Source organism: Trachurus trachurus (assembly GCF_905171665.1).
Source record: "Trachurus trachurus genome assembly, chromosome: 13".
Taxonomy (NCBI): domain Eukaryota; kingdom Metazoa; phylum Chordata; class Actinopteri; order Carangiformes; family Carangidae; genus Trachurus; species Trachurus trachurus.
Genome location: NC_139892.1, coordinates 13,732,707 through 13,866,959, shown reverse-complemented (window position 1 = coordinate 13,866,959; position 134,253 = coordinate 13,732,707). Strand labels below are relative to the sequence as shown.

Below are 134,253 nucleotides of genomic sequence, written 5' to 3'. Positions count from 1 at the left end.
CACAACGTCTCCTCTGCCTCCTTTGTGCCTACACACACACACACACACACACACACACCAACACACACACACTGTACGTCTGCAGACAACACTGCTGTTGCCCGTTACGGCGCCTCAGCAGCGTCTCAATGGGCCTTTGTGTCGGTTCCTGCTCACTGAGGGATCAGAGGATCGAACCTCCACTCCTTCATTCCTTCACTCCTCCTCCTCGTCCTCCTCCTTCTCTTCCTCCTCTCCTTCTTCTTCTGCTTCTGCTTTTTCTTCCCCCTCTTTCTCATCTCATTTATCATCTAATTAGATCTTATTACGTAAATATTTTGTGCAGATTCGACTCAGTTGAACCACTGGGGTTGATCAATTAGTCTGTAGACTCTGAAATCTAAGAAAGTAGTTTGACCAAAAAATATCTATAACTAAAAATATAACTAAAAGAAATATAACTAAACTAAAACAAACTTAAAGCCAGGAAACTAAACTAAAACTAAACTAAACTAAACTAAACTAAACTAAAAGCCCATTCAGTCTTTTCCTCATTATATCGACCACAGCTCACTGTCGTCTTCTCTGTTGCCATGGAGACAGCTCTGTTGTCCCCACACACCAGTGTAATACATGTACATGAATTTCAATGTATGACATATGCCTATATCTACATATGAAATAAAAACATGTGCATTAGAAATGGAAACATAACACATATTTCATATGTTGACATTTTTGTCTACTAGTCAGTTTAAAGCAGAAGTAAGTGATCCGGCTTTTGAAACCGTAAATTACAGCTTCACGTCACGACTTACGACTTTGTAGCGTTCCAGGCAACCCACTCGTGTTTTTCCGACCTGTTTTACCTGTGAAAGTCACTATAACGGCCACTCGTAACTTCCGACCCGTGAACTCGTACCAGATCGAACTGGTACCACTTCACAGGTCGGAAAAACACGAGTTACGAGTTGCCTTGAATGCACCATAACGTCTTGTCAGCCGATGGAGTTAGCAGCCCCCGCCCTCGTCATGGCTCTATTGGTCCTCGTTCCTGCACACACAGCCCTTCATGCTGTTCTCTCTCCTCATTGGATAAAAATTGTAGGATACAAGAAAAGTTTTCTCCTCGGCTCAGAGCAGAGCAGAGTGACTGACAGACCCGTGTTTCTGTCCAAACACTCTATGTAAGTGATTGCTGTCGGAAGATATAACTATTTAAGACTTATATTAACACAAAAATATCGCTTACTTCTGCTTTAATAGGCTACTGTAAAGTAAAAGACAGTGATGCGTTGCATTATGGGAAATGTAGGATCCAGAAAACCTCAGCTTCTAATGATTTTAACCATGAAATCAACAGACAACAACAACTGTATTATTGATCAGTTTTAAACTAATGACTAAAACCGCATCAATCAAACATTGCTGGAAGTTTTCTGATCAATAGATAATTGATAGGTATATTATGGTATGTGAGGTAAGTCTTGTTCTTTTAGTCTGTGTGTAATATAAATGAACCAGAAATCAATGGTTATGTAACATGTGATGCAAGTGCAGCACTGGGCCATAAATCAAACGCACCGTCAGTCTCAGTCTGAGCGTTGATGGAGAACAGTAGACGACCATCTGACCTCTCTGTGACAGTCTGATCTGCTAGGAACACACACACACACACACAGCAGGAACGTCCTGTGGCTGAGTATAGGTGTGGTTATCTGTGAGTACGAAGGAAAATGAAAGTGAAGCTTTTATGAGAAAGTAAAACAAATATATTCCTATTCCTATTATCAAAACAGAAACTTTTTTTTTTTTTCAATAATATAAACACTGTTTGGTCAGAATATATATAAACTAAAATATTTTTTGAGTATTTTATATTTGATATGCAATTTTACAATGATATATGTTAATGATATTTGCTTTATTTATTCAATAGATTTATGGACATTCTACTTTGTCATATATATATTTCTTATTTATTTTAAACGTTTTGGGAAAATGGAAACATGTCTACAATATTAGCATACAGACTTAGAAATTCACTGTACACATATCGACTTATTTACACTTGTTTTGAAGGCCTGTCGCAGCTATTAGATTCTATTGATCCATCTATTGATATAATAGATCAGTGATAGATGGAGTCTGACAGTTGTCGTGTCCCACACTGAGCCACAGGAAACGCCAAAATAAAAGCCTGTGTGAACACTAATAAGAGAGCAACACAATAGTTACTTTCCGCAGTAACTAATTACATTTATGACCACTAGCCTAATTTGTAAAGTAATTCAATTACTTATTAGTGGAAATAACCAGTAATTGTAACTAATAACTAATGTATAGGAGCTTGTGCCCTGTGGTTGTGGAGAGTAGAAGACAAAATCAACAGATTTTATTAGAAATGTGTTTTTAATCTGGAGGAACATCTGCTCCATCATCATCATCATCATCACTCCTGTCTTAATTACACCTCCGGACTGTTAAAGCTCGTCAGACAGTGATAATAAAACATGTCCGTTAATGAGCAGAGTCACGTTCACACTGGAGCTTTGTGTCGGTGCGTGAACTCCTCCACACACACTCTCTCCTCCGTCCCTCCCTGTGCGCCCACCGGCTCCATCTCCCCCGAACTAATGTTACACAACTCAGCCTTGATGCTATCTATCTGTTTCTTATCTACACACACAGACACAGAGACACACACACACACACACGGGAGCAGCCAGACCAGTGCAGCCTCCAGCCTGCAGTGTTTTAGGTTAGTCACAGTCTGAGAGCAGCTGATGGATAGATTGTCCATTCAGAGCACTTAGATGTACTGATCCCAGTCCAAACGTGAATTACTCTGTGATTACTGGTGCACGGCGGCCACATGCACCAGGTCGGCGTGCTGCACGACGCTATGGAAAACACTGATACGTGTGTGTGTTCAATGACATCCTCCACACTCTATATGTGTTTGGTTAAGTTCATATTTCTGCTTCGTTTAATGTTATTTTTACTAGAATATAACATGATGTCACTCTGTGTGTGTGTGTGTGTGTGTGTGTGTGTGTGTGTGTGTGTGTGTGTGTGTGTGTGTGTGTGTGTGTGTGTGTGTGTGTGTGTGTGTGTGTGTGTGTGTGTGTGTGCCGTGCTGCAGTGTGAACTCATTGTTGCACTAATTACATCTAAATTACATCAGTGTGATCTGCTCAGGCTCACGGTGGGAACTCTGTGATACAGATGGTGAACAGGAGTCAGGAGTCCAGACTGTCCTTGAACACATCACAACGTCACACACACTGATACTGATACAGCAGCTTCACTGATCTTTGTCTTATTTATTTTTTTTAGAGAGATTCAGATCATAAGATTTGAATATTGTTGGAAAAGTTTAATTTAATTTTGTAATTTGATTAAAAACTGAGCAACACTTTCCACCTCTTAAAGGGATAGTTCAACATTTTGGCAAATTGGCCCATTGCCATAATCCCTATAGTTTTAGGAGTAGGTTCGTTACCTTTAATTGTCGGTGCAAGCTATTTTTAGAATGGCGGAGCAGAGCCGCGAGCTGCTCAGAGCTACGCTACGGAGGCTAATGGGATTTCTTGGTTTCCCTTCAGTTGTTGTGACCTGCACATTCACCACGCTATGAGATAATAACAGAACGTTACCAGACAGAGTTGTTTTAGAGGTAAATTCATGCAAAACTGCTGATGCGCGTTGCCTTCAGGGACAGTTTTTCATCAAGCAGTCTCTGCATTTGCCTCTAAAACAACTCTGTCTCGTAACGTTCTGTTATTATCTCATAGCGTGGTGAATGTGCAGGTCACAACTTGTCCACCAGAGCGTTTTGGAGTTGTTGGATTGTGTATTTTGATGAGTTTGATGAGGGAAATCAAGAAATCCCATTAGCCTCCGTAGCGTAGCTCTGAGCAGCTCGCGGCTCTGCTCTGCTCTGCCATTCGAAAAATAGCTTGCACCGACAATTAAAGGTAACGGACCTACTGCTATGACTATAGGGATTATGGCAATGGGCCAATTTGCCAAAATGTTGAACTATCCCTTTAACAAACATTTCATCCACGACTCGGCCTCTGATGATCTGAACCGTCAACTCTGTGACCGTCCTCATGGACTTGAACAGAAATTTAACCAAACTCTCAATTAAATGTTCTAATATTTTAGAATAAAGGATTTTCATGAGCTGTAATCATTCATATTAAAACTAGGGCTGTCAGAGTTAACGCGTTAATCGCGATGAGATTAATTAAAAAAATTAACTCGATTAAATTTTTTAATCGCGGTTAATCGCGGCCCATTTTGTCCTCTGTCTGCTGGACTCAAGTTGGTTGCTACACAGATATACACAGTCTAACATATATCCACAGCTCCATCCATTGATTTTTTTGACGGCTTTGTTGTAAACAAATGCACATGGCCATGTATTGATTTTTTGACGGCTTCTGTTGTCAACAAACGCACATGGCCAGGCAGAGGCGTAGCAAAGTAAAGGGCAATTTCCACTGGATGCAATTCGTTTCAATTCTGTGTGAGTTTCATGCATCATGTGTTATGATTAGGTAGGCCTGCTAGGTCTGGTCTAAAAGTTGTTTGTCTAGAGATTATAACACTTTGGAGTGTTGAAAGTCCAAAGCGCCATATATAATATTTTTAATAGAGATTAATCGCGAGTTAACTATGGAAAAAATGCGATTAATCGCGATTAGAAAAATTAATCGTTTGACAGCCCTAATTAAAACACAAAAAAGGATGAAATATTTCACTCGCTCATCTGTCTAATGAGTCTAGAATAAGTTTGAGTTTAACTACCAATGAATAACAGAACAAAACAAACTTTCCCATCATATTCTGATTTTATGAGCTGCACCTGTGAATGTGAGTCACTGAAAAAGAAAAGAAAACTTTGCAAATAGTTTTTGCAGAAGTGCATGTAACCGACTATGGCTTTAAATCCAAATTTATGACACAAATTGAAGCAACGATATGTGAAGTTAATGATTTTCAGCAGCAGACTTGAGGCTGTACTTTCTCACAAGCTGAATAAAGTAAAAAAAAAAAAAGAAAAGAAAAGAAAAGAAAAAGAAAACATAGACGCAGCTTTCAGACATGTTTGAGTTTCTTGGATATCTCAGCGAGAACAGAAAAGGTAGGCACAAACACACACGGAGCTGAAGCTGAGCCTGTAATTTCATGCACTGAGTCAGAAAGAGCAAAGTTTTTATTTGATTGTACGGCTTTGATTTGGTTTCACGGTTCAGATTCAGGAGGCTCAAAGAAACCAGAGCTAATTATGAAGATTAAATTCAAGTTAAATCAACAGAATCAAAAATATAACGAATAAAGAAGAGGAGGAGGAGGAGGAGGAAGGGGAGCAGCTGCAGACAGACAGTGTTGGCCTGAACTCTTTGTGTCAGGTTTTTAAAGGCAGAGTTGCTCAACATGTTTCAGATGGAAAATATTCAAACTATTATTTTATGTAGAAATTATTGTGTCACATCTTGTTGTCGAGGACGAGAAAAACGTTTTTATTAGGACGAGCTGGTTCGACCGTTTTTAACTCTTCAGTCTGAGAAGAAACAAAAGACTGGATTCATTTATACAGATACGATACACTGCACTGTGTAATGTTGTGTAGTTGTGTTGTGTTGTTGTTTATCTCCATGACAAACACATTTGACATTTACTCGCTCTGTGGAGACTCCCTGAGCCGAGCCAACTCTGATAACTGAGACTCTGTGTCCGTCCGTCCATCCGTCCATCCGTCCATCCATGCACACCTCTCTGTGACCCCCTCCCCTCCCCCTCGGAGCTCTGCTTCATTTTAAAGCTGGATTCCTGGCACCGACCCACCTCCACCCTCTGTGACTATTAATACATGAGTGAGACACAAAACAGAGTTTCAGGTCAAGTGTGTTTTCATGATGAATCACATAAACACACATGATATTATATTATATAAACAATATATAGAGAAAACAGTCAAATAAATCTGGTGGAAATTAAGTTTTTAACCTCGTCAACATCTTTATAGTGCAGGGGTGTCGAACATGCAGCCAAAACTGGGCTGGCAGAGGGTCCAGTCCAAAGTAGTCGTCCGTTAAAGCCGTTAGCTTTTTACCTCTGGCCATCGCATTAAACTTCAGATACGATAGAAAAGGAGTTCATATGTGAAGATTATCTCACTGAACTAGACTTGTAAGTATCATAAACTTGTGTTTTAGTCACAGAGCTCATCATCCAAAATGCAATGCAAAAATCCCATTCAGCGCCATGCTAAACCAGCGCCATGATAAACTTCTAGGTTTTGGCGTCAACCCTGTTGTGGCCCCTGAACTAAAATGAGTTTGACACCCCTGTTATAGTGTCATTTTATATATTACATGGCAAATATATATGAAGTTAATAATCATCAACACTACGAATGAGAGCGTTTCCACCTTTAACTTCACCTGAGGAACCAATCACATCAAACTGTGGGTACAGGGGGGCAGGGCACTGAATCAACCACTGGGTTTATAGCTAATACACAACATAAACATATAAGAGATGCTAACTGTGCTAACACATCTGCTGCAAGTGGCTGAACACAGGTGTCAGTGGTGGGCGGAGCCTCAAGGCCTGAACCTGGCTTCTCAGTGAGGACGTAACGGCAGATGAGCTTCAGGTGAATCAGGAAAATCATGTGAAACAAACTCACATCATAGTTTTTAAATTGTTACCATGTTCCATTTGTCTCACTGTAAATTAATTTACATAATTAATTAGTGATGTAAACGACTTATCGCGGCTGTTTGAACTCACTCTGATGAAGACGTGTTGTCAGTGAGAGGCTGAACCGCTCCGGACTGAAATAGAAGAGAAGAAGTGAAAAGCGAGCACAGCTGAAGAGAAAGAGAGAGAGAGTGTGCGTGTGTGTGTGTGTGTGTGTGTGTGTGTGTGTGTGTGTGTGTGTGTGTGTGTGTGTGTGTGTGTGTGTGTGTGCACATGCGGGGGGTTTAACAGAGGTATGCGGCCACTCCCTGGCTGCCCCTGGTGCTCTTAATGACTTCCAGACAATAGACCGTGTTCCCGTCATCATCTCTGTGGAAACAGGTTAATAACTGACTGGCTGGTGGCGCAGCTCCTCACCCCTTCCTCACCCCCTCCTCACCCTTCTCCTTCCACTCTGAAACCAGTAAGCCGTACTGGAAGTTCACTTTTAGCTACGTCAGCTGAGCTCGATCCCCCCCTGGGAAATACCTCCTCCCAAAAAAAAAAAAAAAAGAGAAGAAAGAAATTAATTTAGCTGCGTTTAGTTCCAGTCCAGTGTTTTTCTGGACCGGAGCCCAGAGTGCACTTTGAGGAAACCGGGGCTGCAGAGGTTTGGTGACACTGGGCCGGGGTCACGGCTCAGAGAGCAGGGGCTCCGGGCTTCTCTCAGACAGCGAGTCTCCCACCGTGACCCAGATATAACTGCTACCTTGGGCAATTTTTGTGTGTGTGCTTGTGGTTAGGAGGTGGGGGGGGGGGGACTCAGGAGAAGCAGGAGCTGGAGTTAATTTATCTGCCTGTCAATCACCGAGAGGATGAAATTTTAAAACGTAAACGCTGCAGAGGATTGTGACGGGGGGTCAGAGGTGAGCAGGAGGGCAGAGGAGTATTCCCACAGAGCATGTTTCCACTACAAGAAAGGGACAATATCAGACCCCACAGTGTGTGTGTGACGCTGTCAGGGAGTGAATTGCGTGTAAATAAAATCTTCACAACAGATGCTTTAGATTCTGTAAAGACAAGAAGCTTAGGTGTTTTTATTCTCCTGCTCTTCCAGAAAATCTAACATCTCTGGGTGATGAGATCTGCCGGCTGTGTGTGTGTGTGTGTGTGTGTGTGTGTGTGTGTGTGTGTGTGTGTGTGTGTGTGTGTGTGTGTGTGTGTGTGTTTTTTTCTGGTTCATGTGGGTGTTTCTGTGGCGTGCTGCAGTCAGACCGGCCCCGCGGCCAAGGATAAACGCGATACAGGCCCTGACGTGGGCAGTCGAGGGTTCGTCAGAGTGATGGAGATGGTGATAATAGTGATGTTTTGTCCAGCTGACGTCTGATCAGGACTCAGATTCTGCAGGATTTCAAGTCCAGCCAAACAAAACAAGAGCTCAGAGAGAGAGACATGGATGGAGTGTGAAATGTTTGTGTTAAAGCTCCTTCAAAATAAAGGTATGTTTGTGTTAAAGCTCCATACAGTATAAAGGTAGATGTGTAGTGTGATTATAAAGCAGCTCTAGGTTCTATATTAATACTGTGAAAGTATCAAAGCCTCAGTCCACAGAGAAATGCACACCTTAAAAGAGCCCTAATGAGCCTTATAACCAGCCGCCAGGACTTCCTGTCACTTTGTGATGTCACAACTAAGCAGTCACTAAGCCCTGCCCACCTGGACCCATCATCCATCCAACAACTTGCAGGATTTAATTTATCTGAGTGTTTTTATTGTGAAAGATAGTGATGATAGAGAAGATCTTTTTTACCTGACCTATTTCCTGTTGGAGGATCAACATGTCGAACCCCCCCATGTCGTCTCACTGCCAGAAGTGAAGGTATAGGAGAGGAGGATGGAGGGAGGACGAGGGGGGAGAGTCGCTCTCTATTGTTCCCATATGTTAGAGCTGGATGTTGAAGTGAAAAATGATCTTTTCCCCCTACTCGACAGCGAACGGGACCAATTCCTCATCAAAAACTGAGACTGTTCTGTTCTTCTTAAACATCTATAACCAACAACAGACGAGTTAGAAATGAGAAAACTCCCTGGATAATGAAATATTTCAAATTGCATATGATATACGTGCTGAGCATGAACACAAACAGAATATATATAAGTTTTTGTTTGCCAAAAATTCACTCACTGACAAAGACTTAGCAGCTTATTATCCTGCATGGTGACATTAGTTATGGTTGTTTATGGATATTTTTGGGTGGTGTCACCATTTAGATGAATGAAATCCTTTAAATATTTAACCAGCTGTGGCACAAAAACCCATTTTTGAAACATGCTCAAACCATAGATCGTGAATAAAAAACGACAGCATCATGGGACGTTGCAATGAATCGCAATACAAGGTGGAGCGAGTGTGAGACTTTGAGGCGGCTGCACTGTGTCAGTGGCCACGCGCTTAAAATGATACGTAACTTATTATAAGACTTAATAAAAAATAAAAAAACAATAGCTGCATAAAAATTCACGTACCGTGCAATCGTCATTAAGTAGGAAATTAGCTGCAGAGACTGAGGCCCCGTCCAGACGAACCCGTTTTTTTCGAATCCGGATAAATACTTTATCGGATTGGCCTCGCGTCCACACGGATCCGGCGTTTTCAGGGGGTGAAAACGGTATTTTTTGAAAACGGGTCCCAGAGTGGGAAAATTTGAAAACGCCGCCCCAGCGTATCCGTCTGGACGGCCAATACGGACTTTTTCAGAAACGATGATGTCATACCCCCCGCCGCTCTACCTGTAACCTGAGACACACACACACACACAGACACACACACACCGCTGCAGCAGCTGCTGCACACTGACAGTCTATGCACGTAACGTAACAACAACAACGGCCGACTAACGTCGCGTCGCTCAGACGCTGCAGCTGAATCACGTCTGTTTAATCATCACTGATCGTAATATTAACTCTGACACGACGCCCTGTCAACATTTAATCCCATGTCTGAGTGTTTGAATACAGCGGGGGACTTCTTCTTCTATTGAATTACAGCGGGGACTTCCCGTCTTCTTCAGCTGTCTTAAGTGTTTATGTGTGGCAGGCAGCGCTGCAGCGACACACACACTCCACACACACGCCTGCAGTATGTAGGTACTACAGCGTTTTGGGTCGTTTTCACTGGATCAGTGTGGACGCAGATATTTTTGAAAACGATGCCGTGTTTACGGAGATTTTTTTCAAAACGATTAAAAAAAAGATCGGATTCAGTGAAGCCGCGTTTTCGTGTGGATGGGGCCTGAATGTAAACAGAGACATTTTAACATAGAAGTCTATGGGAGCTGACTCGCTGCCTCTAGGGGTCAGGAGAGGAACTGCGGCTTTTTGGTTTCATGTTTTCAGGCCTGGATGTTGCTGCTAGGTCTGAAGTCATTTATAAAAAGCACTTCTCATCTAATGTAAAAAAAAAAAGAAAAGAAAGATAAAATGACGTTAAGTATATTTTAGTGTGTTTCCTGGATCCTGAACACAACATTAGGTTTTTGACTATTTCTGGACATGAGGAGAGTTTGTTTGGACGAGAGTGGAGGAGGAGAACCTGCTCTGTGTCTGTCACCACCAACCAGGGCGGATAATGCTTTTTAAAAATCATAACAGCAGGTTGTTACAGACCTCAAAAGCATGAATTAACCCCTTTTATTGTGAGCGTTGCAGTCAGCCACAGCAGGTGAAATCATAGCTTGTCACCGGCCCTGATGTTCACACATGCTGTGTTTAAGGGGAAAACGTTTCCCTCCTCTGAGCCGCTCTCACCTGCAATTATGTTTTTTTTTTATATCTTCTCAGTTCAAAGGCGTGGAGCATATTTTCCAGTTCTTTTTCCTTGAGATTTCTCCAGCGTTGAAATTGCAGCGTTTACAGTGTGTTTGAAGAACAGGTGGTTTAGAGAGCGTCGTTCTTCTTCTTTTTCTCCTCTAAAGACTCGGCAGGAAATTACAGAGCCGAGTCACCTGTCACATGTGCACAGGAACACGCTTCATGTTTCATTATGTTACATTTGCACACACAACACAGGCTCTGTGAATGATCTGTGTCTCTTTAGAGAACATCGGACACTCTGTAAATATTGATAAGAGTTTTATTGGCTGATCAGCACAAAGGCTCCACTGTTCAACTGGTGGACGACTCGGTGTTGGTGAGTTTGTTTATGCAAATTACAATGAGCAATAAAGTTTTAGGTGTCTGTAATGGCGTGACACACCAACACGCACACACACACGCCTACACTGGTAATTACTGGACGGCTGCCAGCCTCCATCTGTTGTTCCTGTGAGGTGTAAACAGAGCTGGAGTTTAATGAGATGAAGGTCACACAAGTTGAACCTTCTTTTAAAAAATGAATAAATAAACAGGTACACTTTACTTTTTTATATTCTTTTTAATCGAGACTGTGTCTGATTTCACTCATTATACTCCTTCAATAGTTCACTATGGTAATAAAGTGAGGATTAATGTACCCAATAGTGTTTTAACCAACAAGCCTGGTGTTTGTATTTTCATAATATTGGCATCAGTGTACAATACATTTCTTTTGTTAGATTTAGGATTTTGTATTTGTATTTTACATCCTGTAGAAATAGTTTTAATTATGTTATTTGTGCACATTCAGGTCTCTTCTATATTCAATCTGTTATAGGTCTACATGCAGACTCATTTTTCATTCTGATTTAAATCGGTCCGAATGAAGATTTCATGTCAGCTGTTTACATGTGAGGTGATCTGTTCCAGTCTGGCGTTTACCTGAGCCACTGCATTCATTCAGAACGGAGGTTTTACAGCCATGTGACACAGGCTGAGTGTTGTTAACGGGTGTGTCCGACCCGAACGACCCGGCGGGCAGAAATTATACAAATCACTTGGGTCATTTTTCTTGGGTTGAGAATTAATGCTAGTGAGCTGCGTTAAGTCGAGGCTTCAACACCCACGAGTCCGGTCAGATTTTTAATTTTCAGGCTCGTTGAGAACTCTAGAAAATCAAAACTTGGTGCATTGTGTTCAGGCTGAAAGACAAAAACAGTCTCTACAATGTTGTTGTCGTCTGCACGGTCAGAAACTGAGACGTTTTTGATTGATGACAGACTCTCGCAGTCGCTCTCTGATTGGCTGCATCATAGCCTACAGGTTACAGTTGTGTCACTGACCTCGTTGTCTTGCATGATGCAAGATGAAGCTACAACTTCTGCTCCTCGTTCATAGTGTTTTGTGCAACTAATCTGTTGAGAATAGTGTCACTTTTCTTCACTGGTGTAGCAGAATGTCACATATTTTTCATTGATCATTATAATAGTTGACAACATGATGAACACCAGTGCATGCACAATATGCAATAGTCTGCATCATCCAAGACTGATTGTTTTCCAGCTCTGTCTTTGAGTTGCAGCTGCAAAATGAGTGAAAAAGGATGAAGTTATCAGATGCAAAATCATACGTGAGTGATAATGTGTCAGTATGGACGGAGATCAGTTTCAGTTTAAAATACAGCCTTAAATTTAAAAGTATATATATCGGTGTGGATGAAGCCTCAGAGAAGAAGCGCTGGCTCTGTGTGTTTTCCCAGCAGCTCTCATCAAACACTCTTCCCCTCCTCATCCTCACCCCTGCAAAGTCTTTATTAAAGTGTCAGTGATGAAGACGCCTCTGACAGTTCAACAAAACCTCCACCGACCAAACAGACGACCCGCTGCTACGCTGTTACCACACGATGATCCGGTCGGTGGCATCTGCAAATATTCTGACAAACTCCCACTGAGGAAACCGTGTCAGGACAGAAACGTCTCATAAGGTCATTAAATATAAAAATTTCATTGTTTCGCTGACTCATCTCTGAGCACTAAAGCTAAAAGACATCTTCTTCTACCGTTTCGTCTAAATCCAGATGTGAAGCTACCCCAGCAGCTGTTTAGTTGATTTCGGTTGGTGACGAGTGTTTTCTCGTGTTGCCAGATTTGTATTCAAGCTGGAATCTGCAGGGACGAGACATTTGTCCGATGTCATAGGACATGTTGTACTGTAAAGCTTCTTCTTCATCATCTTTTATCCTCTTCTTCCTCTCTGACCCACATTTTCTGCTCAGTTTCATTCGTTTCCTCTGAATTTCTTTTTACAGTTTCCCAATCGTGGTGCAACAGCTTGAGGGGAAGAAAAGGAAGCTGATTACACTTTTGTCGCTCCATAATGAGGCTGTTATGGGAGACAGACTTTGTATATGAGTGTGTGTGACAGCTGCTAATAGGGAAAAAAAAACAGACCATGCAACTGATCTGATTGACTCAGTGGAAGTCAGGGACGATAAATGTAAACTGTGTCTCAGCTCGGTTTATTTTAGCTTCATCTGGACGTGATGGTTCCTACATTTAGACACTTATCACTGACACGTGTCTGCCTATGAAGACAAACGTGACTCGTATCGTGGAGCTGAGTCTGAGACTGGGTTTGTGGAGGTGCCACCAGCTGATAACGCTGAGGCGATGAACTCTTTAAAATCTGATCCCTAATTTACAAGGATACAGGGTTTCATCCGGACCAGGACTCGTGGCGCTGGTTCTTTCCTTTGGGAATGATGTCATGTGGTTTCAGATGGACTATCCGGGATTTATCCAGTATCAATCTGAGGCTGGATAAGATGAAAGGCTGTTGCACCAAAGTAGTTTATTATTAAGAAAGATTCAATTCAAACCTCTTTGAATCAGTTTTGTTTTGTTGTTGTTGTTTTACTACAAACTATAAGATTAAATTAAATTCTATTGCACCTAAATTTTAAACTGTGATCAAGGGTTAACTTTATAGAGAACTGCCAGTTGAGGAGGGTTAGCATTTACAACACATGTGTTTTTAAGATGGATTTGACCAAAATCGACTCAATTTACTTGCATTTTATGATGAAGATGAATTTATGTATCGCTATTTTGGAGCTGTTAAACTGAAGCAGTAGAAATCATGCACATCCATAAACCAAATTGTGCAGGTGCTGAGCTAAAATGAATGAGAACTTTTTCAAACTGTTAAACATGGCCACCAATAAGTTTCTCTCACCAGACGAAAAAATTTGAACTCCTGCTGAGTCATCACAAGTAGGCTACTTGTTTGCTTGTTAAGATAGCAATTTTTTTAGGCTATCTACATTACTCTTGCAACAATGTGACATTTAGTTTCGGAAAAGCACCTGCAAACAGTCGCTCTTTACTTAGCCACACTGCAGATTATTTACATATTTGTTTTGTTTGTTCATTCATTTTGATTTGCACCAGGCTACAGATTAAAATTCAAAGTTTAGTTAAATGAACTTTGTCTTTACTAAACTGAGATGAAATTGAAAGGATGCAACAGTGCTCATCTTAATTTTAAACCTGAATTAACTGGGTTGGTTTTACTAAACTCTGATTATATTAGAGCTAATCTGAGATTAAATTAAACCTTAATCTTTAGGATTTGTTGGTGCAATCCAGCCCACTTAGCCTTAGCGTTAGCATGCTAGCATGACTGTGAGGAAACTTAACATGTTTTCTCAATATCAAAGCAATGCTAGTGATGCTACTGAGGATAATTATTCTTTTTTGGGATAGTAAAGATAGTTAATAGAAGTCACTATTAACACTGATTCACTGTAGAGCAGCTTTATATCTACACAGGTTTGTAAAGCAGCTTCAGGCTCACAGCTTCTCAGTGTATAAATATTTACTCGCAGCTCCATCGACCTGTGGGAGAACAGTTCTCAGTAGCTTCTTGGTTACGATACGGTGCCGATCAATGCAGCTCTGGTCTTTATCAGTGGCTCCTGTGCACATGAGGAAACAATGTTTTCTTTCCCCACTCGGCGTCAATGAAGAAATGACCTTAAATTCACATATTTGACACATAAACAAACAGGAAGGGAGTGGGTGAAGTGATAAAGCACGACTGGAGGAATATAACATCTGAACTTTGGTCAAAGTGAGGAAGCAGCTCGAGGTTCAATATCAGCCACTCAACTCAACAGTATATCAGCTCATCGGCTGCGGAGTAAACCCAGCAGGCCTCGCTTTAAGTTTACGTGCGATGCTCGTGTGCTTCTTCTTGAGCCAAAGTGTGTGTTGGAGCGATATCGTGTTCTCTGTCAGGTCCCTGGTCGGTGCTGTGCCACGCTGAGAGCGAGTGAGCCGGTTTGTTCTGCCAGAAAATGAGACCTCGAGATAGCAGAGAGTTTACGGGAGCCTCGGCAGCTCGGCAGCGATCATGTTTCCACCCTCTGACCCACAGTGGACGTCTGATGATCTCCCCCTCCCCTCCCATCCCCTCCTCACCCGTCTCAGCCAGGCCTTCTGCAATTTGTCTCCCTCCTCCTGCAGGATAACCAGCTGTTTCCACCTCGCCGCTGCGTTCCCTCCGCTCATCATACGATACGCAAAACTGCTCCCCCTCGGCCCAACGCACCTTTTCATGCATAATGATATTTTCTCCAGAAGTCCGAGCCTCTTCCCTCCAGGTGCCTGAGCCGCTTTATGAATTGACAACCCCTCAAACCCCCGACACGCATGAACACACACACACACACACACACATGCACTCCAGCAGCATTCCTATATGGTGACCTCAGCCGAACGCACACACATTTACACACTGCCAGTTATTTTCTCAGCATGCTATCTCACTGCAAAGACCAGCATATTGTTCCTCGACTGCGTGTGTGTGGATACAGCCCTAGTTTTAGTTTCTGCATTGCCACAGATTGTATCTCTGTGCAGGAGGAAACCTGAGGTCTCAACCACACTTCGTTTTAATTTTATTTGTCCATCTCTGAAATTTTAGTGCCTCTGACCCGGAACAATGAAGGTCAAACGCAAAAGGTATTTTCCGCTCTCAGCGATGAAATATTAGATCCAATACTTAACGACAATATCTCTTTTCCATCTCTTCGCTGCCAGCAGATTTCTTCCTGGACTCTCGCTGCAGCAGAAAGTCGATCTGCTGTGGATTATCAAAGGAAATCAGGACTTTTGTTTCGTTTGTGGAATGTGATGTTGTTTTTTTTGTCATTGTTGCCGGATTTAAAATGAAAAGAATTCATGCAGCTCCTTTGTTGTGGGGCAGATGTCTTAAATAAAAACCAAAAGCATCTGCATGACTGCAAGTACTACTAAAAGGAAGTGATGGAAAGTTTTTGTTTTTAAATTGGGTGAATCGAACACATTCATGATGTCACTGTAAAACACAGCGATCGATGCCAAATCACCTCATCGTAGGTTCGTGTCGCCAAGCAAATAGTTTCGAGTCATAGTTCAAGTTATGAGACGTGGGGTCGTGTGAGGTTCATATCTATCGTCAGTGTGTTAAGGAGTGATGTGCTGCTGTGTAAATCTTCAAAACTGTTTTTAGTTAATAATGTCATTATAAGTGTGTGCATTATTTTGGAAATCCAGACCACTTTATCACATTTGCTTTGGATGTGTAGCCAAGTGTAGGTGCACGTCTGCGTAGGAATAAGGAGGTTTCAATGGTCGAAAAAAAATAGTTCCAAGTTGTAATTTAACCATTGTTACAATATCAATAGGTGTGGCTCGTTTAGTTTTAGGTTTCACAAAAACGACTTGTCTGTTTTGGGACAAGTTTATGAATGTGAAGTGTATCCTCAACATTGAACGATCTTCGTTATCATGGTTACAACATAGACTTCAACTCACACGGGAATCGAACATTGCTCTCTCTTGTGTCATAGTCCTGTGTTTCGTTGACCCATCCATCCACCAATCCAACAACTCCAAAACGCTCTGGTGGACAAGTTGTGACCTGCACATTCACCACGCTATGATGAGATAATGACAGAACGTTACGAGACAGAGTTGTTTTAGAGGGAAATGCAGAGACTGCTTGATGAAAAACTGTCCCTGAAGGCAACGCGCATCAGCGGTTTTGCATGAATTTACCTCTAAAACAACTCTGTCTGGTAATGTTCTGTTATTATCTCATAGCGTGGTGAATGTGCAGGTCACAACTTGTCCACCAGAGCGTTTTGGAGTTGTTGGATTGTGTATTTGATGAGTTTGATTAGGGAAACCAAGAAATCCCATTAGCCTCCGTAGCATAGCTCTGAGCAGCTTGCGACTCTGCTCCGCCGTTCTAAAAATAGCTTGCACCGACAATTAGAGGTAACAAACTTACTACTATGACTATAGGGATTATGGCACTGGGCCAATTTGCCAAAATGTTGAACTATCCCTTTAAAGACAGGATCGTTTCTTTTAGGGCCCAAAGGTTAGGATTAGCTGGATGCTGTTATCCCAGCAGCTATGCGTCTTTAATTTATATAATATCTTATTTTCCTGGTTGCTGTTGTTGAAAAACTCTTGTAATCATCTGTTTTGATTTGCAGTTCCTGATGAATAAACTTAGGGTGTTTTAATAATGACTCCATCGGGACTTATAATGAGACTTTATGGAGCATTTTAGTGTCTCTAAGCTCATTGTTTTGGTTTCAATTCGTTTTGCCTGTCGAGCATCAAACATGGGACTGAGGAACCGACCAGTTTGTGAGTAATGGAGCATTTAGCAGCTTCAGGATTTTCTGTGTAATCACCTCCACATTTGTTTGGAGGCCTTTCGACCAGATGCTGCAGCCCTGCTTCCAAACACGTTGAATTTATCTAAACACAGAGCCTGTGCATCAGATGCATCAGTGGTGAAATAATGTGCTCAGTCAAACACGGCACAGGAATCGGTCCTGTCTGTTTAGTTCCACTGTAACAGCCAAGTCTCAAACACAACCAGCTGTTCGCTCGGTGATTTGTGGAGGATCTCCTGCGTTACGGCTCCTGGAGGCTCGGTCAGACACAAAACGCGACATGTGACCTGGTAAAAAAAAAAAAACGTGCACAGCTATCAGCGCTGCACTGTTGACCCGAGTAGTGTTGTTCTGCGACAATCAACACACACACCAAAGCTCCATCTATCAGTGTGTCAGCGCCACATGGAAAGTGACAGCTTGACCCACAACCTATGTGGGTCAGCAGCACCACACGGTCAAGAGTTTGAGATAGAAGTGCGTATCTGCTGCTGCTGCTGCTGCTGCTGCTGCTGCGGGACGGTGATTAGCTGTGTTTCCATGTGGCTGATTGTGTTTGGAGAGATGACGGAGGAGACGTACGTAAGGAAACAGGCGAGGTCACACAGACACTGAACTTCAGATGCTGATGATGTTTGACATTATACCCGATCTCCGTTTTTCCAACCGCCCGATCGCTGGACAGATTTTGGCAGCTGTCCCATCACACCGAGCTTGTCAGTGGCAGCAGTGACTGATTTAAAACAAAGACGTCCCAGGTCTTATCACACGGAGATAGGCTCTCAGAACAGGACGCCCTGGTTCATCTCACACCTACAACACGTCTCTGAAGTTGCTACCGGCGTCAAACGTCCGACTTTGAAGCGCGTCGAGTCGTGCTGCTGAGGCCGAGTTGTTTGTTTTGTTTTGTTTCGTCTGAAGCTGTGTCATAAAAGCCCAGATGTTGGAGAAAACGTCCAAAACCTGAAAAGAGTGACGTGGTCCAACAATGACTCAATGAGCAGTGAACATCTGGATTTCTTTTTTTTTGTTTTTTTTTGTTTCTACTCAAACCCACAGAACATGATTGTCTGACTCTCTGTCTTTGATCCAAACACAATATTTTAGTGCTTCATCATCTGAGCACAAAATTACAGAGGCAACAAACAGGCTTTTTATTCCCCTAATCAATACAACAGTTTAAGGCCACTGTGATTAATGGACCAGGTAAGTCTCTGGCTCTCGGAGCTTCTTTTCCAGCTCGTTCCTGCTCCTCCCAGCCTCCTGCCGCTCTCCACTGAAGGTCAAATATGACTTCATGCTCCTTTAAAAGCAGTGAAGGCTGTTGTTGAAGTGTGTGTCGTTAACCATGACTGTGTGTGTGTGTGTTGCAGAGCATTGAGCGAGAGGAGCCAATAGAGGTGGACCCCGCCCCGACACATGCTGGGCAGGAGAACGGGCATGCTGCTGCAACAGGTAACCACATTATAACTGTGTCCTGGGTTGTTTGCAGCCTCACAGGGTTTTTTTTCTTCCTTGAGGGGAAGTCCACCGATTTCACACTTGAAGATCAGTTCTCTCACTGTGAGAACAGTGGTATATTGTCTTCTGTGGCTCTGGAAGAGATTTGTCAGGTCTGACAAAACAACCCTGTTGATGTCATCAGGGATTATGGGCTGGTTTGGTTAGTCTGGGCTCAGAGACTGTAAATCTTTAACGGGAAGCCTGTGTTACAATCTTAAAGTCTGGATTTTGAAAGACTTATATGTTAAACTCTCAGACAGGGAGGGTCTAATAAAAACAGGCCCTTTGGTTGCAGTATGGGAAATGTAGGATCCATTGTTCTTAACTGAGCTTGACCCACATTAGGAGCTAAGGTCAGGTCCCATACAGTATCAAGATTGATGTTTCTATTAAAGCTCCATACAGTATAAAGGTAGATGTTTGTGTTAAAGCTCCATACAGTATAAAGGTAGATGTTTGTGTTAAAGCTCCATACAGTATAAAGGTAGATGTCCATGTGTAGTGTGATTATAAAGCAGCTCTAGGTTCTATATTAATACTGTGAAAGTATCAAAGCCTCAGTCCACAGAGAAATGCACACAGCCTGTATTCAGAAACTGAGCCTTAAAACCAACCGTCAGGACTTCCTGTCACTTTGTGATGTCACAACAAAGCAGTCACCCAAAGCCCCGCCCCCTCCCCACCTGGACCCACCATCCATGCAACACTTCAGGATTTGGTTTTTGTTTTATTCTGAAATCTGCTCTATTTTGTATTGCATCACTCAGTCAGCCAATCAGAAGAGGGGCTCAGAGCCTCCTCTCTTCTCATTGGCTGACATCGACCTGTTGTTACTAGAGCTCCAGAGAGAAGCTGAGAAAGAAGATGGAAAACTACACTGAGATGGTTCTTGAAACCAAAAGTAGACCTCCATATTAGTTGACACTTCAAAATGAAGCACAGAAAAAGAAGAAATGGGGTTTTAAGTACCTTTAAAACCCATTAAAACCACCAAGAATCCACCAAGTACAGAGAGTCCCGAGAGACTCAAATAAGAGTAATTTGAGAGTAGGACGACAAACCAAAGCACTGACCTTAAAGGCCTCGTAAAAAGGAAAACCAAGCATCTCAATTAATGTGATTGTAAATCTTTGTTTCCAACCAGAGCACTCAGTGTTGGTCCACGGTAAAATCTCTCCACCCAACGACTTCCCACATGAGCACATCGCCCCTGTTGCCATGCGGATGCCCCACCTCCCCATCACAGCCACAACCAAGACGGCCGAGATGAAGAGCTCTCCGGACTCCCCGAGCAGTCCCAATGGTTCTCGGACCTCTATCATTGCAGAGACTTCTCCTCCCTCAAACATCAACCAACCAACAGAGGAGTCTCCGATTCAGTCAGGTAGCTAACTAACGAGTTTCTCTAGTAAACATATATTTGAATTGTTTTGGAAACTCTCTTAACCTAAAGCCTTCTTTGTCTTTGTTGCCAGTATCTTCTGTGAAGACATGGACCCCTACACCTATCAGAGCCCTGGGATCCCCCCGCCTTCAGGGTGAGCAACACTTTAAGTCACAATTTGTCATGATCCTGCTTGAAGCTACAACATTATGGTTTACTTTGAATGTTAATCTCTTGCAGAAAAGGCCAATTCAGCCCCTGGGAAGTCCGTGACCTACTCAGGGCTGCAGCACCAAGACAGGTGAGTGTAGACTGACAGAGGGAAGACGTCTTTTAGGACAGGCCGAGTGTGTTTTGTAAGTCTTACCTCTGTGTCTTCTGGTCCTACAGAGATGCTGATACAAACGGTGGCAGGTCCTTCGGGCCAGTAGGAGAGAGGAGGCGGGAGCTGGTGAGGTCCCAGACTCTGCCTCGCAACATTGGCGCTCAGGCTCGTCGGTCCATCTTTGAAAGACTCGACAGTGAAGCAACCAACAGGTAAATGCAATTTAATGCTGCATTTGGGTAACAATTGAAAAACCAGTGGATATAGCTGTTTTTATACATCTGTCCTCCCTTCTCCTGTGCAGTTGTCCCAAACCAGTGGACTCCAAACCCAAACTGAAGCGCTCTCAGAGTTTCGGTGTGTCCAGCGCCAGCAGCATCAAACAGATCCTTCTTGAATGGTGCCGCTCCAAGACCATAGGCTACCAGGTACGTTTTCTTGGCCATTTTATTACAAATATTTCAAGACAATACAATATAAAATGGCATAGATCCATATTTTCTAACATATGGTCTTAATGTAAGATCCAAATATGTTCAAAGTTTTTCCCACAAACTCCATAAACATTACGCCACTGCAGTGCTTTCCATAACAGATCATAGTTTATCACCTTTGTGCCAGTTCATCCAAGTGTTTTCATTCCACAATAGTATGAAAATCAACTGGCACAGACTTGCTTCAGGAAGGTAACCCAGCGTGTCTGCTTCTATTGTAGTCACCGTCAAAGTGTTATTGTCAGGTGGTAATGTAGCGGAAAAACTGACGGTGTGTTCGTGTCCTGCCCGGAAGTTTGAAACCCAGTGATACAACAGCAGCATCCATGTTAATGCAAGAAGACAATAAATCCATGTTATGCTCCTCCAGATGTCTTCCAGCTGTTAGTCCTGTGTGGGTTTCCAACCACAGTGTTGTGGCTTAACTGTGCCGCCCCGACAAGAATGGATAAGTCAGAGGGTTGAAGGTTAAAAGTTTAGCGATCGATGTTGACCAAGTCTTTGATTCTTGAGTCTCTGATTGATCTTAAGAAATATTTTGAAAACTTATTTGCTTTTTGCTTCTTCTTTTTTAGATTTCACATGCAATAAGGAATTTATAGCCTAGACCATTGGACTAAAAGCAGAGGAAACTAGCTAGCCTGACTCGACGTTGGAAAAATAAATCCAATCATCATCCTGAAAACTCAATTATATCTCATTAATTATAATCATATAGGCCTATGAATGAAAACAGTGAAAGTACAGTAATGCATGCTTAGTTGTTGCTCACCAGTAACTGACTATCCTTCTAAAATCACAAACTTTAGCCTTTCTAACTTTCTTCAGCAAAAAGGTTAAATCCTACAATGATGAATGTAATTTATGGAGCTCTCATAGTGCAAATCAAGCTGTTTCCCCTTAATTCTCCCTGTTATGCTAAGATCTGAAAAAAAATCTGCATAACATTTGCATAAATGTGTTGCAGTTGGAAAACATTTTAAACAAACAAGCTTTTAGAAGTGGTTAGCAGTGATTAAATGTTTGTAGTTGGGCTAATGATGCTACTGTAAATATCCTATATGCAACCAGTTTGTGTCTGTCATGTTTGATGAAGAGGTCAAGACGTTTGGAAGTGATCTCCACTTATTCAAAAAGAGGTCAACTGCAAAATCATGAACTCTGCACTAAGCCAGCAGCATGTTAGCCTGCAGAAAGGCTAACGCGTGAACATATTTCAGACCACAGTGTCATTGCTCACACATGGGGTGAGGTCAGGGCAGGAGACAGTGCACGCAGGGACACAGAAATATTGACTCAAGCTAACATGTCAGGTTATAACTATATACATAGATTTTGTGTAATTATAACACAATATAAACAATATATTCCTGCTACATTAGGACACTGCTCCATGTGTTTAGATGAGAGATAACAAGGAATCTGTTATAAATTAGCGTAGCTGCTGTCCTTCTCAGCTTTAACCTGTCAGCACACAGCTCAGTGCTAATGTGTTAATTATCTACCTCTCAGAGCTATATGGAAGTGTGTATATAAGTGTGTATATGTGAAGGTGTGTGTGTGTGTGTGTGTGTGTGTCGGGGGGGGTTGGCTCAGGTCATGGGTGAGTACCCCCCGACACATCGCTGCTCTCTGGGACTGTTTTCTCCGCGGCCTCTGGTGCCAGCTGCTCCATGTGGCTCTGATTACACTCAGAGCCGACAGTCTCTTATTAACTGGGAGCAAACGCGCTCTCACACACTCGTCCGCTGGCTTCACATGTTGCGTTTCATTCAAGGGCGAACTCCAATCTAATAAAGGGCAACCTCGAAATGACATGATTTCAAAAGCATGTATGAGAGAGACCAAAGAGCAGGAGAGCGGAGGGGAAAGTCTGTTTTGTGCATCATAATTATGGGCTAGACAGTAAATTGTGGAGATGACTTTATGAAGCTGCCGGTCAGTTTTTTACAAGTCGTGTTCGTCTACCTAACCTAACCTTCGCCTGTCTGACAACGACTCGCTCAAACACACGTCTTTTTCTTTTTGTTTCCTTGCAGAACATCGACATCCAGAACTTCTCGTCCAGCTGGAGTGATGGGATGGCGTTCTGCGCTCTCGTCCACTCCTTCTTCCCCACCGAGTTCGACTACACCACCCTGTCGCCCGCCAACCGCAAACACAACTTCGAGCTCGCCTTTGGGACGGCAGAGTGAGTGGTGGTGATGTCACAATTTTAAAAGCAGCGCTTGTTTTTCATACATCATTTGGATTGCTAAGACGTTTTGAACAGACAGTCAGGGCCCACGATAATGTCCACCACTTCATTGACATTTTTGTTTTCTTGCGTAATACATAGAGTTTTTATTTGTCCAGTTCTTGTGTTTCCTAATGTTTTCTTATCAAACATCTGCGTTTACTGTTGATTTTTGTGCAATTCACACCAGGGAGTTTCCCATATTTCCAGATGATCACATGACATCTTGTTGTCTTTACTGGAAAGCTCTTTGTATGGCCCTCAACATTAATCATAATTAAACTTTATTTGTATAGCACCTTTCAAACCAGAAGTGTAGCATTAAGTGCTTTACAACAAAGAATGACATGCACCAAGTGCTTTACACAAAAAGATCTATAAAAAGAAATTGCTGTGAAATGAAAAATATTAAAATCAATTGTAATAACACATAAAATAAGTGATAACAAATCAGTAGGAGCAATAGCCTACAAGGCATTTAAAAGAAGTGTTAAGTGGAGCTTAAATCGCCTACACAGTTTCAGAGCTACAGTAGTTAAAAGTGAAAATGAAAAGATCATTAAATAATCAGCATAAACATCCACATCCATATATTTTGTATCTTTACCTGATGTTTTCCAAGTTACCAGGTTATGCAACACGAAATAAACACACAGTCCACACATGTACCAACAACTGCAACCAATCTGTCACCACAGTTTGGAAACCCAGAAACAAATTGAAGTGGTGTGGTGCCACAGCAGCTCTTTAATTAATCATCATCGTTAAATCAACAAGTTTAACAGACAAGTTTAAGTTTAAGTCACATCTAATGAGACGTTAGAAAAACACCACAAAGACCTCCCGTATTTTCCGCCGTAAATGTTAGCTGGTAGCCTATGCTAATTAGCGGACGGTAGCGGACGGTAGCATGCAAATAGGATGATTTAACATGATTATTTTTCTATAAATTTAGGAAATTCACATATTTTTTGTGATTGAGGTGTGAAGAGATCTGTGTTTGTGTGTTTTAAAATGACTGATGAGCATAGTTTTTGAGCTAAAAAAGAGTTAGCCTCCAGTTTCCTGTTGTTATGCTAATGTAATGTTTTGTGCACATTTAACAAATTAGACAGTTTGTTAAATTTGTGGATAGCTGCTAAGATAGCTGTTTCCTGTCTTTGAGCAGGCTAAGCTATGCTAATTGCCCGCTACTGTGCGTCGTTTTGTGGTTAACAAACACAGAAAAAGAGTTGTATCAATCTTGAAGTGAATAATGCTTTCCATAATTCAAAAATGTCAAACTAGTCCTTTCACCTCTCCTTGTTCAGTCTCATTATGCAACAACACAAACAGACGTTAATCAACAGGGAGTTAGTTGTGGTTTCTGAAAATCTGCTGAATCGGCCTCGGAAGATTTATGAGCCTCGACAGCATTAACAATGAAAAGTCTTTACTTTGTTGTGGCTCAGTGTTTCTTAATTTGTTTTCTTTTATGCTTTGATTTTTATTGTCGTCTTGTGAAGTTGTTATTTTACACAAGACACCATACACATTTTATAGGCCTTGTCTGTCTTCTTATGCTTCTTCTTGTTTCCTCAGACACATGCTGCACCTACAGCTATAGGCTACATCAGACATTATAGCGGCGCGCAGAGGGCTTAAAGTCACCACTTGATTTATGACCGTGTTATTCTTCACAACACTGCTGCAGAATTAAGCTGATTTGAGTGAAAAACAATATTCACTTGGTCACAGAATCAATCCTTTCTATAGCTTCAGTGGCAGCTTTAGATGTGACCTCTTAAGGAGATCACAGAGCCGAGACTTATAGGACAATAAATATATGATATTTATTACATATAGAAACCTCCCTGAACTCCTCAAAACATGTTTGTTTGAATGTAAAGGAAATATAGAAGCTATGTTTTCATCAGAGCTCTCCAAGGTGCAATGAATCAATGAATCAATCAATCAGCAGCCTTTGTGACTAATTACGTAATACAATGTATTTTCTGGTTCCAGTTTCTCACCTATACTTTACTGGGTTTTCTGTGTTTATATATGATGATAAAATGAATATTTTTGCATTTTTAAAGGAGAAAAAAACAGCATTCCTCATGTTTTATAGATTGATAAATAGTACACACATTCTTCAGATCCATTACAGACAAGTATGCATGAGTATTTGCTCTTTCATTGTCCATAACGTCTTTATTTCAGCCCTCACATCAATGGATTTAGTAGCTGTGGGTCTGTAGGTCTTCTCTCCTGATCAGTGTTTCTCTGTCTGTGTCTCCAGGGTGAAGGCCGGCTGTGATCGGCTGATCGAGGTGGACGACATGATGATCATGGGCCGTAAACCAGACCCCATGTGTGTTTTCACCTACGTCCAGTCCCTCTACAACCACCTGCGCAAGTTCGAGTGAAGCTCAAACATCTGGGATCGATGAGTTTCTGCTTTCAGACTCAGAAGATTTTTATTTTTGCTGTGTCCAGGTGTTCGGCAGGTTCTTCACTGTTTGTGTGCACAGCCGACCCGACTGACCTGGTGGCACATTGAAAAAGACTTTGCTGCCCCCTGGTGGTGGATTACTGCTCGAACGCTGCAGGAGAAGTGCTCACAGCTCAGACATTGTTGTGCTATTGACACACATTCATCAGGGCTGGTCTGTCAGCAATTGTTTTTTCTTTTGTTTTTTTGTCAGTGTGTGTTTGTAGTTGAGATATATTGGACATGTTGCCGTCGTGTTGTGTTAAATCTTCATTATCACCATGAATTTATTGCACCAGAATGTCACTGAGGAACTATTTGTGTGATTGATGCTCACCTTCATAAACCAGAACACACAATGAGGCCGTGGGCCTGAATATGTGATAACTTTACAGCCACAAATACAGGATGATGAGCTGATGAGTGATATTTACACCCACAAATGCTGTAATATTGTGTTTCTGAGAGTGAGAAATTGAAAATAAACTCAATAAATGTTGCTGTTTGACACCTAAACATAGAGACTGAGTTTATTACAGAGGATAAAACAAAAAAAAGAGAAATAAATTAAACTCTAACATAAAAAAAACACAATAAACAAGAAGAAGAAAATGAAAAAGAACGATGTAAACATCAACGTGTGCAGCTTCAGGACTGTTTATCTCATGCATGTGAAGCCTAATTGAAGCTTAAATCCATTTAGTGACTAATGTTAAAAACAAAACACTGATACTGCACTGCTGAGGCCACGCCCCCTGGCTCTGACGTCCCGCAGGTATTTTTGTAACAGTCACTGTAGCGATGCAGTTTCTCTGCACCAAGGAACAGAGTGTGATAATCTCTCTCTCTCTCTCTCTCTGTATGAACTGTGCTGTATGAGATTAAATAGCTCTATGACCTACTTGTAAGTTTATTGCAGGAACATTAACTGCGTGGTGCGTTCAAGAACAGTTACACATGTTCAGAGAGGCAGGCTGAGTTATGAATAAAGGGATAATTGTTCTGTGTCATCAGGGCATTTGGCTTAAACAGACACGGAAACTACGACTTCCATAAGAGATGTTATTATTGCTGTTTTATTCACTGCAGCATCTGGTCCTTTTTATGCCTCAAGTACATACAATTTAATATAGGCTAGCTATACAGTATATTGTAGGTTATTAGTAATACCAGTAGCCTACTGCATGTGTTAGCCTATACTATACTGAGCTATTCAGCTAGTGATACGTATAGTAATAAAATCTATTTATTGTTTCTATTATCTATTTATTATATTAAAATTAGACTAAATTATTTAATATATATAATAAATGAATGAATTAATGAATAAAATCATATCAATTAATTATATTTATACAGATTTTTATATTATTATTATATTTTTGTTATTTTATTTTATCTTTATTCTGTTATAAAAAATACATAAAACATTAAGTTATTTCCTTAAAGGATCACGTCGTCATATATTTCACAGCATGAAAACATCTCTGCTCTTACTGAACTGTAGGATTAGATCCAATCCAGAGGTGAACAAACACCTGGATTTGCCGGGGTGGGGGGCGGCGGGTGTGGGAGGGGGTGTCCCGTCTCATCTGGAGTATAAGAGGTGGAAACTCCTCCTCAGCATCAGTGAAGGCCGATCAGCGCATCTCTGTGTGTGTGTACGTGTGTGTGTGTTATAAACATATATGAGTGTGTATCAGTGTGTGTTGGGGTTATGGCTCTGTTCATGGACTCGGATTTCACTTTACTGAAGCAGAACCAGCACAAAGACCTGATGGACTTCAGAGCGTTGTTTGGAGAACAGGATCACTGTAAAGGTGAGTTCGATATTTATTTAATATTTATGTCATTATTAAATTATATTATTTGTTTTATTTTGTTCATTCAAATAAATAATGACAATGGAATTATTTTTGGGGGGAAATAACTTCGATCAGTTTGAAATTAAAGTCAAAATGATTTCAAAATCAAAAAAGTAAATGCTAATATTATTCTACTGTAAGTAAAAAATAGTATTTGAAAAGATAAATTAATACGAATTGTGTCTTTGTGTGTTTATAAAATAAAATATAGCCTAAATGATTAAATGAAAAAACAACAACAACATTTTTATACAGTGACCTGTGTGGTTTTATTCCAACGACCAAGAAAGAACACGTTGATAAAATAAGATAAAATAAAAAGATAAATAACCAAAACAGACACACGTGGTGCTTTTTCGACTAGTTTTCTAAATAAATGTTTGTGTTTTACATCTTTCCTCGCCTTCTTCTCCTCCTTCTCATTCATTTCATTTTATGGTTTTATGATTTTTATTTTGAAAGTTTCTCCCCCTCCCCCGGTTGTGTGTTGTGCTCAGACCCCCGCGGTGAGAGCTTGGTGTCCTCCCCGGAGCCGGAGCCGGAGCGGGCCGGGCCGGGGCTGATGGAGGGGCAGATGGAGGGGCAGAGGAAGAGGAAGAGGACGATCTTCAGCCGCGCGCAGCTGTCGGAGCTGGAGCAGGCCTTCGCCGTCACTCCCTACCCCGACATCACGCTGCGCGAGCGGCTGGCTGCACACACACACCTGCCCGAGAGCAAGATCCAGGTGAGTCCAGGAGAACAAGCGGACTCAATAATCAATAGATTAGATTGACTTATAGATTATTGTTTATTTATTATCCCCATTAGCCAATCCTTCATTATAGCAGCAGTGGCTATTCTTCCTCCTGGGTCCCCACTACAATTAGCCTATAAAACAACATGAAAAAACAAACCGCACTACAACATTGATCATATCATAGTATTGAAAAAAAAAAGTTTAAAGAATCTGCAGATACATAACAAAATCACTCACAAGTTTTGTCAAATTTTATGTTTAAACATGTAAATGAGGCAATGTCTAATTAAATATGCTCTAATTTGCATATATTTCCAGAACAGAAATCTGATAAAGCCCCTTTTAAAATCCATATTTTATTTTGTTGACATGTTAGAGTCAGAAGTTTTGACAGAGTGGACTTTGGATATCTCTTTTTATCACTCTGTAAATGAGAAAATACTGTCACCAGCCCTAAAAAAAAATCAAGTTTTGCCATGTTTTTTGGAATAAAACGTTGTATAAATCAGGCTGTGATATATCAACAAACCCCTCTGTAAAAACCTTGAGAATATAGACAGGGATCAAATTGGAAGGTTTGGTGTCTGTAAGTGCTGCTGAAGTGGAGATTTCTAGCTCAGAGTCTGAGGAAAAACTCATTCCATAGATTGTTAATCTACCGATTGTACTTTTAGGATTTGTCGCTGATACAAAGGAAATGGACATTTGTGGAGCCCAGAAAATTGTTCAGGAGAGAGGGAGTTTTATAATGATACCAGACATGACATTTAATTCATTTAAACTCAGAGATATATTGAGGAGTAACCTCATTTACATGGGTTAGGATGGATGGTAGGTTTAAGTGAATTTGGGAGGAATCTACAGACGAAAGAGGCAAAATGAAGTAAAAGAAAAACCTTAGTGTGGATTTTCTACTATTTCTTTCCACTAGACTGAAAGAAGACATGTTAATGAACCAAAATAGCCCAAAATCTCAAAATCAGTGCAAAAAACACATTGTTTTCTCGCCTTGAAAACTATTTGATCTCCACAGGTTTGGTTCCAGAACAGAAGAGCCAGGAGCATCAAGACCGGCCGACTCCCCACCAAGTCCCCCAAGTCGGTCCTGGGGGTCCGGGGCTCGGTGGTGGTGGAGTCCTGTCCTGGACCCATCACCTCCTCCTCCTCCTCCTCCTCCTCCTTCCCCACCCCCGCCGCCCTGCAGGAGCTGTTCAGGCCGGAGCAGAGCCACCACCACCACCACCACCATCGCCATGACGACGCTCCGCAGCTTTACTCCGACTGGATCCAGATCTACAGTAACCACCCGGTGTCATCACCTCCTCCTCCTCCCTCCTCCTCCTCCTCCTCCTCTTTGCTCCACCAGCCTCCTCCACTGGGCTCCATCTCTAAAGCCTCAGAGACTCGTCCCTGGGAGGAGGAGCAGCAGCAGCACCTCCATCCTCACCACCACCACCGCCACCGCCACCGGCAGCAGCAGCAGCAGCACCTCGGTCCGCCGCGGCCGCCCGGTTTCCTCCCCGGCTCCTTCTCCCAGCCCCACCACCCCCACCCAGCCTCCTCCCGCTCCTACCAGGCCTTCAGGAACTTCAAGCCCCAGAGTTTGGCCCATCAGGTCGGCTCCGGAGGTGGAGGCGTGGACCAGGTGGTTCCCTCACACCCTCAGCCGGTTTACTGGGAGGTAACACAGGGGCAAGGACACCCCCACCACCACCACACCCACCACCACCCCCAGATGGGCCCTCAGACGTCCATGGGCTACATCTCAGACCTGATCTACAACGCTGCCATCGTCACCAACTTCCTCGAGTTCTGACGAAACTGGACTTCAAAGGATAGTTCAACATTTTGGCAAATTGGCCCATTGCCATAATCCCTATAGTTTTGTGAGTAGGTTTGTTACCTTTAATTGTCAGTGCAAGCCATTTTTTCTGCTCAGAGCTACGCTACGGAGGCTAATGGGATTTCTTGGTTTCTCTCATCAAACTCATCAAATACACAATCCAACAACTCCAAAACGCTCTGGTGGACAAGTTGTGACCTGCACATTCACCACGCTATGAGATAATAACAGAACGTCACGAGACTGAGTTGTTTTTGAGGCAAATGCCAGACGGGAATGCGCATCAGCGGTTTTGCACGAATTTACCTCTAAAACAACTCTGTCTGGTAATATTCTGTTATTATTTCATAGCGTGGTGAATGTGCAGGTCACAACTTGTTCACCAGAGCGTTGTGGAGTTGTTGGATTGTGTATTTGATGAGCTTGATGAGGGAAACCAAGAAATCCCATTAGCCTCCGTAGCGTAGCTCTGAACAGCTCACGGCTCTGCTCCGCCGTTCTAAAAATAGCTTGCACCAACAATTAAAGGTAACAAACCTACTGCTATGATTATAGGGATTATGGCAGTGGGCCAGTTTGCCAAAATGTTGAACTATCCCTTTAAATCTCTGTCTCATCATGTGTGTGTGTGTGTTTCCCTTTTTACACTTTATACCGGGGGTCTTCAACGTTTTTTAGGCACAAAGGACCCCCAAACTGACGGTGAGATGGAACAGGGACCCCCGACTAGATTGTATGAAATTGAGTTTTAAATTAAACTGTACACGGGTTTGTGCATTGGATACTAAGCTGTTCACATAATACACAGGTTCATACATTCATGTTTTTTATTTTAAACATGGAGGCTACAGCAAGTAGATCGGCCATCCCTCTGCTAAACAGACCTGGTTCACTGATACCAATGCTAATATCGCCAGTGGCATTCAAACGGACGTTATAAGATAAATGTGGAAATGAAATAATTTAAATAATCGTCTTATCGTCTTATCAACCAAATATTTTGGTCATGGACCCCCTGTGTGTGTCAAAAAACCCTGTAAAATACAAATGTTGTCACAATGTTGTTGATGTCGGCGGCTCGTCTTTGTCTTAGTGTTGCGCATTTTTGTGAATAAAATTATTTATTTCATCGCAGCTCTGAGTATCTGATCATTTTCAATGGATTGTTTTATTAGACTCATATATTTTTTAATTAATCATGGTTTGAGGAGCAATTTGCAAAGTGAAATGTGCAGAGTAAAATGCTAAACTTTTAACATCAGAGACAAGGGTTAAATACGTTTGTTAATTGATCCACAACTTTCTCTGCTCTCAACACTGGACGTTTCATCCATTCATTCATTACTTTGAGCTGAATTAACCTTTATAACCATTTATTCATCAGTCGTTTTCAAATTCAGTCTTCTCTTTGTGATTCTTTGCCATGTTTCCGCTAAATGTTTAGCCTTTTTATATCGTTAGCTAACATTAGTTTCAGTTACAGTCCATTTGGGCACATGGTGCATGGTGGGAAATCACCAGAGTAGAAGCGGATATACACTACTCACAAAAAGTTAGGGATATGAAATTTATGTAAAATGTAAAAAGTTGATATTATGTCATGAAAGTAGAACATTTTAAAGTAGAAATATGGAAAAGTCCTTTCTTCATCTCCAACAATGTATTGAAACCAAAGCTAACAACAGTGGTGGGTTTACCAACAACAAAAACATGTCCATGTGTCAATAAGTTGTCATGTGACCAGAGGACGTCCACTTCTCAGTTTCTCTGTGTCTCTGCCCAACCTGCTGATGACGCCCTGAGCTCAGTGGATATTTCCCTCTGGCGACATCCCATCGTCTGAAGCCCACAGGTCCTGTTGTTGATGGGTTGTTATACAGCTGTGGTCTTGGTCTCATGATGTCAGAATGTCAACAGCAGGATGAAGACCACTGTTAGACTTTAAATTAACTTAAAGACTATTAAAATTGTCCTACAAAAGTTTATGTTGGTGTGTAACCATCTGAAAAACTTGGTTGCACCAGTTGTCAACAGTGGGAGCAGACTTTAGCTGATTTTTCTGTTCAATCAAAACTTTGTTTCAATAGTTTTTATGGTATTTTATATAAAATTATCTTTTCTTTTTAGCTGAGGAGGAATAATGTAAATATCAAGCATGGTTATTGTGAGTACTGGTACCGAATACAGTAATGGTCTTGAAAAATGGTCTCACATTGGTCCTGGACTTGGTCTACTCTAGACAAGTTTCAATAGGTACAAACTGTCATTGAAGCAGAATATTTAGTGGTGGATGCATGGATCAGACACTTTCTAAGTACTGACACACTGAACAGTTGGACATGTGCACTCAAAAGTTTAGAGAAGGTCAAATTACGTTCACCTGCAAAGGTTTTAGTGCATTTCTCGGCCCAATATCCCGCAGTAGTGTGGTGCATAATGTAAAAAAAAAGAAAGAACATGAACAGGACTAATGCGCCTTAAATAGTTTGTATTGGTGGTTATTTCTGTAGGTGAAGACTGGGTCTGTGCGCATGGTGACATGTTTAAGTCTCATGATGATGATTAGTCAGTTAAATAAGTGACTAATATTGCGTCTTTCCTCCTCCTCTGTGGAAACTCTCTGCTCCATGTTCCTGGTTTCTTGTTTTTGCAGCTCTGAGCTGAACGGCTGCATGTTTAATGCTGCGACCCCGCAAGTATTATCCTTCAAAACATCCTGATTAAAATGATTCCTTGTGGGATAAGATACCATGACAGGAATAATTATTTTCTAAGTCAAAATATATATATATATTTTCATATCTCCCTTCATGTAAGTATCAGCCGGGTTAGCTGGACAGAGGGGAAGGGGGAAAAAATAAATAAAATTGAAAAATAAGAAGTAAATTAAAACCAGAGCTCAGGGTCTATCAGCTTACAGGCTCTGTAATTCTGCCTGGATTTAAGTTTTTTGAAATATTACATGAGAGGTATAATACACAGGCAGCGCCCACTGTTCGTCCAGCGCTGGACAGAGATCTCTGCATATCATAATCATCTTTAATACCAAATAATCTTTCAATAAACCTTTAATCCGGGTGTCAAATCTCAGATCTTAGGACGATACTTTTTTATTGTGTATTCCAGATGTAGTTACATCTTTTAATCCTTCCACTGATATGACGGGAGCTGACAAGAGGAGGATGAGGATGGTTTACATAAAATATGAATTCATAGATGATGGAGGAGGAAGAGGAGGAGGGATCAGACCAGCGAGCGTCTGTGTCCTGTAGTTATTTATAAATAAGAAATACGGTCTTATTGGTCTGCAGATATAATAACTGTTTATTAGTTTTTATGTGCTGGTTAACTGGATAATTAACCTCCAAATCAGTGGGTCATTAAAGCCACGTCTGTCAGGAGGAGCTGGAGAATGAAATAATTCAGGAACAGTCAGTAAACACCTCAAAACAAGCAACATGAAAGAAAAATATGATCATACTTATTACTTCTGGAAGTTTAAAAAAAATGATCCAAATGAATCCAAATATGGGAAAAAGTTCAATTAAACATTGTTCCTGTGGCCGATTGGATTTTATTCTAACAGCCTAGGAAACCTTGACAAAAACCAAACACATAATCATGCGTTTCTACCAGTTCACTTGAATGTTTTCTCATTGGCTCCTTTTCCTTCTTAAATAGCAATATAAAAGAAAAATACAATAATACATACTGACTAATTTTCTCTAACTCTTCATTCTCAGATTAGTTACATTTTAAAACCAAAGTGATCTGACTGATGTGTAAACAAGTCAAGCTCCTCCTCATCGATCACCACAGGATCGTGGATCTAAACTCAATGGCGGTTCGTCCCAGAGCTGTCAGGACATTTTCAGTCTCAACCAGTGGGACGTGTATTTAATACAATATATACATTAATTAATGTACATTTTGACATGTACAGCTTCAGTAGGAATCAGTGGGTTTGGCTGTTTTTATGCAGTTAAAAATCAGTAAAACAAGAGATTATAGATTTGAAGTCCTCGTTTACAATGATGTTGAGTAGATTGTTAAAAGCAGGGCATGAAATAAAGAAAAAGAAGAAAAAAAATCAATTAAAATGTGTAAACAGAAGTTAGAAGATCAGAGATTAGGGAACTAAAATGACCCCAATTTTTTTTTTTTTAAAGTTTTGTAGTGAACTCCAGGATGCAAAAAAAAAAAACTAACATGGAGGTGAGATATAATGACCTCTGTATCTCCTGCAGAGTGAAGAGAAATGTTACTAACTAAAGTTTATAACCTCACGGATCATCTCGAGTCAGCACAGACAATTTTATTGAACACAAAAATATAATTACACCTGAGAACAGTTGTAGGAAATCATAAGAAAATTACCAACATCATGTATTAATAGTGCAGTGATGGAGACAAAGAGGAAGAGGAGGGAAACACTGGAGGCTGAAGAGTCTGGTGAAATACAAAATAACTGTCAATAAATAATCAAAAAGAAACTGAACTGGTGGAACGTCAGACATACAGTCATTTTACACTTTTTTGTTTAAAGATCCAGCTTCCATTTAATTCATCGTTCATTTGTAAATTCAGTCATTTTAAATATGTTCCACTTGTTTTTCTGAAAAATTAAAGGCAAAAAGTGTTTGTTTGTTTGTTTGTTTCATTGCAAAGTGAGATCTTTGCCTTGGATCAGTAGTGACGATGGAAGTTCTGCTTCTGTTTAGTTCCCTCATTGTTGTTGTTGTTGTTGTTGTTGTTGTGTGTGTACGGTTGCTACGGTTCCCCTAGTTCCCCCTCCATGGTCCGAACCAGCACGTAGAGCTCAGCGAGGCCGACCACAGAGGCAGCGATCACGGCCGAGATCACACGCTGCATCAGAAACACACACACACACAAAACAAAGTTAAAGGTCAATTCTGGGCAAATTCAACTCAGGGCTGTATTTTCCTAACATTTTAGGTCTAAAAGAAGGAATCTGAAGATTTTCAGTTTAGTTGCTCCTGTTTTACGGTAGTTGTGTCTGTCCCCGTGTCGCCACGGCAGCGATGAATGGGAGCGGATGGAAGTTCCGCTGCTTAGGCTGTTTACATCCCTCAAAACCGTGGTTTCTTTCCACAGACAGCGTCTACTCAAAGATGCACCGAGAAGTTTGTTTACTTCAAGCAAGTCAAGAGTTGATATTCCTGTGTTTATGACACAAACAGGAGCTTCCGACTGCACGTGAACACACCGCGCACGTCAACTTGGGTCTCGCACGAGACTCCGGGAGACTTTGAATTAGATCTAGTTTTACAAACATGTTGACTTGCTTGAAGTAAATAAACTTCTCGGTGCATGTTTGAGTAGCCAACTAACGCTGTCTGTGGAAAAAAAATTGCGGCTTTGAGGGCTGTAAACAGCCTAAACAGCGAAACTTGCATCCGCTCCCATTCATCGCTGCCGTGGCGATGCAGGGACAGACACAACTACCGCAAAACAGGAGCGATTAAACGATCCTTTAAAGGTAACGAACCTACTGCTAAGACTATAGGGATTATGGCAATGGGCCACTTTGCCAAAATGTTGAACTATCCCTTTAATAATGATAGAGACCACAGATTTAACCACCACATACAGTTGATTACATGGTGGCTGTTGTTCCTAATAAAGTGGCACAGAGTTAAAAACTCTCTCTTACCGCTGTGACCTCTGTGAACAGATACTGGCTGCCCATGTAGGAGCAGGCGAACGCAGCCACCACCGTCACCAGGAAGTTGAATATGGTCACTACGACGGCTTTGACCGATCGAACTGCAGCAAGAGCAGGAGGAGGAGGAGGAGGAGGAGGAGGAGAGAAGCTGAGATCAATAATATGACATCTGATCAATATGAACTCTGATTAGATATATAAACACAAAACGTTCTCAGGTGTTTGTTGTGAATCTGGACATGTGACGAACCTTCTCGTCCAAAATCTGCTAATGTTCCACTTCTGTTTATTTCCTGGAGACAAAGAAAAAACACACTTTGTTATTATTATTTTTTATTATCACTTTGTTATTATATGAGCAGATCTTTTTTGTGTCTGACGGAAAAATTAGTCACAAAGATCTGAGCTTATACAACGATCTGAACTTATACACATGAAACATACAAAAAACACACACAAAATACATTTCTGAGTTTAGAATAAAGAAATTATGAAGTTTAAAGTGACAAATTTATGAGAAAAAAAGCATGAAAATTATTCTATTTGTGTTTTGGTTTAAGCAGGATTGTCCTTCATTTAAAAAAAGATATGAAGAAAAAGAAGAAGCTTTATTGTCATTGCACATGATACTACAAAACTTTGTTTAGCAGCAATGTCTTGCTACCGTATCAAGTGTATTAAATATAAAATAAATAAATATGGATATAAATATCAGAAATATGCAAAAAGAGCAGTTATTATAATAGTAAATAAATATAATCAATAAAATAAATGAGTGTGTTTACCTGAGTGTTGACGTTGCGTGTGATCCTGTTGTATTCCTCATTGGCCAGTTTGGCTTTGATCTTCTCCAGACGTGCGACCAGCTGCGGGTTCTGAGGTGAGACAGAAAACATCTGGATCTACTGTTACCTGCTTCCAGCTGTGCTCCTGATGTTCCCTCTCCCTGAGTTTATCAGGATTAAACAGCGCTAGTATCAGACCTGGACTGGACAGTAAAAACCTTCACATGTGGCCTCAGGCTGATTAGATTTGGGCCGTAAGACTCCACAGTAAAATCATCAACCTATTATGTAGGTGAATTATTAGCTATTTAAAGGGCAGAGCAGCTGATGGCCAATACATAAATAATGCTGATTATCTAACACTCACTCACTGTCTGCAGTTTGTCAACTTAAATATATCCAATGGTACACATGAATGAAAAATAAATACTTTTAAACTTCCCTTTTAAAAAAACAACCAGCTTTTGTGCAGAGTAGCAGCATCTCTGTGTTTTTAGTTACAGTTACAATTTATAAGCTGCAGGTTGTAAAGCAGGAAAGACAATTTCTCAGCACTTTACACACTGAGTCAGTTTCTTCTCAAACGTGTTCCAAATTTCACTGAACATAAAGTCTAAGCAACAAAAATCACCGCCACAGAATCAGAATCACATTTATTGACCAAGTGCAGACACACTAGGAATTTGACTCTGGTTTATCGTCACTTGCTTGTACACACTGATAAAGACACATAGAAGTGCAAATAGGGTAGGGTAGGCAGGGTTGTATTGCTGTATGTAAGCAGGAGTGTGTGTCGATGATTACACAAAAATAAAATCACAGTAAAGCCACCATAATAAATTGTAATATGACAAACATGAGGGTGGGTGACGGTGTGTTCACTTACCCTGGGAGGTTTCACAACCTCAGGCAGGTGCAGTGAACTGTCCTCCAGCAGCTCATGCAGGTAGAAGGGATGTCCTAAAAAAAAACATTTTAACACAATAATAATAATAATAATAAGTCTCTATGTCAGACACATAATCCATATGACAATTAAGAAAATTAAAAGACTGACAAAGAATGGGAGGAAGTACATTGTGCAGTAGCCTACCATTATATAGCCTAACCAAGTTACCATTGCCATTAAAAATTGTATTTTATATAAACCATAATAAATGACGAGCATATGAGACAGAATTTACTTAAAAGACAACAAGTCAACTTTAAAAAATTACATAAATGAATGTAAATATTTCAATACAGCTCAAGTGATCAAAACAAGGTCTATAAGCCTTACAGTAGCTTACGACACTTGAATAACACAATTGTCCCTGAATGCACCACAGCACCTGTGGTTTGCACAGTGTTTTAATCAGATTAATATCAATAAAGCCGATGCAGACAGAGTCACAGCATCTTTACAGTCTGTTTCTCTTTCTCAGTGGGCTATTTAATATTTACCTTCATCCTGCAGGTATTTCTTGAGCTTTCTCGCTGTACTGAACGACAGAGTTGCTGGTTCCTGTTTTTCCAGAACCTGCTCCAGTTCTTCTCTCAGACTCTGAGGCAGAGACGAGTTTTTATTTTCCAGTAACTGTGTCGCTTTATTTCTGAACCGATCACCGACGACAAATGACGAGGCCATGGTTTTAACAGGAGACGTGACTCTGATTTTTACGCGATGCAGCTTTTGAAACACGTTTATCTCCAGACTCACATAATAAACAGACAATTAGAGAAAAAGGGGTGAAACGGTCTGCGCCTGTTTTAAGTCAGTAAACATTGAAACTGAGCGTTTAACAGCTCACAACAGCTACGAGTGAAAATATAAAGCGAAGGAAGCGGCCATGATGTTTTACCTTGTGACACGATGACGTAAAGCTCACGTGACCAACTGTGTAAAACGTTATTTTAAATTTAAAAAAAAATGTGTTCAATATTTTTTATTTTATTTTATTTTATGGTATGATGTTTGTTTAGATTTCCTACGTTGAAAAAAATTACGTGAAAATAAAAATAGTTTGATGACGGTAAGTGAGCCCTGTTGGTGCCTTCACTGCCCCCTCGCAAGCTCGGAAAACCAAGTGCTGAGGATTTTTAACTGAATGCCATAAGGTGTTTTAATTAAAAAACAAAACACAAACTAAAATCAAAAACACTTCCAAAACATCAGTTGTTAATGTTGGATTGCTACTAATAGAATAAATAACTACCATTATTATTATTACAATACAATACATTATCCACCTGCCTTTGGCTCACCGTATAAAAAGTATAATGTGTATAATGTGTATAAAAGAAAATTTCATCAGGTATAAGAACACAATTAAAAACGCAATTAAACTAATAAAATAAATGAATATAGAGTAAACAAACAAACAAATAGAAAAACCACAGTTGAGAGCAGTTCGGTGTTAGTGTGGGTTACTTCGTTCTGTTGCCGAGGGGGGTAGCATTAGGGATGAAGACTTTTTAAAAGCTCCCTTAGCAAATGGGATATTATTATTCCTATCTGACCTCGCCATACCAGTGGAATGTATGCAAGATAACAATGATAATGAAAGCCAGATAAAATCTTCATAGTACCTTTAATTTCCAGTTGATATAACATGTTCAATATCAAGTGTTTCTATCTGACGTTGTTATTAGAGAAAAGGGGGGGGGGGGGGGGTTAAGTTGTGTTAAAAAAGGGATAGTTCAGTTTTTATGAAGTGTGGTGTATGAGGTACAAATGGCCACTAAGTATAATATCTGCAGTAGAAAGTTCTCTGCTCCCCAACCCCACTTTAAAAAAAAAAAACCTGGACTATCCCTTTAAGTGTTTGAGCGATCGTCGTAATTCCGACTCTCCAGCCATTCCAGTGAAGGCAGCATCACTCAGTGTCATGCGCGTGTGAGCGAGCGTGAAGGAAGGAAAGAAAGATGGCGGCCTCTGCGCTCCGCCGAGGTTTGCTGAGCTCCGTCAGTAAATACAACAAGAAGCACACACACAGGATACTGTGCGTGGCGGCGGACAGCGGCGGCGGCTTCGAGGCGTTCAGACCGCGGGTCCCGTGTCGAGCCTGCGGCCTGGGCGGCGGTGTGCAGCCGCGGAGGTTCATGACGTCACGGTGAGAGACGCAGCCGGTGTCGTGATGCTAACGTGATGCTAACATGCTAACAGTAAAGACAAGCTGTTTGTTCAAGGTGGCGCCGCGATGACAGGACACACACTGGCCGCGTTGGTGTTGTTGAAGGGTTGACAGGTGGATTTCCCGATGTTGGAGGCTGGTTGTGTAAAAACACGAGCTGATATTGAATTAAACAGGGGAGAGACGGAGCGTGAAAAGGACACTCGTCCTCTGCTAGTTAGCTGGCGGCTACGTTAGCCTGTTAGCTCGTTAGCAGGCAGCGTGGATTGAGCAACAACACCTGAGCTGAGAGCTGCCAACCTGCCGACAGGTTACATCCCAGTCAGGACAAGTCTGCTCTCTCTCTCTCTCTGTGTGTGGAAGATTAAAACTTTAACAAAGAGTTGAATTAGCAGCATGATTTGAATCATCCAGTTTAGTGAACGTAGCAGTGCACATGTGCAACAGAACATGTGGACAAACGAGCGTAGTTTAACCAGAGGGACCTTTACTCCAGTTTACCCGATCAGGGCTCCTAGACTTTCTTTGTTTTCTTTACTAGGCGAACAGTGGCCTCTAACTTAAAGTTTTAGGAGCACAAGCAGAAAATTTAGTTAGTGCAAACTAAACCGACTTTCTAAGCAAATATTAATAATAAGTCACATTTTCCTATTCATATCTATAATCCTCACACACATTGACTTGCTGACACCTGTAATGACAGCTTCCAGGTTCTGTGAGTGGTTCCTTCCACATTTGATCAGTGAAATAACACATGAAATGAAAAATGTACTTGCACCGTCTAAAATTTTAGGGCCAAAATGCGTAATTTAGGGGCAGTCTGGAGCCCTGACATGTTAACAACGTGGACATAACATGTGTAGTTAACCAGAGTCAGGACCTTTACTTCTGTTTACTCAACGTTTTGGGAGGATTTAAGGATTTAGTGTTGGAGCACTGATTGTTTGCACAGCTCTTCTACTGTTCAACAACACCACCCTGCTGTTGTTAGTCCACATGTGTGATTGCGTTGCTTTGCGCAGTTATAAAATCAAAAACACCTATTTTTTACTTAGTCAAAGTGAATTTAGGGTGCTGTTGTTGGAGTGGCATTGTAATCAAGGCATTCCCTCCTCTGCACACTTGAATATTTGAACTTAATTGATCTTCAGTTTAGTCCCAGCCTCTGGAAAACAAGTTCAGTTATAAAATAATGAATATTTCTAACAATTATTGTCATACGCAGGACCTGCATATTAGAATTAATTACAGATGTGCGTTTTTTGCATTTCTGGCCATAATCATTGACTTAATCAGTCTATTGTAAACTTTATAAAACAAGCCTCAGATTTACAGAATGAAGCCTCAACATGGAACAACAGATTTCTGTGTTTGTTTGAGTGAATTCAGTAGTGACTCATTAAATGTCTCCGTCCTCTGTCTCTGTCCTCTGTCCCCAGACGACACTAAGTAGATGAAGTGGCTTAAAGCTTTTCAGCATCAACTTGGATCATTTAAAACACACCTGCTGGTTTGCACTGTTGTTACAAACAGTGTTTTAACGCACAATGTCAGTGGTCTACGTCTAGTTTCAGACTCATTTGTTTTAGGTTTTTTTACTTGGATTAATCATATGTTATTTATTATACTAGTTTAATGAAACATCAAAACTCCATGAGACATTTTTCATTGTAAAAATAATCACTCACTTTCATATTATCTTTTATCTTATTTAACTCATTCAAAAGGTTTTGTCAAATAGAAGAAGCACTGTTAACAATAAAACTAAAGACAATGAACCACTTTAGTGTCCTATTGGGAGCTTTTCTGTAAAGTTGATGGAGAAACCAACTGGAAAGTCTGTTTTTTTGGGGCAATTAAGTGAATTAAATACCCAAGAAATACCTAACTTTAACTTTCTATCTGTGGTGCCAATATATATTTATAATTAAACTTCATTAAAATTAAAAGTAACAAGTATAAAAGTGTGTTGATTGTGATATAACGTCCCAGATGCCAGGCAGGTTTCAGCTGTTGCTAACAAATTTCATCATGATCACACATCCGGTGTTGTGTTTATGTAATTCTGACTAAAAGTGCTGAGTAACTGAAACCACCATCACTCACACTCACACATACCATGACCAAGCAGTTTTTTCCCCTCATGTTGGAGGCGGCCTGGACATGTGGTCAGGGCTTTACAGACTTAGTGCTATGATTAGCAACACGCCGGCCACAGTCATGAAGACGATGCACCCGGGATATTTTAGGAATTCAGCTCCGACACTTGATCTTTATAAATAGTTTTTCCTTTTTTGCAGTTTATTTCCTCCTCCTCCTCGTGCAGGTGCAAGCCGTTTGAGTCGGTTACAAACTCAACGGCGTTCGCATTTTGGCTTTGGGCCAGTGTAAAGAAAAAAAAAAAAAACAAGTGAAGTGGCTCTTCTTGTTATTTTCACAGCTGCTTCATCTGATAAAAACCAGGACGAGGCGCCGAGAGAAAAGAGCTCAGGGGTGAAACAGAGAGAGAGATAGAGAGAGAGAGCACCGACCTCGTATCTCTGACTTCTGATTATATAACTGTCTGTAAACTGAGAGTTTGTGTGTGTGTGTGTGTGTTGGCAGAGTCGGCGGCCAAGTCCTCGTCCAGGTTTTTGCAACAAACGGCTAAATTTAGCAGCGTCTCTCTCTTTCTGTGTGTCCACGGTGTGTTGACATGTGTCAGAACAGTAAAGTCCAGGTGTTAAAGGGTGTAATGGAAAAATTTGGTGTAACCCATTGTATGCTGTACAAGGGCTGTATAACTATGTTAATTAAGTGAACTTCCTTTCACCTTGTGGAAAGTGGCACTCAGCTAATCCTTTTCTGATACCTGTATGAGACAAATCACTGAATCCGCACAGAGCAGGTTAAAGGTCAGACCAGTGCTCCATTCATGAATGCCTTTTATTAAAACTCAAGAAAGACAGCTGACGTGTTCAGTCATCCTTTTTATACTTTATAGAAGGAACAACATTTTTTGCCACCACAAGGTGTGTGTGTGTGTGTGTGTGTGTGTGTGTGTGTGTGTGTGTGTGTGTGTGTGTGTGTGTGTGTGTGTGTGTGTGTGTGTGTGTGTGTGTGTGTGTGTGTGTGTGTGTGTGTGTGTGTGTGTGTGTGTGTGTGTGTGTGTGTGTGTGTGTGTGTGTGTGTGTGTGTGTGTGTGTGTTGTTTTGCTAAATATTTAGAGTTTGATTCGTTTTAGATAAAATGTAATAAACAGAAAATCCACAAAACAAGAGAATAAAGAGGAATTGTTCTCTGGACATTCGTTCCTCTGCGCTGACGTCGGCCCTCAACGTAGACGAGACACCACGAACCGGTTGTAAACAAGGGTATTATTTATTCATTTATTATAAGGAGGAGGGAGATGATACTGATAGAAACAATAAGTAAAGTTACAGAAACTAGATTAAATGATATAGGCTAAACAGGACTGTGGATGAACAGGAGTTTAAACCGGTCCATCAGTGCTAAGTTTGACACAATGTTGGCCACAAGTTCAGTGTGTTGGCAAATGGTGTGTTTGTGTGTGTGTGTGAGCCGCCACAAATCACAGGCCTAACAGACTTTTGTACTGTTTGTCTAAATGAATCTGTTGCAACAAGACACCGGCTTCAATCAGAGCCTCGGTTGGATTTAATACAGGGCGAGGGATGGGCATCGTTTAGGGTTTATACTTTTGAACCAGTGCTTAAAGAATAGAAAACCTACAAACTTTGTCCAAAAATGGTGCCTTAGTTTTCATTTTTGAGGCATTTTGTGACGTTCAAGTTGGATGGATCGTTGTTGATCCGATTTAATAGTGTTTATATCACAACTGTGTCGTAAACTGTCAAGACATGATGATTTACTTTTATCTAAAGGTGGAGTTTGTCTTTTTCTCCTTCTTCTTCTCATTCATCCTTTGCACTGTTAAAGATGAACTTCAGTTTGCACGTTCTCTCTTTCAGTGATTCCCTCACTCATTTATTTATTTATTCATTTTACTCATATGCGAATTGGACTGCAGATGGAAATGAGCTCCACACACGCCTGCAGTATGTAGGTACTACAGCGTTTTGGGTCGTTTTCAGGTGATCCGTGTGGACGCAGATATTTCTGAAAACGATGCCGTGTTTACGGAGATTTTTTTCAAAACGATTAAGAAAAAGATCGGATTCGGTGAAGCCGCGTATTCATCTGGACGGGGCCTTAGAGCTAAATCTGGCATATTTACATACAGTATGTTCATGAATATGCAGAGTCCCGTTACAAATAAACAAATAAATGAAATGAATTTGCATTTCCTTTGGGCACTTCGGCACTTTAACAACGACCATTATACCCGATAGAAATGGGACTCATGTGAAGTGTGTTTGTAAAAATCTTCTTCTTCCTCCCCTTGTTCTTCTCTTGTTCTTGTTCTTCTTCTTATTATTCATCATGCACACACCCTGCTGTCAGTTTTGTTTCCACTAATTTGTAGTTGGTTGAGCTCTTTGACAGGAAATTAACTTTACTTTATTCATAATTTATCAGTGGAGTCAATGTCTAAACATTTATTCCACTGAGCCTACTTTCATTTTTTTGTTTTCTACATGTGAAGATTTACCGCCTCTGAACTGGATTTATGAATTTAAGTGGTTTTAGTTTGGTATTTGTCTTTTTTTCCTGACATTTAGACAGGATGATTCATTAGTGGCTCTTCCAGTAACTAGGTTGCTCATGTAAATAGTTAAATGTCATCATTCATCCCAGCCTGAACTGAGCTGAACTGTGGTGGTGTTTTCTATCTCTGGGAAATGAAACCAGCAGCAGCAGGAGAATAAAATAATCACACATGAGCCGGTGGAGCTGAACTTAAAGCTTTCACTGGAGGTAATTAACCCGCAGCTTAAACGTCAGGAGGATTGTGTTTTGTCTTTATAATATGTATTTAAAACCCGAGGCTACCTGCTGATTATTATTTTCCTCCTCCAAACTCAGGATGATGATGATGATGATATGAAAATAACCTGAGACCAGTTTTAAATCCTCCTCATTAATCCCTCGCTCTTCATCTCTGTGCTGAAGATTAGCTCTGCAGTGAGCGAGTGCACAAGTATGCATGATGTTATTTATGTGAAGTGACCAGCTGTTGTTGTCACTGGTAATAATATGTACTGTAAGAGTGTGTGTGTGTGTGGACATGGAGATTATGGGTTTGTTGACGTCTGACAGGAGGAGACGTTTTATTCAATCTTGTCAAACTTGTGATTGAGATTAAGAGACCGTAGGGGACGATAGATGGATGGATGGACGGATGGTGATGATGATGATGATGGTCGGATTGTCCCTCCTATAGGGACGGATGTAAAACAGCGTCTCCATGGCAACGTTTATCCATATGCGGTTGATGTTATGATGTTTTTGATCGGTTCACAGTGTTTTCTGCAGCAGCGTATGGATGGACGTATATGTTGCTCTGTAGTGCTGCACGATATGGACAAAATGTTATATCCCGATAACGATATATATCCCGAAAAATGACATATGTATGTACAGGGTTTTTCCTGCCGCCACCGCTAATTTTCTCACCACCACCAGTCAGTGTTTTTTTTTTCTCTGGCTTTTTGTGCATTTATTTTGAAAGGACAGCTGGAGAGAGACGGGGAGAGGGGGACACGAAGCAAATGGGCCGCCGAGGGGAATCGAACCAAGCGTCTGCAGACGCACAGTAACGGCCCCTTTCCACCGCATCCTGACATACAGCGAGCGAACAAACCGGCGACGAAATCTCATGTGAAAGAAAGTGTCCTGATAGGTTAGCGTGACGATTTTGTTGCGAGTATATTCTATTGGTTCAGAATCCAAACCAACTAAATTTTCGAGGGACGTAAACAAACTTCTGGTGCTACTTTTAGATTCTTGACATTTCCTGGTATTTTTTTTAATTTTTAATTTCAATGCAATTCTCTCACATTCTCCTCTCTCTGCTAACTTGCTTGTCAATAGGAAGCAGCGTGTACTTTTCAAACAGGCTGATTGAAAAGTAACGCGTTCTTATCACTTTTTCTCGCTTGCTCTCATCGCTGTCGGGTCGCTGTATTGTCAGGATGCGAAGTTACAGCTCGACTCGGTTTAGGTGCTACGGCCGCGTCGTCTCGCTCTCTTTTTTCTCTCCTCTCGTCAGCTCAAAACTCACTCGTCTGCACCTCGATCACGGACCAGAGCCTGGTTTTCCACACAACAGTTTTTTTTTCCACAACTCACGTGAAACCTCTTACCGTAACGTGTCCTTTCTACTTTATCTCCTTTCCTTCAGCGTCATGTTTTCGCTACAGCTGTTGTGTTGTAAATAAACACACGTGCTGCAACCGAACACAGCTGTTAGATGATTGGCTGTTTGTCTGTCGCTCGTAGCTTCCAGGGACGATTCAATGTCCCACATCCTTGAGTTTCACACTGCTGACGTGTATCACCAGAACAAACATGTCCCACTGCGACCGCACACGTTAGAATTACGATACAAACAATAGAGGGTTATATTGACGTACGGTACACATTTTCATATTGCACTACGATATAGGCTATAACGTAATATCGCACAGTACTAGTGCACATGCATTTCTTCTGATGGATAATACACACACACACACACACACACAGAGAGAGAGAGAGAGAGTGTCCAGTGTGTAATGGTGTTGCCCGTTTTTGGCAGGAACAGGCCTGAAGGGAAGATTTTGGAGACAGTGGGAGTGTTTGAGGCCGTGAAGCAGCATGGAAAATATGAAACGGGACAAGTAAGACTCCTACACACACACACACACACACACACACACACACAGTCTGCATTAAACCCTTTAGGTCTTGTTGTTGTGTTGGTTTGTGTATTTAAGTTTGGATAAACCAGTAAGTTTGTGGACATGTGTCTGATCCTGTCCAGTGTCTGTAATCTCATCTAATTTATGCTTTATTAAACCTGCTACACACATAATCTCATTTTATCCTCCCTCTCTCTCTCCTTGTTGTTGTTGTTGTTGTTTTCTCCTCAGCTCTTCCTCCACAGTGTGTTCGGCTACAGAGGCATCGTCTTGTTTCCCTGGCACGCCCGCCTCTACGACAGAGACATCACCCCGCCCATGTCTGACAGGTAAACACCTCCCGTCCCGTCCCCATGCGTGTGACTCTTCCCACGCATCCTGGAAAACCTGGAAAATGGTTAACCAATTTCCCAGTCATGGAAAACACATGGAAAATGAGAAAAAAAAGTCAAATTTCCTGGAAAAGTATTTACCACATCAGCTACCAGAGCTCTGATTGCCGTTTTCAGACCTCACTAAGGATTTTTTTTTTTTTTAAGTGCTTAGTGAGAAAACTAGAGACTTTGAGTTGATGAGTGTTTCCAGTATTGGACCCCATGTTTGTGGTGTTCTATGATAAATTCATAGGTACTGTATTTCTCGGCATGTACTGTAAGAGATTATTGCATAACTTAGAGCCATAGACTGCACATCTTTAAAGCAGACTTCTGGGGCTGGGAGAGGAAGAAACATAGAAACAAAAATGTACAAGATAAGGTACAGCTGTCGAGAAGAACACTCCTCCAAAGCATGAACGGGACAGAGGATGTATAATAACATGTCTGTCAGACTGTAGCTGCTGAAAATGTCCTGGAAAATTATTTCAAGAAAAGAGTGGGAACCCTGCTTTTATCATAATAATTATTTTTGTCTCTGATGATGTTTCTTTCTTTCTCTTTCTCTCTCTGCCCACAGCAAACCTGAGCCCCCGGGAGCTCACGGATCGAAGGAGGTGAAGGGGAAAACTCACACCTACTACCAGGTGTTGATCGACACCAGAGACTGTCCTCACATAGTGAGTTACCACCAACTAACTAACCTGACTATTCAGATTAGGGGCGATGGGCATGTTAAGTAAATGAGTAGTTAATTTCTTACATTTTTTCCCCCGATATAAATATATTTTTGCTGTTAGACCATATAAATCCAGGACGTCCGTGTCCAGTTTCTTGTGTTTCCAGTTGGACGCCGACCTTTCACATTTCTATTTTCCCTCAAAACAAACCTGCTGTGTGGCTGTCAGAGAACGTTTCTGTCTGATACTTGAACATTTATGTGAATAAATAAAGAAGCAAAAACTGGAACCAAGTACAATTTCAGCTGCATATTGAACAACCAGAACAGGCACTCAAGTCGTTGTCTAACGTCACAGCTGTAGTGACTGTATGGACTTTGAATCAACAGCCTAAATCATAAATTCAAAGTTAAAATAAATATAAAAAATTAACTTAAGTTTCTGCATTTTAAGTCTATAGTTTCCCCAGATAACATCACACTATCATGAACTGTGAATAAAATGTTCAACTTAATGATGTTAGCAATAAAAACAGACAAAGTTCACAAACTAGTACCGGGAACAACATTAAATAAAACCATATGTACCTAAGACACTAAACTGTTGCTCCTGCAAATGAACCAGTAACAATTTGCTATGAATATTGTGTTAAACACACACACACATGTCCTTTATGCATTTACTTGAAAACAACCTGTAAACATTAAGATTATATTAACATTAACATCTGTGTTGCTGACTCTCGTAGACAGAGACTGGAGTTTGTATAAAGTCGACTCTTGTTGTTGTGTTTCTCAGTCTCAGAGGTCTCAGACGGAGGCGGTGACGTTTCTGGCAAACCATGACGACAGCAGAGCTCTGTACGCCATCCCAGGTATCCAACCACACACACATCACAGACACATCACACACACACACACTCTGACCAGACAGGGAAGCTAACAAATAAATACACAAAAATATATGCAAATGATCTGAAAGAAAAAAAGAAAGTGCTTTGGATGTCAGACATGTTGGTAATACTGACGTAACGAAGGCACTTAAGCGCAAACATACATACCAAACATTACCAAACCTTTAGTCATGAAAGCTTTAAAGGATAATTACCATTTTTTACAATCTGGACCTTATTTCTATCATAAAATACGATCGTTTACTACAAGTCGTTGCAACGAAATTAGATCCAGCCGAGAGCCGTGTATATCCGTATAATGCGAGGACACGGGGCACGCAATGCAGCCTCTAAATGACACATTATCTGCCGCGAAACTCGTTCATTTCACCAATATTTTGTTATGATACGCTAGTGCTATTCCCCTCCGAGCCCGTGGTGGCATGTTATCAACATCCGGCGCCTGTAGGTTGACTACTAACCTCTTATCTGGATGATGTCATCTCCGAGCGCTGCTCGGCTCATTCTGATAATAATCATTCCACTTCGGCATTCGGGTCCATTTTTATCTCAACTAGCCGGAGCTTTAGTGAGTCCAGGCTGCGGAGAGGAAGCCTGTGGAAGCTGAACTTCATCCAGCTGCTCATTTTGTTCTGACAAGTCAGAAACACGCAGAAATGAACCATGGCATTAGCGGTAGCAACAAGCTGCGCTGCACCGCACTCAGAGATGACATCATCCAGGTCAGAGGTCAGTAGGTCAACCTACAGGCGCCGGATGTTGATAACAGCTAACCCCGGACTCGGAGGGGAATAGCACTAGCATATCATAACAAAATATTGGTGAAATGAACGAGTTTTGCGGCGGATAATGTGTTATTTAGAGGCTGCATTGCGCTGCCCCGTGTTCTCGTATTATATGGATATACGCGGCTCTCGGCTGGAGCTAATTTCGTCGGAACGACTTGTAATCAAAGTTATCTGGGTGCGTAAATGATCGTATTTTATGCTAGAAATAAGGTCCAGATGGTAAAAAACAGTAATTATCCTTTTAATTAGTTTCCAAATTTTTGTAAATAACTCAGGCGTCTTGTTTAAATGATATCTGAGCTCTTCCAGATGTGATGCACTGCTCAGCTCCGCCACACCATGCGTTACAGTGTGTGTCTGTGTCCTTAGGTCTGGACTACGTGAGCCATGAAGACATCCTGCCCTACAACTCAGCGGAGCAGGTTCCCATCCAGCACGAGCTGTTCGAGCGCTTCCTCATGCACAACCCTGCCAAATGTAAACACACCGCCACTGTCACCGCTGCTCCACACAGTCACAACAACAACAACAACAACAACAACAACAACCTCCTCTTCTTGAGTTAAATATTGGTTTTATAAACTCTAACCCTCAGAGGAGAGCGTCAGGTTATTAAAAAGACGAAAACAAAAGCTTGTGTGGTTTCACCTCTGAGGCTGCAGACTTAAAGACAAATAGAGTTTATGATATGATGTGTGTGTGTTTGTTTCTGTGTGTGTCTGTGTGTGTTTGTGCGCAGCTCCTCCGTTCACAGCCAGAGACACGCTGAAGGCCTGGCAGGAGAAGAACCACCCCTGGCTGGAGCTGTCGGACGTCCACAGAGAGACCACCGAGAACATCCGGGTCACCGTCATCCCCTTCTACATGGGCATGAGGGTAGATTATAATAATATGATAATAACGATTATATATAATTAATAATAACTACTAATAATACAAAGCTTGTCTCCCATCGTGCATCTGTGCTGCATTCAAATACTAACGGAGCTGCTCTGTCGTTCTCAGGAGGCCCAGAACTCCCACGTTTACTGGGTGAGTCGTTTAGTTTCATCTGTGGGGAAACAGCTCAGTGGAGAAAGACTCGGCAGACTGTTAACGTGTGTGTGTTTTCCAACAGTGGCGATACTGTATCCGTCTGGAGAACATGGGCAACGAGGTGGTTCAGCTCAGAGAGAGGCACTGGAGGATCTTCAGTCTGTCAGGAACCCTGGAGACGGTCCGAGGACGAGGAGTCGTAGGCAGGGTGAGCACACGCACACGGAAATTTAAATAAGTAAACGGTGTGTTTTATGCACTTTTTTTGGCCTTTTAATTTCACAACGTTGAAAGAAAAACACGAAAACCGCCAGGTCTTTATGACCTGACTCTGGACCAGTTGGGTTTAAAATGAAAGACCTCGTCCAGACCTGATGTTAAAGGGATAGTTCAACATTTTGGCAAATTGGCAAATTGGCCCATTGCCATAATCCCTATAGTCTTAGCAGTAGGTTCGTTACCTTTAATTGTCGGTGCAAGCTATTTTTAGAACGAGCTGCTCAGAGCTACGCTACGGAGGCTCATGGGATTTCTTGGTTTCCCTCATCAAACTCATCAGATACACAATCCAACAACTCCAAAACGCTCTGGTGGACAAGTTGTGACCTGCACATTCACCACGCTATGAGATAATAACACAACGTTACCAGACAGAAAAACTGCCCCCCGACGGGAACGCGCATCAGCGGTTTTGCATGAATTTACCTCTGTTATTATTATCACTTAACCAACTGAACCTCCATGTTGTGGTCTGTGTGTCGTCATAGGAACCAGTTCTGTCTAAAGAGCAGCCGGCGTTTCAGTACAGCAGCCACGTGTCTCTACAGGCGCCCAGTGGTCACATGTGGTGAGTTCTCTTCCCTCAGCAGCTTAACGCTCTGATTGGTTAACGCTCTGATCGATGACCTCACTGTCTCCTCTCTGTGTCTCTCCTCATCCCAGGGGGACGTTTCGCATCGAGCGGACGGACGGCTCCCACTTCGACGTTCGCATTCCCCCGTTCTCCCTGGAGAGCAACAAGGACGACAAGGCGCCCCCCGCTGGCTACACCTTCTAACTGCAGCTCCTCGTCTCCTCCTCCCTCCTCCACCTGTGCGGCCGCTGTCGTCTAGATCTTGTCCTTCCTCCTCGGCCCCTCGGCGTTAAGACGGAGGGAAACCATAGCTCGTTTTTTTTTTTTTTTTTGCAGGCTCACCTCGCTCACCTGTTTCTTTTTTTCCCCGTCGGTGTCGCCCAGCAGCAGTTCCTCATTGATTAAACCACATAGAGCGTAAAAAGAAAACACGCACAGTGTAGCGGAAGAGACCTGGGAGGTCGAGCAGAGTGGAGCGAGTAGATATGAACTTATAGACTCGCGTTTTTTTTTTTATTATTATTATTATTATTTCACAGCAGGAGGAGGAGGAGGGAGAGAAAAAAGAGAAAAGCTCCGGGGGTCACGGGAAGAGCAGCAGCTCCAGCTGAGGCTCGGCAGAACGACACCGTCACTCAGACCACACGTTAACCGTAACGACTGCGTTGTCAGGATTCATCAAAGTGTCACATGTTGACTTTTAACCCTCGTGTTTTTTTTTTTCTTTTAAAAAAAACCCCCCATTAAAACCACCCGAGCTCATCAGAGGAGTCCGACCTTCACAGCTCTGAAACACAGCGTGACTTTGAAATCTCAGAGTGAACTCAGATCTCTTCAGATTAAAAACGTTTCACCTCAACATTACTGAACTTATTCTGCGCTCACCGGCGTTCACATCACAGGCTGGATGTATGTATGATGTATGACTGAGCTGGTTGCTGGCTTTACTCCATGTTGATGATATAACACTATATTTAATTTATGAGTTTAATTACACTGAATGTGGGACAGTCGCTGCGTGTCGAGCTCCCACCTGTCATCATTATTAGTATTATTATTAGGACCTGAGTGTTGATGTGAACGCTGCTGATGTGAGTGCAGTTTTAAAGTGGTGACGTCTTCATATTTACATAAACACAGTGTAGTTTTTAACACAGATCTGTCTGAAGACGCTGCGAAACCATCCACACACATTTATTTAACTCTCATACACAACTTCACTGATAATTGTGAATTTTTTTAACACAGATCTGGTTTCACTCCGACTTTTAAAGTCTTATTCTTGGGCAGTGATTCAGCGCTGTGAGAGATCAGTGTGTGTGTGTGTGACTAAAATGTGAGTCCTTCTCTTCCTGTAAACAGCAGCCAGTGTTGTGGCTAACAGGAGAGAAGTGTATGTGTGTGAATGTGTGTTTGTGACATCCTCATCTTCCTCTCTGTAAAAACAACCAAACAACCAAACAACCCCAGAATGAAGTCTTGGTCCCGTTCACACACGAGCCGGGTGTGTTTGGTGCGAGGCGGACGGACTGTTTGACGAAGCTGTGTATGAGCCTGAAACGTTTCTCACCGGTGACGACGTGAGAAAATGAAATTTTTCTGTTTTGATAAAGTGATTTGAAGAAACTACGATGGTTGAAATATTACTGTAAATAGAAATGTAATTAAAGGCAAAACAAACAAATGAATAAATAAATATTCCTTTTGAAAAATACACCCAGACGTTTGTTGTCTTGAAGTTTTTTATATTTTATTTGGTTTATCAATCAAAACATGCTGGGTTATTGATATTAGATCAAACATTCAAAGCACATTTAATTAAATGTAAGTTATTTACCTCCATATTCTACTTATATCGTGACATTATAGATATATTTTGAGTATTGATTGACTTTATGCATGAACTTCAATCATCCTCCACCAGGTGTCAGTGCAGCTCTTTCTCTGATTCATACGACTCTAATGTGACGTGACCACGTTTACTGCATTGGAGCCAAACTTATTATAATATCCTGTACGTTATTTCCATATTACATTATAGTTTATGATATAAAACGGCTTGGTGCATCTGTTACTGTATCTGCAGATGAATCCACATCCGTCACTTCACCCTGAGAATAAACAGCTCCTTGTTCTCTTCATGCAAAAAGCTGAATTTGATATGGAAATCAGTCAGTTTTATATTAATCACATGCTTATCTGACACTGGAGGACATTTACAGACTAGTACATGACTCAGACTGTTTTGTTTTTGCAGCTTATTTTTTGTCTCAATCCGCTAAAATAAAGATGAATCATTTAGTTTGAATTGATAAATAAAACTGATATTTTGAGGATGGGCTTTGTGCCGATTTGAAGTGAAGGCTGTGCAGAATTTTTAAAGGTATGAGTCATCTCCATTAGTTGCATATGAGTCTCCTAAATGCGCAAAGCAACATTTAATTTCCATTATGAGTTTAATGGAGTCTGGTGCAGACTGGACGTCATGTGCACGACGAGGGAGAAAAAAAAACTGCAAACTTGACCGTGCTCCTGCTCTCCTCCTCCCTCTCCCTTTCCCACAGCGCGAGGAGGGAGGGTATCTGCTCACGTGCACCCGCCGCGCGCGCGTCCCCCCCATTCAGTTGAACAGAGGGGACGATCCATAATTCAGTCCCAGCAGCAAGGGGACACCTCAGACTCTCTCCTCCCCTCCACGCTCCTGTCAAAGCCGCGGGTCTGCAGCTTCCACACACACATAGAAACACACACACACACACACACACACACACACACACACTGAAACACACTGAGCCCCGTGGACCGAGGCGCGCGGCGGATGCGGCTGCTTCCTGCTCCGGATCAACCTTGGAGAAGAAGGACGGACCGGAGCGACAGGAGCGCGTTGTTTGTTGCAGGACGACAGCAGAGGACAGTGAGCGGTGGATCTACAGGAGGAGACGTAAACATTGCCATGCCCTGCTTCATGCACCACTTCCCCCGATCCGCTCCTCCCTCCTCCTCCTGCTCCTCCTCCTCCTGCTGCTGCTGCTGCTTCTGCTCTGGTCCAGGGCAGAGAGCTGTGTTGTTGTGAAGGAGAACAGCTGAGATCGCGGCTTGTGTGACGAAGGTAGGCTGAATATTTTCGGTGAAGTTGTGCTCGGGATAGGAGGAGGAGCAGGAGGCTGCGGCGGGCCACGGTCTCCACTGTGGACATCCTGCACCCTGACTCCGCTGCTGCTGTGCGGCCATGCTGCAGGCAGCAGCAGCAGCATCCTCAGACCTGTTCCCGACCTGAGCTCAGCTCCTCTCTCTCTCTCTCTGCCGGATTAACAAGTTCACCAAAGCAGAAAACTACTGCAGCTGCTGTTTTCTACTCTGCAAAACATCCAACTGAGTGAAAGGAACATTTTTTAAAATGAAGATGTGATCAGCTGCAGACATTTTTATTTTCATCATCTTCTTCTTATTATTGCACAAAGTATCTCAAACAGTAACCAAAAGCTGCCTGTGGTGACCAGGACCAGTTATCGATACCACACCATGGGCGCCAAGCAGACCAAAGGCCAGGAGGCCGGAGGAGCAAACAGCCCTCAGCACAGCTGGAAGAGGACGCCCACTAAGGAGCGCGGGGACATCCTGACGTCCCTCATGCTGAAGTCCGGGGACCGTCTGAGCCGTGGGGGGACGCCACCGCCGCCTTACCAGCGCCGCATCGGCATGATCCAGGAGATGATGCTGATGGCCAAGCAGGGGAAACAGGACGAGGCCACAGAGATGCTCAAGACACTCCGACAGGTAGGTGTGTGTGTGTGTGAGTGTGAGTGAGTGTGTGTGTGTGTGGTGAGGTCACGGGGTCACGATTGTTGACAACACAGCATCATCTGTGTAAACGTGCAGCTTCTTCCTCAATGAATCTCATCACTGATGTTGACAAAGCTCAGCCACTGACTGACTGACTGACCGACTGACTGACTGGAGGTGTGGTGCTCAAGTCTGGCTGCGATTTACAGCTTCTGTATTTCAAGATGTTTGCAGTGTTTGGTCGCTGCCGCTGCTGCTGCAGGGAGGAGGAAGGAGGAAGGAAAACTTAGCAGCAGCAGCGAGAACAGAGAGAAAAGAGAAGCAGGAAAATGAGAAGCACGTCCGTACGGTGAAGGGAGGATCTGAGTGCAGCATAAGTGAAATGATGACGAGATGTTGATGTGAATTGATGCCTGTTGTGGTGATAAGAGGGGAAAAGAGCAGATGAGCCGGAGGAGGAGGAGATAGAGGATTATAAGCGCTCGTTTCTATAGACGGAGCTGCACATTATCCATACGCTGCCAGCGTTCACTGTTTATCCTCCTATGACTCAACCACAGGAAAACAGCGCCCCTGGCTTATACACACACACACATGCTGCTTTCACAGTGCATTGTTTAGGCTTTGGAGATTCCCATCAGTTTCCTTGTTACTATTTACAGTTTTCTAATCAAATCCATTTAGGTTGTTAATGGACAATACCAGGCAAATTCAACCTGCAGCTATAGTTTCCTAATATTTTAGGTCTAAAAGAAGGAATCAGAAGGTTTTTCTTTTTAACGTCTCCTGTTCTGCAGTAGTTCTGTCTGTCCCCGCATCGCCACAGCAGCGTATAATGGGAGCGGACGGATACTGTGCATTCAAACCAAAAGCTTCCAAAGCTTCAAAAACGCCACACGTCATTCATTTTCAATGAGAGCCCGGCGGCCTGAGCGACCAAAGCATCAACTGCCATTAGCCGTGCTTCCAAAGCATCCAAAGTTTCCAGTTGAGTCTAACTTCATGGTAATTAGCTATGACGCAGTTCGGTGGCAACCAGTCAGAATAGAGGTGTCCTTCAATTGAGCGGATCCCAAAGAACAACGCATGTAACTTTGGTTCCTTGAGCACACTCGTTTGATCCTGGATGTTGACAAGCTAATTAGGTGCGTGCGGGCTAATCCCATACTAGCCTATATAATGTAACTCTTCTTGGCTACAGGGACCAGAATAAAAAAAAAGGATGCGTGGGATCTTGTCTGGGACTGCTGTCCATGCTCTGTGCTTTTTTCTGTATTCAGTGACTACATAAAACCTCCTATAGGCCAGCTGGGCATGCTTTAAACTGAAGTTAAACAACAGCTAGCAGCACTATGCTGCTCTCAGGGAAGTCCGCTTTGCAGCTCCTTTAAATGACCAGCACGATCGAACTTTGATGTCAGTCACGTGAAGAGCGACCAGTGCGGCTAAAAATATTTTTCCGCATTGGAAGCTGTCACATCCTCGGGCGACTTTGCCTCTTTGGAAACTTTTCCACAGACAGCATCAGATGGGTTTGTTTACTTCAAGAGAGAGGACATGATTGTAAACGGAGCTGTAAGTTTTGCACGACAGTTGACGCGCTCAGTGTGTTCACATGTGGAATAAACAATATCCAGACTTACTTAACTGCTGAATTGATTTTCCTTTGTTAATAAAACAAACGGGAGCTTCAGACGACCTGTAAACATAGTCAGCCGTCAACTTGACTCTCACGCAAGACTTCATGAGATCGCACAAGACTTCGCGAGACTTTGTATTACAGCTCCATTTACAAACATGTCGGCTTTCTTGAAGTAAACAAACCCCTCGGTGTATGTCTGAAGCCATCTGACGCTGTCTTTGGAAAAAAGGGATGTAAACAGCGTAATGGGGCGTTCACACCGTGATAGACGCGGATACAATCGTTTGAGACGCTTGTATCGCACCGCTTGATCATTTTGGACTATATTTGCGTCATTTGCGCTTGACGCTTGAGAAAAAGTAAAATATTTGTCCGCTCAGTTTTCAACCGGTATTTCTCAGCCCACAGGCACCTGAAAAGTTCAATATTTTCAACTTTATTTGCGTCACTTCAGACGCTCCAGACGCTTCACTTGCCCCCGCGGCCTGAACCTTCAATGTAGAGTTGCCGCTCAATTTGCGTCTATCGCGTTTGGTGTGAACGCTCCTTAAAGGTGTACAGAAATGGCCGTTTGTCCTGTTTGTCGCGCCGAGTTGTCACGAGCTGCAACACGAGTTTACCCGAGTGAGGAAAACGAATTTGATTGGTCGTTATCGAGCGGGCGGGATATTCAAAGCTTGGGGCGAGCCCGAGCTCCGTGTGTGTGTGCGTGTCTCAGACGTTTGAATGACGGATGACGGATCCAATATCAGTGGCTGGTGAATCGTGTACAGGCTGACGTATAATCCGTGCGCCTGCATTATCCAATGCGAAAAAAAAAATACACACTTTCATCCCGGATTTACTCAAAAATAGAATTTTGCACAAAGTTTGGCCTACAACGTCTGAAAGATGAGTTATCACATTAATTTTATGACCCAAAGTGGGCTCAAATTAAATTTTCTTTTCTGTACACCTTTAAGATCGGTCCTCTCCCATTCATTGCTGCCGTGGCGGTGTGGGGAACAGGAGACATTACTGTAAAAAGAAAATCTTCAGATTCATTCTTTAGACCTAAAACATTAGGAAACTATACCCCCAGGTTGAATTTGCCTGGAATTGTCCTTTAATCCACGAAAAAATCCAGTGGGCAAAACCGTGGAGCAGAGCAAACAGGCTTAAAGAGGAACTAAACCCCCAAACCACTTTTTTCTGCTGAAAACAAATATATTTGGGTATAAGGTAGTGTTGTGAGTTGATTCTGGTCCAACTTTTGACATTTTAGTCAAAATATTTCAACTTGGTGTATTTTGTAGTAAAAATGCAGTGTGACTGCCCTCTATGGGTTGAAACACGGCTATTACAATCGAATTTTTCTATTGGCTGAGATGGAGGCAGATGACGTTTTGGAGGCAGCTTTCGTCACCGTCCACTAGCTCCCCAGCCAATCAGCACCGGCTGCTGCCTGCCTCTAACGGTTGCTAGGCAGTTTAGCTGCTCTGCTGCGGCTAACGGCTGCTAACAGCTGCCTGAACGGGAATCGTTAGTGCGGCCGCCGCTGGCGCTAACGAGCCGTTAACGACCTAACGAGCCGGCGGATCAGCTGTAGATGCACTGTGTTAGGGCTCCTAGTAGTGTCCGCGCTACTAGTGCTGTTAGTAGCTCGTTAGTAGCTCGTTAGCGCTAGCAGAAGTGTCGATGTGTGTTTATTACTTTTTTTTTCTCTTTTGTGTGATTTCGCGGGTGTGAATGGTGCGCAAGGGGGAGGGGGGAGGGGGGATCGGAGAGTGCTCCTGAGTCCCGCCCATAATCAAGGCATTTTTTGAATTTCAAGCTTAGAGCACGTCATCCAAAACTGAGGGGTTTAGTTCCCCTTTAAAGATGAAGGACACCTCTCCATCCATCATCATTACAGGGCCGAGGGATTTACCATCTGTGGTTCATTAAGCAGTGATACCCCAGAGGAGCCCCCGGCCGCCGAGACACAACAACACAGCACAACTGAGATTAAAGTCGAGATTGGATTTGGGTTTCCAGGGGGAAACAAGAGAAAAGTATATGTGCAGAAAAGAAAAAAAAAGTCTGTTAATTGTTTGGCCCCCATCAACAGGAAGTAGACAGTTTTGAAAAGGGCTATTTATCACTTTTCTTTCCAGGCAAAAGAAAATCAATACCACTCTGGAGTCTGTGCATCCAGAGCTGGGAGCTCGACTCTCGCCACACTTCAGAAGTAGTGACACCTCGAAACACCTTTGGTTGCTGTGACGATGAGGCTGAAATGACGAACGTCTGCGTCTTTGTTTACATTCGTCGTTTGCTGACTGCTTGGACTGGTGTCAGTGTGTTTATTTTAACTGAACTGATGCTGTGGTTGTGTGTGTGTCCCAACGTCGAGTTATAACAGTCGTTAAGTGTCGGTTAACTACTGAGGGATGTTGTTGTTATTGTTATTGTAGGAGCGATTCACAAGTCACCAATCCCAGCTGGTGACTTCATTCATGCAAATTTAATATGAGGAGATGTTTGTACATCCATGCTGTTGCTGCTAATGTTGCTAAAGTTAATAAAATTAGGACCGTGCTGTTTCTAGAGCTGCAGCCATGAACAAACACATTCAGCTTCTTATACACTAGTGACAGTAAACCTGAACCAGAACTTATTTATAAAACATCCTAGGCTACCAAAACAATATTTAAAATTAAAAACACTGTCAAGCAGCTATTTGTAAGTTTCACTTTAGCTAACATTAGCATCAACAAATGCTAACAAGACGGTCTTCAGTCAGTGCAGATTAGACACTACAGTAAGGCAGGGCTCTCAAGTCTCACGCATTTGGCGTGTGACACACGCATTCCCACCCGTTCACACGCTCACACGCCACACATTGTATTTCTCACGCATTTAAATTACCACGGTGACGTCCATCAAGTTGCACCGCTTTTGCAGTGGAACAGATTTGAGGGCGCACTGATCACACGAGAGAGGTGAAAAGAGACAACAACACTGTTACCTGTTAGCCCACCGGCCTCAGCCTACACTGGTCACTGCCTGAAGAGTTTGAAAGCAGCCTCTTAACTTCATGAACGCAGCTCAAACCGACCCGGTGCCTGAGCACGGCGGCCAAGCTTTGATAAACACACCAGATCCGCGCCGATTTACAGTAGGCTAGGCTATACTCCCGTATTTGAGCCGGTCGCTACCGGAGCTTAATTTAAAAAAAAAAAAAAAAAAGCGCTCGTCGGAGATGAGAACAGCGGAGTTTCCTCTGATGCAGCTGATCAGCTGACAAGTGGTCAATAGCTACAGACCTGTCACTGTCACAGGTGCATCTCATCTCATTATTAGGACTTCAACCTCAGAGCTGTCTGTCCCCAGTCCTGACCTGTCCCTGAACATCACATAGGGACAACATGGAGCTGCCTGTGTGATTGGTTACTGAGTTTTATTAATGTTTACATCAGGCTGAGTTCAACAAATCAGTTTAGCTACTGTGATTTAAGTAGTTAAATACAGTAATCATCATAGTGTTGTGGCAGGAAAGACCATTTAAATTAATCTGTATGTATCAAATATTGTGTTGGTCAAGAACAAGTTCAACTTAAAGTCAGAGGAAAATAAGGGTGTTTTTACTGTTCCTAAATGTAAAAATGGGTCACATTGGACCCTCAACATTATTTAAAGGTTAAATAACGTGCTACTTAAACATTTTTCATTGTGCTGTGCTCTAAAAATAAACTAACAAATACTAGTGTAGAGTCCTGTAAAGTGCCCAAAATAAGTGATTTGAGGGCATCCTCCAAAAAATTTTGTGCGCGCTGCGCACGCAATAGCACATCCACATTCACTGTGCCCCCTCCAATTTTTGGGTTGCATGACGCCCTGGTTAACATATTCCAGTCATAAATCATAAATCATAAATATTTTTGTTTGAATTAATTTATGAGTAATTTGTCAGACATCCATCCTCACTTCAACCAAATCCCCGCTGCCGCTGGTAAAATCTCACTCTGAACTCACTTCAAAACTTGAGAGCCCTGAGTAAGGTGACCAGATTTCTGAAATGAAAATCAGGGATATTTTCAGCGCGGTGGTCAAAATTCAAATGTCATCCTCCCTAGACGAGAAGCTGAGTCTCGGTTAACTTTATGGTATGGCGCGGTTCGGCGGCAACCAGTCAGACTAGAGGTGTCCTTTGGCTCCTTAGAATGACCAGCGTAATTGACGTCAGCCACGTGAAGAGCGACCAAAGTGGCTTAAAATATTTTGCCGCTTTGGAAGCTGTCTTGTCTGAAGCGCATCCTCTGGCGACTTTGCCTCTTCGGAAGCTTTTGGTGTGAACGCACAGTTCACAGCTCTTCTAACCATGTTGTAACCTGACTTATTTAACATTTATTCAAACAAACTACATTTTATCTCAGCAACCAAAAGTAAACAATTCTGCCGCGTATTCTGTTTTTGGGTAGCCTACCGCGCACGTAACATCAGCACGTTAGTTTAACTGGCTATTATAATAGCCTAACTGGAGTTTGTGTCTGTGTGCCTGTGGGAACAGGTCGGCCTAATCGGGGACGTCTGGTCACCCTACGCTACAGTGACTCAGTATTGGACGCTAGGAGTTTGCATGCTAACATCGGAAGAATAAAAGAAGTGAATGAAACAAAACAAAAAGGGTTTTCCCACCTCTGAAACTCTTGGTGACTAAAGATAAGAGGTTTCATGAAGAACATTTAGCTGTAGGCATGTAGGTGAAACGACAGTAAACCTGAATCTACAGCGTAAGGCAAGCTAACACGTTGTTAGCCAATCCGGATGTTGGTGGTGATACAGTTCAAGAGTTTTGGTGTTTTTCAACACTGTCAAGGGGCTTTTTGTAAGTTTTGTTTTGCTACGTTGCATCAGTGGCTGTTTGCAAGAGCTTCAGCCAAAACAAAGTTGTCAAACGTCCTCTGAGCTGCTACATCGTCAGCGCTGTCTGGACGCTAGTGACTCGGTATTGGAAAAGTGACGATCAGGTTTGCAAATTGTCTCTATATTAAAATTAGCCTACATGTGATTGTTTTTTTTTTTTTTTTATTCTAGTGGCGACTCGTCAGACCTCTGGCTCTTTCTTTATCTTTCCTGTAACATATTTGGACACTATTTGCAAACAACCTCTCTCCATCCGACTTCCATTACAACAGCAGCCACCAGGAGATTTGTGGTGAGCTATAAAGCCTCTATCAGCACTTAGTGGACGTCTTCATGCTCTTGTTAAGCGACTTGTAAATTATTGACAAACTTAAGCTATATCCTGGTCTCATCAGCTTGTCCCCTCTTCACATGGTGAAACTGACAGTGTTTTTTTAAAGCACCAAGGTACGGTGGCCAACTAGAGCGAATGCTGCAAAATTCAGAAACAATGCAAATCCAAACAGAAATGTGGTACAACTGAAAAAAGTGAAACAAATGCAGGAAATAATGCTTCAAATCCAGAAACACATTGGAAATGCTCCAGGCTGATAGGGCGAGCTAACATAGATTGCTATTGCTAGATAGTATGCTAACACTTGCTATGATATGTTTCTCTTTCATAATATAGGAAGAGAACAAACCTTTTTCTGTTGCCTCCTCTTTCTTTATGCATGATCTCTTGTTTGGGCCAAGATCAGAGGTCAAATGTCCAGTTGTTGGCATAGAAGACTAAATCGCTCAGCCAACGCTGCTGCCCAATGACACTGCGTCGCCACACGGCCGCCATCTTGGCTCAGTCCACTCGCTGCCTCAGAGCATTAAGCCTATGGTGCATGTTCTACTAAAATAAGGTGAACTTACTTGTTTTTGACCGATTTTCAAACAGTTTGGCTTGTTATGAACGTCAGAAATGCAGTTATGATACTGCATACTTAAAATTACAAATAATAATCATGTATAGGCTACTTTTCAATGAAAGTAACATTATGCAAATAGTTAAAGTAGCCTAATATCTATAGGGTCAAAATTTCACTGAGTTATGAATAGTTTTTTAGTGCGGATGACTGGATCTTACTGCGGCCAGAGTCAGAGTGGACTGATTCAAGATGGCGTCTGTCAGTTATGTCTGCGCGTAGTCCGATCCACCCCCTTGGTTGTTGGTCTGCCCTGTTGCATCAAAGCTCAAGCTAATGCTCCGAGTTGTTCCCACTGGAGCCTTGGAGCAGTTTCATTGTCTTGTTTCGTTTTCTCTGTTGCCTTTATTTTGGGGTTTGTGTATTTTTAGCTTGTTGGATCACTTCTGTATTTTGCAGCATCTTTGCTGTCCATATTTGTTTATGTGTTTTAGAATCTGCATATAGTGGTGGCTATCTTACGTTCTTTTCTTTGTTCTTCATTTCTTACTCTTTTAACCACCAGAAACGACGCAAGACTGCTTGACTCGTTGAGCTGGCTGGGTGCCGACCCAGACGGTAAAACTACTATGTTGCTCTGCCATGTTCTCGTTTCTTAACAACAACATTTCACTTCCTGCTTTCCTTCTCTACGCAAGCCGTATGAGACATCAACCGCAACACAGATGGCTCAAAATTCAGAAACATACTCAAACTTATTCCTCCAACAAAACATCAGCATAAATCAGCGCAAATAGCTAAACATATAATAATAAATGGCCCCTACAATGCGTCTTTCTCAGTTTGTCTCAGACAGCAGCAGCAGCACTGCCTTGTGTTACAGTGTCAATAGGAAGGAGAAGGTACGGTGGTGTAAACAGCAGTCGATGTGGTTCAGCTTTGATCCATGAGGCCATGGGTCAAGCTCCTCCAACCTCTGAAGGATTTCTCGCGGATTAGCGGGGGGAAGGAAACCTCGACAAACTCATCTGGGTCGTCGCTAACAATGTGTCGATTGTTGTTGTTGTTGTTGTTGTTTTTTATCACCAAAGAGCTGGAAGCCCAAGAAGGATGAAAACAACATGTGTTAATCCATATTTACCGTTTTCTCTCCCCGAGGCCCTGACACTGTGCCGATGATAACAGGTTTTCATGTTGGGTCATGAAGACGAAATTGGACTCCAGTCACAAACCCATCAGTCACACAGACACACAGACACACAGACACACACACACACACACACACACACACACACACACACACACACACACACACACACACACACACACACACACACACACAGAGACAGCCGTTCTGTACAGGACGGCCAGAGCACATGATGAATTGGATAAAGACAATTACCGAGGATGACGAGAGCAGAGAGGAGGAATAAAAGTGTTTGGGGAGGAGGAAGAGGAGGAGGTGGTGAGCGATTACAGAGACATTAGAGGAGATTACTTGGTGGAGAAAGGAAAGAGAGAAAGCCTGTGTGTGAAGAGGAGGAGAGTCAGGTTCTCCTCCTCGTTGCCCGGAAACCATGGCGATGGCCGGAGAGCTCAGACTAAACAGACACTGATTAATCACACAGGAGCTCTGTTAAGAGCTAATGGGAAGGCCACCTTCTTAATCACCGCCCGTCAATTAACTTGAAACCAAAGCCCAGCGTCTCCGCGCTCCCCTCCGCCCCCCTCGGGTCAGAGCCGATCACTTCGTTTACAATCATCAACAAAAAAAAACTCTGAATTCACCCTCAGTGGTTCCCTCAGCTGCAGCAGAGTTTTAACTCATCCATGGGTTTTTGTCAGACGGTGTGAGGCTGTTGTGTTGTGGTCGGCATTAATATTTCAGAACTGAAGCTGCTGTTCGTCAATAACTGTTGTTGAAGCCACTGAGCCTTGTGTTGGTGTCTGTAATCCTCTGTGGGTTTCGTCTGTGAGGTGGATTCACCAAAGTCTTTGAACTAAAACATCCATACTGCTTATCCATGCATGGTTGGGGGGACTGGGACCAATCCCAGCTGACAGAGAGCGAGGGCGGGGTTCACTCTGGACCGTCGGTCGTCCAGAGTGACACTCACATCATACCGATGGGCGATTCATGCTGCGTTCGAGACAGCTAGGAACTCTGAATCTCCCAGTTGGAAACTCAGATTTCTGTCTTCAAAGCGTTCGAGACACACCACGCCAGAATAACCAAAAACATGGCGGACTGAGACAAACTTTGCATTCAAAGTGCTTCATGTAAGGTATTAAAACAATAAAAAAAGAAGGATTTTAAAATCATAAAACAGATCATTTAAAATCGAAGAGAAATAACAACATGAATTCACTGTGTTCCATAACAACAGTAATCTGTAAGCCTAAAGTAAAAATTGTTTATTTCATAACATTTTAATCTATGTTTTACTAATAACAGTGTGGTTCTGCACAGGTGCAGATTGTTGTGTAACATCAGACAACTGATTCTCGGAGAAGCCGGGGTAGATTGTTTTTCTCCGACTTGCTTGAGTGGGCGCTCCGACATGAGGTGGCTCAAGTAGGAGGTCAGAAAAAACCTGAGTTCTGAGTTGTCTTGAACGCAGCATTAGATGTGCCAGTCGATCTACTGTATTGTGCATGTGTTCAGACTGTTGGTGGAAGTCGGAGAACCTGCTGAGAGCTCCAGACAGAAAAGTTTGTGGAGGTCACAGTTACAGTGCTAAACACTGTACCACCGCGCGGCCCACTGTCCAAATGTATAGGGAGAAATTATTATCAAACTTTATATGGTGCACTTACTATATTATCCCACATGTGACATGAAAAGTCGTGTACAGCAACATAGACCATCATGCATTGGGCTTGATGTGCAGAGACAACAAACAAAGAAGTGTCCAAAAGTGTTTTTTTATATCAACGGTGAGTTCCCTGTAAACTCCTCGACACTGAGTCTGTGGATAATGGATAAACAGGAGTGAATGAGTGAGTGCGTTATTTCCAACACAGCCCTGATGTTTCACTATTGAATGTCACAATGGCTGTGTTTCCAGTTTCTGCACTAAATAGATGTGTTTTTCTGGTTCAGTTATACGGAAGCCGAGAACGGCCAGGTCCGTATACATTTTTTTTATTACCGTTTTCTCGTGATAACGACTTATTATTTCGTTATCTCGAGATAACAAAGTCCGTTTTCTCGTGATAACGAATTAATTTATTTCGTTATCTCGAGATAACAAAGACCGTTTTCTCGTGATAACGATCATAGAATGTGTCGTTGACATGGTTGCCTAGCAACAGGAGGCTACTGTTCAGCTCGAGCATGGGGCAGTTAACTTCAGTCCAGAGCGATAGATATAACATCTATCTATCGCTCTGCTTCAGTCTACTCTACTCACTGGTGTGGTTATTGTCCACACCAGCTGTCAACAATAACTTACCGGTAAGTTACACTTAACGTTAGTTTGAATAACGTCACTGTGCTGGGTTTATTTAAGGGGCTACCGGCCGGTGGTCCCATCTATCCTGTTTCAGCTAAGCTAACGTTAGCTACTGGCTGCTGCTGTCAGAAATCACAACCTTATCTCGAACCATCAGACACCTGTTGCCTGCGACCACTGACATGTAGGCTAATGTTAATTTGGCAAGACAGCAGTGTTCATGAGCTTTATCTGAGCAGCAACTAGCTAACATTACCTTAGCTGAAGCTGCCATAACGTAGTCAACTCTCATGTGTTTATGCTAACCTGTAGCCCCTTAAATAAACCCAGCTCAGTAAACAAACTAACGTTAAAGTGTAACTTACCGGTACTTCATTGTTGACAGCTCCTCAGAGCAGACGTTAGTGGCAGCTCTTGAAGGCTGAAGTCAGGATGATGTGATCACATTAATCAGCTCACTGATTTGAGTTCTACACATGGTTCTGGGCAATTATCCCACAAAAAACATCTCTTCTGTTACGTTAGATCTGTAGTGTGTTTCCAACAGACTCGCTTTAGTAGCCTCCTGCTACGAACATACAGCGGCTAACCAGCTGCTACTTCCCCGTAAGCAGAAGCGATTGCACCGGGGAAACATGTTGCTAGGGAACCATGTCAACGACACATTCTATGATTATTTCGTTATCACGAGAAAACGGTCTTTGTTATCTCGTGATAACGAAATAAATTAATTCGTTATCACGAGAAAACGGACTTTGTTATCTCGAGATAACGAAATAATAAGTCGTTATCACGAGAAAACGATAATAAAAAAAATATTATGGACGTGGCCGTTCTCGGCTTCCGTAGTTATATGAACAGTGTGTGATTCCAAGAATTGAAGTTATGAGAATAAAGCTGTGTTTTATTATTAAAGAACTGGCAATGCAGCAGGAACAAGGAATTCAATTCAAAAACAGTGTTTTCATCATTTTAAGTATTTTGTGAAATATCAAAAAAAGTCACTCCATGTGCACATGACATTTGAGAGTTTCCATAATTCATGTTTTATTTTGCAATTTCAAATTGTGTATTAAAGTGACTGTCAGAGACAGAGTGTCCTAACAATCACTGTCACGTTGAAGCTGCTGTGCTGAAATAAATGGTTAAAAAAAAGACTATATTTTATTATGTTATTATGATACGGTAACAGAAGTATTTTATCATCACATATTTTATTTAAGTTCACTTTTGTATGACATGGTAAATCTGAATAATTAATTTATTAAAGTGCAGCATTGTATAAAGGTAGATGTTTGTGTTAAAGCTCCATACAGTATAAAGGTAGATGTTTGTGTTAAAGCTCCATACAGTATAAAGGTAGATGTTTGTGTTAAAGCTCCATACAGTATAAGGTAGAGGTCCATGTGTAGTGTGATTATAAAGCAGCTTTAGGTTCTATATTAATACTGTGAAGGTATCAAAACCTCAGTCCACAGAGAAATGCACACAGCCTGTATTCAGAAACTGAGCCTTAAAACCAGCCGTCAGGACTTCCTGTCACTTTGTGATGTCACAACAAAGCAAGGGGCAGTGACAGCGACCGTCAGGCTGCTGCAGCGTTCAGCGTTAACGTCACTAATTACACCTTTGCTTTTCATCCTGTGACAAGTTGTGGGGAAGCTGTTACATTAAATTAAATGGTACGTGTGACTGTACAATATCCAGCTGTTGTTCATCCATGATTAGCAGACCTCATGTTGTTTGGTATCCCAGCATGCTTTGCTCTGCTTCAACCTGAGACCGGCTCTAATCAGCCAGAATCTCAAAAATGAAGCTACACTTTGTTGAATTAAAGCAGAAGTAAGTGATATATTTGTGTTAATATAAGTCTTAAATAGTTAAATCTTCCGACAGCAATCACTTACATAGAGTGTTTGGACTGAAACACGGGTCTCTCAGTCCCTCTGCTCTGCTCTGAGCCGAAGAGAAAACATTTATCGTATCCTACAGTTTTTATCCAATGAGGAGAGAGAACGGCATGCAGGGCTGTGTGTGCAGCCAAGGAACGCCGTGAATGTGGTGACGTAGGGACGAGGACTGTTATGGTGCGTTCAAGGAAACTCGTAACTCGTGTTTTTCCGACCTGTGAAGTGGTACCAGTTCAATCTGGTACGAGTTCACGGGTCGGAAGTTACGAGTGGCCGTTATAGTGACTTTCACAGGTAAAACAGGTCGGAAAAACACGAGTGGGTTGCTAAGTTGTGACTTGAAGCTGTAATTTACGGTTTCAAAAGCCTGCCTGGAACGCAGCATTAGCGAAAACGACCGGATCACTCACTTCTGCTTTAAATGAAACAAAACAAAAAGATCAGTTTTAGAACTTCAATAGAAAAGAAAATACTAATACTATTAATTATAATTTCCGTCCCCTTCTGATTAAATAACCTTTATAATATCAGAGCCAGAGTCTGTTCTGTTCAGTCTGTGGTGGTTATTAAAGGTCAACATCGGATCCTCCTGCCGTCTCCTCTTATTTACCAAGGAGCCTGCACTCGAGCAGTCGTGTGTTTGCAGCGTCCGTCTTCAGCATCCGTCTTTGTTCGTGGCTTTGATGTTGACCGCCTCTAATTAGTGTGGGTGGCGCTTTTCTAATGAAAGACAAGCCCACGCTGTTTTCCTCACAGCATAAATGGTTTTTTGTGTGTGTGTGTGTGTGTGTTGTGTGTGTTATGTACACACTTAAACCACAGTGACCTCCGAGTTCATGGAAGTAGACTCTGCATTTTTATTTTGTCCATGTGATGTATATTTCATGAGGAGCCACTGTTAATAATGTATGGCTTTTTACATTATTTCTTTTTTAGTTTTTACTGTTGCAGAGCTTCTCTCTCTCTCTCACACACACACACACACACACACACACACACACACACACACACACACACACACACACACACACACACACACACACACACACACACACTTGTACATTGTCAGTGCCCCGGTTGTGTGTATTTTAATTGTCGCTTCGTAAACATCACCGCGTTTGGGTCCAGATTAGAGCGAAAGCTGGAAGATTAATTTCCATTCATCATTGATCCATTTGCATAGTGGCTCCAATCTTTATCGCAGCATGTGGAGCGACACATTGTGTGCTCGTCTGACTCACCCTCATACATACAGACACACACACACACACACACATTCACAGTGCGACAGTAACGATGTACACTGCTTCAGATCTTTACTGTCTGTGTCTTTTTTTCTTTTTTTTTTTTACAGAATAACAATTTCTGGAATATGACATATAACAGTGTCAATCATTTATGAATATGGCTCCTTTTGTTTGTTGCACTTGCTCAAATTGCAAATGCACATTGTCAATGGTCACTTGAATAATTAGCTTTACATTAGAACAATCTAAAAAACTAGTTGCTCATTTGCGCTACTTAACATGAACAGGTCCAGAAATCATTATCCCAGCACAAATCATAACTTTTGGTTCTTGCTCTTTAATTTGTTCACAAGTTAAACAAATGCTAAGATAAGACTGAATAAGATAAGATCAGATAAGATAAGATTGAATAAGATTGGATAAGATAAGCCTATTCCATCCCACGCTGGGGAGGCAGCCAAAGGAATATAGCACACAAATACAGCAATAAAGACGCAATATTTGTAAAGAAAATATATGTATAGAGAATACTAGTAGTGAACAGTGACAAAATATAAAATTAATGATGATTATTTATGTACAGTTACGTTTAAACGTTGAGAAGCAGCACTTTGATAATCGAATAATCGGTTTGAGTTGGGGGTTTTTTAAAGAAAAAAAAGTCCAAATTCTCTGATTTTAGCTTCTTAAATGTGAATATTTCTGGTTTCTTTGTTCCTTTATGGCAATAAACTGAGTCTCTCTTTGGTTTGTGGACAAAACAAGACATTTGAAGACGTCATCTTGTGGTTTGGGAAACTCTAATTGACATTTTTCAACATTTTTAAACATTTTATTGACCAAACAACTTCGTTTAAATAATCAACAGATTAATCGATAATGATAATAATCGTTAGTTGCAGCCCTACTGGAGACATTAAACTGTGTGATGTGGCCTCAGGATGGTCCAGGAGCAGCTGGGGAGAGATGGATAGATAGATATTAGACTGGTTTGATGTTCCCATCGTCCTCCTGGCAAGAAAGTGAATGTCCCAAAATATCTGGAAACTAATACTTAGCTAGAAAAAAAAGGCTTATTTTTAACAGAGTCAAAATTTAGCCACTTACACAGATGTGAGGTCGACTGGAGATAAGACAGAGTGAGTAGGTGTTGTTCACCCAGATGAGAGAGTGACCTACATTCAGCCTGACATTTAGACTGAGTCTGGATACTTTGGTTTACTTAGTTTTTTTAATCAATTTATCTTATTGACCATTCATGTGTATAGATTCATGTGTTAGAACGACATTTAATCCATTCACAACATTCAACAACAATGTGACGCGTGCAAATGTAAAAAAAGACAGAGACGTGATCCGAGTCGTCTCTGAAGCGACCGAGCTCCAGCAGAAACAATTTGAGTTGTGTGATCTCAGCTGGAAAATGTGTGTGTGTGTGTGTGTGTGTGTGTGTGTGTGTGTGTGTGTGTGTGTGTGTGTGTGTGTGTGTGTGTGTGTGTGTGTGTGTGTGTGTGTGTGTGTGTGTGTGTGTGTGTGTGTGTGTGTATCCTGGTCACCACCACGACGTTATCACAACATACACACCTGTTAATAGACTAATCATAGGTTTCTCTGTGGCTATTAATATTTTTTTCACTCTCATCTGAAAATACAGTGTGTGTGTGTGTGTGTGTGTGTGTGTGTCTGTCTGTCTGTCTGTGTGTCTATGTGTGTGTGTGTTTCAGTCAAAGCCGCTGTCATAATTCACTGCCCCTCCTACGCACAACAATAGGCTGCATGAAGAACCTCAGTGAGTCATACCTTTCTGTGGGAGACCGAGCATCTCTCTCTCTATGCATTGGCCCTGTTGCCACTCAACAGCCTTTCAATTTGTCTGCACAAACAAACCCAAAACACACACACACACACACACACACACACACAAATGTATCTGCATGCACTTACCTTACAGAGTAGTAGACTAAAATGCATTCACACACACGCACACATTCATCCATAAAGTGTTTTGCTGGCATTATCTGCAGGTAAAGTGGAGCAGCCAGAAAAGGAGACTCATTATATGTTGTGTTGTGTTGACACTGAACACGACGATCAGACTGAGTCCACGCTCATGTTTGTTATATGATACGAGCTAAGATTAGCATAAAGGCTGGACGCAGACAAGTGTGTGTGTGTGTGTTTTCATGACCCATTTGTGTCAGTGTTATAAATCCACAAGTGATCAGGCTTTAGCTACTTTTAGGAAAATGTTTAAAGGGATGGTTTATCAACATTTTTCAAATTCTCCTCTCACCATAATCCCTATAGTCACAGCAGTAGGTTCATTACCTTTAATTATCGGTGCATGTTGTTTTGAGATCAGCGGGGCAGAGATGTGAGCTGCTCGATGAACACAGTCGAGGTGAATGGTAGCTACAGGTCCCCTGTCCCTCAAAACTCATCAAATACACAATCCAACAACTCCAAAACGCTCTGGTGGACAAGTTGTGACCTGCACATTCACCACGCTATGAAATAATCATTACGAGGCAAATGCAGCTGGAACTAAACTACAGACACGGCTGCTGGGCGGAGGGATTTCAAAAGCGCAAGTAGATCAGAGTGTCATGTGTCATAATGTTAAATAATTATACATTATTTCATAGCGTGGTCCTATGACTATAGGGATTATGGCGATAGGCAAATTTGCAAAAATGTTGAACTATCCCTTTAACTTGATCAGGCCAGCTGAGAAAACTATGAACAGGAAATCTTAATTGTTAAGGTGGATTTCAATAGCCTTAGGCACTTTTTGGTTGTTGTTTTTTTGCTGTTTTTAGCTAACAGAGGGGCATGTTAGCATGCTAAACTAACATCAAAGACGGTAAATATCTTTGCTAACATCAAGCTCATACTACAGCTTCAGGTTTTAATACATTCACATATACATAAATTAAATTACATATTTAATATTACCTCTATAACTTCTATAATATATTATTATAAGTGACATTAAGGGGCAGATCCCCTTGATTTAAGGACATGTCATTTACATTTCCAATTATTTTAGGGATCTGGGGGTGTCAGCATCAAGCTAAATTTCCCACTTGCATTTTCAAAATGTCAATATTTAATGTGGCAGATTGCCTGGACTCCCACCGTCCACATCCATGACCCTTTCAAGTTTCCATCCGTGCACAAGCAAAGACAAAATGTCAGGATTTCTCGTGACTGAACCACGACTGGAGCTCATTCATGATACCCAGGGACTCTGTGACCTTTCCTTCACTCCCACACTCAGGAACAACTTCACTTTTTTTCTTTTTTTTTTGTTCCACAGGGCAGCTAATTAGATTTTTAACCTAGTTTCCAACCAACAGGAGTTTTTCAGATGCTTAAATATCATAATAACGGTTCATGATGGACAAACAAACTGTTTTTTTTTTTAGTGTTTCTCAAAGTCGCTGTAGCTGCTCTGGTTTAATCCTCTGTTGTGTCTTCAGTTGTCACTCACGTCGACTTTTTAAAGATTTAACAAGGACGCTGTTCACGCGTGACGCTCTGCCAACAGGTTTCTGCTTCGTCGGGTTTTGACGGAGCTTTGAGATGAGACAAATTTATGTTTTCCTTCATCGGTGAATCAGACAGTCAGTCAGTCAGTCAGTCAGACAGACAGACGGTCGGTCAGCAGGAAGCAGCGCAACAGGCGTTTATTTAATGCTTCAGGAGGTCAGCGAGTTTACAAAGCAGCATGGAAAATGTAAAAGCCTTTTTTTAAATTCTGGCTCGAGCTCACACAGAAGGGATTTCTTTTTCATGTGAATGAGTGTGTGAGTGTGTTCACTTTTATGGTTGGAGGAAAAATATGTGGTGTGTTAGCCTACTTAGTTATCATCAATAATCACTGATTGATTTTTTTTTAAGCTCCTGTGGTGTTTTTCTGTCTTCAGCTTCATTGAGCTCCACCATGTGTATGAAATCTGGTTTATAAATAGTTTTGCCTCGCTTATATGACTGTTGCTTATGTAAGGGACCCTATGTACAGTTGTGTAAGGAAGAATGAGAGTGTCTTATTCAATTTGTGTATGTGTGTGTGTGTGTGCAGGACCTGGGCATGGAGTCAACATCCCTGGACGACGTGTTGTATCGCTACGCCAGCTTCAGAAACCTGGTCGACCCCATCACACACGACCTGATTATCAGCCTGGCTCGATACGTCCACTGCCCCAAGACGGTAGGATACACACACACACACACACACACACTTACACACACACACATGAATCATCTAAAGTGCAGAATACTTTGTAAATATTGCCATGCAGTTACACTAAACACACACACACACACTGGGAGGCCGGTGTGATTCATTGCGGAGCCGCCATCACATGATCTCCTGACTCATTTTGTCCGACACTATTAGGTTACACTGCTGCTCTAAGTGGTTGTGTGTCTCTGGATGTCCTTGAGGAAACTCCGGCTCCTTGTGTGTTTGCTCATTCATGTCGTCCAGTGTCACCGAGGGAGAGAGAGAGAGAGAGGGAGGGGGAGGGAGGGAGCGTGACAGCGGCCGTATGGATGAATAATGCAGAGAGGACGGAGCAGTGATGGAGGTGAAGGTGGGAATAAAAAAAAAGGCCTTTGTGGCTTCTGTTGAAAAGATGTTGCCCCGATGCCGACTGCATTAAAATACCTATTTTAAAGGGATAGTTCAACATTTTTGGCAAATTGGCCCATTGCCATAATCCCTATAGTTTTAGGAGTAGGTTCGTTACCTTTAATTGTCGGTGCAAGCTATTTTTAGAACGGCGGAGCAGAGCCGCCAGCTGCTCACAGCTACGCTACGGAGGCTAATGGGATTTCTTGGTTTCCCTCATCAAACTCATCAAATACAGAACCCAACAACTCCACAACGCTCTGGTGGACAAGTTGCGCAATGTTACGAGATGGAGTTGTTTTAGAGGTAAATTCATGCAAAACTGCTGATGAGCTACCTCTAAAACAACTCTGTCTCGTTACGTTCCGATTTATCTCATAACATGGTGAACACAACTTGTCCACCAGAGCATTGTGGAGTTGCTGGATTGTGTATTTGATGAGTTTGATGAGGGAAACCAAGAAATCCCATTAGCCTCCGTAGCGTAGCTCTGAGCAGCTCACAGCTCTGCTCCGCCGTTCCAAAATGTTGTAACTATCCCTTTAAACCAGGGCTCAGCTCATTTCAATGTATTTACAGTAACACGTTGTCTGCAGGTCTCTATGATACAAATGCAAATGTGCAAATATGTATCATCACCACACACCATCCTGCCTGTGCAAACATATTGAAAATGATGATGGAGATGATGTTGAGTGATTTAAAATACTAAAATACTGATGAAAAATATTCTTCAACCATCTGCTCATGAGGCTAAATAAGAGGTTTTCAATTCAGGAACAGTGACAAACTAATCAATAACATCTTGATTAGTAGGAAACAATTTCCTCTGAGATTGATTCAGCTTTGTGACCGGCTGCACTAATGAGACGATTTCCACTGGAAAACAACACAAAAACTACAAAAATAACCTGAGACGAAGCCAAAATCTGCAGGTGGTGTGCTACAATTTACAAAGAAAAAAAAATCACATTATCAATATCTAATTTTGTTTACAGCTGCGTCTCGTTCATGTTTCTGTGGTGGAGCAGGATCAATGTCAGGGAATAACAGTTCAATTGAATGAAGTAAAAAATAACAAAAAATAGACAAAAATTAGACTAAAAAAAACCAAACACGTGTTAATAAAGAGTTTTAATTTCTGTATTTTCAAACAGAACAGAAAAATAATTGGCATGTGCAAGACTCGTTGTCGTCGTGCGACTGTGTTCACACTTGGTGGAAGTGAAGATGACGGTGGTGTGTGAGGTTCATGATGGGTGAACAGAGGGAGGCAGAGAGACACCAGAGGGGTGTTGTTATGTGAGGAGAGAGAGAGAGGTGTTGTTTCTCCGCCGTCCGTCCGCTCTGATGTGTCCGATCGTTTCTTCTCTTTCACTTTTACCTTGATTTTTCAGGCTTCACTTCTTCTCCTCACATTAAATGTTGACGCAGCAAAGTCACATCATCAGTGTGTGCAACAGATAAACACCATGATGACTTATTATCATTATATATAAAGTCGACATATGAGACAAAAATCAGCCTGTTTATAAACGTTAGACACGTAGCAACATCAGCTTTACCGTCTGCAGTCGTAATGATGTGAGTCCTTTGTGTATGAGCTGTTGTTGCTGGGCAGGAAACAGGTTGTGACTGTGGCTTCATCAGAGCTCAGAGAAACTCTGTGCTGGACTGAGAGGAAAAATGTCTTTCTATGGTTTTGAATACAATAAGATATTGATTAGTGCTGCATCAAAGATTTATCACAGATACGACCAGAGAAGAATTCAGGTTCCTCCTAAGATTGTTAAATAATATGCTACAAATACAAGGTATTGTGTTGTTACACAAGTGCAACAACACAAACACACATATATAAAGAATAAAAGTGGCGTTAACACAATAAAGTCATTGTACATGTGAAAAAAGTGGAAGGGATAGTTCAACATTTTGGCAAATTGGGCCATTGCCATAATCCCTATAGTTTTAGCAGTAGGTTCGTTACCTTTCATTGTCGGTGCAAGCTATTTTTAGAACGGCGGAGCAGAGCGGCGAGCTGCTCGGAGCTACGCTATGGAGGCTAATGGGATTTCTTGGTTTCCCTCGTCAAACTCATCAAATACACAATCCAAGAACTCCAAAACGCTCTGGTGGACAAGTTGTGACCTGCACATTCACCACGCTATGAGATAATAACAGAACGTTATGAGACAGAGTTGTTTTAGAGGTAAATTCATGCAAAACCGCTGATGCGTGTTCCAGTCGGCGGCAGTTTTTCAGCACGAAGTCTCTGCATTTGCCTCTAAAACAACTCTGTCTGGTAACGTTCTGTTATTATTTCATAGCGTGGTGAATGTGCAGGTCACAACTTGTCCACCAGAGCGTTTTGGAGTTGTTGGATTGTGAATTTGATGAGTTGGATGAGGGAAACCAAGAAATCCCATGAGCCTCCGTAGCGGAGGAGTTATGTAACTTTTTTCTTTATATCCAAACATCTCATTCATCACCTGCAGCCTGGAGGTCTTAGTCGTACACACACACACACACACAGGTTCACACAGATAAAATCTCCGTTAAACAAATTCGTCTCACTCATCCCTCGTCACTCATGTGTGCGACTATTTTTGTTGGTGATGCGTTCACGTGCATACGACAACACACACACACACCCCAGGAAACACTGTGTGACTCTGTATCTGTGTGTGTGTGTGTGTGTGTGTGTGTGTGTGTGTGTGTGTGTGTGTGTGTGTGTGTGTGTGTGTGTGTGTGTGTGTGTCCTCTGTCAGTGTCTCTTCCATTACAGTCGATACTTCAGTGCAGAGAACAGAGAATTGATTGAATGAGCTTCGGCCTCCTCACATCTGATTAATATGAACACACAGTGAAGCTGCTGCAGGATTAATGCATCCTGTCCCAGAAATAAACAAAGACGGGATTAATAGATTGTTTATTAGACGTTTGTGGCGATGCATAAATAGCAAAGTAATTGCTGATTGCATCATGTAAATCCAGCTGTGGCGAGTCGTCAATCATCACAGAGATGAACACACGGAGCGGCGAAATATCTGAACTCACATCTTCTTTTTTTTTTTATTTATCTTCCTGTATTACACACACTGCTATCAATAATGAAAACACACACTCCTGCAGACTTGTGGGTAATTAGATTACACTCAGTCCAGGATAAACTCGTCCCATAGACGATCGATTCCTCAGTAAATATGAAATCAATCAACCGGTGCTGCATCATATCCATCAAATCAAACAAAGACTTAAATGACTTCATTAAAGGTCAATATGAAGAAGCCAATAACGCACTGTCGTTGTTATTATTGGATGTAAAAAAAAACTCTTCTTCTGCTTTAATATTATTACTTCCATGTAAAATCATATCGGTGTGATGAGAAGCGATGGTGACCAGCTCGGTGTGGATGTTTCTGCTTTGGGAAATTTTTAAACTGAGGAAAAAGAAAAAGGCAAAAAACATTACATTATTATTCTGTGGACACATCTGCAATTAGAAACAGATGTTGAAATCTACGGAAGTTAATGTCTGCAAAGAAAAGAGGCAGAAGCTTTTATTTTGGAGGCTGAAAATGAATGTTTCATCTTTATGGTGTGATTTATCTATCCATTTGTTCAGCCAACATCCATCCTCTTTATACTCATCCTCACTTTGATTGCAGAGCAGAATAAGCATCACTACTGTACGTGTTCATTAAATGTCAGATGTGAGCTTGTCGCCAATTCTTCCTATGATTATCTCTGTATTTCTGATCGTCACTTTTGCACCTTCAGTGTTGAAGGTTTTGGTTTCACGGGAGTTGAGAAATAAAAACAGAAATTCAAAGTGAATCAAAAACAAGTTGAATAGAGATTCATTTATTTGGGTCCTTGTAAAAGTGAGTTCACCTCGACACCTCTGTATTTTCACCTCAAGACCTTCATCACTGTTGAAAAGGATGTGTGTTGGGGTGGCAGAAACCTTGAGTATCATTTCTAAAAGTTGGAAATCAGTGCAGGAGTATCATGTTTTTGTCCGTTTTTGAATACTTTTCAATTTGCCTTTATATACCACATATAAAGAAAAGTTTACTACGCCCGTGCGTAGCCTCGAGTTGATCTTATAATTATTTTTTCACTTTAACCTCCTTTATTGACCCCCACGCCCCTCCGATCCATGTCAGACTATAGGTAGACTATATTCATCAGCTGATTCGACCACTTTTTCGCAAATATATGGAAACAAATGCAACATCCGCCCCTCGCATCCCATCCCAACCCCTGGATACATACTCTTGAAACCTTGTTTCGTTTTTACGGCACTTTGAAGACGTCATGTGATCTGATGATGCCGGCATGGTCATAGAGCCCAGAGGGTTAAAGGCAAGGCAATGCATCTTTATTTATATAGCGCATTTCATACCAAGGCAACTCAATGTGCTTTACATAAAGACAAAACATTAAAAAAAGAAGCATAAAACAGATAAAAAGCATAAAACATTCATTTAAAAAAAAGCATAAAACAGAATAAAAACAAACAAACACTAAAAACAGAGTTAAAAGCAAGAGCAAATAAAAGTAAAATAAAAGAAAATAGATAGAGTTTAAAGTTCAACTTAAAACCACTGAATGCTTTCAGATTGGGACAGGCCTCGTTGTCCTCTCCCACTCGGGAAAGTCGGAGAATAAAATCTACCCCGACATCTCAGAGAATCAGTTGTCTGACGTCACACAACAATCTGCACCTGTGCAGATCCACACCGTCAATGTTAAAACATCAATTAAAATGTATTTTAAATGTCAAAATACATTAAAACGTTATGAAATAAACATATTACTTACTCTGACAGATTACCGTAAATTCAGTAAATTCGTGTTGTTATTTCTCTTCGATTTTAAATGATTTCTTTCATTGTTTTAAAATGTTTCTTTTTTTATTATAGTTTTTGTGTTTTAAACCAACACTAAGGAACTTTTCAACCTTCATAAAATATTTTCATAACTTTTGTGATGATACATCGACTTACAACAAGTTGAATGACACCTCTGTCATGGCCTGAGGGGGTCTGTATCTCTTTCTCTGGCACTAAGCAGCTTTGAGGAGCATGGTAGGAACCCTGCTCTCACGCTAGTGTTCATGGGAAATGGAGTCTTCCTTCACTTTCACTTTTGCGAGTCACAACAAGGAGGGAACAGGCAAAACGGCACTTTAGCAATGGATTATGTTTGTGTTTTCACTTTGAAATGATCCACTGGAAACAGAAACTTAGTTTTGATGTCTTTTGTTAATTTTAATGCAGGATATTTACAGGGCTTCACGCTAGTGTTCATGGGAAATGGAGTCTTCCTTCAGGCAAAACACTACCGCTTTGGTCCACAGGCGCCGCCAAACTCAACCAAAACTGAAAGTTCTTTAGTACTGCTTTAATGCCCATGTGAAGCACTTTCAATGTGAAGTTTGTCCTGGTCCGCCATGTTTTTGGTTATTAGATAGATAGATAAATACTTTATTAATCCAGAAGGAAATTCATTCTGGGGTTGTGTATCTTCAGCGCTGCGAAGATGGAAATCGGAGTTAGGAAGTTACATAAAAACTCAGGCAGAGTCGTTTCCATATGAACTAAACTTGTTGATTTAATTGATTTCTGAGACAAACAGTCAAAATCTGTGGAATAAGAAAATAACAAATAAATAACAGCGAGCTCTCACAGATCAAGTCACACAGTATTCCTGTTACACTGTGAAGCAACAGGCGCCGCCGGTTAATATCTGCCCACTCGTCCATATGTCCACAGGCAGCAGACCGAGAGCCGCTCTCCAAACAATGTCTACATTTACATCTCATTATCTCACATCTCCGGCCTCCTGCTTCCTGTCTCCAACGCTTCAGACTGCTTTAATCAAAAAGTAAATTACAGAAAAGAAAGAAAGACGAAGAGACGGTAACAAACCAGATACCTGAACATGAGCCTGAGCCGTGACGAGGAGGAGGTGGAAATCATCACTGATGAGATGATTGGTAATAGACAGGTGTGTTATTTCAGTTGGAGATAAAGTGTGTGACTCACGGCAGATCGTGTTATCGTCTCTATTTGATTATTCTTAATGAAAACATATAGTGTTTCCTCGTTTCATTCAAGACTAATGGAATTATCGCAATAGATAGATAGATAGATAGATAGATAGATAGATAGATAGATAGATAGATAGATAGATAGATAGATAGATAGATAGATAGATAGATAGATAGATAGATAGAGTTTGCGTTTGACTGTGGTTGATTTTCTTGCCGTGTGTGTGCGTCTGTTTTATCTTTGGCCTTTTCTTTTTCACACTGAAAGCCCATATTGATATTCTGCTCCAATGGTTGAAGATATTTCTGTTCCAGTAGATAGACAGAGAGAGAGAGAGAGAGAGAGAAAGACAGAGAGAGAGACATGTCATTTAACTGGAGGAGTCTGAGGATGAATAGACGACAAAATGTGATTCAGATTGAACTGGATCACCACAGGGCCTCATACAGGCTGAATGGACGAGTTAGCACTGTGTGTGTGTGTGTGTGTGTGTGTGTGTGTGTGTGTGTGTGTGTGTGTGTGTGTGTGTGTGTTGGTATGACTCATGTTCTGGGGACCAACGTATATTTATCACATTATGGAGACTTGTCATTTCTTAAGGGGACATCATTCAGTCATTCATTCATTCATTACATTATAAGGTGAAGACAGTATGAAGGTCACGGTCGGGGTAAATGTTGCTGCTGCTGCTGCCACCGGCTCTGTCTGGTTGTAGCTTCTTGGATAAGAGATTTCTTTTCTTTATGAATTAACATCTCTTGTATTTTTGCCAGGAAATGTCTCTGTCGCCACATGCAGCTGCCAAAATGGTTTAAATGTTTTTTTTTTTGTTTGTTTAATCTCTTTTAGAACGACAATCATATGACACAGCATTACATCAGAGTCAGAAACAGAAAACATTGTTATGGTCGCTCCAGGAAAGAGAACAGGACGAGGGTAAAGATATGTAAATATACAAGGTAAATATATACATAATATATTGGAAAAGCTAAGTCCTTATACCAAAATATGAGAAAAATATGATAGATTTAAGCACTGTCATATTATTTGTATGAGTAGATAGATCAACAAGTTATGGAGCTATATCATTTTTGTATACATGTGTGTGTACACTATATTTGTACATATAACATAACTATATAACAAACTATTAAATATAAAACTGAACTCAGAAGCTGATTAAACAAGGAAGAGAATGAAAGAAAAAACTGAATAACTAATATTAGAGAAGATAAGAGCGGAACATATATTACAAATGTAATAATGTTGACATAGTGAGACTAGTAAGATAAGGGTTAAATTAAAGTTAAGGTTAATGTAAGTTTAGGTTAAGTTAAGGGTAATGATTATATTAGTTATAGCTGATGAATGAATTTAAATCAATATAGTGTCCTCTGAAGTCGTGTTTTAGTGGAGGGGGGGCAGTAGTGATTTATGAGTAATCAATAACTTAGTGGTTCCTCGCTAACCAGCACACACACACACACACAGCTTTTTAGTCTCTCCATCACTTTGTCTTTGCTGAAGCGTGTCTTGTAAATTTCTCTATTTTCCAATGATTTAAATTTCCTCTTTAATCAGGATCTTTCCTGTTTGTGTAATTCATATCATAGATGATTATCAGGGCATCAACATGCTAATAATGTGTAAATGCAAATTTCTTTGAGTACCACCATAATTAATGTAAAATAAAGTTTCATCTGCATAGAGCAGCACATTTGTCCATTATTAAAGGGCTAGTTCAATATTTTGGCAAATTGGCCCATTGCCATAATCCCTATAGTCATAGCAGTAGGATTGTTACCTTTAATTGTCGGTGCAAGCTATTTTTAGAACGGCGGAGCAGAGCCGCCAGCTGCTCAGAGCTATGCTACGGATTTGTCTTGGGATTTGGGTGGGACATGGTATTTTTTGGTTTCCCTCATCAAACTCATTAAATACACAATCCAACAACTCCAAAACGCTGTCGTGGACAAGTTGTGACCTGCACATTCACCACGCTATGAGATAACAGAACGTTACGAGACAGAGTTGTTTTCGAGGTAAATGCAGAGACTGCTTGCTGAAAAACTGCTCAAGACAGGAACACGCATCAGCAGTTTTGCATGTATTTACCTCTAAAGCAGTGGTCCCCAAACTACGGCCCGCGGGCCAGATGCGGCCCGCGTTCAAATTCCAACCGGCCCGCAGCCTCTGTCATCAAAAAAATCAATAATATGCGGCCCGCCAGCACGTACAATTTTTTTTTGTCTCAGCACCTGGGCGCGTTTGTTCCATAGCGGAATGAAATGAAGGGAGTGAAGCCTTTTTGTCAGTCATCCAGGATCTTTGTCTCTGTGGGGGGAGGCGGGGCCGCTACCACACACACAGTGCAGCATGTGAGTCTGTAAGGAGCAACGCTACGTAACGTCAGTTGCCAACTTGGTGACTTTCTCCCTCTGGAGACTTTCCAAACCCTCTCATCGACTTTCTTTTTGACAGAAGCCACTAGCGACAAATCTAGCGACTTTTCCGGTGCTGTTACTGTTACAACGCTTCTGGTTTGGAGACTCGGACGTGAAAGCACGTCATCATCACTGCTGTTTCCAACGAGCAGCGGTGCTGCCGTGAGCCCCCCGCCCCCGTCACACCGGCGGTGTCACGGAGCTGTCCCCGCTATGAGACCCGCTCCACGCCGCTGACACCCCCACCACACCCGTCTTAGAGCGACATACACAGCCTCAGTCACTCACCTCATCTACTGTGATGACACACGGTCAATATCTATTCAAGTGCAGTTTTGTTGAGACTTGATAAGCCATTTTATTTATTGTTTTGGTTGTGTGTGGTTTTATATTTGAGTGCATCTTTTCTTAACAGAGACAGGGTCTATTCTTGTTTTTGGTTTGATTTTTATTCAAGTGCAATTTTTGATTTTTTAAAATATAATATAATATAAAATGTAATAATGTTTCAAATTAACCTAGATATGTTTAAGCTTCCTTTTTTCCCCAGACATTTATGTCATTTTATGTGGTCTTCAAATATGAAAAGCAGAGTGATTTTGGTAAAAACTTGTTTAGATTTATTTATCTATGTGAAGAAATGAAAAGAATTCCATTTGCAATGAAAAAAAAAAGTATTAAATAGTTAATTTGCATTTAATGTTAATGGTTCAAAGGATGTCAGGCTGAATGGTCGGCCGACCCGGCCCCCACACATTTTTACTTCACCAAATCTGGCCCTCTTTGCAAAAAGTTTGGGGACCCCTGCTCTAAAGCAACTCTGTCCGGTAACGTTCTGTTATTATCTCATAGCGTGGTGAATGTGCAGCTCACAACTTATCCATCAGAGCATTTTGGAGTTGTTGGATTGTGTATTTGATGAGTTTGATGAGGGAAACCAAAAAATACCATGTTATATCCAAATCCCAACCTACTCCTAAAACTGTAGGGATTATGGCAAAGGGCCAATTTGCCAAAATGTTGAACTATCCCTTTAAACACTTGGAAAAGATGCATTTATGGTCCATTTTAAACACATAAAATGTGTAATTGTGACTGTAATTAATGGACCCTTGTGTTTAATCATGTTTAAAGACCTAATCATATATAACCTTTGGTTGTGTGATGTAACTCCCACTCTGACCACAAACTGAAGGACGTCAGTGTCCTCTGATGAGAGCACATCGTGTCCTCTCATCGAGATCTGAGATCTGAGCCGAGAGCTCAGGTCTTTTCCCCCTGAACCTCTCGACCGCCGAGACGAGAGCAATAAGATCGAATTATCCAAACAATTCATCTGCAGAAGTGGAGGAGGAGCAGTAATTTAGCCGAGCATGTGGGGCACGCAGTGAAAAATAGGACCAAAGTGATGTTTCCATTTTACTGTGCAAACGAACTTTAACAGCAGGCCGGCCCGAGGGGGACGGAGCAGCGATGAGGCAGACGGATAAATAGGAGAAAGAGAGAGATGAGAGAGAAAGAGGGAGAGATGGAAGAGAGGGAGAGAGAGGAGGGAGGTCATCAGTCCTCTGGAGACTGGAAAAGATTCATAGATGTGTTCAGTATCAATAATGTAACGAGGGAGAGGAGGAGCAGAAGCGAGAGAGAGAAAGAGAGGGAGGGAGAACAAGAGAGAAAGGCGATAAAAAAAGACAAGAAAAGGAGAAACTGAAAGACAGAGGATGAAAGAATGAAGACAGAAAGCAGTGAAATGTTAAAAAAAAAAAAGGCCAAAACTGAGGCTGCGACCAGCTGCTGCTGCTGCTGCCATCGACCTGGAAGCTCACTCATTCATTCACAGCACAATTCAACTCATGCAGCTTTATTGACGTGACAAGAAAACTCTGACTGTACGTTACCGAGAGCGAGGCGACAAAAACACCACAACAACAACGTCAATATGTCTGAGCCGAGAGACGACACAGATAAACAAGAACCACAGTTAAACAACATAGTTACTGGTTTGGTATTGACCTTTAAAATGTGTCTGGTGCAAAATATAGAAGCATACAGACATTTCAATGAAATAATAAAAACAATGCAATTGCGAAAAATGTTGACGCTTCTGCAACCAGGACGTTGTATTTCAAGCTTTTAGCGTTAGCGTGCATACTTGAGCTTATGTCGTCTAAAAGGTTTTTCATCAGACCCCGAGTCACGACTTCTTGAAGCTGGAAACTGTTAAACAGCAGAGATATATTTTGGGATGGCAGGACATTACATCAGAGTAGGGAAGTAGATTTATACATGCAAACATGTCAGGACTGTGTTTCAGTGCAGGTGTCACAAAATAGTTTAAAAATAAATAAATTAGCTTTATAGTAGATCCAGAGAATTTTTCTTAACTTTTTAGGTTTGCTTTTCTTATTTAATGTATCGGCATTTTGGATATTTGTACAAGTTTATATTAATCTTATTAAATCTTGAATGACATCTAAAAAAAATAGCTGAATATGTTTGACCACCCCTTTTATGTATAAAAAACAGAATTAAAGCAGTACTAAAGAACTTTCAGTTTTGGTTGAGTTTGGCGGCGCCTGTGGACCAAAGCGGTAGTGTTTTGCCTGAAGGAACATTCCATTTCCCATGAACACTAGCGTGAAGCCCTGTAAATATCCTGCATTAAAATTAACAGAAGACATCAAAACTAAGTTTCTGTTTCCAGTGAATCATTTCAAAGTGAAAACACAAACATAATCCATTGCTAAAGTGCCGTTTTGCCTGCTCCCTCCTTGTTGTGACTCGCAAAAGTGAAAGTGAAAGTAAAGTGAGAGCAGGGTTCCTACCATGCTCCTCAAAGCTGCTTAGTGCCAGAGAAAGAGATACAGACCCCCTCAGACCACGACAGATGTCATTCAACTTGTTGTAAGTTGATGTATCATCACAAAAGTTATGAAAATATTTTATGAAGGTTGAAAAGTTACTTAGTGCTGGTTTAATACAGTAAATACAATTAATACTGCACATACATATCACAATTAGGTAGGTAAAATGGGTAAGTAAAAAGGTAAAAATGTAGCATAGCCACAGGAATAATCCTGCATAATTTCTCTTTAAACGTTATTTTATAAGAACAACAATAACAACAGTCTCAGTACAGATCAGTCGCTGCTGCAGGTCGCTGCTGCCGGTGTGTTTTTAAAAATAGCAGGTTTGACCCCCCCCCCCCCACAAAAAAAAAATGAGTCGAGCCGAGTAGTGCTAGTGGAAAAGGTCCAAAACAGTATAAAACAGTATGCAGAAATATTTAAATACAGTAAATTCATAGACTGGAGAGATGTGTTGGGATGGAGGCAGTGTAGCTGATGGCACGTCGTCGGCTCAGTTTCTGTCCAAATATTTTACATTTCAACCTGAAGAAAATGGAAATTTATGAACTTCTCCTTCCACTTCTGTCATGCCAATATCACATTTTCCAGTCGGCTGCTTAAACCAGCGCAGAAGAAGCTCCTCTGGGTCATTGGAGAATTTTGAAATGCGCAAACAATGAATAAAAAGTTATAATAGAATAAATAAACATTAAAACCTGTGAATGTTAAACCTGGGTTCATATTTGTCTCATGCCCAGTGTAAACGAGCTGTAAACACCACTGAAATATCGTCACCTTATAAAGTTGATATTTGGCGAATGTGCTTGGAAACAGTTTTTTTTTTCCAGCAGACACAGCAACACCAACCCTCAGTGTCGGGGCTTTCTGGTTTCACACATGCTGGCTCAGTGGATTGTTGCTGTAATTGCTTACACCTGTGCTTTTCCTGCGATGACAAGTGTCATTAGAAAAAGAAACTGAGCATCTGGTGCTTCACATTATTATCTCCACATTTCCTCTTTTCAGTGCAACTTTAAATGTATTTGTGCCAGTCACAGTTTTGATTGCACCAGCGTGCACCATGGGCCCTTAATGATAAATTCAGGTGTGGAAAGCATGGAGGAGTATTATTATGCGCTAAAATAATCTTGCATAAATGAATAATCCAACCCCCATTCAGACCGTACCTATTAACATTTCAGGTGGAGGTGGTGAATCAGATATTCACTGTGCTCCTCGGTTAATTGAGCTCATTGTTCCAGACTCTTTTTAAACCACAAACTGTGAAAACTCGGGATGTGATCTGTAATCAACGTCCTGCAGGACTGAAAGAGGAGCAACAATGCAGGTACCCACCTGTAGCTGAGATTATAAACATCACAATGGTTCCCAAATGGGTTTGTATATCGCTCAGTCGTTAGTCGCTGGTATCTTCTGTTCGTGTGTTTGCAGAAAAGTTTCTTTATCTGATTGAGTCAATGAGACTTTCAGCTGCTGGAAAGGCTATACATTTTATATTGCAGACTTTCATATTATAGATGTAATATTCTCTATTGGGCATTTCATACATACTGTAACTTTATGTTTTTAAATACCAAGGCTCACAGGTCTGTACTATGTCTTTGTTTTTTTTTTGTTTTTTTTATTCTATCAAAGCACCTCGTAGCATAACTTTCACTAAGAGAGGTTCTTTATACAGTAGATTAAGTATATTATTATATACAGTAAAGGCTGGATGTCAGGTTTATTTATAGTGTGATAATAATATAAATGTCAAATGAAAACTAAACTTTTCACATTATAAAGAACCATTTCATCCGTCCATTGCCAGTATAACACCTCGTCCTGACATGCAGCGAGCAAGCGAAACGGCAACGAAAACTCGTGCGAGGGTGTCCTGATATGCAGCGTGACGATTTTGTCGCGAGTATATTCTATTGGTTTAGAATCCAAACCAATCAAATTATCGAGGGACGTAAACAAACTTGCGGCGCTATTTTGAGATTCCTGGCATTTCCTGGTTGCCGTTTTTCACATCTTTGAGTGTTTTTTCCTCTCATATTCTCCTCTCTCTGATAACTTGCTTGTCAACAGAAAGCAGCGTGTACTTATCAACCAATAAGAAGTGTTTAGGGGCGGGACACCGCCGCAAAATGTCGTCCAGATAGAGACAACGCAAGCGATAATTTCAGGGTTGAGCGACATCACTGGACGGTGCGACGTCGCTCGCGGCACGTCAGGACAGGCTGATTGAAAAGTATGCATTCTAATCTCTTTTCCTCACTCGCTCGCGTCGCTGTCGCATCGCTGTATGTCAGGACGCGGTGTAAAACATGGATTTGTGCAACATATTAATAAAATAGATAAATATATAATGAGAAAAAAGTAAAGGAAGACAATAAAGATTAAGTTTATTGTATTTTACAGGAAATTTCCCGTACAGCCCGAGAAATACACACATGGTACCTACATAAAAATGTGCAAACGTGAATACAAACACTGACCACTACGCACACATACATTCAAACATCCACACAGATACTTTCAAAACATCTCCACAGTTTTTCAATCAGAGTCATCATCACTTCATTTAATTTGAAAAATATGAAATTCATTTGGCAGCCAATGAAGTGAAAGAACATTTCCTCTCCTTTCCCTCTGGGTATCGACTCAATGACAAAAACAACTGTCTGATAGAAATATAGTTTTTCTTTTTTCCTCTTTACTTTCCATCCCCTTCAGTCTTTTACAGAATAAAACACACACTCTCTCTCTTTCAATTCAGGAAACATCCAAACGTCTCTGTTGATGTCACTTCTTCCCCTCTCCATCTGTTTTCTGAGTGGATACTGACACCTGCAAACCTGACTCACCCTCTGAATAAATGCATTTCCGTGCACACGGGTGGAGGGTTGTGTTGAGGCAGATGGGTAATAATGAAGCAGCTTGTTAGCAACCTGGTTAAGCCGCTGAGTAGAAACCTGAGACTTCTGACATTTGTGATTCATCGTCGTTATTGTTTCGTCACGACCGGGCAGATGCTGTTTCACATGAGTGTTGCCTATAATTTACCCATCAGGCACCTGGAGACGGGAGGGTTAGGGGGTCATTGTACAGCACATTTTAAATCATCTTGTGTGACGTTCGAGTGCAACGTGTATTTCAGAGTCTTTGCAGAGTGAATGTGACGTAGCGCAGTGGGAGGTAAACGACAAAGCCCGTCAACTCGTCATGTAGCACTGAATTCCCAACAGGGAGTGTGTGTTAAAGAGTGTGTGTCCTGTCATATCAGACACTGTGACACTGACAGAAGGTGTGTGTGTGTGTGTTAATTCTTCGCTCCACTGGTCCTCGAATCCTTTAATTACCTCCCCGTGTCTTTCTCCTGTCTGTCGGCTCGGCAACACTTCACCGCGCTCCGCCTCATTCGCAGATAACGTCGTGTCCAACGTGTGTGTGTAACACCATTTACTGCAAAGCTTTAAAGCCCCTGTATGGAGCTTTTAAAGGACAATTCCAGGCGAATTCAACTCGGGGGTGTATTTTCCTATCGTTTTAGGTCTAAAAGAAGGAATCTGAAGATTTTCAGTTTAATTGCTCCTGTTTTGCGGTAGTTGCGTCTGTCCCCGCATCGCCACGGCAGAAATGAATGGGAGTGGATGTAAGTTCCGCTGTTTAGGCGGTTTACATCCCTCAAAGCCGCAATTTTTTTCCACAGACAGCGTCAGATGGCTACTCAAACATGCACCGAGAAGTTTATTTAGGCTACTTCAAGCAAGCCGACATGTTTGTAAAACTCGATCTAATTCAAAGTCTCGCGGAGTCTCGCGCGAGACCCAAGTTGTAGTGCTGGTGTGTTCAGGCGCAGTTGGAGCTACCGTTTGTGTCATAAACACAGGAATATCAACTCTTGACTTGCTTCAAGTGTAAATTTTTTTCCACAGACAGCGTCAGATGGCTACTCAAACATGCGCCGAGAAGTTTTTTTTACTTGAAGCAAGTAAAGAGTTGATATTCCTGTGTTTATGACACAAACGGGAGCTCCCACTGCACCTGAACACACCGCGCACGGCAACTTGGGTCTCGCACGAGACTCCGGGAGACTTTGAATTAGATCTAGTTTTACAAACATGTCGGCTTGCTTGAAGTAAATAAACTTCTCGGGGCATGTTTGAGTCGCCATCTGACGCTGTCTGTGGAAAAAAATTGCGGCTTTGAGGGATGTAAACAGCCTAAACAGCGGAACTTACATCCACTCCCATTCATTCAGACGCAACTACCGCAAAACAGGAGCAATTAAACTGAAAATCTTCAGATTCCTTCTTTTAGACCTAAAACGATATGAAAATACACCCCCGAGTTGAATTCGCCTGGAATTGTCCTTTAACTGGATACGCAAAAGTCTCTGGTTTCTGCTGATGTGTCTCTGTTTCCTACAACAGCAAATGAGCCCATCAGTGTGAAGATACGCTATTTCTAAGTAGTCTAATTCTATACCTCTGGAAGGCATGGTCAGGTCGGACCACTGACAAAACGATATGAATAGATACATTACGCTACTAAAAAAAAAAAAAAAAGCAAGCCCCGTCTTCTTTCCGACGTTTCCAAAACAAATCTACACGCGCCGGCCAGACAAACGTCTTCATGACAGTGGGAAATGCAGACTTCACTCCGCCGCTTTCGTCCACAGGGGCCGCCAAAATCAACACTAAATGAAAAGTCTGTACAGGGGCTTTAACCTGTAACTGCATCAGAGGTGTCTAAATATTAAATTTACACTTCAGTAGGTAAACCTGTGCAACTGCAAAGGCCTGTAATCACATTGTTTTCCATTTTTGTTTCTAAATAAACTGAATATTTTTAAGATTTTGAACAAGTGTTTAAATTGTTTTAAAGTTCCCCCCCACGAGGAATACTGACATCTTTATGTACGAGAAGTTGGATTTCCTAGGAAGAAGAAGAACATGCAGGATACCAAGAGGGTCCTGACAGCTTAGGCAGCCTGGCCCCTAATTACACTATAGTCTGGATGTTGTTAGCAGCTTTGATGGATTTACACTGGCATTTACACTGGTTGTGTTTCTTTTATTTCGATACCGTCCTGAATACACACACACACACACACACACACACACACACACACACACACACACACACACACACACACACACACCTATGGCCCTACAGTATATTGCAAAGAAAAGGTCAAGTGTTAGCGATGAAGCTGCAGCTCTGAATCCTCCGACTCACACGTCATCACTTTAGTCACTTCTCCAGCTCTTGTTGCTCGTCTTGTCTCGTCTCGTCTCCGTCGGCATCCCGGTCGATAACTGATCCCTAAATAACAGAATAATGGAGGAAGTGATGCTGCTCATGTGAAACCAGACCAACACCTTCAGCCAAGGCCGAACTCTGCTGCCGCGCCGACACAGAAACTGATCAAAGGGATAAAAATAAAAATCCTTGATCCATCTCTGTAACAAGATCTGAACTAAGATATTGATAATACACATTATTGTCTTCCTGTCCCTTCAAATAGTTTGGTGCTAATCAATTAAATACTTAACAAACAAACAAACAATATCAACTTAGTGACAGTTATAATCTATAGTTAGGTGAAGGTTATTTCTGTAGGTTTTTATGGTTTCTTGTCCTAGTATTGCACTCTTATGGAGTCATTTTTTGCACTTTATTTCATTATTTCTTTCTTGTTTACTGAACGTTGTCTCTGACTATTGTATGACTATTTATTTATTAATTGTTGAGGGTTGAAGAGGTGTCTGGCACACTGTCTTTCATTGTATTGAACTGCAGTACCTTTAATGTGTATGACTATAAACTAAACTAACTAACTATTCTAGTGTTTCCTACTATTTTGTCTACTTTTTAATCATTATTATGTCATTTTATCATCATTATTCTAATTTTCTCCTCAGATAAAGCACACTGAGCTGCATTTTCTGTTACGAAAGTTGCAAAATAATTAAAGTTTATCATTATAAATTTTGATTAAGATGTATAGTTTCTTTTTTTTAGTACAAATATTTATTTTCTTTTAAAACACAATAAATATGACATGACACAGTCTTGTTCATTTTAGCTATAACAAAAAAAAACACACTTCTAAGTAAAACACACATGCAAAATAAAGATTTTTTAAAAAACACATTACATAAACACACCATTAAATAGACAAACATGCAAAATTCACTATCAACTATCAACACTATTTCCAGTTGCAGCACCTTCAGGCCTTAACCTGTCCTCCTCCTCCTCCTCCTCCTCCTCCTCCTCCTCCTCCTCCTCCTCCTCCTCCTCCTCCTCCTCCTCCTCCTCCTCCTTTGCACGGACTCTTCAAGACTCTCAACTCTCTCCAGGAACACAATGTCCTCATGCTCCTTGGCGTCACAAACACAACTGTGAACTGTCACGTCACCTGCCTCCGCCACCAGCTCAAAGGCCTCTTCTCTTGTCAAGCCTTGATCCAAAACACTATAGACTGCAACCTGTAATCCCCCACGCACATCGAGATCGCCACAAAAGACACAGACAATCCAACGATGTATAGTTTCCATGGCTAATTGTGTATATTCAGCATTGAGTTAAAGTATAAACTAGAATTCCTCAGAACATCCATTTCTTTATGGTACAAACATCAAATACAGCAGCAAATTGAAGACAACTGCTTTAAAATGGAAAACTAAACCAAAAATAATGTATTTTACTGGAGCAATATGTTAACAGATGTAAAACTGCAACACTGTTCTATGCTAAGAAAAATCTACTGCGACCTGTCTGGTGTGTTAATACGAAGATATTTCTGACTCTACAACACTTATTCTCAAATTTAGTGTAAATCATGAAAACATTAAATCTTTAGACTTAAAGCTAGTGCGTAACTTCTATCGCCCCCTATAGGATTTCTGCGTTATTACAACGATACAGCCGGCACCTCAATATGGCGTATGGCCCCTCCCCTCCCCACCGCTACCGTTTATCACTCTCTTTCTTCGCCAACAGACCTTCTGCCGAACGGGGAGGCTTTTTCTTTTTAGTAGGATCCACTTCTGAACCTCTTGGTTGCTTCTTCGGGTTCTCAGCCATGTTGCTTTTAGCAGCGCTCTCCTCCCCCCTCCCTTTTCGTTGTCAGGTAAAACCCAGTAGAACGCGTTCCAGGCAGGCTTTTGAACCCGTAAGTTACGACTTCAAGTCACAACTTACAGTACGACTTTGTAGCGTTCCAGGCAACCCGTAACTCGTGTTTTTCCGACCTGTTTTACCTGTGAAAGTCACTATAACGGCCACTCGTAACTTCTGACCCGTGAACTCGTACCAGATCGAACTGGTACGACTTCACAGGTCGGAAAAAACACGAGTTACGGGTTATTTCCTGTCTGCCAGCGCAGGAATGTCGCCAACGTCACCAAATAGAAAAAGAACAAATACTGAAAAATACTGCGAGGCGTTAGAGAAGCCGAACGGCTTAATCAGCGTTGTATCATCTCCTCTTGTAGTGGCTTGGGTGAAACGGATATTTACAGACACATAGAAGTTACGCAGAACAGCTTTAACAGATGTGAAAAAAAGACTTAAGCAATCATATTTAACGTGATGTCAGTCAGATGTATCAACAGCAGTAAATCTCTTCACAGTCCAACACAGAAATGAGTCATGACTGATTTGCTGAGTAGAAAACTGTGACCAGCTGTTCTCACCGCTGGTTCCCTCCAATATGGCCGCCAGAAGGTTTCCTCTCGTCACCACACACTTCGTCTATATAGGCTAACTGAAGCTGTGTGTGTGTGTGTGTGTGTGTGTGTGTGTGTGTGTGTGTGTGTGTGTGTGTGTGTGTGTGTGTGTGTGTGTGTGTGTGTGTGTGTGTGTGTGTGTGTGTGTGTGTCCAACAGGAGGGCGACTCTCTCGGGGCGATGGAGAAGGTTTGTCGTCAGCTGACCTACCACCTCAGTCCTCACTCGCGGTGGAGGAGACAGGGTCTGCTGAAGAGGAAACCCCAGGCCTGGTGAGTGTGCATGCAGTGGACGTCAGGTTACTATGGTTACCAAGCCATCACCGTGAGGACCACTATTATTATGGGGACATTGTGGGGTTGTGAGGACATTTTAATATTTTAAGGACAATTTAGTTTTATGAGGACTTTTCTCACTTGTGAGGACTTTCTGGCATCTTGGGAACATTTTGATAATACTTCTTTTGTATTTTTAGGACCTTTTAGTTTAATAAGCAGTTTTTCACAAACCAAGAAATCCCATGAGCCTCCGTAGCGTAGCTCTGAGCAGCTCACAGCTCTGCTCCACCGATCTAAAAATAGCTTGCACCGGCAATTGAAGGTAACGTAACCTACTCCTAAAACTATAGGGATTATGGCAATGGGCCAATTTGCCAAAATGTTGAACTATCCCTTTATGTCGGTGGAGTTACGTAACTTTTCTTTGTATCCAAACATCTCATTCATCACCTGCAGCCTGGAGGTCTTAGTCGTACACACACATACAGATAAAAACTCCATCAAACAAAGTCGACTCACTCATCCCTTGTCTATAGGGATTATGGCAATGGGCCAATTTACCAAAAATGTTGAACTATCCCTTTAAGACATTTTGGCATGATGAGGACATTTTGGCATCTTTAGGGTATCTTGGTGTTATGAGCACATTTTTAGGTATTGCGAGCAGGGCACACTCATGAAATTTTAGTTGATATGTTGCCATATAAATTACAATTAATGATTTAATTTGGCTTTTTCTGATAGGTTTATGCCAATATTATAGTATAAACCTAATTTAGTTCAAGTTAAATAATACGCACAATAATATTGCACCTTATGAAGAAGAAGAGACATCTATTGGCTTTGCAACTAAATCCATTATGCTAATGTCAATAGCCATTAAACCGTAGCAGAAGATGAAGGGGGCGCAATGTGATGATGTCATTAAAAACGGTGGAAAAACAACGATTTCTGTTAGTTTCATCCAGATGGTTTTATACAGGTGAATGGAAATGATTTAAAGATTACGCAAAATGATTGCAATCGGCATTGGTTGGCGGTGTGAACTCTCTGTGGTGTTGTGAGGCTGATGGGTAAAACCTGTTATAAGTTCAGGGTTGAGATTTGTTTTTGATTAAATTTATTTTAAAGGTTGTCAACGAGCGTCCTCATAATTTTTAGCAGCACAAGATGCAAAAAACCATTGAGATTATATGAGCAGATATTTCACTTTTGATTTCAGTGTGAAATTATCATTTTTGCATCATTTTCACTTGAGAAATATAAAATTAATGATGTGGTGTTTGTTGGGTCTTGCACCAAACAAACGTGTCCATTTACATCTTGAGAAAATGCAACACTACATTTATGGTTCTGACGTTGCAGCAACAACGTTTATATACATTTTACCTGCGATTATACGTATTGTGATAAATGGTGCAGCTCTACTCACAAGTATGGAAAGACCAGCATGTGTGTGTGTGTGTGGTACAGTGTGCCTTTTTGTTTTTGTCAACATCTCAGTGTGTCACCAATCACCGACGTGTCATCATCTGCTGCCCCTTTGGATGCCGTGGAAGAATCCACCGATGTCTCTGTCTCTTTATTTTCTCACTCTCACTGATCCACACAGTTGGAGATGAAGTCACTTCCCGCTGCGTCACCTTCACTGTCTCTCTTTTTTTTTTTTTCTATCTCCCTCTCACTGTCAAACACACACTCCCGTCTTCTTTGATGCACGTTAATGCATAAATGTGTGTTTAGGTTTATAGAAACCTCTTTTTGTGCAGCTGAGTTTCCTGGGCTGAACCATAACGCTGCCTGTTGCACCAGTATGTTTGACTTGATGAACGTTTTATTCGTTGTAATTGTATTTCTCTGCTCTCTGGTGCTCACTATTTAATGGTATTGCTTAATTGGATCGGTGTACACTGAATTACCGCATGGAGCATTAGGGAACAAGCGGAGCATTAGGCAGCGTAAAGGGAACAGGCCCCAAATGAGAATTAACTCATTATCTTCTCACCCTGAGGTTCAGTTTCAGTTCAGTTCGTCCACGCTAAAATCCATCAGGTTCATCACGTCAGAGTTTCTGAAGAACATAAAGATTTAACAAATACAAGTTCAGGCCTCGTCCACATGGGAACAGAGCGTTCCCAAAACGATCTTTATCTTTTTCGTTCTTAAAAAGATTCAAGAAATGTCTAAATCCACTTGAGGCGAGACAGCCTAGGCAAAAAAATATATTTTAATAGATATCACTATGTGTGCACTCACTATGCAATAATGTATTGCAAGTTTTCTGAATTTTATGTTTATGTATGCAAATGAGGCACTAACTAATTAAATATGCGCTAATTTGCATATATCACCAAGAACAGAATCACCAACATTGGATGATGCCAGATTCAAAAGTTTGGTTTCATCTTGTTGATACATTCCACGAGAACATTTTTACAGATGGGACTGTGGCTATGTCCTCTTATCAGCCCATATAATACCATTTAAAAAAACAACAATTTTCGCCATGTTTTTGGTATAAAATGTACTTAAACCCAGCTATGATGTGACGTATTAGACCTTCAAATGCATCCTCCGAAGGATGAAGCCCCTGAACCGAGACACAGCTTATAAGTCGACTAAACACGAGAACGCTGACTGGGAGTCAATCGATGCCGCTTTAACAGGCGCGTTTGAAGGGCAGTAAGGGACCCAACAGTAGTCAGCCATTGTTGTTGTAATGTGACGTCAGGTTACAGGTTAGAGAGGTGGCGCTGTGACATCATTGTTTCACAAAAGACGCGTTTTATCGTCTACACAAAAACACTAGGGAGGAGTTTTGAGATTTACCCACTCTGGGACTTGTTTCCAAAAATATAATTCAAGGACTCACAGAACACTGTTTCCATGTGGTCGAAAGGCTGAAATGAAAAAGAAAAACTTTTATTGGATGGGCCCTTGAATGTAACATCTGTGAATCTTCTCACTGCATCTTCAGAAACCTCCAAAAAGTATTTCTACACAAAGACAAACACACACACACACACACACTGTGAGTCACTGCATCTGTTTGCACATTTAAAACGAGGGAGTTTAATAAAGTAAAGAGAGAAAATGTCACAGTTTGGCACCGTGAGCTTGGTCGTATTCAGCTGTCATCATGCTTCATTAGACAGTGTAAATGTTGTGTGTGTTTGAAAATGCACTCAGAAAGAACTGGTTGTCACATTTAGAGAGTGAATCATTTTGACTCCAGAACATCTGACTCACGTTGGACCGAAGCAAACATTTTCAATATCAGTTCATCTGCTGAATACTGTATCTTAATTTACAGAGTCATATTTTGTTCTGATACATCTTGAAAACAGTGAAAATGTTGAGATTTGTCAGACCGACCTTCTACAACACAAACATACAGTAACCAACTTCTTATCATGTAAAACAACAGGAAGTAGAAACTTTTCAAAGTAGTTACACCTGCCAAATTAATCTAATCCAGTATCACTGCAGCTGTGATGTGATTAAATTCCAATTATTTTTGCTTCACAATCATTTTCCCAAGTAATAACAACCATGAATCAATGTGTCTCCTGATGTAAACATGACAGTATTGACACATAATTTAATGAGGTGTTTTAATGGAATCAGTCTTTATAAATATATTCAACTCACATATTCAACATGAAACACTCACAAAAAATATGCTGATTACAAATTTGCTTCAATAAAGCAGTTAAAATATGGATAAAATCAATTATAAAAGTCAATAAAATAAAATAGAAAAAAACATAAATGTAAAAAAAAAAAATGATGTTAAGATACTTAAAACTTAAGCAATTTTTTTTTACTATTGGTCCAAATTGAAATCAATCTTTAATTTCTTGCGTTTGTTTTTCTAATTTCCGATGTTTCGGGGCATAAAAGCAGCATTTTCATCCACATAAATTGCAAAATATTACAATAAGCTTTCAATAAAACATATTTATGTCTATAAAAATCCTATTACATTTCATTTTTATGATAAGAAAACCCACTTTCTGCTCTCGGGAACCTGTAAACCTGATTCCTGTGTTTCTGTACAACCTTAACAGAGAGCTGCTGTAAAACACTTCCTGCTGCGAGCAGATGGTACAGGAACGACATTATAGTGCGACACGTCTTGTCACAGAGAGGATTCCCCACCGTCGTGTGAATGGAGGGATCAGTTGTTTTATCGAACACCGGGTGTCGGCTCAGCTCGGGAAAAAAAAAAGCTGTTTACTGTCAAATGTAAAGAGGAAGAAAAACAACAATCCAGCTTTGGACCATGAGATTGGCCTCCTGCTGAGTGTGTGCGTCGGTGTGTATGTGTGTGTGTGATCGGTTGGTTTTGATTTGTGACATAGTGAACTCCATATAAAAAGCTGTGCCGGCAGCAACTTCACCCGTAATGGAATTAAACGAAGCCGCAGCTGAAAATTAAAATGAGTTTGGTAATTATCTTAAGTAATTCTGAACTGGTGGAGTGGATTTAATCTTCACGCTGCCGTGAACTCCAGTCAGAGTGATTAGCCAGAGGAGGGACGGGCCCACGTTTACTGCTGAGAGATGAGATTGAATCATCCCTTTGCATGGAAAACACTCTATTAAAGCCCTACACACACACACACACACACACACACACACACACACACACACACACACACACACACACACACACACACACACACACATGCTTAGGTCTTTATGGTGATTACGTCACCCCCTGCTGGAGCCAACAAAGAAGAGAAATGTGTCTCCGCAGATGAGAAACAGCCCGACGACGACGGCGACGACTGAGTTTTCACTTTTAACACACATCAACATCTGTCGGCTCTGAAACATGGAGTCAGGGCCATGAGAGAGGAAATCCATCCATCAGTTTTAAATACGATAGAAGAAGGAGTTTGTCGAAGGTTTGTTGATGTAACTGCTTTAAAAAAAGAAAAAGAAAGTCAAATAAAAGTCTCCAGTGTTTCCAGATGAAGCTGTTATTTCAGCGCTGGAGCTACAAGTTCAGGTGTTAATGCACCAAAGATGTGTTCAGGGCACATCTGAGATCTCCAGACCACTTTGAAGGACTGCTCATTTTACTAATGTCCTCTGAGACTCTTTCATCATGAACTGAAAATATTTATAAAGAAAAAATCTTACTATTTCAAATGAATCGATACACCTTTATTACATTATAGATAGTGCAGATCAATCATTCATTGATGATTGGCTAATAACGACTCACATCTGTTAATTTGCATATGAAACAGGAAGTGAGATCCAAAGTGAGAGCAGATACTTGGAGCTGATCACTGAAGATGCAGGTTAATATCAGGTGTGAACAGGACAACATGGTTCAAGTCTGACTTCAGTTAAGTTAAGTTAAAGGAGAAACAAACACTTTTTCCTTGTTGTGATGATTTCTTTACAAAAATAAATGGTCGGAACGGTCGTTTCTGTGGCGGGGAGAGCAGGCGCTCTGCAATCGGATAGTAATGTCTAGGGGTGTCAACAATAATCGATTCGGCGATGCATTGCAATGCGGGACATGCACGATTCAGCATCGATGCGGCAACGTGCCATAATCGATTATGTCACTGTTTATTTTCTGGCCTCAAATAAAGTTGTGAAGTTTCAATTACCTCCGGGGGCATTTCCGGAGCAACGACATGCGCGTGACATGCGCAGCCTGTAGCCGCTAAGCGGCAGCACCAGCAGTAACAGTGTTGCCGCTGGCTTTCTTTTTCCTTTTTTTTTTCCACCCGTGGTCGGGTTGAAAATTAATTAATTAACGCTCATGAGTCCGGCCGTGTCGGGTCCGAGATTCAACAAGCCGCTCGGGTTTTACCGTTACTACAGGCAGTATGCCCGTTATCATCAATAAACACAGTAGAGGAGGGGGAGTGACTGAGCTCAGGCTGTGTAAGACGGGGGTCTCTGATGCAGTGAGAGAGAGACCTGCCGTGCCGTGTAAAAACAACCACAACAGAAAGTGTCACGACTTCCTGTATCTGGTCCTTCAAAATAAAAGCCCCATAGTCTTTCATATAGTTCAGTCATATTGATTTTGAGTTAATGTTGACAAGACAGGGCTCCAAAGGTTTGTTTGTTTTTTCCTGCGACCAATCGACCAATGAAATTTTGGTTGGCTAATTTTTGGGGGCAGCCCTAGAAGTGATTTATGTTTTCTTTTTCAGGTTTGAAAATCCCATATCCTATACCCTGTACCATTCAATTTTATTTTATTTAATGACATTTATGTCAAAGATACAGGAGAGTGATAATACTGACATAGCAGCCGATAAAATCTGTTGTTCAATATCTCATGACTGATGAAAAACTTGCCGTGTTGTGTGCAGTAGAATTTTGATGCATTGCAATGCATCGCAATGCATCGTAGAATCGAATCGAATCGAATCGTTACCTGCTGAATCGTAATCGAATCGAATCGTGAGGAGAGTGCCAATGCACACCCCTAGTAATGTCTTTCCAGGACGTTTCAGAGTTCAGCTACATGAGGTGAGTGATAACATGCAAAAACACAACGTTTATACTGTTTATACTGTAAACTATATGAGTTCAGTGGTGTGTCATAAGGATTCCAGTCATGTACCATAGATATTTGATTGTTTTTTGAGTGTTTGTTGTGGTTGAAAGAATTGCCCCCATAGGTTAGCGTTGTGGCTATCGCTAGCGCCGTCTAGCCATGGTGTAACTCCGTTTTGCCTGCATCAATTTTAGTCGCGTTTTTTGCTTCCCCCAACACTGGGTGACCATCAGGACAACTATTTAGGGGTCAAAAAAGGCCGGAATTCTCCTTTAGGTTAAAGGGGAACTATGTGTTCCCCTTCTCTGTGTCTCTAACCCTCCTCTCCTCCATGTGCATTTGTCTTCAACGAAGCCGGTCCGAAATCAATCCATGGAGCGGTGGATAACGTTATTTATCATCTACAATGTGTATATCTGTGTAGTCTTATCTGTCATAAACAAGATTCTCCCTGGAACTAGTACAAGTCATTTATTTAACCATAGGACTCTGGAGCTGCTTCATTAAAGGGATAGTTCACCCTAGAATGATATTTCGCTCACTATCTACTCACCCTCATGTTGACTAAGGGCTGGAAGAATTATCAGAGTCCACCGTCCCTTCTCTGAGTTACAGGGGGTCTCGGCGTAGCAGTGCATTTCAATGCAACGGTTGCAAAGGGACACCAGAGCTATTCGTAAAAAAACACACACAAAAAAACATCCAAATACCTCCATGATGCTCGTATGTAATGTCCGTCTTGTGCTGAAGCCCCAAATTGCGTAATTGTCCCGAAAAAAATTAAATAAGTCTATATTTTAAGCTTGTTTGTAGCGGAAGCTTCTCGAAGCTCCTCTTCCTGGTCCGTCCAAATATCGCGTGATTTGCGCCGGCGTCAGTGCGGTTACTGCGAATCACGCGATATTTGGACGGACCAGGAAGAGGAGCTTCGAGAAGCTTCCGCTACAAACAAGCTTAAAATATAGACTTATTTAATTTTTTTCGGGACAATTACGCAATTTGGGGCTTCAGCACAAGACGGACATTACATACGAGCATCATGGAGGTATTTGGATGTTTTTTTGTGTGTGTTTTTTTACGAAGAGCTCTGGTGTCCCTTTGCAACCGTTGCATTGAAATGCACTGCTACGCCAAGACCCCCTGTAACTCAGAGAAGGGACGGTGGACTCTGATAATTCTTCCAGCCCTTAGTCAACATGAGGGTGAGTAGATAATGAGCGAAATATCATTCTAGGGTGAACTATCCCTTTAAGGTAAAAATGTAGCATAGTTCCTCTTTAAGATAAGATAAGATTTTACTTTCTTCTTCCCACAGTGGGCATGTTTTACAGTCATGCAGCAGCAGACAGCAGTGAAAGGAATAAAAGAGCACAGATAATGAATTAGTCAAGAGGCTGAAAACACAGAAACACAGAGTCTTCAATGAAGCTTCACTGTTTCACTGTCACTCAGCTGAGATCGAACTGACAGGTGAAAGAGGTTTTTAATTAAGTCTGTACTAATTGAAACACGATGTTACACTGAAGGTCTCGGTGACAAAGGTCTGAGGCCTCGCTCTCTCTCTCTCTGTCTCTGTTAATTTGTCTTTTGTTTTGTCGTTAACCTCCAAACTGCAGGAGCTGCTGAAGCTTCATGATTAGTTACAGACAGAAATCCTGACAGTGATGAAGAATACACCTCTTCATTTATAAGTCTGTGTGTGTGTGTGTTACAAATGATGCTTTAGGCTTAACACACTACAGATTTACACTTTAATCTCCTCTACCTGTTTATTTTAAATGTGTGTTGTGTGAAATGTTAAATGTGTGTTTGACCTGTTTGTTTTCTCTGCGGATGGCAGAGACCATTAGTGTGTGTCTGTGTGTCTCAGGTTTCTCCACCGTTAAAGCGATGATTCACGGACGTCACAGACTCAACATCTGGAAATAAACCTGTCAGTCTAGCTCCTCTATTAGTGTTTTATTATTAAATTTATTCATTTACACTGCAGCGCTCAGAGATTATAAACCTGAACCTACATTTTTATTTGAGCCGCTGTGTCTTTATCTGTTTGTTCCAGCAAGTATCTTCTCCTTATTAACCTAAGCTCTTATATCTGACACTTGTTCTGAATCTGATTTACATAACACGTTACAACATCATGGTGCAGTCTGCATAGAATATAGAAATTTACTCCAAACAGCTTCTGAGTACACAAGTCTTCAAATATGTGTCAGACACCCAGTGTTTGTCAAATCAAGTCAGTCTTTATTTATACAGCACTTGGCAGCAGAGCAGTTTGTGCAGATTAGAATTTTAAAAAAAATTAAAAGTTTATTCTCTAAAGAAGCTGATATTCAGTCTGAGCTATCACTTCCCTAATGAGTGTGTTTAGTAAATGTACTCAATTTAAAAGTGTGTTATAAATAATATCATCCTCACCTCAACTTTCTATGGGGTCATTATTCTCATGTCTTTCTTTATTTTTGCAAATTAATAAACAATCTGCTCCTTTCCTATATGAAAATGATATAAAACTTAATTTTCACATCATCGTAATATCAAAAACGGTGTATTTAAAAACCTCTGGGTTGTAAACTGCACAAGAAAGACACAATAAATAAAGTGGCTAAATTTTATATTGTTTTTTTATTATAATAATAGTAATATAATAGTTTCTTAGCAAAGTTACAAGGTGCTGTGCAGATGAAATATAACTTAAGATAGCCTACATAAAACAAAGGGGTAAAAAAATGTGACAAATAAACGAGCCATGGAAAGAAAGTAAAATCCTGTGGCCAATGTTTTGTAAAACCAAAATATTACAATATAAATCACAATTTTAAGATGAAACTTCAGTTTTAATACTTGTTTGCCTCCATCAGCTCAGCTCTGTAAAATAAAATTCACACACAAACTTTGGCTCGATGTTCCTCCGAGCTGCCAACATCATGACTCAGCATATTTCTGCCTCGTGTCTCAGAGTGAGTGAGAAGAGAGACGAAGGTAAACAGGAGGAGAAACCTCCAGATCTGAAACAAACAACAGCTCATCTGTCACCACAAAAAAAAGTGTTTTTATTATCGGCAGGAAAACGTTGTCGGACCTTCATGGGAACCGTTTCTCTCTCTCTCTTCTTTGGACCCGGGTTCAGGTCTGACATCACTGACGGGGTCCTGGACTGAGAGCAGGGTCTGATCAGATCCAGCTGGTGGGTTTCTGGATCTGGATCTGATCTGAACTTGTTTGCGATTAAAGGGATAGTTCAACATTTTGGCAAATTGGCCCATTGCCATAATCTCTATAGTCATAGCAGTACGTTTATTACCTTTAATTGTCGGTGCAAGTTATTTTTAGAACGGCGGAGCAGAGGCACAGGAACGCGCATCAGCTGTTTTGCATGAATTTACCTCTAAAACAACTCTGTCTCGCAACGTTCTGTTATTATCTCATAGCGTGGTGAATGTGCAGGTCACAACTTGTCCACCAGAGCGTTTTGGAGTTGTTGGATTGTGTGTTTGATGAGTTTGATGAGGGAAACCAAGAAATCCCATGAGCCTCTGCAGGATAGCTCTGAGCAGCTCACGGCTCTGCTCCGCCGTTCTAAAAATAGCTTGCACCGACAATTAAAGGTAACAAACCTACTGCTATGACTATAGGGATTGGGCCAATTTGCCAAAATGTTGAACTATCCCTTTATACCCAGATGTAATGCAGATATTTCACTGGCGTGAACGTCAGTGCTGCGTAGGAGCGACCGTGTTTAAGATGTAAATAAAGTGTTGGTCAGTTTGTTATTGTCCGGTGGAGATGAACAGATCCCACTGTTCCCCGTCTGGCTGCTGAACAACGGGCTCCTTTCTCTACTGGTCTGGGACCAGTCCAGTGAGACCAGGCAGCTGCTGGGCTGGTCGACCGAGCTGGTCTCCTCTCTGAGGCCTGAGACCCCCACCACCCTCCCCACTGCAGAGGGAAGAGTGAGGTGAACAGTGTTACAGCGTTTATTCCCAGGGCAGAGTCACTTTTAGCAACATCAGGACAAGACGAGAAAATTTGTTTTATTTTGCCGTCGGCCGCGTTTGACTGAAGACGAGGAGAGAAATGTGTTTCCACAAATATAATCAGACCCAGAGTTCTAAACCCAGAGACCCCATGCTGTTACATATATGTAACAACATGGGGTCTCTGGGTTTAGTATACTGTATACAGTCACACATATGTGATGTTGTTACCTCATGCTGTTATTATACTCACATATGATGTTATTATAGTACTCCCCTTCATTATAATCATCAAATATTATCATTATTTCTACAATTTTTTTAGTAGGGTTATAACATTAAACGACAAACAGGACGGACAGTATCACCATCACCTGTGGGTATAACTGTTATGCTATAAGTGTTATAAGTAAGGTCTTAATCTCACCCTGTAAAATGCCTGGAGATGTTGTATATTATGATTTGGTGCTATATAGTATATATATATATATATATCAGAATAAAGATCAGAGTAGCTTTTATTGGCATGTTGTCATGACAACTGCAAGAAATTTAATTTGCAGTATAGTGGAAAACACAAGAAAAGGGGGATAATTAAATACAATGGTGACAAAATATAAATAAAGACAAAATAATGAAGACAGTAGCAGTAAAAGTCTGGTCAGGATGTTAAATCTGTGTCGACTGGACTTGGTTGTAGATTCTTGTTCATAAATGTTATTTAGATCCATAATTTAGTTTAAAATATATACATATATATATATATATATATATATATATATATATATATATATATATATATATATATATATATATATATATAGCCTATGTATAATGATACATGTGTATGGGAAATTGAGTATTCTGCTATGGTGCATATATTACTGTAGACATGTTTGTAGTTGTAGTAAATTATTATTTTGTTTATGCTGTAAAGCAGTTGTGTGTTTGGAGACACTTAATGTAAAGTCGTCTGCATAGTTTTGGATCATCACAAAATTTTGAGTCCAGAAACTGACTGATTTAGTAAATGTCGAGTAGCTACCAAGTCGGTGTCAGATCAACCTCAGATGCTTGTATTTAGAACAAACACCTGTGCGACTTTTGAGTATAGTTTAGTTTTCACAACAAGTTTGGATTAATTTAGTTAATTAATTTTAGACACGAGTTAGAACAAGGTCAGTTTAGCAGAATGAAGTGTCGAAGACTTTGATAAAACAGTCACATCAGCGGCAGAAGAGCATCACTGGGAGAACAGGACCAGATTGTGAACAAAACCACCAGTGTGGTAAAACTAATGTGAAAACAGACTCACTGATTCAGCTTCAGTCAACCACTAATCAGAGGATCGGTGGTTTGATTCCCAGCTTCTCCAGTGCACATGTCAGAGTGTCAGTGGGCAAGATACTGAACCTCAAAGTGCCTCTGATGTGTCATGTGACCAGCACTTTGAGTGGTCGTTAAGACGGGAAAATCACTTTACGAACACGGCCCATTTACCAGTTTCCATTCGTGTGGTGTGTGTGCATGTGTGTGTCCGTGTGTGTGTGTGTAAGGCCGTAGCTACCATTGAGGACACCGAGGTCATGACCTCGGTATTTTTTTCGGCCTAATGAATGAAAAAAAAAAAAGTGCAAAGTATTAGGGAGGACAGATGGAAGGTGACTGAGTGACTCCTCTCTTGTCCAAACAATTCCAGTAGGCCTATAATGCTCTTGTTTATTGACGCCCTCACGTACGCTGGTGTTTGTTTACTGGTCGCGGGAAAAAAGGCGATTCATTCGGAAAAAGCGAGTGATACAGCGCGTCGCGGAGCCTGCGTGCATGGAGGAGAAGGCTACTGAGTGAGTTGGCTCTAGATAAACTGCTCTTTCCAACCAGTTGTTACACTGTAAAAGTTTCGTACATACGTGCACTTGAAGCGCTGTATTATTTCGGGACGGAACCTCATGTATGCGGAGAAAACAGCTGTTTAATAGCGTCAATTCAGCGCCGTTTACTGTCTGTGTCCTGCACTATGCACTAGTTGAGCTAAGTGGGGGAGAGCAGAGACCTCTTTCCTGCAGATACTATACTGAGGGGGCATCTGCACTGTCCATTCTTCCATCAACTTTATGTGAAAAGCACAGTGACATGATACATTTTATGTTTACCGACAGGGGCGTCACTAAGTTTTAAGGACAGGGGGGCTTAGCCCCCAGGAGATGCACAAGATGTGAGCATATGTGGTGCACAAGCACAAATATTTCACAAACAAAGACTGTGAAATTGTTTCTAAAAAATTTTGGACAGATTTAACAAAGAGCATACGGTGTAAAGTTTAGGCAACCATTAGTTTTATTTCAGTCTTTTTTATTTATTTATTTAAAGAAAGCTAAGACCGGTGAGATTACTACAGACATGTCTGGAGTAGGCTACAGTAGAAAATGTAAATTTTTCATCTCTGCCTAGTAAGAATACTAACAAAAATCACATTAGAGTAAAATCTACCTTTGAATCATGGGATATCAGGCAAATGAATAAGTAATGTGTAGGCTAACTGTGTAAAAGTAGATGCTAAAAAAATGAACCTGAGCAATTTTGCAGCTGTTTTATTATCAGAGATACGTATGTCCAGGTGGAATTTGACCTTTGGAAAACTAATTAGGCTATATTTCACTAATAGCCTGTGTCATAATATTCACTCCATCCAAATACAACTGTTTTTGGCTCATTTTGATTTCACCTAGACCTCTTCATATTTTCCCATTCAAAGAAGACCATACAACCGAAATGAAGTTTGACACCAATATTTTACTAATAAAAAATATGCATAGAAATGTGAAATACTACATAGCTAAACAACGTGAATAACCAATTATAACACAAACCAAAATTTGCTGCAACAAGGAGCAGTCAGATGTATGTTTGTGGTAACTATAAGGAAACGCAAACAAACTTCCTGGGCCTGTTTCAAAGTGAGGAACACAGCTGACGCTCCAGAAGGAAGTCACCCAAAAATAGTAGGCTATAGCTATGGTAAAAAAAGAGTGCACACTTCACCCTAGAAACCTGTTCATCTTTATGTTAACAACCAGGACCTTCACATTGCATTTCAGACTTTTTTTTTTCGAGCTGGAATTAAACTTTATAATATAATATTTTTGCTACTCTGTGGCTGCTACGAATGTGAGGAGCTAGTCTACTGTTTGTAATAGATGGTGTGTTCTCATCAGAATTCAGTGAAGTTGGGTCTTCTCTGGATGATCACTAGTGATGATAATATCATAAAAAATGGCATTAATCTAATATGATGTGTGTAGTTTTTATCTGTCAAAGTGCACCAGATTGAAGCCTTTTAATATAAAATTGCCCCAAATTTCTGACGCCACCCCCCCCGCGCACCACGACTATGACCTCGGTATTTCAAAAATCCTGGCTACGGCCCTGTGTGTGTGTGTGTGTGTGTGTGTGTGTGTGTGTGTGTGTGTGTGTGTGTGTGTGTGTGTGTGTGTGTAGACGTGTGAACAGGTGAATGTTTGTAAATCACTGTGAGTGGACGACGATGCAACTGGAGAAGTGCAGCTTGTTAATTAATCATCTCACTTTTTCCGTCAGAGGTAATTGTAGCTTATTTTTGCAATGTGAATTGCACTTGAATTTCTGACAACATTTAATAGCAAAATTATTGTTTTTGTTGAAGAAACAGAACCAGGTCCAGGTGTAAACTGAATCACCCAGTATTAATGACCTTATGAAACACTTTAGAGAACAGCGCAAAAAGCTTTTGTTTATGCTGACATATTCATGTTCACTGTCCTTTTAGCTCTGGTTTGGTCTCCGCCAGTTCCTGAAGAAAAGAGGCCGCCGGGCTGTTTAGCTTACTGTTTAGCATTTAGCAGCTAATCAGCTAGTTGCTAACATTAGCTGTGTCTCAATTTGGGGGATGCGTCATATGGAGGACGGATTTGATGGTCGGCGACTGTGGGGTCCATCGGATTCTGCACCTGAAATGCGTTCGTTAAATCGGCATCAGTTGGCATTTTTGGACTGAGACGACTCCCAGTCAGTGCTCTCGTGTTTAGTCGACTTATAAGCTGTGTCTCAGTTCAGGGGCTTCATCTTTCGGAGGACGCAATTGGCCGATTACGTCACAGCGTCGCAACAAGGACTGTCACAATTCAAAAGCTCCTCCAAATCTAACTTTCTCTTGCCTGTTCTAGGAGGACACATCGCACCTATCCTTCGTAGCCTCCCATAGGCTATCCCAAGATTCTTTGCACGCCTTTAATCTTTAGCCACCTATGCTAACTAGGCGGAAAGTTTAGGCAGCTTCTTGTAAGATCAGAGCCTCCGACCAGGTGTCCCAGCTCTCATCTCTGCGGCAACGCCACACAAATGTAACGCGCCCCGTAACCTGTAATTTCTTGTTTATGACAGATACTACACAAATATACATGGTAACATGGTAGATGATAATATAACGTTATGCACCGCTCCATGGGTTGATTTCTCACCAGATTTGTTGTAAACAAATGCACATGGAGGAGAGGAGAGTTAGCAAAACAGCAGAAAAGCGACCGACTTGCAACATTGATTGCATTGGGACATGATCAGGAAATGCTCCGAAGGCCAGACCGTCCCATTTACCAACAGATCATGCAGCCGTAACTCCAGAGCCGTTGCCTCCGTAGAACCAGACCCTGAGTTAGGACAACAATTATCTACACAGGTAGCTGTCTGCTTTGGCTGCTAACATCGTCACCATTTGATATAGGTGCTAATAAAAAAATATTGATCAGTGCAGATTGCAGGTTATAAATCATATGTATTGGCCTGTGTTGCCGCTGCCTTGGGCTCTGTGCACGATGCAACATGAAGTGAAACACTGATAAGGTCCAGCTCCCGTGTCGGCCCATCAATATAACATTATTGCAGGGCAGTGGTGGTGAAGCCTCCTCGTGCTCACGATACTGAGGTGGATCCTCAATCTGATCTCTGGAGTCTTTCTTGTCTATGTGATTTTTTCCAATCGGTTCGTTTCATTTTCCCGATGCTGGAAGGGAAATAATGAGGTCTCGCTGAGGTTTTCACTTGACCACAACATTGTTTTCCATGGAAACTCATTACACACTGCTGTAGCCTATGCCTGCACATACACACACGCACGCTGTCTGCCTTTGTACCCGTCCACCAGGTCGTTGCCAGCTCGGTCTGCCGCCTGCTGACTGGCTGACTGTCGCTGCCACGCCAACAGATTTATTGGCTGCCTCCCACCTGTGCTCTGACAGCCAGCAGAGAGAGAAGTTGAGTGTTGACTCAGGACGTCTGTGCCTCTCTCTTCGCCCTTGATCTCGCTCGTCTGCTTCGCTCCTCACCAGCAGGGAAGATATTTGCCCTTTATATATATATATATATATATATATATATATATATATATATATATATATATATATATATATATATATATATATATAAATCTGTGCAAGAGCAGTGCATGAATAATTGAGCGGTAAAGCTCTGACTTTAATCTGAAGCAGCTGGTGGCTAACCTACTTAGCATACACTTGCTAGCCTGATGTCGTTAAGACACTTTCCTGCAGTATGATTAAAACATTAAGGATGTGCATGAAATTTTTTCTTCTTCTTCAAGACAGATGCAATTATTGGAAAATACAGCGCTGCCACTTTCTAACCTATTTTCCTGTCATTGATTTTGTCAGCTTGAACACTTTCACACTCGATCACTGCTGATGTTGTTGTAAACCTCACGCAAGCATCTCTTTACACTGAGGAAGAAAAGCTGCAACTGTTGAGGAGGAGGTTCGATATTTTTAGTCTCATCTGTTGATGAAGGTGTGTTGAGACTTTACAGAGACTGACAGATGATGAAAAGTTAAACGCTAAAATTTAATCAAAACTGAGGACGATAAAACCAAAACAATGACTTTTAAAGATGCTAAAAATCCACTTAGACCTGAGAAGAACTGCAGAATTTGGTGTTTACCTGTTGTTTTGGCTGTTTTTAACACAACAGTATTGATCATAGCTGTTTTTAAATATTTTTGCCCTATCTCAAAAACCACAGTTCCTTTAACGGCCACTAGAGGGTGAGTCAGTCTCTCCATAGACTCTAATGTTAAAAAGTCCAAATAAACATCTTTACAGCTTGAGGGCGTGGCTTTTTTGAGTGACAGGTGGCTGACCACACCTCTTTGCCCATATTTGGATAAATTGGGGGTAAGGGGGCGGAGTCAGGCACTGCCAAGATGGTGAAAGCAGAGCAGCTGACTTTTAGCTCTTCAGAAACCCGTAGGTGATGTCAAACACTATAAACGTTGCCTGAACGCTTAAACAGATGCTATTGTCAATTAAATAGGTAACATTTTGTCCCATTTAGTCACTTAAATCAGTCGACGCAGTGAGATTTATAACATTCACTGACACAGACTCATATATTAGTTTGATGTAAGTAGCGTTCGTTGACGTCTCTGGACATCTCAGCCGTCACTGTTTTATATTTTCAGACGCTGTTACAGCTTCAAAATGTCTCCTGGGTATTTTGTGCCAGTGCTCGTTGGTTTGACATTGTTGACACTTTTCATTTCAAGGTTCTGTAACAGAAAACGTCGTCTGTTCCAACTTGGGATTTCTGTCTGTCTTATCCAGTCACCTCTGTCAGCTTTGGTCAAGTCTGAGCTCCTGTGGGGGAAGGACTCAGTCTCTGTGTTTATATTATGATTTGCTGTAGCTGTAGAAATAAGCCCTCACTCCTTCAGACATCCTCATGTCAGACTCCAGTGTTGCATCATTAATAACTAGTTGTCATGACAATTTTCTGTGTTTAAAATGATGCTAATTGTCAGGTTCATGTAGCCTACCTCACGGCTCCAGGTTTGATGTTTGCAGTTAGAAACACACAGTCCAACCACAAAAATAAAAGTCTAGAATCAATAAGATCAAATTTAATACCACAATTACTAATTAATAACTAAGTATTCAGATTAGATTTAATAAATAGAAAAGGGGAAAACATGGAGCTAAGTCAGGGGTCTTCAAAGTTTTTCAGGACAAGGAACCCCAATGGAGAAATGGAGCAGGGACCCCCTACTATATATTGTAAAAAATAAATAAATAAAGTGTTTTATGTTCAGTTGGGCCTATTGCCATGTATAAATTGTGCACTCACATTCAAATATTCATGTTTTTATTTTAAACAGACCTTGTGAACTGATACCAATGTCACTATCAACAGTGTCTGTCAATTGTATGATCATCATCATCATCATTTATTCTAAACATATTTATGGAAACGGAAAAATATTTCTTTTTAAATATTGTCTAATCAACCAAAACATCCCCCTCCCCCCAGTACCTCTGCAGACCCCCCGTTGAAGAGCTCTGAGCTAAGCTCAAGACTCCATATTGATTTCTACATTCAAAAATATCAATACACCTGTTCACCAAGCACAAAGCATAATCAGGTTATTATGGGGCAATAAATAAAAAATAACAGAATTTCACTCAATATCACTCTTCAGGTCGAACCACAGCTTCTTCTCTTCTCTGTTCTTTTTGCCTTTTTGTTTTCCGTTCAATTTACCAGTTGAATTGTCCTGTGGCGTCGGACTTGTATCAGAACCTCCTCCGAGACAATAAATTCATATTTCCCTGCGTTTGAAAATGTTTCCAGACCTTTTAACCCGGCCTGCTTGACAAATGTGGGGAAAAAAAAGAAAAGAAAAACCTTTAAATATTAACACAGGCTCTAACTTACAATGAGGCGATAAGGACAAGCTCTTCAAAAGGCTCTTAATCTCTCTGCGCAGTCCAAGTCTTTCTTTCTCTCCACTCGTCCTCTGAATCATTCTTCCTGTCCTCCAGCCCAGGTCCCAAATCGTCCACTCCTGCCGTCCCTCGCTGAACGAGCGCCATTGTTCCCCTGAGGCCGTTGTTGACTTTACAATAACTGTGGAGAAAACAATGAAACATCCACGACGTCTAAAAATATAAAGGATTACGACAGAAGCTGCTGGTGACGCTGCTGTGAGTAGGAGACGATGAACGACTGAGCAGAAAAGGTGATTCAAGGCGGATTAAAGCTTTTAATAGGTTTTAATGATCTTCTCTCACGAGGCTCAGAAGCAGAAAAGAAAAAAAACTTTTACAGTTGGTGAATTGAGATGGTTTTAATGGATCACGTGTCGTTAATCTGACCATTTTCTCCTTCTTCACTTGCTGTGAAGCTCTGGAGCGTCGACTCTCATAATATACGACACAAAGGGGCTCCGCGAGACCACGGCCCTGGAGCCAAGAAGAATACATTTCACGTCACTTAGCATTTTATAAAGGTGACACCTGGAAACATGTCATATGGAAGGCCATTTCCGCCAGAAAGAAAATAAATATGCTCAAAGTAAGTCATAATAAATATGAGATAAAAAAGTCATTGTTATGACAGAAAAAGTGGAAATTATGATATGACAAATCAAAATTATGAAAGACTTATTCAATTTAACACAGTGGTGGATTGTGAATTCATAGATGAGAACTTTAAATGTGGCTTTGCAGCTAATGAAATACTTTAGTTGTTTGTAAATTCACATGGGATTGAAATGAGCAGCCGCACTTTTGAAAGGATTTTGAGAGAGAAGCAGCTCTGGTGTTGAAAAGATAAAACTGAAGTGGCAGCAAATGGAGATCTTTGGTCAGCAACATGCACCATAATCCTGGCTTTTTATCTCATAATTTCAACGTGTTTAGAACATTTTTTCTCATAATTTAGGTTTTTAATCTCATAATTATTACTCCTTAGGGATATTTATTTTCTTTCACTGGCTGAAATGGGCTTTCATAACATTCACTTTGATTATAAAACAGATGATTAATTGTATGTTTGGAAGAATCCTGATTTCATATAGAAAACCCAACAGGATCACGAGAAAAGCAGAAAAGGTCATTGTTGTTGGAAATGTACAACCAACATAACAGAAAATATTTATAAAAAAATATATACGTATATACAATAAGAAAACAATAAAAGACCCCTCTGTTCCTCCCACAGCCTGTTTCCCTCCTGCAGAGAGCAGCTACTGGAGCTGATGAACATCTTCTGTAACGACTGTAATGACATTTAAACCTCCACATCTCAACGATAGACTCATACATTTTATTTGTTTTAACCCTTTTGTTGACAATCTTATTACGTTTATTAGCTATTTAGCATATTTATTAACTGTTCATCAGCTTTTGCACAAAATCCCTTCTCTATTCAAATCTAATAGGGACAATGGTGATTTTAGGATCCAAGTTGGTCATAATAATAAATTCTGCCAGAAACAATTGCACTGCAATATATATTTAAACAAACAATGTATTACTTTCTGTATTGTTGAATATAGGGAGGGGGCCGATAGCCAAAGACTTGAAAGAATCATTGTACAAAGATTTATTTGTAATTCAAATAAAGATGAATAGGGTTGCTGCTCAGTGCTGCAGCCAGCAGTTTGAATTCCCCCTCTTCAACTATCCTATCAATTAAAGGCAAAAAGCCCCCAAAATCTACTACTTTAAAATAATGCTATATGAATAAGAAAACAAAACAAACGGAAACCTAGCCGTCTAAACACTGATAATGACGTTACAATGTGTAACCAGCATTTCATTCAAGTTTAGATGAAACAAAAAGTTGTCTGTCGTCACTTTACCATATAACAGTTAATGTAAATGATAATTGTTGTTCATTATGCAGCACAGTCACATCAACTATTGCAGCGAAGCAAAGAAATTCAAATGTGACCTTTGCTGTGATGTAAAGCCGAAGCTGCTGCTGCTGCACGGTGACATGGAGTCGCACCAGTCGCACTACAGTATGAACCAACACAAACACATAGAGTGAATCAGATAAAACTGTGGTGATGGTTCGCCCTCCTCCTCCTCTTCCTCCTCTTCCTCCGACACACACACACAGATGACGACGTTGTGTAGCAGAGTGTGACTCATGTTTACTCCCAGCGGACCAGTGACCTCTGGGAGCTCGGTGAATAATGGTCTCACCCACTGAGCTCCACGGCTGCCGACTCAGATAAAGACACTTTGTTAGGAAGCGACGCACGATTGTGTTGTTTTTAATAGATGAATAAGTGAAAAGAAGCCAACTGCTCCGACCACAGTTTGATTTCTAACTCTCATCAATAACATTAGACCTAAAAACTGAAGCTGGGAGCCAGAGATTACCAGTAGTTTATTTTAGATGGTTTCTCAGTGAAATTAGTTGTAAAAAGTAAATGATTGATTGTTTCAGTGGATGGAGCAAAGAACAGACTATTTGATGATCATATTTATTAAATATCAACCTTATTACCTACAAATCTGGGTTTTTTTAAATGTCATTTAGACTCTTATTGATCTATTATATATAATAACCTGAAGAAGACATCAAACTAGAGATCAAGACAATAAACTTTAGTTAAGGTAATAAACCAGGTGAGACATAGAGGAGTCGTTACATACAGCCGACCTCAGAGGTGTCACTCCCTGATGGTCGTTTGATAGACTGCAGGTTTAAGCCACTTCCATTTATAATTACAGTCTGGAGGAGAGACTCATTAGAGTGTATGAGCATGTTAAAGAAACAGGTGAAGCAGTAGCAGTAAAGTTTGATGTGTGAGCATGTTTAAAGGAGACATATTCTGCCCACTTTCCACAAATTAAAATAGTTCCCAGGTGTCTTAAAGACATATCTGTGACATGCTTCGGTCAAAACACCCCAAGGATCAAACATCGCAGCTCTTTTCATCCTCTCAAAACAGCCACGTTCAGGCGGCTGGTTTCAGTGCCTGTCCCTTTAAATGCAAATGAACCACTGTTTGCCCCGCCCCTTCCCCTCCAGGTAGGGGTGGTGTTATGCAAATTTGAAAGCTAGTTACATCACTGGAAGACAACTGAGGGAACAGCTTGTAAAACCACGTGGATTTTAACCTAGGGAGCCAGAAAATTACAGATTTTTTTGTCAATTCTCACAATTGGGGGCCAGAAGGCAAGACAAACACCCAAATATCTGTTAAAGAGCCTTCAAAAAGTGATATTTCCATAACATGTCCCCTTTAACCTTTTCCTGTGGAGACATTCAAAGTAACCGTTGAACCACTTCACCTGTTGTGTTCCTGGTGAGGACGCTGATCGGTGCTGATATGATGTGGTGACCGGTCCGACTACTTCCTGGTCGTACTCACACCACCGGCTGAAGTGTGTGTGTGTGTGTGTGTGTGTGTGTGTGTGTGTGTGTGTGTGTGTGTGTGTGTGTGTGTGTGTGTGTGTGTGTGTGTGTGTGTGTGTGTGTGTGTGTGTGTGTGTGTGGTGTTGGTGTTAAAGCAGCAGCGAGACAGGTGGTGTCAAACCTGCGTCTCGGAGGATGTTTTTTTGTGTTGGCAGGATTTTCTAGCACCTGAACGCGTCGAGCTCCTCCTCAGTGGTCGGACGTGTCAGCATCAGTGTCATCATCAGCTGCTGTGATGACGGCTCGGTGTCTGACTGTGCATGAACGCAACGTGATTAAACAGTGAGGAGGCTGCAGCAGGGGAGTCGACCCTGCGGAGGAACAGTAACTCAGTGAGACAGATGTAAACCCAGCTGTTCACAGCCTCTGTGCTACGTCTGCAAACCCTGCTGCACGAGAGGAGAAGGAGAGGAGGAGGTTTTCTCACCTCCACTGCCACACACACACACACACACACACACACACACACACACACACACACACACACACACACACAGACAAGCTGAGTGGGTGATAAATGATCTATGGAGGAGACAGAAACACAAAGGGGCAGTTGGAGGAGAAATAAGCTGCTGTACCAGGACCACAGTGTTAAACACATGTTTTTACTGTACTAAAGAAATTATTTTATATAATTGGATGAAAATAACCTGATCACTTCCTCGTCACTAGGGCCTGATTGAGTTTTGGGAATAATGCTAATACTAATTTTAGGGGTTTAGAGTTCTGGTAAATGATTAAAGAGTTTGCTTTTGGTTATAAAAGAGTTTCATATTAATGTGGATGAATCTACGTTACCACTTGTTAATGGGTCCATTTTTGATAAATATATCATTTTGTCTTTATAGTTGTTATCATTATTTAGTGGTTGGCTCACCCAGCATTTCCTAGTTTTGGTTTCCCGGACACTGCCCGGCGGGTCATGGGAATAACGCCACCGGATTGCCAGTTGGCATCATTTATGGTCGGAACTACGTTGGTATATGATCGACTTCCAACCTCTGACTTTCGTTCTTGATTAATGAAAACATTCTTGGCAGATGCTTTCGCTTTTGTACGTCTCGCGCCTGTCCAAGAATTTCATTGTGCACATGGAGGCTCATGGGAAATGTAGTGTGAAAACACTTTCCGAAAGTCCTTGTAGTCCCTTTAATAGTCTGATATTTCTCATGTTTACATGTGGTGACATTTATTGACCATGAAAGTCCAAAAACAAAATGTATAAAGTCTTAGTGATGAAATGGATGCCAATTTCATAAAACAAACAGATCAGGTCAGTTTTTGACCCTGGAGGACAAACGTTTAACAGGAAGACGATACAAAGGTTCAGTCTTATTTATTAATTTCATGCCTAAGTCGTCTCTGTCTCTGTTACAGATAAATGGACAGATGATGACTCATCTGAGCCTCATGGTGCTGAGACAAAAAATATACTTTCAGAGCTGAGATATGAAACTCAAGGCTTTACAGACTCGTGGATCAGAGTGAGAGCAGCTTATAAATCCACTTATTGTTTCATGAATGTGATGATTAAAGAGAAAATAGTTAAGTCTAGACTATCAGTATGGGAATATCAGGCCTGAGTGAAATGATCCACTGTGGTTCAATAGATCAGTGTTCAGAGTCTGAGGCGGGCACAACGACCTGAAAGGACTCAAACTGTAGGTGTGCATGTTCAGTTATAACTTTATTTATATTAAAGCAGAGTTTGCAAAGTGCAAATGTAATGACAGAGATAAAGTGGAGTCTGACACAAACACAGTAAGTAACAAGATGATATGACTTTTTTTTTCATCAAAGCAGACAAAACTCTGTGGTTGGATTTCAAATGAATACTTTAAATCAACTTTGCTGTCATGGTAACAGTAGGGAATAACATGGTTAGCAACCATTTTCTGGGAAACGTACTCTCAGACTTTGGGATTGATGTGTATTGTCTAAAATATGAGCACAAATACATTTGTTTTGGCTTTATGTTTAAAACTGTTTCCATTTCTATATTTGTTTGTGTTTTATATGCATGTGTCTGAGTGATTGGATCTCAAATGTTCCCCATCATGGGTGAGACGGGCGTTACAGTAAGTCCAGGTCCGATCAGACTCTTTTATTCTTTTAAAAACTCATCGTGCTGAATATTTCTCGACTTGGTCACGACTGCACGACCTTCACGACCTCAGTCTCCAACATTATGGCCCCGGCTGCAGCCGACATGGGAAACTGACTTAAAGGTGTCGTATACAGAGTCAGAGAGCGGGGGAGAGAAATCTCAGGGATGAGAAAAATACAACGTCGAGGGAACAAGACTGATCCAATTAGAGATTATAAATAGAGTCGGTGCTGGACTCTGTCCAGGGTTTATGGAGTGGGCTGACAGCTCAGAAATGTAAATGTGCTTTGGATTCGCCCCAAAACTTCAGGAGTTTAGTTCTGTTATCACGCATCATATATTATTTTTATTACAGAGAAATAACTGGATCAGATCTCCTGTTATTCTCCTTTATAGTTTGTTTATTCTGGGTGATTTAAATGACTGCAGAAAACTGCTGTTTCAAACTGAGACTTTTAGTGTTCAACCTGCCTTTGTCACTCAGTTTGTACGTCAGTAGCTGCACCATGTTTCCATCCACTCGTCAATTAATCAAATTATCTGAAGATCACTATAAATATTAATGTAACTAAAGCCGGAGATTTACATCCCAGAGCTTTCCATCAAATAAAAATCTGTGCGTAACGACGTCACACGCTGTTTTGTGATCAAATCGTTGTATCGAATACATGTCTTGCAATCTAAAGTTCTGCACCAAATGTGCAACAGGCCAAAGGTCTGATGAGCCGCTGGAGTTGTTTGCCTTGGAAACCACTGAGTGGCACGAACGCCAGCCATGGATCGCATCTACCAAGAAATGGTAGATATTGCACAGGTTATAACAGTGCTTATGTGCCAACTGACTGTGACATACCAAGCTGACATCAGAACAGTGTCATCTTAAATGCTACATGACGCCAGAGGCGACCTGTGGTTTGGGAACAGCAGCGCTCCTGGAGATTGTGGTGGAGAGACACTAGGACCAAGCCAACATTTGACCTGTTGTGCGCCGTTATAACCTGGGAAATATGGAGCAGAATTGATGTAAAATGTGATTGCAATTCACAATTGAACTGTTTCCATCAGCATTTATCACAATAACCCTTTTATCAATCAAGAGGGAATCCGATGAGATCGACAGCACAAACTTTTTGTCGCCCACCCCCGACCATGTGCATTTGTTTACAACGAAGCTGGTGAGAAATCAATCCATGGAGCGGTAGATAATGTTATTTATCATCATGTGTATATTTGTTTAGTCTTATCTGTCATAGACAAGAGATTACTGGTTACGGGGCGAGTTACGTTTGTGTGGCGGTGCCGCAGAGACGAGAGCTGGGACACCGGGTCGGAGGTTCTGATCTTACAAGGTTGGTTTTCAGCCAAGAGACGCTAGGTGGAAGGCAGAGAGCCTCCATTCTCCCTGGAACTAGTTACAAGTCATTGATTTAACCAGCACTAGGACTCTGGAGCTGCTTCAAGGTAAAAATGTAGTATAGTTCCTCTTGTGGATGGAAACGTAGCTACAGACGACACACCCAGCACTCGATCCCAAAGTCCTGCTGGTTGTGGTCCAGATCCGTGGAGGGGGGTGGTGGTGGATGACCTCCATTGGAGGCTGGTGTGTGTGTGTGTGTTAGTGTGTGTGTGTGTGTGTGTGTGTGTGTGTGTGTGTGTGTGTGTGTGTGTGTGTGTGTGTGTGTGTGTGTGTGTGTGTGTGTGTGCGTGTCTTTCTCTCTGTAGCGTGGGATTCTGGTCCGAAGCCAAACACATCATGAGTCTCCCAGCATCTCATCTGCTTTCTATTTGCACGCTTCTCGTGCGGCCTCTTGCTGTTTATCGCTTCCAGAGACGCTGGAACTGGAAGCTGGCGACATATGGGAAAGTCCACATGCTGATAGAGATGGAGAGTCTGCAGGTTGAGATGTGTGCCGCTGCGTTTTCTGGACTGGTGTGTGTTTTTCTTGTTGAGTGCAGAAAAACACTTTGTGTAGCTGAGCTGATAGAGGAGGAGGAGGAGGAGGAGGAGGAGCAGCAGCAGCCTGGGAGGAGAGTCTGAGCTGTAACGATTAGATCAGTGGTCTCAGGCCACGTGTAAGCGAGAGCCGAGGGCATCGCTGCACCAGCTGTGTTAACCAATTAGCACAGTTTGTCTCAGAGAGGAGGAAACGGCCGCTGCAGACGAGTCGAGTCGCCGCTCAAACCTCCAGGGCCTCGGTGGGAAGTGGTTTCAGACCACTTACCCAGACAGTAGGAGGCGACGCTTCAGCCTCCAGCTGCTGCTGCACTTCATCTGCATTAGTTTACAAAAACAAAAGTTTTTAATTTAGAAGATAAAAAAATTACATCATCTCCAGCCTGGTCGACCACTCAGAGCTTTATTAACCCTTTCACTCACACATCACTCGTCTATTAGTACATTATGGGCCGGATTTACTAAAGGTTTGCGTGTATTAAAACGTGTGCAAACGTGATTGCACGCGCAAACACATGTGGAACCTGATCTACTAACCGGACGCACCGAGGATTGCGTCCCTCACACGGGCAGAATAGCACGTGCGATCCATTTAGCGTGTTTGCCTTGATGCATATGTAAATATGGGCGTTTCAGCCAGAACGTGCAGAATACTGGGAGGAGTAGATGCAAATAGATTCATTTAGCGCGTGCAATGTGATTTACCAAACCAGGAAGAGATTGCGGTGGCTGTTTTTGCGTCTTTATTCACCACGTCTGAAAACCATGTACTAACTGATACAACTTTGTGAAAACGTATGCGTTTATTGATTTGATACCTGTCAGAGCCCCGTGATCTTACATCTCTGCATTTCCTCACGTCTGGGTAATTCTGTAACAGTTTTTCAGCCGTGTTAAAAGTCATTTACGCGCCGTTACGCACGGGGCACGTCTGTCCTGCAGTGCGCTCCTCTCCTCTCCTCTCCTCTCCAGTAGCTACCTGGCTGCTCAGCTCCGTCTCTCAGTCCCGGTCCCGGACTGAGAGACGTCACCGCTGCCTTCACATGACGAGTTGGGCCCTGTAGCGATTTGTGTTTATTTATCTAAACAGAGCGCGAGAGAGATGAACACACATGCTGTCATTGTATGCATCGGATCAAATGTCATTCTGTCCCTTCGTCCGTCCAGCTCTCTGTCCACTCTCTCCATGGCGGAAACGATTACCACTCGCAAAACCCTCATTTACATACTGCGGTTTGCACGTGTTTTCATTTAGCGGGTTACTCTTAGTAGATCACCTGTTTTGCGTGCACTAACCAAACTCGCAATATTATAGCGGGCGCGAACAATATAGCGCCCACTATCTGGGATCTTAGTAAATCCGGCCCTATGGATCAGTGTTTTATCCAACCAAACATGCAAACTGGAGGAGCCGGGAATTAGATCTTGAACCCTTAAATATTTGATCATGATTCTTGAGTATTCATCAAGTTTAATCGCAAATTAATTGTTTTGTCAAAAATGTGTTACTTGCAAAAACATTACTAGCATTAAAAGAAAATTCAGACATCCCGCTATTCTGACATGTCTCTATTTAGACATCCCGCTATTACGACATCCCTCTATCTAGACATGCCGGTAGTCTGACACTTTTTGATACCGCTATTCCGACACGTCGTCTTTTTTTTTTTTTTTTTTTTTTACAGCTGCGATACCCAGGCGCGTCTCTCTCTCTCTTTTCTTTTCAGCATGCCTATCACTGGTTTGATGAGGGAGTGATGTTCTTAATCTCAACAACTAAACTATCAAGTCACAAACAAAACTGACACACATGATAAACAAACAGAACTATGCTGCAGTTTGTTTGTCAAGTTACCCTGTCACCTTCAGCACCACGGACAGCGCCGCGGATGAGCCGCGGAGAGCTGCATCTGTGAGCGTCTGGGTTTAGGGCCAGGGGCCTCATTTATCAAAACTGTAAGTAAGCAGTGTAAAACTACTGCTACTAAATGTTTTGCTTAGGCGTATGACGAAAAGACACCCAAAATATTTACACCTTTTTCAGATCTATCAAACTGTGCATGCACAACTCTCCGCAATTTCTCTTTGATAAATCAAACTGGATCCAAGAATGGTGCGCAGTTGAGCATGTGAACACACCTCCACCTCCGGAATGCCTAGACACAACCATATATGGTCAGCACGTGCATATTAATTAGCCATGTGCGCTCTGTGGAGCGGCAACAAAGTGACAACAAAGTGACAACGAAGACGAGCGAGATACATGGCATCGGGCAATAAATCAGTCAGAAAAATGATCTTGCATTTTAATAAGCTACAATAAAAACAAAAACCTCCCAAATCTCAACAAAAGGGAGCAGAAAGAAGAATAGTCTTATGTAATCTGCCCCTTTATCCCAGAAAATCTTTTTTTTCTTCTTTTACCTATGTTAAAGCAATGTAAAGCAGGATTTCCAGGATAGTTACCATTACTTTGAACGCCTTTCCACTACACAGTTACATCTCTACTGGACTCGGTTTAGGTCATTTTCCATTACAGCTGAGTCCTTCACAGTTCCTCCTCAGGGCCGCGTTGTCTCACTCTTTATTCTCTCGTCAGCTCTAAACGTGCACCTCGTTAACTCAGGTGACAGAATAATAACAGTCTCAGTAGCTGCAGATCAGCGAGCCCTGCTGCCGGTGTGTTTTTAAACTTGGAGGGTTTGTTTTTTCTTCTCTCTTATAGGCCTATGTATTTGTGTATGAGAAACAGTCTCTCAGATGAAAAAAAAAAAAAAAAGAAGGACACGTCTGACTATAACGTAATCAATCAATGTCGGAAAAGCGGAATGTTTGAAAAATAGTAAAGTGCTGCTACTCCGACAATGAAAAAAAAATGTCGGAATAGTGGGACACTTGAAAAATAATGTTAATGCCGCTATTCCGACAATTAGAAGTCAATGTCGAAATAGCGGCATGTCGGAATAGCAGCATGTAACCGGAAGATCCATACAGATCCAAGTGGAGGTGGTGGAGACCAAAAACAGAGCAAAAAGGACAAAGATTATCGAATTTACAAACCAAACAAGCGTTTCTTTGTTTTGTTTTGATGTGTAAATAATCCTTTTTCCTGAAACATCTAATTCGATGATGATTCGTCGAGGTTGGATTACATAAAGCAGGTTTCACTTTGTACCAGACCTTGTTATCACCCTGTTTTTTTCCATCATGCTAATTTTTGAAGTGTGAGCTCATACACGGGTAACAGCTGCAGCAGATGCTTCAATATCCATATTTCCCCCCGCAGGAAGTGAGTGAAGGTGCTGGTGGTGGTGGTGGTGACAGAGATGCAGCGGCAGCAGGAAACATAATCACATCCAGCTCTGTGGAAACCTCGTTACTGCTTTTTAGCCAACTACCGGAGTAGAAGTAATACGTTTTGAGGCGTTTATCTCACTTAGATGTAAATACAGATTTATGTTTGCACCTTTCCTCTTTTTTTTTTTCGGCCCACGGCGGCGGATGTGTCAACCTTCAGCCACAGTCTTGTTTCAGTCGCATTGAACTGGAGATGAGTGAGTAACTGCAGCAATAAATCGCAGCAGCGTGTCGAAGTGACCTGAGATCACAGGCTGTTTGTTCCCGGGAGACGTCTGTATGGAATCACAGGAAGTAGCTGACGTTCTTAATGGACAAACACAACGCAACAGCATCCACACTGTTGACATGTTTTACTGTCATGTCGAGGCCACGGGCAGGAAAACAGAAAAATAAGAGAGAAGTGAATGTGAAAGCCTTTTAATGTAGGAATGTGACACAGTGTCATCGGATGTGAATAACACTGTATTTTTCCTACCTACTCACATCTGTGAACCCATGCACTTCTGCACACGTTTCATGTACTGTATTAGCATTTTATGATATTGACTCTATTCATTGTAACAGTGTGTGTAAAGTGTTGCAGACAGTTGTATTCAAACCAGCTACAACATAAAGTGGTTCACTCAAAGTGCAGCAGTGATAATATAATAATATAATATTAGATGGCTATCTGCTGTATCTGCTATATTTTTCTTCATAGAATTACAAGTTAGTGTTGCAAACATGCTTTTATTTTGAAGGTCGGCTGATGTTTAAGGGTCCAATTTCACTTCCCCTAGTGTTGATTTGTAAGAAGATTTGTTTGTGGTTTTAAAAATCCCAAAACCATCTCAGTGTAGTTTTCCATCTCCTCTCTCAACTTCTCTCTGGAGCTCTAGTAGCAACAGGTCAGCCAATCAGAAGACAGGAGACTCTGAGCCTCTCTTCTGATTGGCTGACTGTTTTCTGAGCAGAAATCAGAATAAAACACTCACAGAAACCAAATCCAGCAAAGTGTTGGATGGATGGTGGGTCCAGGTGGTGAGGGGGCGGGGCTTTGGGTGACTGCTTTGTTGTGACATCACAAAGTGACAGGATGTCCTGACTGCTGGTTTTAAGGCTCAGTTTCTGAATACAGGCTGTTGCATTTCTCTGTGGACTGAGGCTTTGATACTTTCACAGTATTAATATAGAACCTAGAGCTGCTTTATAATCACACTACACATGGACATCTACCTTTATACTGTATGGAGCTTTAACACAAACATCTACTGTATGGAGCTTAAAAGCAAACATTTTACTTTCAGTGGAGCGTTTTCACCTCGTGCTGTTGTTACTCTAACTCACTCTGTAAAAGCTTCTCAGTAGTTCCCCTCATCCTCACTTAACCTCAGTGCAGAGCCAGAGGCAGATTCAACAGGTGGTTTTGTCGGGTAGATCAAGGTCGACTTGGACGGGTTCAGGTTTGGCAGCAGGTAAGGCAGAGGAGAGGGCCAGAGGCGGTCGGCCCATTAACCTTCCCCTTCATTCAAAACAAACGCCGCTGCTGCACACGGCAGGAAGAAGGCACAGGTGTAAATAACAGAATAAATCACATGGTGGGGTTTAATTTATGCCTGTGTGTGCGACGTGTGTGTTTCTGAATTCGGGGTCATGCTATTGTGCAAGCTCATGAATAGAAACGGAGCCGGCGTTCATGTGATTGGTAACACCTGTGTTTCTATGGAGATCTGTCTGCTGTGGAAACTGAACAGCGATGGTGGATTTGTAGCTGCTGTTTCAAGCTTAGCCTCCAGAATAAATCCAAAAATACAACACAGTGACAGATGACTCTGGGTGACCCCTGGGAAAGTGAGTAAAACTTTTTTTTTTTTTTCCTGTGGGGCTAAATTTGACCCCTGGTCTCCTGCTTCGCTTCAGGCGGCTCTGGCCTAGATTCCACCAGTGTCTGTGGTACGTGAATAAATAAATATATTCAGCTGTCAACTGATGATCATGGCTGAATCCCACAGTCTGTACCACACTCACATGTTTCTCCACAACCTCACATGTCTGTGTGTGTGTATGTGTGTATGTATGTGTGGTATTTTTATGGACCGGACCACAGATCTGGATTTTATATTTAGATCGCTCAAAGGTCCCATCATTTATATATTCTGTAAACCTGGCGGATATGTGAGTGTTATTTTGAATCTGATACCGAGAGAAGCGTTCAAGTCAGTCTGCAAAATCCATCTCCTCATATTCAGAAGGAATTTCAAGTGTTTGAGTGTCGCTAACGTGCTTTTATTTTGAAGGCCATCAAATGTTTTTAAAGGTCCCATATTTCATAAAATGTTCTGATTTATTTTAAGTCTTGAAGAAATATTTATTATTTTAAGAACCTGAAACCACCCCAGCGTAGTTTTCCATCTCCTCTCTCAGCTTCTCTCTGGAGCTCTAACAACAGCTCGGTGTCAGCCAATCAGATGAGAGGAGGAGGCTCTGAGCCTCTTTTCTGATTGGCTGACTGTTTTATGAGTGATCCAATAAACATAGAGTAGATTTCAGAATAAAACACTCAGAGAAACCAAATCCTGCAAAGTGTTGGATGGATGGTGGGTCCAGGTGGTGAGGGGGCGGGGCTTTGGGTGACTGCTTTGTTGTGACATCACAAAGTGACAGGAAGTCCTGACGGCTGGTTTTAAGGCTCAGTTTCTGAAGGCTGTGTGCATTTCTCTGTGGACTGAGGCTTTGATACTTTCACATTATTAATATAGAACCTAGAGCTGCTTTATAATCACACTACACATGGACATCTACCTTTATACTGTATGGAGCTTTAACACAAACATCTACCTTTATACTGTATGGAGCTTTAACACAAACATCTATAAAACATGTGACCTTTAATTCTTTCAGACCCAGATGACCCAGTTGTTGTTGTTTTTTGTTTGTTTTTTTGGTAGAAAGTCTCATTTATAAGTGGTTGAATTCATCATAACCTCTAGTACCCAGTGCTCACATAATGAAAATGTAACAGATCTCTACAATTACACGCGTTTTTACATCATGCATTGTTCTTCACACAGAATAATTGGCTGTTAGTTTGGGATGTGAGAAGTTACAGGTTTTATATAACGTGTGTACAAAATGTGAGGTTATTGTATAGAAGTATTATACGGATTCACTATTTATAGTTCATATAAAACCTACAACCTCACCTGCTGCTTTCTGTTCCTTTGTGTGTGTGTGTCTGCAGTCTGAAGGCGGTCCTGTCGACCCCTCCGTCCACCGGGGCCTTGGACCTGTCCGGTATCCCTCTGACGGCCCGGGACATGGAGCGTCTGTGCGCCCACCTGCAGCGCCACGCGTCCACGGTGATGAGCCTGGAGCTGGGCTTCACCGAGCTGACGGACGAGGCCTTCCTCCTGCTGCTGCCCACGCTGGCCGCCCTGCCGCACCTGGAGACGCTGGCGCTGAACGGAAACAGGCTGACGAGAGCGGTTCTGAAGGAGCTGACGGACGCTCTGAAGGTTGTTTTTGTCAGATTTCATTACAAATAGAAATTACCCCTTTGCTTTGCTGCTTTTTGTTCCTGCCACTGTTTGTCTTTGGCAGAAACCACAGACTTTGTACCTGCAGATCTTAGAAGTCGTTGAAGCCACAGAATCCAAATTTAGCAAAACAGACTCCAGGTGAGTCAGACCTGGACCCACCGCTGATTTAATCTCTTTAAGCCTTTAGGCCTTCGCTCATTTATGTTTCTACTGCGTCTTAAGAGCCGTGAAAATCAGGAAACTGAGGTACGATTTTCACAGGAGGAAACAAACAACAACAATAACAATACAGAGTCGTCATGTTGTTCTTTGTATTTACTGCTGAAATCGACCTGTGGGGGCTCAAACAACACTCAGCGTCCCTGTCAGATTACAGGTAAAAACAAACAAAACACATGGATATAGAGCGGGGGTCAGACTGAACCCTTCCCGTCCCCATCTCATGCAGTTGTTCTATGTTTTTTTATTCACCTGTTAAGATGCTAAAGAAGCTAAATCTCTGAAATCTCTGAAAACAAATGATTGGTTCCCTGTGAAAGGTGTAATGCCAGGATCAGACTACATGAATTCAGGACGATTTTCACACAATTTTGTCGTGGTCGACACATTTCCAGCGTCGTACCCGATTGTAAACGTCTGGAACGACGAACAGACATGTAGTGTAACATAACTGGCGATCAGCAATTTTGTGTCTAGGGTGCACTACGACGCCCCGACAGGTAAAACCACTGATGCGCGTTGCCTTCAGGGACAGTTTTTCATCAAGCAGTCTCTGTATTTCCCTCTAAAACAACTCTGTCTGGTAACGTTCTGTTATTATCTCATAGCGTGGTGAATGTGCAGGTCACAACTTGTCCACCAGAGCGTTTTGGAGTTGTTGGATTGTGTATTTGATGAGTTCGATGAGGGAAACCAAGAAATCCCATTAGTTTCCGTAGCGTAGCTCTGAGCAGCTCACGGCTCTGCTCCGCCATTCTAAAAATAGCTTGCACCGACAATTAAAAGTAACAAACCTACTGCTATGACTATAGGGATTATGGCAATGGGCCAATTTGCCAAAATGTTGAACTATCCCTTTAACTCTTTCGCGACCATTGACGAGTTAACTCGTCACAGCCTGCCGAACGTTCACGACCATTGACGAGCAAACTCGTCAAAACCATTTTTTTACAGATTACGATAATAGACACTCTGAGGTACCCTGTGTGTGAATATGGTAGTCCTCTGATATGTAAAACTGTTTTAAACTAAAATCAAAACATAATATTTTTTATAAACTGTGTGATCTTGGTTTTGTTTGAGTAATCGTTCTCCTTGAATGCTGCTCTGGGGACAGCGTGCAGCGCTGTGCGGCTGTCGGCTACAGTGTTGCGACTTTCTCGCTGAATCTGGCGACTTTCCAAACCCTCTTTTGACAAAAGCGACCGACGACAAATGTGCACTCATCGCCGGCCAGTCACACAGCAGTGTCCCGGAGCTGCTGCGCTGCAGCCAGAGACCCACACCGCTGCACCGCTGCTCTCCAGGCTGCCACACCCCCCAGATATGCCTACAAATATATTTATTTAGCCGTAGAAATGATTTGGGAGACATGCCACACTGCAGAGTAGCGGTAAAATGAGCAGATTGCCACTTGACACAAAAGTGCGTTTTTCTCTGAAACTAGAGCGGGAGCTCCGTTTTTGGAGAAACCCAGCTCTCTTCTTCTACTTCGTCCTCACGAACGAAACGGCGGAAAAACTCGCCGTTTTTTCGTGGAGCACGTTGTAAAGTCACTCTTCAATCACGTGAAGACCGTTTGTTTCTAGGTGACGTACAGAGTTCGGTTCGACGTGAGATAAAAGGTAAACAAATAGCCAAAAACATGTGGTCCTGAGCGGATGTGCTGAGGAATTAGTGTGGTCGCGAAAGAGTTAAGGTGTATACATGCTGGAGAAAGTCAAATTCCAATCACCTTATCTGGGTGTCTTAATCGGAGTTGGAGAACTCTGATATTAGTCGGACTAACGCATTTACATGCACTCAGTTGTCCAGTTATAGTCGGATTAAAGCAGAAGTAAGCGGAATATTTGTGTTAATATAAGTCTTAAATATCTTCCGACAGCAATCACTTACATAGAGTGTTTGGTCTGAAACACGGGTCTGTCAGTCACTCTGCTCTGCTGTAAGCCGAGGAGAAAACTTTCCTTGTATCCTACAACCTTTATCCAATGAGGAGAGAGAACGGCATAAAAGGGCGGTCCTCTCTGTGTGTGTAGCCAAGGGATGCGCGTGAATGTGGTGACGTAGGGACGAGGGCGGGGACTGCTAACTCCATCGGCTGACAGGAAGTTAGCCAAAACGACCGGATCGCTTACTTCTGCTTTAAAGGCAATAATTTGGTTTTCTCAAGTGTCATGTAAACATACTGAGTGCTACAGCTGCACGATGGTCTGTGAACTCGCGCAGGATCGCGATCAGTCGTGAACGATGATTGGTCGGGGTCAGTGTTGCCAGTCTCCTGACCAAGACACTGTGATGGTTTAATCTTTTAACAACGGCCTGTTGGTGTTTTCCTCTCCAGGACCCCTGCAGCTTCCCCAGCGTGACGTGGATCGACCTGGGCAACAACGTGGACATCTTCTCGCTGCCGCAGCCCTTCCTGGTCAGCCTGAGGAAGCGCTGCCCCAAACAGGGAAACCTTCCCACCATCCTGGAGTTCGGGGAGAGCCAGGCCAGCGACCCCCCCGAGCGGCTGAGGCGTCTCGGTGAGGAGGAGGAGGAGGAGGAAGGGGAGGGGACGGACGACACGAACCGGACGGAGAGCATGGACGAGCTGCGGTCGGAGGTGGAGGAGGAGCTGGACGGCGAGATGGAGATCGAGGAGATGATGGAGGAGCTGCTGGACTTCGACAGGGAGGTGCAGGGGAAGGAGGACGAGGACGAGAGCATGTGGACGGTGGAGGAGCAGAGGAAGGTGGCGGGGAGGAGGCGCGGCGGCGGCGGCGGAGGAGCGAGGCGGGAGGAGGAGAGGGAGAGGGAGAGGGAGAGGGAGAGGGAGGCCAAGAGGAAAGAGCAGCTTCCAGCGGGGAGGAGGTCCACGTCCACGGCGGCGGTCATGGCGGCGGACGACGACGACGACACCCAGAGCCGCTCCTCCCGCCTCTCCTACTCCAGCCAATCGCAGCACTCCTCCGGCGCCGTGGAGCCGATGAGGGTGGAGGAGGACGAGCTGAGCGACCAATCAGATCACCTGACCTGACCTGACCTGACCTGATCGATTGATCGAATGATTGATTGATTAACGGATGCTCCCTACACCGTCTGTTCCCCCCTCCTGTATCGATCTGTCCAAAAAAAACCGGCGGCGACGGAGGGAACGTTACTCGCCGTGTTCACACAGCGGCAGATCTGAGACCAGCTGAGTGTTGGTGACTGTGAAAACACGAGAAGATAAGGAAGAAGAAGACAATCCACTCAAGCAAGGACGTCTGCTTTAACCCAAACTGACTGAGGACGCCGACACATTTAGAGAAATAGACTTGATTTAATTAAACCACGTGAAGCTTTTTATGTACAGAATGTTAATCTTTATTCAGGTCCTTCCTCCTGGTAACCCCGGTAACACCCACATGTGCCTGTAACACATCCCATAACTGGTTTTTAAAAAAAAGGTGTAGAAGAGATGATAGACCAAGCCAGAAAATATAGAAACGGTGACTCATAGCTACAGAAACTTTCTGAAATGTGAAAATGTTTCTGCCAAAAGAAAAAAAGAAAAAAATACTGCAAATGTATAAAATATCCTCCTACGTAGCCGACTGTCGCCAGATGGACGAGAAGACAGACAGACAAGACAGGAGTCAGGAGTCAAACCGACAGATTTGAAAACGAACAGATGCACGAAAATAGTCAGAAGTAAACAACTTTAAAAAGAAAGACGGCTCCACGGCGTGGAAACACAACAAAGTGCCCTGTTATTGGAAGGAAAAAGGGCTCCGTGGTCTGAAGTCGCCATGCGTCCCTATACAGTAGCCTTTTTCTTCATAATAATAAGAATAAAAAGGTGTCACTTTATAACACACTATTAAGCATTAATAAATACTGAATTCTTCATTTATAATGCATGAATACTCCTAGTTTATAAATACAGTTATATATATATATATATTATATAGTTATTAGTGCTTATCAATGATGAGTAGGCTAAAACATTTTTAAAGGTGTTCAGAATGGCCTTCTTCCACGAGTTTCCACGTGTTGCCGCACGAGTTTACCCGAGTAAGGAAAACGAATTTGATTGGTCGTTATCGAGCGGACGGGATATTCAATGTTTGGGGCGAGACCGAGCTCGGTTTGTGTGTGTGTGTGAGTGTAACGTAGCTCCGTTAGCTAGTAGGCTTGCTACGTTATAGCTTGCTAACGTAGCTAGTGAGGCTAAGAGAGTGGAGTACGGACGGAGGAGTTTGTGTCGGTGGTGGTGGACGAGTCTCCTCCATCTGCCCCTCGTTTTTCTCAGATGTTTGATTGACGGATGACGGATCCAATAGCATTGGCTGATGAATCGTAAGCAACGTGACGCATAATTTGTGCGCCTATCCAATGCGAAGAAAAACTACCCCAACCCGGATTTACTCAAAAATAGAATTTTGCACGAAATTTGGGCTACATCGTCTGAGTGATTACACTAATGTTACCCATAGTGGGCTCAAATTCAATTTTCTTTTCTGAATACCTATGTTTATAAACTAGGCTATCCATGTGTTACAAATGATGAATTCAGCATTTAATGCTTAACTAATGCTTAATAGTGTGTAGGCCTACTTATTATAAAGTGTTACCAATAATAATAATCCAGGTTGTGTGTCACTCCACCGTACTGTACTGTACAGTGCTGTGTTTATATATAAGCCGCAGATATCCTTATACACTATGTAGCTCTCACCCACCATGTGTCACTTATAGTCCATGCAAAGCTTTAATTAAGGAACAAACTGTATTTTTTGATGTACAGTATAAATATATATATAAATTAATATAAATATATATTGTTTTTAATCTGTCCTGGGAGGGAGGAGGCTGGTTGTTTAGATTGTAGATGATCCACTTAGGCTACCCACAGAGGAACACCCACGCAATTCAAAGGAAAAACATATTTGTTATTCATGTGTCCTGGGATGATCCGATCAATATGATGTAGTATGTGTGCATGAGTGAACGCTGCAAACCTGGGAGACGCTTTATTATTTCTCACGCTGAGAGAAGAAGGTTTTATTGCCACAGAGAGGAGGTGGAGAAATATTAACTCCTGTACAACAGAACGTCATTCTAAAGCGGTTAAAACTTAATAAAAAGCCTATACAGTGTAGAGTATGTACACTGTAGTTCTCCCCAGACAGCTGTCCCTGTGCACTAATACATTAAAGATGAAAGCTTTTTTTCTTGTGATGTATAGAGGCTTCGCTGTTATATAACACAACTTTCCCAGCAGCCTCAGCAGACTCCATAATGGACGACTGGACGTCCTTTCATGGGCTGTGTAGAAAAATGCCTGGAAGAAAGATGGAACATGCTAGAAATGTTATTTAATAGAATACAAAGACGCTAAAAACTAAAAAAAAAAGTGTGTCAAAGTGTGTTTGACACTAGTTTTTAATGAGTGTCATCAAATAACCCAGAAGGAGAGTATTAGTTTAATTTCATATTTTAAAGGGGCACTAATTTTACAGTTTACCTCTCCACGTATAAAACACCTGTAATGTCTCTATGGAGTTTGTGGTAGACCTTTAATTTACAGGCCGCTAATTATGTGATAATGTGAAGAAATAGCCAAGAAATAACAATTAATTGTGTAGTAATGTCAAGAAATAGCCTAGCAATAATGGTCAGTTTGATAGTAGTGTCATGTTTTTCATCCAGGGAAAAGATTACACATGCTTTTCATGCTTTGAATTTTGTGTGAAAGGCCAGAATTTTTTTCAACCAAGTCCTTGTAATTGACCATTATTTCTGGGCTATTATATTTCTAAATCACAGGAGTGCCCCTTTAAAATATTATAGTTGTAGCTTGTTTATGCAAAGTGAAAACAAACCTCTGATCAGATCTGACAGCCACTTTCCCAAAGTATCACATGTCTTAGATTCAGGATAAAGATTTTATTCAATCCACTTTATGATTAGTGACAATTAAAGGGGACATATTATGCTCCTTTTCCACAAATTAAAATAGTTCTCAGGTGTCTTAAAGACATGTCTGTGACATGCTTTGGTCAAAATACCCCAAGGATCAAACATCACAATTTTTTTTTCATCCGTTTAAAACTGCCATGTTCAGAACGGCCGGTTTCAGTGCCTGTCCCTTTAAATGCAAATGACCCACTTGCCCCGCCCCCTCTAGTTGCTACCTGTACTCACAAGTAGGGGTGGTAATATGCAAATTCGAAAACTAATGATATCATTGGAAGACAACTGAGGGAACAGCTAAAACCACGTGGATTTCAACCTAGGGAGCCTGAAAATTACAGATTTTGGGGGCCGGAAGGCAAGTTAAACACCCAAATATATGTTAAAGAGCCTTCAAAAAGTTCCATAATATGTCCCCTTTAATGGAAAAGTGTCATAACGCAGCCTGTACCAATAAAATTCTTCCTGGTTCCAAATAATCACTAATAATGGAAATTTTAAATGAAGGAAACCTCAACTTTAGAAAATATTCATAAATATTTATATAATATCTGTAGATTAATATTGAAATGATGATGTAAGAAAGCTTTCCATACAGCAAACACCCCCTTGTGCCTCACAATAGACGTTCACTTCTGCTGCAACAACAAAAAAAAAGAAAGAAATGACCCTTTAATCTGCCTTTAAAATCAGCCAGTGCTGCTTTTGTCCCTGCAAAATCAAATTTTCAAACAAAACAGGTCGTTACGACGAATGAGCCCTTTAAAGCACAGCGGCCACACGGGCTGTGGTGCTGTACAGTGACAGTGGTGGTGGTGGTGGTGGTGGTGTACAAGCAGGGCTGAATGCACCACCATCATCATCATCATCATCATCACACACACAATTAATGTGAGACGGATGAAGACTGACCTTGAAAACCATGGTGATTATCAGTATTTGAGCCCATTGTATGGAAGGATGTCAAACAGAGTGGGTTCAGATTGTGACGTAAACGTTTGGATACCACCTGCATGCAGATGTGACAGTGTGACCCACTGCTTTTATAGACGGTAAAAGGTTTGGACCTTGTTCTCAGGGTCAGACTGACTCATTGTGGGAAGCTTTTAGACTCTTATCTCAGGTTTACTGTAACAGGACGGAGTTGGGGATCCTGGGGGATTTGAAGGTTTGTGTAGACGTTTCAGAAATGTCCTGAAGCCGAGCACTTGTCTGCTTTCATGTTAAGGTCACTTGCAAATCAAAGCAAAGAGATCACAACTGGAATTAGGCGGATACATCGACACTGATGTGGGGGCTTTTCATTTTAAAACCTTTCATCCATCACTCAGTTGTCATGCAGCTTTGAAACGAATGGATTCAGTGCAGACATTTTTCCTGGACTCCTCGTGCAGTATTTTGATGCCACACGAGCACGAATAAACATGGTTTCTTAAAGGTCCCATATCAGTATAACGAGATATTTCCATGTGTAGTGTGATTATAAAGCAGCTCTAGGTTCTATATTTATACTGTGAAAGTATCAAAGCCTCAGTCCACAGAGAAATGCAGACAGCCTGTATTCAGAAACTGAGCCTTAAAACCAGCCGTCAGGACTTCCTGTTACTTTGTGATGTCACTAAGCCCCGCCCCCTCACCACCTGGACCCACCATCCATCCAACACTTTGCGGGATTTGGTTTCTCTGAGTGTTTTATTTTTGAAATCTGCTCTATTTTTATTGGATCCCTCAAGAAAACAGACAGCCAATCAGAAGAGAAGCTCAAAGCCTCCTCCTCTCTTCTGATTGGCTGACAGCAACCTGTTGTTAGAGCTCCAGAGAGAAGCTGAGAGAGAAGATGGAAAAATACACTGAGATGGTTTTTAGCTCTCAAAATCATATAAAAGATCAACACTTCAAAAGAAAACATGAAAAGCATAAAATATGGGACCTCTAAAAATATCCCCTGACCTTCAAAATAAAAGCATTTTTGCAGCACTCAATAACTTACTGTTCTTTTGAAATTTAATGCCCATTAAAAAACTTGAATATAAAGAGATTTCCCTTTATTTGAGGTGAAAATATCGACCAAAAGCTCACATATCATTGATTTTATCATTGTTCACTGCAGTTTTGTGTTGGTAGTTTTACTTTACCAGGTGTCTATTGTTTGACTCCTTGTATTTGTCGCCACCAGCTGAACGACTATATCCCATCCATACGTTATAATGAGGCCTGAGATGATCGTTGTTGTGTTTACCTTTGGACTCATACACAGGAAGGGATTTATGAATGCTTCAAGTGATCTTCAGATGCTGTGTGTGTATGTCTTTCTTTTTTTTTTTAAAGGGAAAAAAAACTGCTGATATTATTGTGAGATGTAAAATAAAAAGAAACAGAAACATGGTG

The 134,253-nt window shown here is 41.6% G+C and overlaps 5 protein-coding genes across 6 annotated transcripts in view; 4 read left to right on the top strand and 1 right to left on the bottom strand.

Annotated features, from left to right (window-relative positions):
- Positions 1 to 26,153, top strand: part of smtnl (smoothelin, like) — a gene marked incomplete at its 5' end in the record, with an annotated part of 33,155 nt that extends 7,002 nt beyond the window's left edge. The window contains 8 exons of the mRNA XM_083985818.1: positions 18,640 to 18,721; positions 19,914 to 20,153; positions 20,245 to 20,307; positions 20,394 to 20,454; positions 20,544 to 20,690; positions 20,783 to 20,906; positions 23,012 to 23,163; positions 25,490 to 26,153. Coding sequence (XP_083841944.1) covers positions 18,640 to 18,721; positions 19,914 to 20,153; positions 20,245 to 20,307; positions 20,394 to 20,454; positions 20,544 to 20,690; positions 20,783 to 20,906; positions 23,012 to 23,163; positions 25,490 to 25,616 — 996 coding nt within the window. The 3' untranslated portion in view covers positions 25,617 to 26,153. The remainder of the gene's footprint in view (positions 1 to 18,639; positions 18,722 to 19,913; positions 20,154 to 20,244; positions 20,308 to 20,393; positions 20,455 to 20,543; positions 20,691 to 20,782; positions 20,907 to 23,011; positions 23,164 to 25,489) is intronic.
- A 1,245-nt stretch (positions 26,154 to 27,398) lies between these two features.
- sebox (SEBOX homeobox) lies at positions 27,399 to 30,098 on the top strand (the record flags this gene model as incomplete). Its single annotated transcript, XM_083985608.1, has 4 exons — positions 27,399 to 27,501; positions 28,044 to 28,270; positions 29,316 to 29,714; positions 29,757 to 30,098. The coding sequence occupies 4 exons, from the start codon at positions 27,399 to 27,401 to the stop codon at positions 30,096 to 30,098; spliced, it is 1,071 nt and encodes a 356-aa protein (XP_083841734.1).
- Positions 30,099 to 34,420: 4,322 nt separating this feature from the next.
- Positions 34,421 to 38,500, bottom strand: vma12 (vacuolar ATPase assembly factor VMA12). Its single transcript, XM_083984526.1, has 6 exons — positions 38,040 to 38,500; positions 37,483 to 37,556; positions 36,597 to 36,686; positions 36,062 to 36,104; positions 35,800 to 35,912; positions 34,421 to 34,991 (listed from the first exon to the last, which is right to left on the bottom strand). The coding sequence occupies exons 1-6, from the start codon at positions 38,221 to 38,223 to the stop codon at positions 34,896 to 34,898; spliced, it is 600 nt and encodes a 199-aa protein (XP_083840652.1). The 5' UTR covers positions 38,224 to 38,500; the 3' UTR covers positions 34,421 to 34,895.
- A 949-nt stretch (positions 38,501 to 39,449) lies between these two features.
- poldip2 (polymerase (DNA-directed), delta interacting protein 2) lies at positions 39,450 to 52,603 on the top strand. Of its 2 annotated transcripts, none has more exons than XM_083985830.1 (11): positions 39,450 to 39,688; positions 46,410 to 46,491; positions 46,744 to 46,841; positions 47,467 to 47,566; positions 48,365 to 48,440; positions 49,637 to 49,744; positions 50,007 to 50,143; positions 50,273 to 50,299; positions 50,385 to 50,510; positions 51,070 to 51,149; positions 51,245 to 52,603. In XM_083985830.1, the coding sequence occupies exons 1-11, from the start codon at positions 39,501 to 39,503 to the stop codon at positions 51,357 to 51,359; spliced, it is 1,137 nt and encodes a 378-aa protein (XP_083841956.1). In that variant the 5' UTR covers positions 39,450 to 39,500; the 3' UTR covers positions 51,360 to 52,603. The 2 variants fall into 2 exon arrangements, with proteins under 2 accessions (XP_083841956.1, XP_083841957.1); XM_083985831.1 differs by having other exon boundaries at positions 39,452 to 39,688; positions 46,416 to 46,491.
- A 2,074-nt stretch (positions 52,604 to 54,677) lies between these two features.
- lrrc75a (leucine rich repeat containing 75A) lies at positions 54,678 to 128,944 on the top strand (the record flags this gene model as incomplete). Its single annotated transcript, XM_083985826.1, has 5 exons — positions 54,678 to 54,932; positions 73,060 to 73,188; positions 92,871 to 92,983; positions 125,406 to 125,679; positions 128,267 to 128,944. 5 exons carry the CDS (start codon positions 54,678 to 54,680, stop codon positions 128,942 to 128,944), a joined length of 1,449 nt encoding a protein of 482 aa, XP_083841952.1.
- Positions 128,945 to 134,253: the final 5,309 nt, after the last annotated feature.

What these genes read in the sequence shown, in the direction of transcription:
- vma12 (XM_083984526.1), bottom strand. Translation starts at nt 38,223, where the DNA reads ATGGCCTCGTCATTTGTCGTCGGTGATCGGTTCAGAAATAAAGCGACA. An exon ending in AGGTTGTGAAACCTCCCAGG is followed by an intron (nt 36,687 to 37,482) that starts GTAAGTGAACAC and finishes GTCTCACCTCAG; the next exon opens with AACCCGCAGCTGGTCGCACG. An exon ending in AGCAGATTTTGGACGAGAAG is followed by an intron (nt 35,913 to 36,061) that starts GTTCGTCACATG and finishes CTCTTGCTGCAG; the next exon opens with TTCGATCGGTCAAAGCCGTC.
- poldip2 (XM_083985830.1), top strand. Translation starts at nt 39,501, where the DNA reads ATGGCGGCCTCTGCGCTCCGCCGAGGTTTGCTGAGCTCCGTCAGTAAA. An exon ending in ACCCCGCCCATGTCTGACAG is followed by an intron (nt 46,842 to 47,466) that starts GTAAACACCTCC and finishes CTCTGCCCACAG; the next exon opens with CAAACCTGAGCCCCCGGGAG. An exon ending in CCAGAGACTGTCCTCACATA is followed by an intron (nt 47,567 to 48,364) that starts GTGAGTTACCAC and finishes TGTGTTTCTCAG; the next exon opens with TCTCAGAGGTCTCAGACGGA.